This window comes from Enoplosus armatus, chromosome 23 (genome assembly GCF_043641665.1).
Source record: "Enoplosus armatus isolate fEnoArm2 chromosome 23, fEnoArm2.hap1, whole genome shotgun sequence".
Classification (NCBI taxonomy): domain Eukaryota; kingdom Metazoa; phylum Chordata; class Actinopteri; order Centrarchiformes; family Enoplosidae; genus Enoplosus; species Enoplosus armatus.
This window is the reverse complement of record NC_092202.1, coordinates 11,962,439-12,104,426: the sequence shown is the minus strand read 5'-3', so window position 1 is coordinate 12,104,426 and position 141,988 is coordinate 11,962,439. Positions and strand designations below refer to the sequence as shown.

The 141,988-nt window shown below is 42.4% G+C and overlaps 8 protein-coding genes, 1 long non-coding RNA gene and 1 pseudogene across 10 annotated transcripts; 4 read left to right on the top strand and 6 right to left on the bottom strand.

The window, feature by feature from the left end:
• The first annotated feature begins 26,810 nt into the window (after positions 1-26,810).
• Positions 26,811-51,470, top strand: kdm6ba (lysine (K)-specific demethylase 6B, a). Of its 2 annotated transcripts, none has more exons than XM_070929653.1 (23): positions 26,811-27,189; positions 36,506-36,592; positions 38,376-38,497; positions 38,940-39,063; positions 39,195-39,290; positions 39,423-39,708; positions 39,811-39,888; positions 40,132-40,302; positions 40,426-40,602; positions 40,828-41,385; positions 41,552-45,279; positions 45,538-45,664; positions 46,036-46,141; positions 46,403-46,608; positions 46,720-46,826; positions 46,909-46,977; positions 47,229-47,377; positions 47,534-47,648; positions 47,866-48,053; positions 48,163-48,304; positions 48,575-48,701; positions 49,506-49,676; positions 49,844-51,470. In XM_070929653.1, exons 4-23 carry the CDS (start codon positions 38,945-38,947, stop codon positions 49,859-49,861), a joined length of 6,738 nt encoding a protein of 2,245 aa, XP_070785754.1. In that variant the 5' UTR covers positions 26,811-27,189; positions 36,506-36,592; positions 38,376-38,497; positions 38,940-38,944; the 3' UTR covers positions 49,862-51,470. The 2 variants fall into 2 exon arrangements, with proteins under 2 accessions (XP_070785754.1, XP_070785753.1); XM_070929652.1 differs by having other exon boundaries at positions 40,426-40,611.
• Positions 51,471-58,153: 6,683 nt separating this feature from the next.
• tmem88b (transmembrane protein 88 b) lies at positions 58,154-61,630 on the top strand. The gene is made up of 2 exons (XM_070930117.1): positions 58,154-58,555; positions 61,346-61,630. Exons 1-2 carry the CDS (start codon positions 58,154-58,156, stop codon positions 61,628-61,630), a joined length of 687 nt encoding a protein of 228 aa, XP_070786218.1.
• A 1,828-nt stretch (positions 61,631-63,458) lies between these two features.
• LOC139306351 (U1 spliceosomal RNA) lies at positions 63,459-63,612 on the bottom strand (annotated as a pseudogene).
• A 2,150-nt stretch (positions 63,613-65,762) lies between these two features.
• LOC139305968 (calcium-binding protein 2-like) lies at positions 65,763-68,561 on the top strand. The gene is made up of 7 exons (XM_070929922.1): positions 65,763-65,824; positions 66,130-66,265; positions 66,944-66,974; positions 67,613-67,756; positions 67,880-67,989; positions 68,208-68,355; positions 68,533-68,561. Exons 1-7 carry the CDS (start codon positions 65,763-65,765, stop codon positions 68,559-68,561), a joined length of 660 nt encoding a protein of 219 aa, XP_070786023.1.
• A 2,161-nt stretch (positions 68,562-70,722) lies between these two features.
• Positions 70,723-86,799, bottom strand: tdrd7b (tudor domain containing 7 b). The gene is made up of 20 exons (XM_070929868.1): positions 86,593-86,799; positions 86,258-86,402; positions 82,223-82,433; positions 79,361-79,443; positions 78,045-78,253; positions 77,818-77,904; positions 77,533-77,748; positions 77,122-77,435; positions 76,834-77,026; positions 76,521-76,632; positions 76,071-76,273; positions 75,848-75,982; positions 73,840-73,923; positions 73,282-73,416; positions 73,013-73,123; positions 72,589-72,737; positions 72,257-72,489; positions 71,937-72,120; positions 71,482-71,642; positions 70,723-70,943 (listed from the first exon to the last, which is right to left on the bottom strand). Exons 1-20 carry the CDS (start codon positions 86,797-86,799, stop codon positions 70,723-70,725), a joined length of 3,393 nt encoding a protein of 1,130 aa, XP_070785969.1.
• A 2,645-nt stretch (positions 86,800-89,444) lies between these two features.
• Positions 89,445-101,964, top strand: LOC139305593 (dynactin subunit 1-like). Its single transcript, XM_070929477.1, has 32 exons — positions 89,445-89,537; positions 91,506-91,571; positions 91,696-91,890; positions 92,276-92,357; positions 92,459-92,490; positions 92,820-92,840; positions 93,480-93,503; positions 93,886-93,972; positions 94,354-94,506; positions 94,701-94,724; positions 95,181-95,378; positions 95,586-95,790; positions 95,985-96,063; positions 96,190-96,349; positions 96,574-96,678; positions 96,975-97,166; positions 97,260-97,376; positions 97,497-97,649; positions 97,756-97,916; positions 98,103-98,271; positions 98,553-98,621; positions 98,711-98,923; positions 99,122-99,283; positions 99,396-99,527; positions 99,648-99,773; positions 99,880-100,022; positions 100,151-100,317; positions 100,575-100,693; positions 100,776-100,971; positions 101,079-101,152; positions 101,244-101,333; positions 101,419-101,964. The coding sequence occupies exons 2-32, from the start codon at positions 91,530-91,532 to the stop codon at positions 101,554-101,556; spliced, it is 3,828 nt and encodes a 1,275-aa protein (XP_070785578.1). The 5' UTR covers positions 89,445-89,537; positions 91,506-91,529; the 3' UTR covers positions 101,557-101,964.
• Positions 101,965-102,974: 1,010 nt separating this feature from the next.
• Positions 102,975-106,519, bottom strand: fam113 (family with sequence similarity 113). The gene is made up of 7 exons (XM_070930238.1): positions 106,447-106,519; positions 106,169-106,248; positions 105,660-105,892; positions 105,155-105,305; positions 104,259-104,502; positions 103,337-103,546; positions 102,975-103,123 (listed from the first exon to the last, which is right to left on the bottom strand). The coding sequence occupies exons 1-7, from the start codon at positions 106,517-106,519 to the stop codon at positions 102,975-102,977; spliced, it is 1,140 nt and encodes a 379-aa protein (XP_070786339.1).
• Positions 106,520-108,273: 1,754 nt separating this feature from the next.
• Positions 108,274-117,527, bottom strand: rpgrip1 (RPGR interacting protein 1). The gene is made up of 30 exons (XM_070929961.1): positions 117,440-117,527; positions 117,046-117,099; positions 116,735-116,852; positions 116,329-116,534; positions 116,119-116,221; positions 115,558-115,698; positions 115,293-115,398; positions 115,146-115,169; positions 114,899-115,045; positions 114,721-114,794; positions 114,392-114,612; positions 114,051-114,157; positions 113,895-113,945; positions 113,592-113,771; positions 113,375-113,492; positions 113,080-113,243; positions 112,644-112,992; positions 112,311-112,471; positions 111,850-112,082; positions 111,532-111,647; positions 111,141-111,349; positions 110,843-110,899; positions 110,542-110,738; positions 110,291-110,369; positions 110,008-110,065; positions 109,736-109,830; positions 109,437-109,626; positions 109,267-109,351; positions 109,021-109,148; positions 108,274-108,634 (listed from the first exon to the last, which is right to left on the bottom strand). Exons 1-30 carry the CDS (start codon positions 117,525-117,527, stop codon positions 108,405-108,407), a joined length of 4,089 nt encoding a protein of 1,362 aa, XP_070786062.1. The 3' UTR covers positions 108,274-108,404.
• A 1,569-nt stretch (positions 117,528-119,096) lies between these two features.
• Positions 119,097-122,101, bottom strand: LOC139305539 (E3 ubiquitin-protein ligase TRIM39-like). The gene is made up of 7 exons (XM_070929421.1): positions 121,511-122,101; positions 121,319-121,414; positions 120,731-120,964; positions 120,494-120,641; positions 120,345-120,371; positions 119,755-119,900; positions 119,097-119,636 (listed from the first exon to the last, which is right to left on the bottom strand). The coding sequence occupies exons 1-7, from the start codon at positions 122,078-122,080 to the stop codon at positions 119,205-119,207; spliced, it is 1,653 nt and encodes a 550-aa protein (XP_070785522.1). The 5' UTR covers positions 122,081-122,101; the 3' UTR covers positions 119,097-119,204.
• A 766-nt stretch (positions 122,102-122,867) lies between these two features.
• LOC139306129 (uncharacterized) lies at positions 122,868-124,536 on the bottom strand. The gene is made up of 4 exons (XR_011599403.1): positions 124,400-124,536; positions 124,026-124,037; positions 123,548-123,627; positions 122,868-123,431 (listed from the first exon to the last, which is right to left on the bottom strand). It is a non-coding gene; the product is annotated as an uncharacterized lncRNA (long non-coding RNA).
• Positions 124,537-141,988: the final 17,452 nt, after the last annotated feature.

The following is a 141,988-nucleotide window of genomic DNA, read 5'->3' as shown; positions in this document are numbered from 1 at the left end:
AAGTGTGGAAAGAAATCCATAATACAATGCAAAAAGAACTGACATTCATTCTCATTTTTTACAACTTGGGTCTTACTTTCGTAATTTTGGCTATAATTCTTATCGGTAATAAAAAGAGGTACAACCGAGCAGGAAACATGAGCAGTCAGGTATTAAACAAACCCTCCGTTCAGCCAGATTTGGAAGAGAACGATGGCAAATGGTAAAACCTAAACTGTCCGTTGTAAACATCCAGTCAACAGATCAACTTCCTGGTTCGACTATGACCTGCCATGCTGTTGCTGTGGTTACAACCTGTCTGATGGCCTGACTCTTTGTGTTTCTTGCCCAGACTTTGTTGTACCAATGTTGATCCCATCACAGTTTTTACTTTGGTAAGTACCATGTAATCATAATTGATGTATATGATGAACAAAACTATGAAAATAGGACCCAAGTTGTAATGAACCGGAATGATCCTTTAAGGTTCAAAACTGACCCAAAAAAGTACAAGTTTACAAAGAGGAAACGGCAGTAAAGCAATCATCTAATCTAATTCATATAATTAGAAACAGAAATTAGACGTTATCCAATCAGAACACATGCTGACAGAAGTCAATAAATGCAGAAAAAGAGTTATCAAGTCCTCCAATAGTCATGTTGTAACAGATCTTGATACTGAACCTGGAAGCCATTGTTCTCATCGTGCCACATGTTAGCTGGTTTTTATGCTAAACCCTTATCGCTGGCTTCACACATCTGTTGGTGCGAAGATGTTGGTGTAATTCACATCTGTGCTGCAACACACGTCGCAGAGTTTTATAACCCCCGATCGAAGGTTATCTGCATTCTGTATTGATTTGTTTTGGGGGGTTTTTAATCATTAGTGTGTGTACTGTAGGTCAAAGCATGCCTCCATGAGGCTTACATCACACTAATGAAGAAGAGAAATCGAGGTGGAGAGTGAACACAGAGGCTCCTTCTGCTCTCCAATCCCATCTGTTTGACACACAGAGGTAGGGAGGGGAAGGATGGAGAGAGAGAGAGAGAGAGAGAGAGAGGGAGGGGTAGTAGACGAATGAGAACGAGGCCAGATCAGGCTGAGAGAGGGATGGGGCGGGGGGGACGGGGTGGAAAGGGGGGAGGTGCTGTTTAGAGAAAGGCAGGGAGGGGGAAAAAAAATCAGAGGGAGGCTGGCTGGGGGGTTGGGCTCCGAGCCTGTGCATGTGTATGTGAGAGAGGGAGAGAGCAAGCGAGCGAATGTGTGTTGTGTATGTCTGTGTGTGTTTGTGTGCGTGTGTGCGCTCGCTCTGTTCCTTTCCTTTCTTTGTTTGACTACTGAGTGGGAAAAAAAAGCGAGACAGAATATAGAGAGAGGGTGAGAAAGAGAAACACAGACAGAGGAGAAGAAGAAGAGGATCTAAAACGAGAGTCACTTTTATTTTTTAGAGAGGGAGAGAAGAAGAAAGACAAAGGATTTCTATTTTGGTCTGTTTTTTTCTGTTTTTTCCCCTTGCAAGGTTGTAGAATAAGAAAAAATATATATATACCAACAACAACGCTGCATGCTTTTGACAACAGTGTCATATTCAGGAGCAGTGTGTGTTTTGTGTGCTGGCTCAGAGTGTGCGTGTGTGTGAGCGCTGAGGAGGTGGGGGGGGGGGCGCAGCCTGTGCAATTTAAAGGGAAAATACAAGGCACACACAAAGCTGGGAGCGCAGGCAGGCAGGCAGGCAGGCAGGCAGGCAGCAGGAAAGGAAAGGAAAGGTAGTGGGAATCTGCTGAGCTGGCTGTCGCTTTAACTAAGAAACCTCCTTTGGATTTTACTCCACCGAGCCGACTCTGTGTCTCCCTCTGAGCTCAACCTGAGCCCGGCCACGGTAAGACAAGCTTCCTATCCACAAGCTCTCAGCTGTGTCACCGCTACCGCTCTGCAGACAAAAGCAGGAGAAAGTTGCTCTGTGTGTGTATGTGTGTGTGTGTGTATGTGTGTGTGCGCAGATGGAGAGGAGCTAAGCTAAAGGCTGATGCTAAGGCTAAAAGGCGTGAGGAATGCAGCACAAAGGGAGCTTGTGTGCTCCAGCTGGGGCTGTGTGTGTATGTATGTGTGTCTTTGTGGACGGGCTTGAATGTTTATGTCACGGGGCTTCCCAAACTTTTGCATGTGAAGGATGCCCCAAAATAGACAACCAGCTACTGCAGAGCCCCTTTTTGGTTAAAGATTTGTCCTGTCCTTGCTGATTGCATGCTGGAGGTGGAGAGAGTGAAAGCTCCTATCACATTAGTCACTATATAGTGTCTGCTAGTGCATTACATGAAAGCAAACATTCACAAATTTAAGTAATTGTCATTTTACTGGGAAGCAAAAGGAACCCCTGTCAGGAGTTTTGAAGGTCCCAACATGTTTAAAAACCAGTGGTTCATGTCAGAGCAGGGTGATTTAAATATCCCTGACGGCTCCACAGCCAGCTGGCTCACCGGCGCGGAAAACAAAATACAAAAGTAGTTCATTTTTACTTCTCTATCTCTTTGTCTCCTCTATCACTCTTCCTCCTTCTCCCATGTCTTTTTTCTCTTTCATCATCACCTCTTGCTCTTGGCTGATTTTTAAATGCCCGTTTTGTACAAAAGGTTTCTCTCTTTCTTTCTCCTCCTTGTCTCCTTTTTTCTCTCCTTTTCTTTTTTCCCCTCGTCCCTTCCTCCCTCTTTATCTCTCCATCATGACATAGACAGGTGACTGTATTGAACATGGGTCTTGTGACTTTGCTGCCTAAGCATTAATCAGTGAATGCCTATCTCTTCTGCGCGCACACACACACACAGACAGATGCCGGTTCCCAGTAGCGTCTTTACACACACACACACACACAAACACACAGGGGTCTGTACTACAAAGTGTCCCGTCCAGTGTGTTGTGGTCTGGGGGCTTTCAGCTTGTTCTTGTCAGTAGTCTGGTCTGCGGTCAGCACCCATTTGGTAAGTGTGTGTGTGTGTGTGTGTGTGTGTGTGTGTGTGTGTGTGTGTGTGTGTGTGTGTGTGTGCTCCTCCCTGTGCGAGTGTGTGAGAAACACAACACTTGTGCCGGCGTCTGCCTAGAGCTAATATTGGTGTCAGTATGTGACTGTGTGTGTGTGTGCGCGTGTGTCCTAATTAAGTCTGTGCCCCCCATGTTTGAACCAATACAAACATTCCTAGAATAAAAGCCTCACTAGAAAGACATCTCACGCGTACTACTGTAAACTGATCCCTACAGTACTCCTCCACACACACACACGTGAGCACCCGGCCCGCACATGCGCACACACACAAGGCAAAATCGCTGTTACTATTCCATTTGCCGCCCCCACCCTTCCTGCTCACCCCCAGGGAATTTCCTCCTTTCTCTCTTTTCATTAGTTCATCACCAGCGGAAGTAGAGCATCCTCTACTCTCTGACATTTCTTTTTCCTTTTTTCTTGTCTTTCTTTTTTTTTATGCCTCCACCACTTCCTGTCCAGCTGCGATTAACCAATAGCAGCGTGCCAGGCGCAGTTCAGCCAGGGTCGCCCGCTGTGGGCTGGAATACATCATAGCTGCTCGCTCACTACCTGACATAGCCTTGCCCGATTAGGAAATACTGTATACAGGACACAGCCAGCGCTAATGCTGGGCTAATCTGTTTATACTGTGCTCCTGGTTCCCATACTGAATATACAGAGAATGGTGGAGCACAGGAGAATATTATACAGCATGATATATTACATTATGTTATGACAGAATTGATTATGCTAGGATGGATTTCTTTTTGATGGGGTTCTGTATGTTTGATCAAATGGAGTAACCTATTGCATAAAATGTGCTGTACAGTTAAACAGGTTTTGTAATAAGACAACAAGTAATTTGATATGATAGACCAGGATGTTAAATAGAACATAACTGATTTAGAATTGAATAGAATGGACCTTTATTGTGTTATAGAAGAGAAAATGTATGGTAAGTTGAACAACATATGGCATACCAGAGAAAATTATATGGTATAGTAGAATTGAATTGATAGTGTAAAGAATGTAAGGCAGAAAATACTATTACAATGAAGTTTGCTTTTATATCCATGTCATGCCAAACATTTGATGTTTGATATATAGTGGTGTCTCATTATCCCATGTGGGGCATATAAATACATCAGTATTTCTATACTTACACAAATTTTGAAAACAAAGGCACTTTTTCTCATCTCTCAGGCTTTCTCCAGGTAATAGCCTAACTGTTTTGAAAGTGAATAGCCAAGCCAGCCTTTGCGTGTCATCCATGTTTAAAAAATCTATTTCTGTTTTTATCTTATTAAACCAAACATTCCTTCCCTCTCAGTAAAAAGGATGCTACAAAACAAAACAACATAGAAAACATAAAAAGTATACTGGCAGATACAATGAGATGCAGCATCAAAGAAAATGTTTTTTGTTAGACACAAAGTAATATAGTATAATAGCAGCTATAATGTGGTGAGAGAGATTCCATTACTTTCCATTATGGCTGTTGTTTTTTTTTCTCTGTAGGCTGCAGTTTTGCATAGTCATTAGTTGGGGGAGGGGGTGACCCGGCCCAGCTGTGAATGAATGTGTGTTTTGCAATGGAGATAAAATATGGGGATGTGGCCCGTGATGACAGTTGATTCTGGGGCTGTCTGTGTAGCAACAAGCCATTTCCTGCACTGAGAGCCATTAGGACGCCACCCAAACCTCCCACCCCCGTCTGTCACCCACCATGCTCCTGTGCTCTTCTGCAGATGTGCACATACACACAAACACACGAAGAGAGGAGATGGGGGGGGGGGGGGAGTGTGTTTTTGTGATTGAATTTGTGTGTGCATGTGTGCTGCTCTCCTCTTTACCCCCTCCTCAGCCCCAGGGCAGTCCCCCCATGGCTGAAGGGGGGAGATTGTGCATTCATTGGAATGGAGGCTGAGATGGCAGGGGGGAGGAGGAGGAGGAGGAGGAGGGTGAGGGTGATTGAGTGTGGTGCCTGGAGAAGAAAAAGGGAGACAGAAAAGAAGAGTGAGAGAAGAGGAGAGGGGGTGGGGTAGGTTGCCTTGTGTTTAAAAACGGGGAGAAGGGGGAGGAGAAGGAGAGGAGCAGACAGGCAGGAGAGGAGGTTCAGGGGTGGAGGTGAGGGGAGGCTGGCTGGCGGGCGCCGTGGCTGGGTTGTGTCTGTGGAGAGAGGGGCTAGAGCAGGGCTACAAACAGCTCACATTCAAGTAATAATTTGAGACACTTTCATGTAAATAAGTGTGTGTTTATTACCCTCCACCTCTGATTGAAATGTTATATTACTGCAGCCTATAGCCAGTTGATGAAAGCTTTCTCTGCAGTTCTGAACTTTATGATGTCGGGTAGATCTTCCCTGGGAACAATCTGCCGCACAGGAGGTGATATGTGTTCTGTAAAAAAGTTGTATAGTTGGAATCAAAAACTTGTTTTGACTCTTCTGTTTGATTGTTCTCAATCTCTTGTCCTAGTATGTTTAGAGAAACTAAAGTGATAAACAACAACGATACTTCTTCATTTTGGCGACACCTTTGCTGATATGTGGTATTTTTCGTCTTTGGAAGGTAATACTGATGTACATTTCAGTTTTCCATCAGAGTTTGGGCTTGCCTTCCTCCGACCACATCAGAGCCATGATGACTACTGCTCTCAAAGCCCACCACACAGTTCTTGCTTTAGCCATGTCAGATGCATGCTAGCTTTAGGCGAGGGGTGGAGTCTGGGTAGAGGGTGAAGGAGACAGGACATGACGCAAAAAGTATGCTATGCTGCTGAAAGGGCAGTGTTTTGTTTACAGTACATCAAAGATGGCGGGCGAGGCTGCCAATTCTTTCGTCTCTCCGGTGAGCAGACATTTTTGTTGGCGCCTGCGTGTACCTGACCCTTCGTCTTAACTCTGTGATGTTTGTATTCTTCTTTGCATTATAGAAACTTCATCAGCACGCCCACTTGCTCGTTTTCTTCTGACAGCGACCTGCTTTATTCACACATCGGATATCACACAGACTATGTTATAGGGTGCTGGCAGGGTAAAGTCCCTTTAGTGTCCAGTCCAGACATTTGCGCTCTCACATACAGCTCCTCGGGGTGTCTAGATAAGTTCAGGGTTGCAGTGCATGCGCGGAAGACGCTTCTGTTTATTCCATCACTTCTTCTTCAGCAGCAGCAGAAGGATTAAGCTTCATGCAAACAGATGTTGATCAGGAAAGACTGTTGTGCAGGTTAGGGTTAGGGTCAGAGAGAAGAAAAACACACAAGTACCTATATTCAGATTAGTAAGTTACTTCTTTAAACAGCGTTTAATAAATATTGGGTATAATATGCAGCTGAGTATATGCAGTAATGCATTTTGGATTTGTGTAAGACAGTGTTGGTGGTTTGCGCTAAAGAAATATTACACAATATTTATTTAGTTTGGAAGGATTGAGCATAAGTGAATGTGTATATATGCAGTGGGTGGTACCAGCTGGCCTTGTATTGTCTCCAAAAGATTTCCAAGGTGCAATGTGGTGAATTAAATACTGCTTATACATTAGCGCAAGTGTTAGCAGCATTCTCCTTGTCAGCTGTTCAGAGCGCATATTTGCAAGAATATATACACATACAGATAGTACAGTAGCATTTTATTCTGGGGCTAAATGTTCTGGTCTGAGGCTTTATCTATGACTACACTAGTTTTATATTCAAAAGCACAGTTCGTTAAGGCACAGAGGGATAAGGCTTAGGTGGTTAATTCTATTATGCGGGGTCAAAGGGCTCAGGCAGATTAGCTTTGGCCTTGGAGCTAATATCCACCATAGAAACTAGCCTGTGCAGGTAGCTATATGTGATAAGCAGAGAGTAAGACAAAGAGAGCGACAGAGACATGATGAAAGACAGAGACAGAGAGGTTAGGCAGCCTGGTGGAAGGTCACATCCTCCACGCGCTGCAAACTGACTTCCTTATTTATTCAAGTTGCTCTGGATCTGATCTGCAGTCAGATAGATGCACAAGAGAAAGAAGAATCAGAGAGGAAAGAGAGAGAAAAGGGAGACTGGAGATGAAGAGAGATTTAGGAGAGTGAAAGAGAAATAGCCATGCTGAAACATTTTGAATACACCCCACAGACACATACACACACATGCACACACAGGGCCACTGGCAGAGGTAGTATGCTGAGTGTGCATATGGCGTCTTTGTGTGATGGAGACGGGCTGGGGTTTGTTGACTTAAGGTAATGGCTTCCAGTTGTCTCAGTCAGGAGAGGGCTGTGTCACTACTACTGGGGATAGACAGGGGATTGGCAGGCTGAGTGAAGACACACAAACACACACACACACAACTGGAAACACAGTTGAGATTGTCTGACTGTTATATGAGTTACTTGTGTTGGCTTCTATAACACAGAGCTTGTGACTGACTGACACAGGTGTGTGTGTGTGTGCTTGAGCCCCTGCCGCCTGGCTGATTTTATCACTCCTTGGCAAAGGTCAACGGTGTGTATGTTTATTGCGTCTCTTGCATAATGTGTGTGAAGGGTTATAGATTGTGGAGAGGAGAAGAAAGAGACATGTTTTGGGGGGGGGTTAAACACTAGAAAGAGTGTTGAGTTTTAGAATTGAAACCTATCAGTTGTTTGATTGTGCGTGACTTTTTCTAGACATTGTCTCTTTGCTCCTAATTCTTCACCAAGTATGTCTTTATCTCACCATTAATGATTCATAAATATTCCTGAGATAAAGGAATGTGACTTTTTCCCCCTCTGTTGTATTGCTTGTCTTCATTATTAGCTGCTTGTAATGTTAATGATGTCTGCACTGAAGCGTATCCTACTGTTCCACTCTGGGTAGGAGCAGCTGCTAAATGCCTAAAATGTAAACCACAGAAAAATAGAATGTATCAAACACAGATTCACATAAACACATGACAACAGGCCCATGCCCTGTGTTTTTACTGCACTCTGTAATTGTGCATGCAACAAATGTGCAGGCTCTTTGAAGGTTTCTGCTCTTACGCTGATCTCCTTTTCGTTTATTTGTGGTGTTTCTCATCAAGTGATGTGGCCGTGCCCAGCTTCTCATTGTGTGTGCATGGGAAGTTGTTTCTGTACTTGTGTCTGCATCTGAGTTTAGGGAATGTGTGTGAAGCTGAGTGCGTGTATCAAAAGTAGATGATGATAGAGGCTGGGTTTTGCACTTGACTATGTGTACCTGGGAATCTTTGTGAATGAAAAACCTCTTGCCAGGGAGCTGGGTTTGCTCACGGGTATGTTTGTGTTTCAGTCTTTTAACAGCAGAAACCAGTGTTCAGTCCCGCCTTGTTTCACTGGTCTTACTGGTTTTACTCGCTTAATATGAGTGTATTTGCTTCAGGGCAGCACATATGAGGACATGTGTGTTACAATTTTTATACAATATACATCAAAATCATAACTTTTAGTCATATGCATACTCTTGTGTTCTACAGTGTGTTAAGAGTCCTACTAGTTTCTATATGTCCTCGTGCAAAACTACATTCTGCAGACTGAGCCCCTGTACGGGACAGTGTATCTGTGGTGAAACAGCAATACACAAGTTAAACTCTACATCCGACTGCAGTAATCAGGATAGTAAATCTGTGGATGTTCATTAACGACAAATGCACCTACTACACACTTACACAAGCACACACAGACAGATCGGCTATGACATGAGTGACCCCACAGTGACCTCAATCGATCCAGCTGATTGACTTACAGTAATGCATTAACCCGATTATGTTTCTAAGGAGATGGAGGGTTGATAGAAGAAGAGGGGGAGATGAAGGTGTGTGTGTGTGTGTGTCTGGGGGATCTGACAGCTGTGATTAACTGATCAGCTCGGAGTGAGGGGGAAGTTTTTTCTTTGTAGACTATTTGGTTAAACATCTCTTCTTGTCCTACTTCTAATTTTTCTCTTTCCTCTCTTCTCATCTCTTTTTTCATGTCTGCCACCTCTTTCCTCCTCCTCCTCCTTGTCCTCCACCTCCTCCTACTCCTATTCCTCCCTGTTCTCCCCTCCTCTATTCTTTTTCTACCCAACCTGCCACCTACTCATTGCTCTCCTCTGCTCCCTTTCATTCCTCTTTCTTTCCTGCCCTTGCTTTTTCTCCTGTGTGTTACGTCGGCTCTTTAACCCAGTTCCACACTGAACCCTGACCCCTCTCACTTGTGTAACTTCTATCATAGCGGTGCTTTTGTGCATGTGTGCCCCACAATGTCTCTCGCTCCACTTCTTCTGAATACGCGAGTCACAAGTCACAGCCGAGCCTCACAGGAGTCGGTTTATTTTGTAAGATCCAGTTTCAAATTTACTTTATTACCAGCCTCATTTTCTGTCTAATGTAAGTCCCTTGCTGTCTTTTTGGGTGTGTTTTATCAGATTCTTTTGTCTGTATGTGTAGATATTATTTCATAAGTGTAACTGTGTCAGTTGTGCCATTGTACAAATGGCAGATGTGCATTCAGTGTGTGTATAAAACAGAGTGTGAGAAATCAAAGCTGTGTCTGTCTAGGAGTGTTTACGAGGATATCTGTGTCTCTGCATGAGTGTGTCTGGAGGGCAATGGGTGCACGGTGACCTTTATGGGTCTGAGTGTGTGTGTATGTGTGTGTTTGCCCCCAGACCAGTAACATGATCTGTCTCGAGGAGTTGAGCCCTCCATCCCTCCTCTGTCTGTCTGCACCCTGCCTCTCCTTCCCTCTCTCCTACATCTTCCCCTATCCGTTCATAGCCTTCTCTCCTTTCTGTCTCCCCCTTTTCCTGTCTTTCATCCCTCTTTCCTGTGTCAACCAAAAACTAGAAATACATCTGTCCAAGCCCTCAACCCTTTTGGCTTTTGGCACTCTCTGTCACTCCCCCACACACTGTGATCGGATGGCTTTGATTGCAGAGATCAGATAGATGGGTGTGTGTGTTTAGTAGGGGGTCAGTGTTGGTGTTGTAATTGATTTTCTCTGTTTCCTTTGTTTGACTACTGTTAGATGTCTGGATCTCTGGAAGCTGCCTATACTGTACTGCACTGATACGATATGGTATAGATTGTGTGTGTGTGGGGGGGCTGACTCTCACACAGGATTTCTATCACTGATGTATAGAATTACAAGCTTCACAGTGTGTGTACTCGATCTCCTCTCTGTCAGATGGTCAACGCTGTATATTCAGTCGTCCTTCTGTGTACATTCAGCAGAAACATGGAGAGTCTGCAAAAAGGAAAAACTATGACCCTAAATATATTCTTGAGGCAAAGAAAACCCCAAAGTCCATGTGTTCAAGTGGCTTTGGGAGTTGAGAAGTCTTTAATAAGAGACAGCTAAGACATTACAAACTCCTACACTCATCAGCTGATGGCCATAGGCCGACATGTGTAGGTGGTTTTAATATATTGGAGCAGTGCTGTGTTTTTCACAAGCCCAAACTGGAGTCCTCCACCCTCCCACCGCCCACAAAATTTTCTCTCAGAAATCTTTCTGTCTGTTCTCTGTCATAAGTTTTAGGCCCTGACCAACTCTTCTGAGTCTTTTATTCAAAGTTTCCAATCGAAACTGGAGCTTTAAACACGGGGCTGAGCGTGCACTGTGTGCTGTTTGGGCAGTGTGTTTGCAGTTTCCAGGAGCTGTGTGTGTGTGTGTGTGTCCTGTACTCTGCCATATGGCGGCTGTATTAGCCCACAGTGTAAACACAGCTGGCTGCCTCCCGTGGCTGCATGGGTGAACAGCAGTCTGCCTGCAGATACAAAAAGCCCTAATAGAAGGATCATATTCACCGCTAGTACATTAATATGGCTATTAGGCACATTGGGATTCATGGTGTGTTATTTGTAAGGCACATTAGTGTCGATGTTGCAGCCTGATATCCAGACTATTAGTGATTATTAAGTCTCTTAGCTGCTGCTCTCTTTACATTGCTGCAGGCAGTTGTGGTGAATATTGCAGTCTGAACATGACACTTCAGGTTTGTTCCCTCTAATGAAAACAAAGTATAATCTCTTGAAATAGTAAGTCGTTGTCACTATTCAGATGTTTTAATAATGCTGTTGTATAAATCATTGAGGGTAAAAGCTGCATTCCTCTGTGTTTGTTTTTACACAGAATATGTGTGGATATCATAATTTGTTACTATTCATGTGGTTGGCTGATAAAGGTATTTATCAAAGAGTAATGCTCATGGTCGCCTGAACCAGAGACACAAAGAGGGAGATAAAGCGCAGAGAAAGAGAGGCCAGGTCCTGAACATTGCACATCATAAATAATGTCAGAAACACTGGTGCATGCTAGCCAGTGCTCAGGGTAGCATGAAATCTGCTCTCACCCTCTCCTTTCTTATCGTCCCTCCCTATCACACTCCCTCTCTCGCTCTTTGTGCATGTGTGTGCGCAGGGTAATTGAGGTGTGTGACCTTGCTGTAGGCTTGGCAGGTGTGAAGAGAGGGATGGAGGGAAGTAGGGGATGAGATGAATGGGGGGAGAGGGATGGATGGATGGTGGATGGTTATATGTTGGCAGACTGATAGTCTGCCTGCATGCATATATGTATGGTAATGTTTGGCATTCTGCAGTGAAAAGAAATACAAGTGATTGTGTGTGTGGGTGGAAGCACATTCTTCTGCTGTCCTCTGCATGTGACTTGGAAATTAGATCATGTGTGAGTATGTGGGTGCATGTGTTATAGACAAATGGCATATATCGTTTTCTATATGCTATATGTGTGCATCTGAAACTGTTTGCTTGTAGCATGTTTAAACATCACTGTCAACTTGTAAAGTGTTAGTAACCAATGAGAGTCATGGTGGAGATGATTGGCAGCCTTTATGTCACACCATTTCTATTACAATACTTAAGACTGAATTTCCTATACACCCTTGTTTCTTCTGCCACCCTGTCCCTCCTGGGTGTTTACTAAAGCTTTACAGAAGAGGTAAAACATGTTGGAGGCAATTTATCCACTAGCCTCTTTCAGGCATGCACCCCTTTACGTTAATCTGATGGCACTTTAACATGTTGGTCTCATGTGACCTGAGTCACTATAACGTAAAAGTCACGACAACGCTCTTAATGGGCGGACCTCGTAACATTTCTGTAGCACTTTGAACACAGCACAAGTCTGAACTGAATGCAGTCGGATTAACGTAAAGGCTGCAGCAGCAGCACAAGGAGAGAAAGGGAGAGATGCGTGTCTTGAACCGCCACCTAACACCCCTGAAATAAATTTAATATAACCCTTACCCTCAATCATCATCTCTTACACAAAGAAAATTAAATCAGTTTAATAAACTATGAAAGAGCCACATTAATAATCAGACCAACAGTCTCTATCTACAGTTAGATTTTAGACAGCTGCGTGGACGAATCAATGATTTTCTAGCAAAACTCTTTACATGCAGCATGTGAGCAAATAGGAATTAAACGAGAGTCCCAATTTAACATTAACTAAAGAAGGTGATGTGAGAATGTATGTGGATTCACGATGAGAAGCATTTGTGTTGTAAAGCAATGCTGCGCATTTTCAGCACGATCTGACCTGGTGACACACATAAAGTGTACAGATTGTCAGATCTGTCATTCAGCAATAATAATAACTTTTGTAAGTATTAGAAAATCAAGTTAAAATCAACTCTCAAACTGACCAGTGAGGAGAGGCCGGAGAGGGGTGGTATGATCTCCCCTCCTTAAATGTGTTAGAAGTCTAGCAGCTGTGCTTTGTGCCAGGTGCACAGTAATTATAATAATGTTCTATAATGATGAACTGACGTAACGTGTAGCTCCTGCAACATGAAAAGACACATTTTCATCTCCACACTGAGCCTGCCATCGTCGTCTCCACAGAATAGTGTGGAAACAGAGCAGAGAGGCAGCAAGCTCTCACACACCCATCCCCCTCTTCTTCTTCTCTCCTCTGTCGCTCTATACCCTCCTCCCCTCTGCTCTCTGCACAGTAGCACAGTGCATCTGTGTCATGTCACTGGGTTCTGGCGTCCTGGAGTAACCCCCCCACCCCCACCCCCACCCTCCCATACCAGTGCAATCTCTCTTCCTCTCTCTCTCTCTCTCTCTCTCTCTCTCTCTCTCTCTCTCTCTCTCTCTCTCTCTCTCTCGCTCTGTCCTTGTGTGGCTCAGACTGTCATCCCCGATCTCTTCATCTTCTCTCCATCCTCCTCATCCCTCGCTCCTGTCTGCTCTCTCCTAAAGAAGTCTCCCCCTCTTGCCTGTCTCTGTCATCCTCTCTTTCACTATACTTAATGTGTGTCACTCTTTTAATATCTCTCCCTCTCCTCCCCATCATACAACACAAACACACATCATTGCTCACTCTCTCGCTCTCTCGCTCTGTCCTTCCCCCTCTCTCATGAAGCGTACACAAACATAATACTGTCTCGGTGCATACATTAATAGATCCAAGCTCCTTAGCTAGCTGCTGCATGCATAATCTGTCTGCTCATACAGATTGTGAACACTGCACACAGTGTGTGTGTGTGTGTGTGTGTGTGTGTGTGTGTGTGTGTGTGTGTGTGTGTGTGTGTGTGTGTGTGTGTGTGTGTGTGTGTGTGTGTGAGAGGCCCTAGGCTCCTCCCTCCAGAGGGAGAGACAGACAGGTGTGGACCAGATTGAGTTCCGCCTCATTTCCTCTGCCCTGTGCAGCTGGTCAAGGACACACATTTACACACAAACACACACACACACACAAGCATGTCTTTGACACATGGTTATGCACATGCGCGCACACACACTTCAAACACAAGGACAGGGACATGCATACTGCACACACCTCAAATAAAGACACAATACAAGATGTAGAAGGATCAAATGCAGCGTTAGCATACACTAGATGTGTCTGTGTGTGTGTGTGTGTGTATGTGTGGTGAGTGTTCATAAGGCTGCCTACACTTGAATTCCCATGGATGAGGATTACAACAATGATTACAGCATGGTTGGCAGAGTATTTCCATGGCGACGCTGACAGATTTGTGTATGGTAGAAATCCGGTTCCAGTATAAAGTCGCTTAAGTCCCTCCCGCTGCATGTTATATTCATACTGTATGTAACACACACACACACACACGTAACACTACACTCACCATTACAATATTTATAGCTGTCTTTGGTTATTTATATTTGACATGACAGAACTCATATTGGCTGTCTGTTTTTTCATGCTGGTATCAAATGTATCAACACTGGAGGAACAGTACGATCAAGACACACACTCACAACAGCACTCCTCGCTGACATCAGCCGCTCTTGTGGTGATGTCAAGACACAGTTTTATAAGTCTCAGGAGAGCTGGTCATTGGCTATCAAAACATTTCTACCACTCCAAGCATTTTTCCCCACTTTAATTTAGCTGATTTATTTAAAGTGCAACAGTGAGATTCAACTCGTTCATCTCCGATATTACAATCAGCCAACAGTGAGGAGTGCAAAGAGTATTAAAATGAATAGCTTTGTTTCCACTGAAATGTCCATTACGATAGAATGAGGTAAAAAGACCGCAAGATTAGGTCACATTTCTTTCCAAAGTGAAAGATTATCTAAAGCCAGGTCAGATTATCTTCGCCTCTCATGTGTTCTTCAGGTTAGGTACGGTGAGATAGAGGATGTGAAATGTTTCTCACCATGAAATAGATTTCTGCAGAGCTTCTCTCTGTTTTGTTCTCTTCTGCTTTCTGTCTCCTCGCTTGACTTGATTTCTATGGCATCTCCACCTTGATAGATATTACACACTGAATAGTGACGCCTCCCCACACACACACACATACACACACACACACACACACACATATACACAGACACTCACACACACACACACACGCCTTTGTCTGTAGTATCTGTGTATTTTATACATGTGTTGAGGGCTGTTGTGTGATTATGGAGGGTCTGTGTGCTCTGGCGCCCACCCAGTGCAGGAAGTGTGGGGTCACAGTGTCTGGAGGGCAGCCAGATGATCGCCCTCCCCTTTAAATGCGCAGACACTGATACTTTTCCTTTAAGAACACTGTAGGAAGAGCCTTACCATACAGACACAGAGGAGGAGGAGGAGGAGGAGGAGGGGTTGGTATGTATACATTATGGGGTTGTATGCTTACTTGCTGGTGAAAGTGATTGAGTGCTTGTCATATTGTGCGAGTACATATGCGAGTGTGTGTGTGTGTGTGTGTGTGTGTGTGTGTGTGTGTGTGTGTGTGTGTGTGTGTGTGGTCCTGTGAAGACGGTGTGAGCCACCATGTGGGGATCACGTGTGCCACAGCAGATAAAGAAGTCTTTGTGAGCAGATACAGAAGATGCATCTCAAGCTACACACACGCACACTGTAAGCTGTACGGGCACACTGCACTCTGCTCTTTCACATGCTGTTTCTCAGCTCACTTTCAAACACACCCTTATTGTTGTCCTCTCGCCCAGTGTGGCTGGTTGCAAATTAGAAATTTCCATTTTCAGCCTTTTATATTTATTAGGTATGAAGTCATTGTGGTTTGGAGTGAACACACACAGTGGTGTGATTAGAAAGGCCTGAGTCAGTCTTTTTGGTATGTGACGGTTAACTTAAATTGCATTGTGCAACTGGATAGTACAGTTTAGCACCTCTGTACTGGTATGTGGGCTTGGCAGGGCTTGCCTGACCACTCTCCAACTTTGTCTTGCACACGCACACTCCAGAGACAGTAAGAGTGCATCCTGGGCTAATGCCTAAAGCCTTAAACACACCTTCCTCATAAACACCTCTAATTCTTTTGTATTGCACACACACACACACACACAGAAAAAGACACACACACAGAGTTCCTTAAAGTGCTCTTTTGACTCGTTATCAGAGTTCGACCAATTATCGCCCTCAACAAAAAGAACACTTTCTCTTCTTCTTTTTCCAATGTGTTTATTTTGTTTAGCTTGTATGAAGGGGATGCCTCAGGCCACATTTCTCATACTACGTGTGTGTGTGTGTGTGTGTGTGTGTGTGTGTGTGTGTGTGTGTGTGTGTGTGTGTGTGTGTATGTGTATGTGTGTGTGTGTAAAGCAAGTTTAGGCATGCCGGCTGCCTGCTCCTCTTCATTCTAATGTTGTTGTTGTTTTTGAGCTACCAGCAGTGTGTCAGCACATAAAGTCTTTAGTGCTCAGAGACTTGAGCTGTGTTGCTGACAGCAATGTTACACTTACAGTGAAACATGCATGTTGTAAGCTTCAGTGATCAGCACAGCTAATGTCTCTTCAAGTCTGTTTGTAATAGCAAAATGGAGAGATTCCACCATTTTGTAGTCTGTTAGATGAAACATATTTTAATCTATTCAGCCAGGTGTGCGTTTTTTAGGTTTCCATTGCTGGCAGTCTAATAAAGCAAAGTGTTCTTGAGGGTTTCAACCCCTTTTGGAGCATGAACTGTAAATAGTTTTTAAATAGTAAATAGTTTTGATAATTCCTCTGTACGAGTGGAAACGTTGGCCTGAGAGAAAGAAGTATTCAAGTATCCCACTGCTGCGTTGTTCATTGTAATCCAGTGGTGTTTGTGTTCCGCTCAGTGTTTCGGCACACAGGTACGTTAGATGCTGTTTTTAGGGATGTAGTTGGAGTTAGTGTTCTGGGGTTTGACGGCAAAGCCGTGTTTAATTTTGGAGGATTGACGTCACAAGACTGTGCCGGCGTCGACTGCTGTGGCTCTGAATGCTGTTTGCAGCTGTGAGTGATGCACTCTGCTCCGCTGCTGTGGCAGGGTTTGTGTGTGTGTGTGTGTGTGTGTGTGTGTGTGAGTGAGAGAGAGAGAGAGAGAGAGAAAGAGAGTGAGCGAGAGAGAGAGAGAAAGAGAGTGAGCGAGAGAGAGAGAGAGAGAAAGGACAGTGAGGGTAAAAACAGCACATGACAAGTGTTAAAAGGGTTATATTCATCAAACACTCATTTACGCTTGCTTGCACAAACATCTCACACACACAAACTCTCTCTCACTCACACACACACACACACACACACACACACACACACATAATCATACTGTTCACAGGTCTTGATTTTGGCAGCAGCCACAACCGGGTTGCTTTCATTAGCGTCTGTCTAGACACGATTTATTACCAACTGTTCATTCTTGTCTTCTCTCTGTCTGTCTCTCTGTCTTCCTATTTGTCTGGTTGTGGGCTCACGGCTGCTGGATTTTCCGACAGTCTCGGGGTGTGTGTGTGTGGTGCAGCTCTAGTTGGTGAGTCTGTCTGTCACCCTCCTCCTCTTTAAGTGGGTGTCATTTTGCTGCTTGTCCCCAAAGAGGAAGTCAGTCTGTCTATCCATTCGTCTCTCTCATGCGTGCGTGTGGGAGTCAGAGTGGGTGTGATGGTTTGTGAGCCAGGCTCAGTTTTGACCATGACCTTTTACTGAAGCCATGTGGCAGAAGTTCACCAAGCCAAACAGCCCCGACCACAGTCAACCTGACACTCCTCCTCACTGTCTGTAGCTCTGCCATCTCTGACCTCGCAAACACATGCATGTTTACAGGCAAATGAGACAGAAAACAGACATTGCTTCCTCTCTTACGCATGCACACACAAATAATATGTTCTCCATCTCTGTTCTCTTAAATCCAGTTTATTGGGCTTGAGTGGCGTGACATTTGATATATTAGCCATGTAGCTTTTTAAATAGCAGCAGATCTGACAGAAAATGCAAAGACGAGTCTTAATATTTAAGGTTTTGGAGGTTTGGAAGAGAAATAGTAGAGCGGATAAAAACATGGAGACACATGAACATCTGAACAGTTTTACCACCGCAGAGGGGACCTCCTCCTGTCAGTCAAACAACTTGAACAACAGGACGCTCTTACAAATGTCCTTATCTGCCCTCAAAACAAAGATATAGTGTTATCCGCCCCCGGGATGGTGACTTTGCTAAAGCTTCATTTAAGGATTTAACCTGTTAACCTGCACAGCAGACAGTGGCCATGGCACAGAGATACACACAGGCAGACAGTCAATATAGATTGAAAGACACAGAAGAAGAAAAACCCTGTCATTTACCACCACTCCTGCAGCAGCCTGCTATTTTTATGTGTGTGTGTGTGTGTGTGTGTGTGTGTGTGCAGGTATGAAGCTTGCTGCCCTAACTTGAAGAGACCTACTGAATCACTAGTGACTAAGGGCTGGAGCAGCCCAAGCATGGCTACTTTCCTCACGCCATGCAGGCTCACACATGTTGAGGAGATTGTGTGTCTGTGTGTGTGTGTGTGTGTGTGTGTGTGTGTGTGTGCGCGTGCGCGCGTGCTGGCCATCAGGTGAATGTGTTAAGCTGATTTCACTGTACACTAGGTCAGTATGTACAGCACGCAGAAAAGCATTAAGACCTTCCTTTAAAAAGGAACACATTGTGCACACACCTGCCTTTGCATCAGTTGGACAGAGGTGTGTGTACTGAACTGCGTATGTGGATATGTGTTTAGCATATGTTCATAAGTTTATTTGTGTTTGTGCAGTATATACAGTGTGTGTGTGTGTTTTTGGGGGGGGGACACCTGGATGTGTAGCCTTTAGGTCTGTCGTTTCTTTGACAACAGCACTTTTGAGGGTTAGGGTTAGGGTTACCTTTTTTTCCGCCTGTTTACTTCCATTTTTATAGCCTTTTACCAAGAATCTATGTATATATCACAACTGTGGTGATGCTTGTTCATACACCTTATAAAGGTTGCTTAGGGGCACCATGGACTTTGACTTTTGAAGGTGAATAAAGACAGTAAATACCAAAAAGATCATCTTTTAAAGAAGGTTGTTCAGACCTTTTTTATTAATAAATCAACCTGCAATAAGCAAGACTGTGCAGGAGTTTTCACTTGTATTCATGTTGTGCTGCTCTCCGACATACCTGTAACACATTCAGGTGTTAGGTTGGAGCAGTAAGGCTGTGCCCCGACATTAGCACAGCATGAAAAAAATGTAGCCCCTTCATTTATTACAATTATACCACATCTTGCAAAAGGGTCACTCAGCAGTTGAACCTGGCTCAATGTTTGCTGCAAAGCAATGCAGCATCTCATTCAAATACGTCCAAGCACCCATTTCTGATTACTTTGTAACTCAAACTGCATATTTCTGCTGTGACTGTCAGGGTGGTGGATCGACTGATTGTTGCTATGATAACTTTCCAGTCGTTAAAATCATTCTGCTTTGTATTTTAAACCACTGTGTAGTGGTTTGGCGTCTGATGAGTCTAACCCTATTTATCTTCATCTATGACTCAAACTGGACTTCCTGGATCATATTTCACCTCCTCACTGTACCTTTAGTTACTTCCAACAGAGCCCCCTTGCTTTTAAATGCAGTGCTGTGTTCGGTCTGAATGCCAGGTTAGACGACTCTGCACAGTACATAGCGTAAATTCTCTCTTTCTGTCATCTGTCTCTGTCAAACCAGCCCTGCTCTGTTTTAGCTCTCTCCTTATCTCTCTCAAACTGTTTTTCCTCCTTTTCATCTCCTCCTCCTCCTCCCTCCATCCCTCTCAGCCTCTACAGCTCCTCTGAGCAGAGTGTTGCTCCACCCCTCTGCCTCTCTATCTGCCCTGGTTAATGTCAAAGGGAGATGCTCCCACTGGTTAACCTTTACAGACAAAGGATAAACACCACTTTCTGTATCTTTCTATCTCTCGCTCGCTTTCATTATTTCTCTCATGTTCTCTCTATCTTCATCTGTCTGTTTCAATACAATTATAATTTTAAAATGTATCATTACCTGTTTCTGCATTTTTGTCTTTGCGTTACGCCCTGTCTCACTCCTCCTCCTCCCCCCTTTCAAGGTCTCTCTTTCTTTACACCCCCCTCCCCACAGTCCAGATATTCATCAAGGTCAAATGATGATGTCAAAGCTTGTGACATTTATTCGATGTGTCATGAAAGAATATATTCTACCCTTGCAACAATTTGGCCTCCAACACACACATACTTGCTCTCTCTGGCAAGCCTTCTTTTAAGGGGGCTGTGCTCACCAACACATTATACCTCACCCACCTACATACACAAACAGCCAGTCCACCTTTACAGTGTGGCCAGCTGTGGCCCTTTAGGGGGTGTGACCTTTGACCTGGAGTTCAAAGGTTTGGGGCCTTAACCACCAGGCTGCAAGATCAGTGAAGGCTGAGCCAGCTATATCTGCCTGGGAACTGTCACACACACACGCACACACGCACACATACACACAAGCTGCCTTGGGCTATGTATATTGCGTTGGTTCTGTGTGTACAGGCTCAATAGAGAAACATATGGAAGCCGCCAAGTGTGGGCGTGTTTTATTTTGAAGCCTTGTAGGTAGAATATCAGAGCGAGACAAAGAAAGACATGGCAGGAAGAAAATAGAAGAATGAGTAAGGAAAGATGAGAGGAATGAAAGAGAGAGAGGTTTTCAGCTTGGACAGATTGACACCAAATTCATCCATGTGCCTTTAGTAGATAATTAACTTTGCTGTTCCATGCTAACACTTTAGCAAGGACATTCACCAACAGTAAAGTCAGCAAAAAAGTTTGTGTATTCTTAACGAAAGCAAAGTGGACTACGAGATAGGTGATGACATTTAGGATGTGACGAGTGTAAACCACAACCATTTGTTAAAAGGGCACATTCTATGTATGAGTATGAATGTATATGAGCGTGTCACTTTGTTCCTCTCTTTCTGTGGTGTGTGTGGTGTATTTGTGTGTAACCATGTCCGTTTTAGTGTCTGAGCGCCATCACAGGTGCTGTGTGTTCTCAGGGCGCAAGCAGCAGAGGTGTGAGTGTGTGTGTTTTTTACGTGTGTGTGTGTGTATGTGTGTGTGTTAGGGCTGGGGAGGCGCACCAGAGTGCCACCTGTTCTCAGTCATGTGGCCCAGCACTGACACTGTGAATCACTGAACAGGCGGCACATGAGGAACACACACACACACAGATGGCCACAGCGCTGGTCCAGGCCCTGCTGTGCATTTTGGCTGACACACACACACACACAAGGTTTCATAAGCAGCACCGAGTGACATATCGACAACATCATGACCACAGAGCAGTAAGCAAACGTCACGCATGCATGATGAAGCAAGCGAATGGAATAAGTAATGAGCATAGGTTGTCTCGCGCAGGCAGAATGAGGTGCTGATCTTTTAACCTTGTGCTGATGAATTGCTGACCACTGCTTCAACTCACACTGGAATGTCACAGATGCGTTTGACCTAGTTTTGACAAAAGATGAAAATAGAAACTCCTTCATCATCCACAACGCACATCCCTGCAGACCAATTTTAAACAACAGATTGGTTGGAAAGGCAATTGACTACAATGGCTGAATATTGTTACCAATCTGAGTTTTGATGAATATAGAGGGGTACATGTGACTTTATGTTGACTTCAGTCTGTGGCAACTGATTTTTTTGTGTGTGTGAATGTCAATATTCAAGTAATGCAATGGTATCCTTTTGAAGTTGTGTCCAGCTCCTCCCTGCTGCTGTTGTTGACACTGTTTGACCTCTAGACTAACCTTTGCTCCTCCATGTTGTGGTTTCAGGAGGTTGGAGGTGTCATGGTGGCCTGCTGAAAGATACGGACTACATCACCCATAATCACTAGGTAAGGCTTTGTTTTAGCTTACAGTTTACATGGTTTCTTCTCCTCTGATTTCATCTTGCTGACACTTTTACTCTCATTTCTTTCATCCACAAACACACAACACAGTGCCGACACATATACACACTGTGGTGTTAATTGTATGCTTTTATAAGAATGATTTAGTTTCTTCAAAAGTACTTTGTCATGTGGTTTTTCTCCATTTAGATATCAATGTTTAAAAATGGGTAATAACTTAGCACATTAAACACACATACACACACAAGCCCCATTGTACAGTATGTAGGTTTGACAGGTAGAGCAACAGGGTGAGATGTGTCAAAAGAGTGAGTAAGACAGGAGTAGGAGTAAAACAGAGAGTACATTATGCACACACACATTCATTAGTTTAAGAAGGTAGGTAGGAAGGTTGTGAAATCATGGGTGTGAGTGGACTGTTCTTTTGAATAGTGTGTGTGTGTGTTTGTAAGTCCTCAAAGAGTTGTGTACTTTAAGGCCTCTGAGTCAGATATCAGATTTTCAACTCTTTGCTCTTCAAAGCCACAGTTAAAAAAAAAAAAAAAAAAAGGTCAATTATTTGCTTGCTCTTTCTGTTAGCAACCAGTGTTCAAGCAAACCGCCCAGTGTGTGGTAGATTTTCCCAGTAACTTTCCCAGAATGATCCATGTGTCGCATTAGTTTAGACAGGCATGTTTGGAACACATAGCTGTTTCTGTTTTTGCATAATTAGAGCTGAAACGATTAGACAATTTTGATAATCAGTTAATCGTTTAAGATACTATTTTAACAAAGGACCAAACATTCAGTGGTTCAAGCTTCTCAAATGTGAATCTTTTCTGATGTTCTAAATCTCATATGATCTTTTACAGTCCAAATGATGAATTGAGAAAATAATCACCAGGTTAATCAGTAATTAAAATAATAGTAGTTGCAGCCATAGTTACAATATGGCCTGAAAATTTTTCAGTTTTTTCACAGTAAGATCCTGTCTCCTGCAGCACTGTCAACTCACTGTGTCTGTTTTTCTTTGTACTGTTCCTCCCTGCAATATTTAAAATTGATCCACTGACCAAATAGTTTTTTAAGAGGAAAACTGACCAGTTAGACAATTTCCTGAAGACGTGATGTATTCCTTTAAGATCCATCTGAGCTTCTTAAGCTCCTCTAAGTAGAGTTTACTTTTTGACTATGTGTAACTTTGGGATAGTGAGTTTATTAAGCAGGACTGGAGCACTTATCATAGAGCTACAGTCGGGATTAGCCAGTTGTTTGAGACACTAGGGGGAAGGCAGGGCTCCCTATTGGCCCCTCTCTCCTTGTATAAGGGCCCTAATTATCAGGGCTGTAGCGCTGCACTCAGCTAGCTCCATGGCTGCTATATGTGGGTGTGCTAAGCCAGTCTGTCTGTCTGACTGCCTGTGTGGCTCTCCGTCTCCTCGCGGTGTGACTGTGTGTGAGTATGTGCGTGGAGGTGATTATTATCGTGTCTGTCGGTCTCTCAGAGTACCCAAAAGGCTGACTCACGGTATGCCACATATACACACACACACACACACACACCACACACAGTCCCACACACAATCCTACATATCAGAGGCTGAGAAGTACCATCTGTACCGGGGACACAGCCTCCTACGACTGCAGAGCACACTCACTCGCTCACATGCATACTTTCTTTCTTCTACTGTTGCTCTGTCTGGACCTCGTCAGTATTACACGCTGTTCATTTTTTAAATGGTGTGTGTGTGTGCGTGCGTGTGTGCGTGTGTGCGTGCGTGTGGCTGGTATGACAGGAATTTTTGGGCTCATACCCATGGGAGAGCTGCTAAATATATATATATATATATATATATATTTGGAGTGTGAGAACTGAGCCGTCCTTGTCCCCGATCTCTTTAATTACACACACAAAGTCCCCACCACACACACACACGCCTGCCTCCCTTCCACACACATGAATACAGGATTGCTAGCCATGCATAAGAGATGTAAGAACTTAAACACAGAGTGCTTCACAAATCTTTTTTTCCCCTTTATTGTCCTTTCCTGCCACACACACACATTTGGGACCCCCGGGACAGAATGTAATGCCTTGGCTTCCCTTGTTGTGGGAGAGGAAGGATGGGAATTGAGCTCAGACATACATTTAATATTCTCAGACTCTTATTATGTACAGTACAGCACATGTGAGAGAAACAGCTGCAGGAAGCTGTGTGTGTGTGGCACACTAGAGTCCCACCCATGCCCACATCAATCAGCAATCCTCTTCCTGTTCACGTTTGAGGGGCTAATGGTCTCCAACCACGCTCTTTACAGTGCAATCACACACACACACTCATTGACACACACAAAGCTGAGCAAAGTCACTCACTTGAGACACTCTGTCAACACACCTAATGGAAGATGTGGTGTGATAATCTCGCACACTGGGAGCAATATGAGAGTGCAATAGAACTCTACATAGAACTACAATACAGAGAATATATGTGGAGACATAACTTTATACACACCAGCTAAAAACAAGCAGCACAACATTTGCATAGATAAACTGTCAGTCTGTTTTTGTGTGGGAGAGACCAGCGCAGAAACTGAATGGACAACATGAGGAGCAGATAATATACAGCCTACATACAGAATGCACTGGTTTACAACTCTGTGATGGGTAATTAAGGACTGCAGCAATTCAAGGTGTAATAGCTTCCAGATGATGTTATAAAAAGTCTTCCCAGCTGACTTGATGTATTATAATATACATACTGATTATAACAGTATAGTATGTAATTACATCATCTGGAATTTAATTACCAGCTTTAAACAGAGTTTTTTTGACACCTTCCATCAATTTACAGAGAGATTTACTACGTACCGACATGCTAGGACATCATCAGCTGCTACAAGCTTTTGTTCCACACTCTGAAAATGGCCTCTTGGTTTTTTCACTAGACCCTTAGTTTTAACCACTTTGCAGGCACACTAGCAGCTGCAAATGCTTCCATTTTGGCCAACATTTTTTATTTGCAATTACAGTTAAGCTCACTGTACAGTGCGGTATGAACTGTATCTGTCCCACGAGACTGCTGATTTCTCCACACAGGCTTTTAACAAACAAAAACAAAACATCCATATACAAGCTCACTGCCGCCCAGTGTCATAAAGACCCTCACTGTGCTGCGTCCCTCCTCTTTCTCAACACAAAACACATTATTGAACAATTCATTGTCACTTAACAATAGACTCTAGATCCACCCTGGTGGTACATACCGCACATACCATGCACTTACTTCATCAGGGGTTTGAATCTAACACACACATCTCTTCACTGCATACTTATAGAAGTAGAAATGCCTTCAGTTATCTCAAAATACACTGTGAGTAACCTGTTGTGATAAGAGTGAGAAGAACAGACAGTGAGAGACTGATAGCATCACTGATTTGTACCAAGTCAGAGAGAGGTTTCATAATGTTCAGAATTTATTGTTTATGTTGTTGTTTTTAGAATTGTTATGACCATAAATAAACTGCATGAATGTGTATCCTTTGGTCATCGTCTCAGCATCATCCATGACACACTCCCATCCTCCCTGAGGCGGCTAATTTTGCCTCATGTTGTCTTGCTGAGGCAGTTCTTTCTAAATATAACCTGTGTGTGTGTGTGTGTGTGTTAGTGTTAGAGTGTGTGACACATACTGTTGGTTGTACCAATGGGGCTCTTTGGCGTTATTACAGAGTACAGGATGGTTACTTTGGCAAGGAAAAGCTGGAACAAATGTTTCCGGCCTTAGAGAGACCCATTTGTGTTTTTCAAAGCCTTGTTTACCTCACTCAGGATGTGAGTTGGCTGCCTCTGAGCACATACCATATAATTCTTGTACTTCTGTGTGCACAGTCATGAGATGTAAGATGTTAATGTCACCTACTGGACAGGAACACGACATTTATTAGCCTCGTAACTCAGGCTTTATTTGTAGACCTAGCCATGTGTACTGTATTGCAACAATAAATGATACATTAGTTAGATATTGTTCAGCCTTCATAGTCCCTACTGTCTGTCTGTCTGTCTGCTTTAGGGTTTCTTTTTTTCAGCAACAATACTGGACAATGCAAAACAGGGCGTATCTGAGTGTAGGTATGAGACTGCATACTGAATAAATATAGGTATTATTATCATGACACCTTTAAAAATGGTTAAGCTGTAAGTAATGGCTTTATTAGTGGTTAATAAATAATTTATTTATGCTTTGTAGATCAGCTTTTTATGAGAGCAACTTTTGGGTAGCCATGCAGATTGTGAAAAATCCCTTTAACTGATTGTTCAGTATGACCACTCATTGGAAAATGTTCCAGAGGATCTTAACCAAATTTAATGTATTAACAGCTTGTTAAGCATTTATTAATGGATTACCAACATTTATAACTGTTGTTACCAAATAGTAAAATGGTAAACACCAGCAAATTGTTTTTTGCAGCCTATAAATCATCAGTAAATTGTTTATTCATTTTTGATAAAGCCATTATTTACAGCTCATAAACCTTTCATAAAATGTGCGTGTTTAGAAAGTGTAAAATAAGACAATACATCAAATATGTTGACATGTCTTTTACCTTACATTGATTAAAAGTCTAAATATAGGACATCGTTTGCGCTAGATGAATGAATATGCAAGTTTCCCTAAAAGACACAGAAGTTTGAGCAGTGTAAACCTATTTGTATCCATGTATAATCCATATGTAGCTATTTTACAGTATGAGTGCGTTATTAACCCTGTTAATACAGTGTAGATTATAACCCCTACATGAGTGTATTTTAGAATATTCAGCTCCAGGTATCGGATATACAGGCTATTTATAGTCCACTAAATGTAATGATAACGCTGTGATACTGTATCTGTCTTCCTGTGGTAACATGGCGTCAGGGGGTAATACTCTTCCTGTCCAAAAATAGACGCTCACACGGAAATATGCTGTGGCGCTGTTCACCGAGTCCAGCAGTCGGTCACGAGGCTGCCGAAAAAAGAAACTCAGGTTTATTCATTTTTCTCTCCAGTCAGAGGGGGGGGGGGCTGGAGAAGCAGCTTCGGTACCGGTAGTCGGACTCGGTGCCAGTTTGCGCTGTCAGGGAATTCCGGGGCCGTGCGGTGACGTCACGTGTGTGCGCGCTCGCCTCTGTGTCAGTGTGCGTGTTTTAGAGTGTGCGTGGCTCTGTCCCTTTAAAACAGAGCTCAACGCAATACGATCCCTGCCCGGCTGCATGAGTGTGAGAAGCAGAGGAGAAGAGCAGCTCGACGCGGAGAGACGCAGAGACCCGAGCGAGCGGGGCTGTCGCTGCACGGCAAAGGCTGCCGTCAAACGGAATAATAACGCGAATATAGAGAAGAAGAAGCCTACAGCGGACATCACAGAGGCTCTCCGGTCGTCCGGCGGCTCAAATTTCATGGTTGTTTCGAGAGGAAGCGGCAGAGACTAACAGGGATTACAGGGCTGTAGCAGCTCTCCGCTCAGCCGGCTGGTCGGGAATTTCTCTGCAGACCCGGAGCTCCAAACCTGCGGATATAAAGACGATAAGGGCTACCGTGGACCTCCAAGCAACCGGATACATACTTCTATTTGGACATAATTTTATTCATGGAAAGGCCTACTTAAATGAACGGTGAGTGCTGTGTGAACTGGGAGCATTTAAAAGTCCGGTCCGGCTGTGTTTTGGTTGTAAGCAGGCAAGTTAGCGGTCATGAAAAAGTAAGTTTGAACGCGGTATTTCTTCATTGCCCATACTGGAGGTTGTTATTATGCTTTCTTGTTGATTAGAATAGACTCTGTTGCGATTCAGGACAGCAGGGAGTGAATTATTGTAATGAATTAAAGCGGAACCCTTGATCTGGTCTGTAGTCGATGAGGTGGGGGAATTTCGCAGTTTTCTTTACTCAACCACAGGTGACTTTTAAATCCCACGCGTTTGTATCTATTCTGCGAACTGTTTTCCTCATATCCGCGACTGATCATCTTTACCGGACAGGTTTAATCATTCAGTGCACGTGGATGAGAGTCATTTCTGTAAATTGGCCTGGATGTAAATTTGGGGTTCATGGGGTTTTTTTTGTCAAATGCCCCCAAATAATCCCCCAAGTGTTCAAGTTGTGTCCCAGGAAAACTGTGTGAGAGTATTCTGTTTATGTTTTAGACCACATAAATGGCTGGTAATGACTGGCTAGAGAACAAAGTAGTCGTCCTAATACATCTATTCATGAAATAGTGAAAATGACCTAATCCTCGTGTTGCGTCGGGACACCCCGGGTCCTAGTTTGGTCATTGTTGCCCTGAAAACGCATGATCATCCCATGGCTAGAAAAGGGAAGGAGAGCTAGAGGACAGGGAGAGAAAATTGCCTGTGTAAGGAGATCTCACGCCATTGTGTGTGTGTGTGTGTGTGTGTGTGTGTAGGAGTGGGTGGCTCTGCTGGAGTAGGAGTGGGGGGTGGGCAGGATCACTGAGGTCGGCAGCCGTATAAAGTGAATGGATAGCTGCCACCCCCACACCCCCCAGTCAATCCTTACGCACACAAAGAGCCGGATTGAAAGGAAGTGATTTGCATCACCTCTCGTTTTGGGGGGGAGGGGCGCTGTTTTGGTGTTGTCCTTAAGGTCTGTGTTTCAGGGGGAGCCGGTGCACTAGTCTGACCACATAGTGTTGTTTGGTCAACGTGATCTGTTATCCAATTATCACCTTGAGAGGGAACACTAGTCCAAGTCCTTTTTTGACTTTCACACACATGTCTGGCTCTTCTGTTGACCCATGCTGTCTATGACGTCACTAACCACCACAGGAGTCCGCTGGGTTCAGTTATGGCCAAGTCCACCTTCACACACCCAGGTGGCGCACGTCTTTGCGTTTGACCCGTTTGTTTTGGCCAATTTTCACAAATTTTCAAAATTACGCACAGCGATGAGTAAAGAATACCAAAACAAGTGAAGTTGAACAAGTTAACGTCTGTAGATGGGGGGGGGGCGGTGATGTCTCATTGGAATATAAAAAATAGTTGTTGATATTTGTGGTTGTTATGGCCTCACCGCCCGCAGACGTCAAACGTTAGTTGCCTTTGTTTCACTGGTCATCGGACGAGCAGTTGATGAGAATTTGTGACTGGCTGGGGGGGGGGTTATTTGTCACTTTATTGCCCGCAATAAACGAGCCCCGATCAGGAAGAACGGAGTGTGCTGGCATGGGGTCGCGAAGAAATCAAAAAAGAAAAAGAAAGCCTTTGAAGGTTCACTTCCGATCAATCAGATCGATTGGCATGGAAACCAGTGGCGCGCTTTGTCTCCGCGTTTGATGTCAGAGCTTGTAAAAAGTTTAAAGCTCCAAATCGCTCCACACGCACACACACTTTTGGCCGGCTGTGTGCTGCCTCAGCTCTCCCCCCGCCCCCGTTTGTCCCGTGATCTCAATAGGAGTGTGTGTATATGTGTGTGTGTGTGTGTGAATGAACAATCGCCGCCCATTTTACTATGAGTGATGACGAACATGGAGGAATATGGAGTGATACACGCGCCAGGAGGGAGAGAGAGATGACGGTGGAAATGAGGCTGCTAACTCAACAATAGTGAGTGAGTCACACAACTTGAGTAAGCAGAAGAGGAGTGTGTGTGTCAGGACAGTTTCCCAATCAACCCCCACCCCTCCTTCCCCCAGATGTAGATGTGATGGGGGTGTTACTGGATGGTAAAAGCAAGTTAGGGATTACTTTGATCTAATTAAGATTTTCCTTTATGTGTGTGGCTGGCATGGGAAATGGGTCAGTAGGCTGGCTTAAAGTGCTTACTCATCTACTTCGACAGTTGACGGTGATGAAACAAGAGCTGTGTGTGTGTGTGTGTGTGTGTGTGTGTGTGACTTGGCTGTGTGACAGTCAATCAGATTCTGGGGGGGCTTCTCCTGCCTCTTGACTGTCTTTGTTATCTGTTACAGAAAACAAATACAACCAAGTGAGTGTGTGTGTGTTTCAAAGGGAAGCGGGTGGGGGAAGTGATTGGATGTCATGATGAAACGTCTGTCTGTGACACCACGCCGTTGCAGCCCTTCCAGTAAAGGGTGTCGCTTCTCCTCCAGAGAGCGACATGAAACGAGAGAGAGGGAATAAGGGTGGTGTGGGACAACATCTGCCCTGCTGAAGATGTCTCAAACGCTCCCCACACAACCCAAGAGGTCAGGCGTCAAAGCACGAGTTCTTCTTCGTGTTTGCTGGCACAGTGGTTGGAAACCGGTGGAGGAATTTCCCTTCACTTCATGTCAGCAGAAGCACTGAACATTTAAAGGGGCACTATCATAGCTGTTGCAGTTCCTCTCCATTATATGATCGACATTAAGTACATTAGTGTTTTAGTACAATACGGATTTATTGCAGTACAACTGGGTGTAGCGCTGAGTGGCAGTTTATTTACTCTCCTGCAGTGCATGCAAACACTCCAGCTCACCAAGCTTGTCCAGACAGCAGGATGAAGGTTTTAGAGTTTGGTTGGGGCCAAAGGGGTCAAAAACTCAGTCAACCAAGTGTGGAATTCCACCATGCAGCGTGAGACTGGCTGCTGTGGATCCTGGTCTCTCAAAGTAGGGGCCAGGCCCCAAAAAACAGGAAGCTCTTGACTTCTATATTAGACTAAGGTGAAAGACAATAAAATGGTGAAAAGAGCAAGACTGATCATATATAACAATCGTGCTGTAGAATATAATGTGATTAAGCTTTAACGATCATTGAGTTATTGCAGCTGAAATAATAAAATTCAAATGAGGTGAAATTACAAAAGTAGCCAATAAAAGAGTACAAAAATAGTGTAAACAAAAGAAGGGCTCTCCATACGTATGCCCATTATAGACTTTTTATGTTTGAAATATGGGAAAGCCGTTTGGATTGCATTAATCATGTATGGATGAAGTCATCGTCCTTATTACATATTTCTCATTAGTTTCTATGGACCAGCGGGACCCTGCTATGCTGCCAGCCAACCACGAGGCTTAGACGTCCATAACTGTAAATACTGGGCATACATGCAGCTGTGATCTCGCTCCAGATTCTGTTACACTGTGTTTTGGTGAGAACAGTAAGGAAAAACAGATCAGTGTGATTCAGTCCAGAAGTCGACGAGTGAACTTCCTGAGAGCTTTTATAGGCGCGGGCAAATGCAGCCACAAGCCGAGCAAATAGGCTAATGTAAAACACGGCAGCAGTTTGAACAGAGAATCAACAATGGTATTATAGAAAGGAAGAATATTGTCTCGATATTGAATCCATCCCAAGTGAGTAGAGCTGTGTTAGAGAGTAACAGGGTTTACGTCCTGTTTGCCTGTTCCACCGAGTGAGAGAAAAAGGGAAAGTTCCCTCTGAGTTCAGTTCCTCTCTGTTATCTCTGGCTCTTTGCCACTGATGATGATGCCACAGTGGAAGTGGGGTGTGCAAACCTACACACTTGTGTGTGTGACTCATACACACACTGTCACACCTTGGAAAGAATTTTCGTCCTGTTTTACCTCTCCCCACCTCCTGTGACTATTTGTACCCACCTCGACACAGTGGCAAAGTAAATTATAGCTCAGCCAGCGAGTAGGCCCGTGTGCATCATGGGAGATTTATAAAAAATGACACTGGTATTTGAGGAATCTGTAAACAGGCCTTTCTCTGGACTAAACGAACAAACGACGGCGTCATAACAAATGCGGTCAGCTTGCGTCACAGTTGTTCTGATAAAGTTAAAATGATCGGTGCGTAATTACACCCACTGTAAGATCAGCGCTGCACCGGCCATCTGTACGCACGCGGTCATTAACTCTGATGCATATAGGACGCACACACATGTCCATGTTGTTTTTTTGTTATTCACGTACATGCAGAGTGCTGATGAGACATAATGTTGTGAGGCCAGGGAGGAAGAGGAAGAGGATGGTGTGTGAGGTCAGCCTGCCCCATGTGTCAGTAAACATGTTGATCAGTAAAGACCTCTCATAAACCCTGTTCTTCTCTGTGTCTATCTCTGCCCCTCTAGCTTAGTTTAATAACTGTTAGTGAAGACGCGACTGGTTCCCATGGCAACTGTTACCAAGGGAGCAGAGTCTCTTGTCTTGTTTAGTGCATTTCTGAGCTAGTCAGAGAGAGAGTGTGTGTGTGTGTGTGTGATAGTCCTGGATGTGGAATAGAAGCACCAGGAGAGAGACAGAGCAGTACTAGGGAGGGGGATTTTTGCAGTTTTGTTTTTCTAGCGTGATGTTCTGTGTTGTCCTGAGCTTTTTGTAGATCTGTTATTGAAAATAATCACCCAGACAAGCAGAGAGAAAAGTTTGGGGGCTTTTCAAGTTGCTCAAGTGTGGAAATCGAGAGTGACGATGATCAAGTCATTGTCAGTTTTCAGTGGGACACCCACGTCTTCTCAGATTTCCGGTTTCTCTGGATTTACACTCCGTTTTCCTGTCTTTAGAGTCACAAGCCAGGTGTTGAGTCATTCTTTTATTTCTGTCTCACGCACGCACACACACACACACACACACACACACACACACACACACACACACACACACCTCGATTCAGACAGCAACATGCACAAATGTGTGAAGTCTGTCAAAAAATCCAGACTGATGTTTCCTCTGTAACGCAGAGTGTCTGTGAAAATGAAGCGGGAGGAGTTATTCAGCACACAACTCATTCTGCCATCATATGTTTGTCATTCACTTTTCCCAGAAGCTAAAAAGAGGGCAAACAAGGCTTTTCACCTAACACCCAGGGTCAGAGCCAAGCAAACGGCTTTTCAAGTCATTTGACTGTCTTGTTTTTGTTGACGCGGCTCGTGTGAGTCATGAGTTGGACACACGTGCCGTTCACACAAGATGACTGTGTGTCTGAGGTGTATTTTAGGAGCCACGACTGAAACCAGCCAGGTTTTTGAATTGACTCTCATTGTTTCACATCCACAGAGACTCATATTACTCACATATGGTAACTTTCATCTACTTTTAACTGTCAAAAAGCTTTTGCCGACACACTAAAACACATACTGTTCATTTATTTTCAACAGGAAGCCTCAGCTTTCAAACCCCTCCCCAAGGCCTCACTCTCTCACACTTCCTGTAGTGACGACAGCTTCCTCTCCCCTCCGAGCTTTGTTCCCCTTTAACGTCACACACACACATGCATCTGATCGGTATGTGTGTGTATGTGAGAAAGAAAGGGATGCGCCACACTAACCCAGTTGAGTGTTGTCAGTCACAGGCCCAGATGTCATGGTGGTGAGTGCAGGAGACAAAAGGGGCCTCATGTTTTCATGTTTTTCTACCACCTCCCCCCTCACCCTCCTCATTGTTCTGTTTCTTTTTCCACAAGCACATGAAAATGTAGGCTAACTGTTTCACGCCAGTGTGTCACTGAGCGTCTGGAAATCAACGTTTTCATCTCTCTTTGCTGCTTTGTTGCTTTGCTGCCAACACGGCTCTTAAAAAGGTGGTGACAAGCCGACCAGCACGTTGAGAAGCTGACCACCAACAGCCGAAACCAAACAGTGCTTAGTTGGTGATTGCTGCCATCATAAAGCTTCTCGCTGTTGTTTCAAAATGTACTGAATGTTGAAACAAGAAGCATTGTCAAACCCAGCAGAGGTTAATTGTGATGATTTTGGACCCTCCTACCACTGTGCTTCACGGCCTCTCTCTGTCATGGCCTGAATGTAGAGCAGATGTGAGGGAGTGCGCATCTAAGCCAGGAGGAGACAAAGTAAGACAAATAAAAGCTTTTATCTGGCCTGTTATGGCTAGCTGGCATGCTGCTGCTGAGCATATAAGTCCTAGGTGTAACTGGGTGAAGGGTTAGGTCAGCGCTCTGTCCCCTTGATGAAGGCTTGTGTTGTTGAGATGGATGCTAGCAGGAGAAATTTGTTCCATTACTGGATCAGTCAGATCAGTGCAGGATCAGTGTCCTCTGCTGACCCACCCTGCCTGTGTGTGCTGGCTGCAACAGCGTCTTCTGATTATCTGTGCGTGTGTGTAAGGATGTGAACGTGATGAAGTTAGCCCGCATCACTGTCTTGGAACGGCATGCGCTGACGTTTGCACACACGCAAACAAATAAACACACACGCATACGTGCGCACACACACACACACACTGGGAGCCTGGCAACGAGGTGGGGGAGGACGGATGCAGGGGCTGGCTGTTCCTCTGTGGGTGTGTGTATGAGAGAGAGAGAGAAATGCATGGTGTTTCCTTCAGAACACGATCTCTATCTGGGACTGATTATGTAATGGCCAAATGGAGTGGAGAGGGCGAGGGAGGAAAGAACAAGTGTGTGTGAGAGAGAGAGAAAGAGAGGACCGTGCATGGCCTTTCCGTCATCCTCGGCCAGAAACTCCTTGCTGCCAGAACGTTTCTATTTTCTGTTATCTGCCACTTCTCCCAGCCTTATCTGGTCATTTCTTATCAGACAGCCTTTACAGTGACTTTACAAGGACAGCGACACTCCAGCTGCCTGCCATTACCCCCTCAAGCTTTCAGTTTTCAGTGGTTTCATCGTCTGTGGTCGTTCACACGGTCACTCCAGCGCACTTCCTCTTACTCATCCATCTCTTGCTGTTTCCCCAGGCAATATTGATTAACACTGCCATGCTGCAAAACAGTCAAATCTCCAGCTCAACAAGTCATTCATCTTGTATTAAAGCAAGCACAGAAATCTGCCACCAGTGCAGAAAGGAGTAGAATTTTTATACTATAATGGCTTCTTTTTGCAGTGTATGCCCTCACTGCCCCCCCCTGTCTCTCTCCAGTCTATTTTTCTCTCATGGCCTCAGTGTGGTTGTCTGGCCGGGGACCAGAGCAGGCCAGTGGTTGGCAGGGAAGGGTGAATAAATTAAGGCTACTGCACAGAGACAGACATCATCTGAAAATCTTAATTCCAACCATTTGCCCCCCCCCCCCAAGTCATGTTAGTGACTAAGCAAGCTTCCCTATGCACAGCCACAAGCTCGTGACTTTGGTTTGTGTGTCACGTGGGATTATGGTGGATTTATTTATTTAGTTTGTGTGTTTCTTTGTTAGATGCCACAAATGGATTCAACAGAGCTCCTTTCTTTCCTTTCCAGCTTTTTGGTTGGTGTGGTTGACAACGGTTGGCACAGCTTTGTCTCTTTGCCAAAGTTTCCTGCTTGGCCCCGCCTCTCAGCTGATAGCCGGTGTCACTGGAACAATAACTCACTTGCGTAACTACGACAACGAGGGTGTTGACAGGAATAGGTCTTTGATGTCTGGTGTCGATGGGGGGGATTTCACTTGAACAAGATGTACCGTGGGGGAATTTTTGATATAACAGTGAATTGTGTCATCTGTTTGGAAATAACTGATAAATCAGCTGTGTATTCTTTCACTGAGGAGACAAGCAAGACAACAGCAAAGCTCCTTAAATTACTTTCACTTAACCTCCACTTACTGTGCTCAGCTGTAGAGGAGCACAACTGCTTGTTGTGGTTAAATTGAGGTAAGGTAAGTGAAGGCAAAAAGCAATCACTTTCAGCGTTGCAGTGCCACTGAAGCTGAATATTTGTTTTATCAGTCCAATTTTTTTTGATTGCTCAAAAAACGAGCTGAAGTTTACATGAATGTGATCAACAGATAGATCAAAATGTTCGTAGAATTGGCCCCATCATTTCTATTGAACTTGCAGTTCGGTAGTTTGATTGCAGCTCGTCATCACATCCTGTTTGTCTATCTAAACACACATACACACACAGTCTACCCATGCGGCACACTTAATAGGAAGCAGAAATGACATCACAAAGTCCGAGAAATTCCCACTGCGGTGACATCTGTGGCGGCACAGAAACACGCCCCCGGTCACCTGACTGTAAGTGGTGTCCCAGGAGGGCGGAGTTTAGGGGGAGCAGTTTTGGGTAAGCCCTCTTCCAGAGCGCTGAGTCATCGGGGGGTTCCCCCGAAAAATGAAACGCGTAATGCTAGCAGAAACACAGACACTTGCTGTTTCCTTCATACACGTACTGTACTGAACTCTAACTCAGAGCCGGTTAAAAACCACATTTCATCACTTTGGTATCATCTGATAGAACCTGAGCTGGTATGTAACACAGTCTGCTGTCTGTGTACACTATCTGGTTTCAGGGTACTGAGTTTCTCACACTGTGCTGGTAGAGTGGCTGTGAGCAATGTGATAGCCATGGTAGCAACTGGAATAGACGACCGTTTGGTCACAACAGACATAAACACACACCCTCTATAAAAGTGGTAATTACAACGTCGCCACGGTGTCCCTGTTTGCACTCACCAGTCACAACTGGGTCTCCTGCTAGATTTCTCTTTCTTCATGTTTCTAATTTAAAACTCACACCTAGTCACACTCTCCTGCCCTCTCTCCGTCTCCATAATGCCATGCGTTTTATTATTTCACTACCATGTTTCCCCAGCGCTGCTCTTTCACGTGATAGTTGACTTAGCCGGCCCGGCTCTTCCTGTTAGAGCGAGATCAGCCTTGTTTGTGTGTCTGCTCGCCCGCTAAGCTGCACAGTCAGTCTCACCATTGTGTCTGCGTGAGAAGAGAAAGAGAGAGTGAGCGAACAAGAGCCCCCCCTTGCTCCCATTGTGTCGGCCTCCCCGTTGATTTACCCCCTTCGCCTCCGAGCCACCTTCGCGTTTTCCACACTTCTCTGAAACTAAGCGTCACCTCAGAAGTCAGGAAAACGGGGGGGGGGGGGGGGGGTGAGAGCAGTGGGGATTCGCTGTTTAGAAAGTCAGAAACGAGAGACAGCAGGACAAAGAGGTTGTTGGTTCATGTTGAAAGCATAGACCACCCTCAGCCCTGAATTATATCCTATGCTTTGATGCTTTAGGTTTATGACAGTTTTGATCGGAACTCTGAGTATCGTGTTTAGTGTGGCTTCATGTTGTTTCTGTGACCGCTTGACATGAATGCTTTCGCCTTCTCTGTCTTTCAGGTTTGAGGAGATCCCAGAGAGATGATTGGCAGCCGAAGCTGAGACTTAACACAACTGTGAATCAATAACTTGGTGCTACTCTAAAAGGTACGCTCAGCATGAGTGTGTGTGTGTGTTTGTACCAGTTTGTCTTAAAGCATGCTACGTGCAGTCTTGACAGTTTACACCAGCCTATCTTCACATAGCAGTCGAGCCTGGTGGATGATGATCCCTGTGAGGCGGAAGGGGAGATATAGAGAGGGGTGTGTGTGTGTGTGTGTGTGTGTGTGTGTGTGTGTGTGTGTGTGTGTGTGTGTGTGTCACTATAGCACCCCTCCTGACAAGCTAAAAGAGTACAGCGATTGAAATGTCCCCTACTGGGCTTTAAATAGAGACAGAGATCCAGAGTTGGTGGGAGGAAGAGAAGAGGAACTGGTGGGAGGAAGGACTGCGTATGACCAGAGCTAATTTAGGAAAACTGGTGGAAGAGTGCCGTGCTGAGGAGGAGAAATGAATCATAACCTGTGTGTGCATGTCTGTTGTACTTCAAAATGTTGTCTTGAACATTTGAAGCTGCTCCCACGGTGATGGAAATCAAATATACTTAATGGTATATATAATGGTCTTGCCATCTTTAAAGTTGTGTCATCCAAATGAATTAAAATGAGGATTTAATATCTTCTTTACATCTTCAGTACAAGTATGTGTTTGTTAACAGCAGTGGTGAGTGTGTAGGTGCGAATATATCTCTCAGGTTTAGTCAGGGATCTCTTTTGTTGTCTTCTTTGAATCAAGGTACTTTGAAACACAGACTTCTTTGTATCTTGACACCTTCTGTCTTTTGTGTGTGTGTGTTTGTGTGCCCGGTGTTTCAGAAAGCGGGGAGGGAGTTATCTCTCTGCTTCTTTTATGCGTTTTCCCCTCAACCGCTTTCCTTTGTGTGTGTGTGTGTGTGTGTGTGTGTGTGTGTGTGTGTGTGTGTGGGCGTTTTCATGGCACTGTTCCTACTCTCCATTCCACTCCACCTCCCTCCATCCCTTCCCTCTTCTCCATCTCCATCGTTTCTCCTTAATCTATCCTTCCATCCTGTTCAGACCGTCTGTCGCTGCTGCCCCCCTCTCCCTCTCCATCACGCCTGCCGTAATGAGATTAAACCTTAGTGTATCCACTGGGCATGCACACACACCATTCACAGCACTGCAGCACACACACACACACAATCATCCACTTAAGAGAGCACACTATTCTCTCTCACATGCACTAAATCAGCACAAGCCTGACACGGCCATGCAGCTTGCACACTTGGCATCGCTTCCAACACCACACACACTCACACAATTGGCATATGACCAAGGCTTCTCACTCTTAGTCTTTCCCTCTGCCTCTTGTTATCAGGAGGCCCATGGTAAGGATTACAGTAACCTCAGGTCTGTCTTCATAGGTGAGCTCCCCACTGAGCCATCTGGGCCTCCGTAATAATCCTCTTCTGTACCGACTGGCTTACTGGCGCCTCCTGCAGGCTGACTGACTCATAGCACACAGCTGCAGACAAAGACTTCCACCATGACTTGAGACTTCAAGCAAATCCAAGTTATGCTAATGTTGCCTGGGGTAAATGTCCCAACTAGAGCAGAATCAGAGGAAATTTCAGTGGTGAGAATTGCATGTAAATAAAGGATTTAATTCAGGTTGCCTCTGCAGTAAGCTCTCCCCTGCCCTATATTCTACTTACACCCTCCCCTCTCTGCTGGCAAGCTCTCCACTTCGCACACATACACACACCAACTAGCCTATATAATAGAGAGCCTACTGGCATTTATTGACTTTTCAGTGTGTCTCTGTCTTGTGTGTTCTCATAGTGGCTCTCCTGTTCTCTTCTCTCTCTCTGCAGCCAATAGGCTTTTGGGTTCTTGGTGCTAAAGAAAGAGGAGTCGGACAGTACAGATATTCTCAGTGTTGGAGTGAGGCCCTCTCTGTGCTGCAGTGGAGGGCTTCACAGACGCAGCTAGTCTGGTGAGTACGAGCTGTCTAATTCCCTTTAATGACAGACATTGTGTTGGAAGTATATGATATACAGTATATACTGCTGTTACATTACCTTAGTTAGTACTAGTACTTCATAGAAATATATTTAAATGAAAGCATGACATTTAACTGCTGTATTTAAGTTAGAAATACTAAAATGTCTTAGTCAGTGTTTGTTGCATAATGACAATTCTGCCATTTGACCACAAATCCACCATGGATGCCATAAGATTATGGTACTTTATAACTATAACTATAACTATATTTTCTATTTGTAAAGATATTTGATAATAAGCTTCAGAGAGTTATCACATTTTTAAACGAATATGCACTGAATTTTAGCATGTAACTTTTCATGCTCTCAGTCCACATGGGTTTTTCTGTATGTAAAGGTGAGGAAACTATATGACGGTATTACTGTCATCCACAGGCTGGATGCATCACGCAGTAGAGCAGTTTGGCGGGCGTGGCACGCGGGATTCCTTCCCACTGGACGGACTCAACCGGGGACCATGGACTCCCATGGGCGGCCGCGCCTGGCAGCCACCTGCCAGGTCCGTAGCCATGACAACACATACACAAACATTTACAAACCTCTTTGTTAAAATTAAATCAGGTTTAACTTATAATGAGAACTTTTGAGTTTCACGTTTTTACTGTGTGTGCTGTCTCTGTTCCCCGTCAGGTGTTCGCCTGGAATGAACCAACACCAGCTCCTTTCCCATCTACCTCCTAGTCCTATGGGCGGACTGAACCATCCCAGTAAATTCTTTAGTAATGGGTAAGGCGTGCACAAAATCATCAGTGAAGATAAAGAAAATCGAGAAAGCAGATTTAGTTACAGAAAATGTAATGTGTCAGTTTTTTTTAGTCGTAATATTGTTTAACCCTTTTGTCTGTTTTGGCTGTCCAGGCCTATGCGGGGAGGTGAGAAGCTTGAGCTCGCACAGCCAATGTTACCAGGTCTTCAGAGGGAGCAGCAGAGACCTCCTCCTCATCATCTTCATCCTCCACCTCCCCACAGAGCGTGGGAGCAACTTGGTCAGCTGTATGAATCCCACCTCCCTCCTCAAGGACATCCTGTCGTTGCCCTGCCCAATGAGCACTCACTCCGTCTCCATAGTGGAGGCTATGCAGGCAGCAGCGGGCATGCCCCCAACCCCCATCTCCCCCCCAGCAGACAAAACCAACTACTGAAGGTGAGTAACAATGCTACAAATGTATTTTTGAAATTAGTTTTTTCATAGATAGTTTTTTCCAAGAAATACTCAACTGTTTGTTGTATTTACTGTCTGCTTTAGTTTGGGGGTCCTCAGGAGCAGCATGTTCCCCGGGGTCCACCATCGCTGGGAGATGAGATGTGGGCTCAGGTGCACCAGGTAGGAGCTGTATAATTGGCTATGATCATGTTTCATCATCCATACAGACATAGAACAGTCTCTATTCCTGCTGTCACTTCTGCTGCAACCAGACAGATGAAAGACATTCTCCATTCAAAGCCAGTGTCACTGGACTGTGGCTGAATATTTCAGCAAAGGAATGTTTTTGAATTGACACTGCAATAGTCACATTGGTTGTCTTCATCTGCCACAACACTGATCCTTTCATTTTTCTGTTCACAGCAGAGGGGCTATCCAGGGAAGATGCTGGGGGGTCAGCTGAAGAGACCGGGCCCTCCATTGGGAGAGCACTCTGTTATCCAGCACACTCCTCCACCATCAATGCACACGTCCTCCCGCCCAGCTACTGAGGACTGTCCTAGCCCCAGCAAGAGGAAAAAGAGTTCGGATCAGGTATCAGATGGGAACACACAATGAGTGGCAATTTATAACCTCAGTTCTAGATAGATTTTCTCTACAAATTTGTTGGTCAGATCTTTGAGTAGTAAATGTTGTCATGTCCCACTCACTGTGCAGGTATTCCATCCTGGGCTGCAGCGCTTCCCTGGCCCTTCTTTGATATCACAGCACCAGTCATCGGTCCACCACCTCCCCCCAAAACCTGCCTTCTGGAACCCACTTCACAAGAACAACAGCACTCCCTGGCAGCCCCAGACGTCTGACCGCAAGAACCCACCATCACAGGAGTTCCAGGTCCGAACAGTAAGAAAATGTTCCTTCATTAGATATTTGGTCCATTGAGCTGGGACTAATATTTTACTGTTGGCCGCAATCAATGGGAAACCCTTTGTTGGATTGAGTGGTGCCATAAAGATGCATTGATTCCATTAGCTGGCTGAACCTGACAGAGTATTGTTTGCTGTGCTGTAAATACTTTTGATATTACTCTAATCATCCTCTTTCTATATTGTTTAACAGGAAACCAACAAACAAGGAATGGGCAGCTACTCTCAAAAGTCCTCTCCTGCCTCTTCCACCCCTTCAAACCTCTCCCCTCCACCAAACTCCTCTCCGGGAAGCTACAACCAGGGATGTGCTCCTCAGCTCCAGAAAGATGCATTCCAACCTCAGGCTGTAAACCAGCTGTCCCCTCACTCCTCCTACCCCGGCCCCAGCTCCAAACTGGGGCTTGCTCCACCCTGCCAGGCTATGGAGCCTCATGGTGCTCACAACCAGAGAGGCCCTCTAACTGGGGGCCAAGGTGGCAGCCAAGCTACCTCTCACACGGCATCTACCCCAACCAGGAGAGACAGAGATCAACACCTACATGCCCAATTGTCACCAGCAAACCCTCCTGCAACCAGCAACAACAACAGCAGCGGCAGTGTGCCTTACAGCCACTTCCAGCCTCATCCAGGGCTGGGGCACCAGGGTCCCCCTCCTCCTCCTGCCAGCAGCACCTCAGTACCTCAGCAACAGCAAAGTGGGCCTCATGAGGCCTGGAGATACCAGAGCAGACCCAGCAGTCACTCCCTAGTGAGTACAAGTCATTCATGCAGTAGTTCATTTGATATAATGCAGCAGGTGTTTTACTCTGAAATAAACAGGCTTACAATTCAACTGTTAACCCAGCTGCGGTTGTTAAGATAGTGATCATTATTAAAGGAATTCATTGAAAATTGTTCTGTATGTGTCTCTTCAGGAGTCAGACATCTACAGGCCTCCAGGACTGCTACCTCAGCGCCAGCAGAGCCACAGTCAGGTTGTGGATAGTCGGGGTCCAGGTCTCTCCCAGCATCACCATCATGTCAGTCCTCCTTTGCCCCCAACACACTCCACTCGAACACCTGTCATCACCCCCAATCTTCCCATATCCCAGGCCTCCTGCTCCATTGGCGGCTTTAGCAACAGCAGCAGATCTAGAGGTTTAACTATGGCTGGTGTCTCCACACTGACTCCACCACCCCCTGCTGGTTGCTCTGTGAACAATAGCAGCAGTAATAACAGTTGGCAGAGAGGAAGACAACCAGTACCCCAACCCTCCACCAGAGGAGTCACTGGCCCCACCTCTCAGCTGGATGCTCTGCTGCAGCCAGGATGTCAGAGAGGGCAAACTGCGACTGCCAGCCAGCCTCACCAACAGGGGCTGCCCAGACCACAACAACATGGACCCACTAAGTCCCAGCCCATGAAGGGGAAGACGTCATACTATGCTCAGGCTGAACTGGAGCAACCTCCTGCATTTTCCTCCTCATCGTCTTTATTCTCCTCAGGGCACCAGAGGGCAGGGGAAAGTGTGATTACAAGCAGAGTTTCCAATCCTCTTCCTAGTTCTCCTACTACATACCGCCCAGCTCATCCAGACTCTGCCTCGACACAGGCATACTCTCAGCCCCAGATTCATCCTCCACCTCCAAACTCTGTCCCTCAGTCCATCGAAGAGGCTTTAGACAAGCTTGATGCCGAGCTAGAGGGTCACATGCAAGCTGAAGAAAGAAGGAAGAGGGACAGAGAGGACCGAGAGAGAAAATTGAGAGAAGAGGAGAGGCGGAAGAAAGAATGGGAAATGAGACAAAAGCGGGACGAGGAGAGGAAGAGGAAAGAGCTGGAAAAGAAGGAGGAGGAGAGGAAAAAGAGAGAACTGGATAGACAGGAGGAGGAAAGGAGAAGGAGAGAATGGGAGAGGCAGGAGCAGGAAAGAAAGAGGAGGCAAGACGAGGAGAGGAGGAGGAGAGAAGCAGAGAGGCTGGAGGAGGAGAGGAAAAAGAGAGAATGGGAGAGGCTGGAGGAGGAGAGGAAAAAGAGAGAATGGGAGAGGCTGGAGGAGGAGAGGAAAAAGAGAGAATGGGAGAGGCAGGAAGAGGAGAGGAAAAAGAGAGAATGGGAGAAGAAGGAGCGGGAAAGGAAGAGGAGAGAGTGGGAGAGGCAAGAGGAGGAGAGGAAGAAGAGAGAAGCAGAGAGGCAGGAGCAGGAGAGAAAGAAGAAAGAACTAGAGAAGCAGGAGGAAGAAAAGAAAAAACATAAAGAGTTGGAGAGGAAAGAGGAGGAGAAAAAGAGGATGGGGCGGAAGAGGGAGGAGGAACTGTGCAGTGCAAAAGGCAAGGAGCAGATGGCTATAGAAAATCTGGAGAGACTGCTCTCCGGCAACACTTGCCCAACACCCCCACCTCCTCGCCTCTCTTCTGTTACTGCCCCTCCTTCAGGTCCATCACCCCCCAACTCCCAGGCTTCACCCCCCTACCCCTGGCTAAGCCGTGGTGGCATACTCCCTTGTCCACCAGGCCAGACACCTACCACAGCTACTCCTGCAGAAAGGCTGCGGCCACCCCCTCTTACACCTCAGACTGAGTATGCCAGAGAAAAGCAGCGGCAGAGGGAGATGTGGGGCAACAATGGCGGAACGACTTTCAGTCCCTCATCAACACACAATACCTCAGGGATGAACCAGTCTGTATATGCCAACAAGCCCCCGGCAATGCAAGCCGCACCCAACCAATCCAAAGACTCGGCCAGGGAGCGAGACAGCAGCCAACACTCTCTCCCTACCTTGGCACTTAGAGAGCCCCCCAAACTGTATCAGGCTTTTCCCAGAGAAAACCTTCCACCACCACCTTTATCCTCCACCTCCACAAGGGGAATCCTCAATAAGCAGTCAGGAAGTGGTTTGGAAAATGCCAGCAGCTGCGGCACTGACTCTGACAGTGCTCAGTTTGAGGAAGAGCCCTCCGAGTTGTCCACACTGCTCCCTGATGGTCTGGCTAACATTATGGCCATGCTGGATGAATCTATCAAAAAGGAAGAGGAGATGTATAACAGTGAAAAGACTGGGTCCTCAGGTCTTCTTGACAACTTTTCTCCCGGTGTCCAGCCTATCAAGAGCTACCTGTGTGCCCCAGACCTCATTCCAGCTACAAAGCATCAGCCCAACCAGGAAGACTTTGGATCCAATCCTCACGCTAGCCCTCCTGTGCTCAGCCGCCAAGGCTCTCTGGCATCCCCTTGCAGCCGAACATCTTCTCTCAACGAGGAGGAGGAGGACTACCTTAAACCTTCTCCAAATGTCCCTCTTAATCCTAAACAGTCAATGCACATGGGAATGGGAGTAGGGAACACCAATTACCGCCACAGTGACCTGGCTAAACTTTATGGCCTCCCTGAGCAGACTAAAAGTGAGGCTGATGAGGATGACGACGAAGAGGATTCTGAGACCCCATCTTGTTCTCCACCACCCCAAAGACCCCACCTCCATCAAACAGGTGTAAACAGCATATTCAAGTCCCTAGCAACAGTCCTAGAGAGCCAGAAGTATGCTTACCGTGGTGGGCCTTTTGGGAGACCCCCTCCATCAGCGCTGGTTGGTGTCAAATATTCTTCCTCACTGTCACTGGGCCCTGATATCTGCCGCCAGCAGCAAGGCAGCTCTCCCACATCAGATTCAACCAATCCACCATTCAGTCCAGTTGTCCCACCTCTAAAGTCCTCCCCTCCCTCTCTGCTAGAGGACAAGAAACTGAAAATAGAGGACGCTGATGTCTGGAGAGATGATGGAGAAACAGCAGAGGAAAGACTGCACTCTACCAAAAAGTTGAGTATTCCGACCATGAATCCCATTAAGGTGGTCAAGGAGGAGCGACTGTTGACGACAATCTCTGCGTCTTCTCTGGCAGAGTTGGGCAAGAGCTGTGAGGTCATGCTTAGTCGACAGTCACTTCCTAACAAAAACTCCCTTGATAAACCCGACGGCCACTGCAAAGTGGAGGACAGACACAAACCTGAGAAAGTAAAGGAACACAGAGAGAAAGACAGAAACAGGGACAGAGAGAGGGAGAAAGAAAAAAAGAGGAAGCACGGTCACAGCCACAGTAGCAGCAGGAAGCATGAAGACAGAAAAGAAAAGAAGAAGCATAGAGAAAAGAGAGATGATATGGTCTTCTCCTCTTCTTCATCGTCATCATCATCATCATCTTCTTCATCCAGTCATTCCAGCTCGAGCCACAAGCGGCACAAGGATGGCAAGAGCCATAAGGAGAAGAAGGATCGCAGAATTCTTGGTGACCTCAACCTCCAGAGCAAGGAGGGGTCTGAGAAGAATCGGGGTCATTATGATACAGATAAAAAGAAACGCAAAGAAACATCCGGTGCCAGCTCCACCAGCGAAGAGGAGCATGCAGAATGGACCTCGGGAAGTTCTGCTGAAAGATCTTCTGAGCACAAAAAAGGCTCTGAATCAGGTTCCTCATTAGGTTCAACGGACTTCTTGAAACTGAAGGCGTTGTCAGATGGGCCACCCAAGGAGCTGAAGATTCGTCTGATCAAAGTGGAAAGTGGGGACAGGGAGACATTCATTGCCTCTGAGGTGGAGGAAAAGACGATCCCACTGGAAGAAATCAGCATCAAGAACACTGCCAGTGAAATCATCAGATCCTGCAAGTAAGTGCACCCGTTTTTGCATATCTCAGGGATTCATATATCTTTAAGATTTGCACATTTTTTTCATACTGCCCAGATGAAAAGATCTTTCAGGCATTGTAGAAGTAATTAGGGAGTAGTAGTAATGAGGTTAGAGTTGTGTATTTGTGTTAGGCAAAGAAAAATGATCAGGTAGCTCATGTACTCAACAGTAGTAATAGAAATATGTTTTGTACCTTCATGTTTGCATCTGTTAACATGTTCTTTTTTCTGTTCTAGGGGGGCCAGAGTGAAAGCAAAGTTTAGAGAATCTTACTTGCTCCCAGCCTTCTCTGTCAAGCCCATCATGAACTCAGAGGAACCCATTCCTAGAGAGAAACTCAACCCTCCTACACCCAGCATCTACGTAAGTCACTATGTCTACTACATTTCATACCTTTTATTAGCTTTCTTTCAGTCTTGTTCTATGTATAATATGTCCCATATGTATCAAATGAAAGGACAAATAGCCAAAAGTATGATTATAAATCAACCAACAAAGAAAAGGTGGGACGCCACTTTAATGTTTAATCAGAAAGTGCACAAATAATACATTCTTTAAAGCAACAGAACATGAAGTTGGCTTAATATGTAGTGTATAGTATGGACAGTTGATATTTAGATACAATATGCCTTAACATGCCTGCGCTGCCCACTTGTGGTGATTTGTTGTGCATGAAGACAAATGGGCTGAAATGGTTTGTAACTGTGTACTGTGTGTATTTTTCTTCTCTGTAGCTGGAGAGTAAGAGGGATGCCTTTTCCCCTGTGCTGCTGCAGTTCTGTACAGACCCCAAGAATCCTGTTACTGTCATCAGAGGCCTGGCTGGATCTCTACGACTCAGTAAGTTTACACTTGCAGGGACTGATAACATATTTATTTACATGAAAAACATGCTGGTACGCTCTCCTGATACTTTTGGATAAAAGTAGTGTGAATCCAAGCATCTAGCTACCACAAATAGTATAGCCCAACATTTTGGCTCATTAGCTACAGGCATATATGTATTTGCATCATCACTTCTGCTCTATAGTCAGTAACAATTAGGTAATGCATAACTGCCTCACAAGTATGTGCCTTAATGTTCCCTGTCATTGCTTTTAGACCTGGGGCTGTTTTCTACAAAGTCACTAGTGGAAGCCAATTCAGAGCAAGCAGTGGAGGTTAGGACTCAGGTGCAGCAGCCTGCTGATGAGAATTGGGACCCCAGTGGGACCGGTCAGACATGGCCCTGTGAGAGCAGCCGCTCCCACACCACCATCGCCAAGTATGCCCAGTACCAGGCCTCCAGCTTCCAAGAGAGTCTGCAGGTAAATACCACAAATCCACTACCACAAATTCTTCATGCACTTCAGTTTAATTGTTTAATGTGTCAACCATATGCAACCAGCTGATAAACATGGTGTGATCTATGTCTTCAGGAGGAGAAAGGCAGCGATGACGAGGATGATGAAGATGACGAGAAGGAGAAGAATCCATCCATTGGTTCTGAGGTGTCCAGCAAGGACAGCGCTAAAGAAAGTAGCAGGTAAGGATAGTGTTAAAAGAGCAAGAAGTTTAGTAAAACTTAGTGTTTTGTAATTTGTAGTAATGCTTTTCCTTTTTCTCAGTGCTGAGCAGAAACCAGTGGGGAAGATAATTAAATTTGGCACCAACATTGACCTCTCAGATCCCAAGAGGTGAGTAGCTTCAACATATCACCTAAAGACAATAGTGATCTCTGTAGCAAACTATGGTCTCCATTACATAATATTTGACCACCACTGTTTTTCCACAACTTGCATTGCCATCTAGTGGTCATGTCGCAATACTGCAGCATGCTCGTAGCAAAAGCTCCTGTGTACACCTTTGTTTATAAATACAGCTAATCCTCAAACATTACTAAAGAGCAAAGTTGATAATAGAGTTCTAACCGGCTGTCTCTGCTCAGGTGGAAGCCCCAGCTTCAAGAGTTGCAGAAGCTGCCAGCATTTATGCGTGTAGCATCCAGTGGAAACATGCTGAGCCATGTCGGACACACCATCCTAGGCATGAACACTGTCCAGCTCTACATGAAGGTTCCAGGGAGCCGAACGCCAGGTAAAGGACATTGACACTCCTCAATGTCTGTAATGGTTGGAAGATGCCTTCAGTTAAACAATATGTAACACAAGTTACTATCTGAATTAATATTTTAAATACTATTAAATATGACATACAATCTATATAAGAAGATATTCTGTCTTTATTCAACAGGTCATCAGGAGAACAATAACTTTTGCTCTGTGAATATTAACATCGGCCCTGGAGACTGCGAGTGGTTCTCTGTCCATGAGGACTACTGGCAAGCAATCAATGACTTCTGTGAAAAGTGAGTAGACAGAGACAAATCTGAGAATACAAGCTGACGTTGTTGAGTTTGTTTTTACATTTTAGGCATTTGGATAAGTTACTCAGGTTATAAAAGTACCTTTATACGAATAGCAAATGCAAGTAGGAGTGCAAGGGTTTATTTCAGATGCTAAGCCGTTCAGCTTTCTACATGCAAACATCACAGCTCTAACAACTTTTTCTTCCTATGTTCTCAGGCATGGAGTGGACTACCTGACAGGTTCCTGGTGGCCGGTGCTGGAGGACCTCTACAAGGCCAACATCCCTGTGTACCGCTTCATCCAGCGGCCTGGAGACTTGGTGTGGATCAACGCTGGAACTGTTCACTGGGTCCAGGCCGTTGGCTGGTGCAACAACATTGCCTGGAATGTCGGACCGCTCAGTGGTAAGAAGTGCCCCATCTAATGACCAATACAGATTACTTCAGTAATAGTATTAATATTTTGGAAGATAGTTTGTTTTATTCTTCAACATTGTATCATTTGTATCTGCAGCTTACCAGTACCAGCTGGCCCTGGAGAGGTTTGAGTGGAACGAAGTAAAGAAGGTCAAATCTATTGTCCCCATGATTCATGTGTCCTGGAACGTGGCCCGCACTGTCAAGATCCCTGACCCAGACACCTACAAGATGATTAAGTGAGAACAGACAAATTGCATTCAGTTGCCACTTAATCAGTAATAAAAGTAGTATTTACTTTCAATTAAGGTTAAATTGTAGTGCATTATACTGAAATGTGATGTATATTAAGTTGAACAAAATATCTCAACAAGTAAACAGCTTCCACAATCAACGCGAACATTATGAAAGTAGGATTTATGGCAGGGCTGCTCTAATGCATTACATAGAAAAATTCCACATTTGATGGCAACTTTATATTAATGTTGGTCTCTTTACCTTTCTGCCAGACACTGCCTGCTGCAGTCCATGAAGCACATTCAGATCCTGCGGGACCAGTTGGTGACTGAAGGCAAGAAGCTTTCCTATCAGAGTCGGGTCAAAGATGAGCCTGCCTACTACTGCAACGAGTGTGACGTGAGTAGCTATTGACCAATCTAACTATGAAACTCTGTCTCTCTCTCTCTATCACAGACATGCATTCAGTTGCCACGCTCAGGGTGGCAAGCTCAAATGCTGTTATCAAAAAGATAATGTTGTACTGCTGTGTTCCAGGTTTCAAGTTGTAGAATTGTAAGGAATCTGAGAAATGTGTACTGTCGTGTATACTTCAGTGACATTGTGCTCACTGGAACACTGTATGTAATGTAATGTAATGTTCATACAGATTACATCAAGACAGTTAACGTTACATTGAAAGCTTGATTACAGCCAACACACTATGAAACGGTAATGTTAGATAGGAAGTTGTTGGCTGTTGTCTTACAGTAGCTAATGGGTTATCAAATGTGTTGCTTTACCTTGAAATATGGACCGAGGTCCCTCTAGATTTTCACTAGCTAATCAATTAGGAAGTGGTGAAATGATAATGATTTGTTAGATTCCTGACGTGAAACCTGGAACACAGCAGTACAACATTATCCTTGTGACGTCAGAGGAAAATGGATGCTGTGTGAATATAGTGAATTGGGTACACCTAGCTAAACTAATGCAGGCTAACACAGCAACCCTGCAGTAAATCCTACCTTTTTTACTGGAACTGTTTCAGAGACTGTAGTTTTTGGTGTTTCTAACTACTCTGGTTGCAAATGGATACAGAAGCATATATTTAGTATAGACCCCACAGTACAAGTTCACTACAAGCAATTAATTCCTTTTATAAATTTGATAATTTGCTGCAGTCAAAACATTGTTCACAACCTGTTCTCTCCTCTGTCACAGGTGGAGGTGTTCAATTTGTTGTTTGTGACAAGTGAGAGCAACAGCAGGAAGACATATGTGGTTCACTGTGAGGACTGCGCACGACAGCGTAGCCCCAACCTGACAAACGTAGTGGTGTTGGAGCAGTACCGCATAGAGGAGCTCATGAACACATACGACTCCTTCAGCCTGGTAAGCAGACATACCTCTATTCAACATTCCTGCTTTCTCGTTCAGGATCCATAGTTGTCCAAGACTTTGCTGGTTCCTTTCTGACCTGAAATAAAAATAACCATCAATCAAACTTTGACACCAATACATGAATTTAATTGTCTCTGTTGTGCGTCTTGTCTCACCAGGCCGCCTCCTCCCGGTGACAGAGCTCCCCTCCTGCATCTCCTCAGCCATAACCAAAACTCCTGCCAGACAGGACAAAAGACACAGTTTCACTTTGGTTTTCAACTTACCCTTTCATTATTTAAGATAATTTTTGCTACTACTGCTAATACTTGCCGAACAGCCAGTTGAATACGTTTACTCATCATTACTGTTTACAAAAAGAAATACCAAGCCGCCAATAACATACCAGTTTACTCTCAGATGGTGCTTTCAACCAGAAACCCTGGCAACACTGAAGTTGAGACCCAGGGGGCAGTTGGTGCTGCCATTGAACAGACTGTGGAGGGTAGTTGGTTTCAATGGCGTGTTTCTGTCAGTACCGGAGAGAACTTTTTTCTGTTGTCGTCTTGAATACTGAAATTTGTACATGCTGTTTGCAATTTTTTGTGGGGTGCTGTCTTTTTTAAAATAATTTATTGTTTGTTTTTCTAAACTAGATCAGCCTAGATATATACCACATTGGCCTTGTATTTAGAAAAGAGAGAAAATGAAAAATACTAATAATAGAGATATGAACATTTTTCTAAAGCATTAAGAATTTTAAAAAATACAAATGTTTGGAATGCTTCAAAACATACGGGTTTTAATGACTTTGGTTGTTTTGGGGGGGATTTCATTTTGTCTTTCAGATTTTTGTATGTGTTGTAAATCTTGTGTTTGTATGAATTATTATACTTTTATTTCTTCTGGAGATTAATATTCAGTTGGCACTCATCATCAGGTCTTTTTGTTCATTTCTTCCATCTCTGTATGAACTATCTTTAAAAAAAGAAAAAAATCATTGCCACCTGGTGTTTGCGTGTTGTACCTCTGATTGTTTTGTTTTAATATGCAGACTTAGTATTTCCTGGATTTTTTTGGCATTGTACATTTAATTTAAAATGTTTCCTCTATTTATTGGATATCAATGTTCTCCCTTTTTTAATAGGGTTGTACAAGTTTGCGTTTTTTTTTTCATCTTTATTTTTTATAGTGACCGATTGCTCTGTAAGAACTGAAATGTGGGGATTGTGTGTCCACGGGAGTGGAGGCTGCTGTTTCTCTGGTGCTTGCCTCTCACGACTCCTGCCTTTTTTCTCCTGATATATATTAAATGATATCTTTATCTTGAATATAACGCCACCTTTCCTGTAGATGATAGGCACACTGCTCACGTAGAGAAGATGAATAATGGAATGCTGTGTTTGTATGCTCATTAAGGAAAAAACAAAACGACTTTTCCAAAGTGTTTTGAGAAATGGTAATTTTTTTTATTATGTAGGAGGCTTTTAGACGAGATTTTAATGATTTTATGATATTATCTGTTGAATATGATAACGGGATAGATGGTGCTAAATGTTCTCTTTGAACAACCTTTTTTCTGTTTGTCTTCTTAAAATGAGAATTCTATTTTTCCTGTTGCAATATTACCTTACCCCTTTCCTTCTCTTTGTGGTCGTTTATTTATAACTGCACTGTTTAGAGAATTCACACAGACATACTTGCAGACACACACACCAAACTGAGCCAGACATGTCTTAAACACTTGTGAATTTGTGTGACATTACTATGACTATTAATAATAAACGCTTTTTGATAAATCCAGAAGTGAGAAGGATCCGTCTGATTTTTTTTCCATTGACTTGCTAGGTAACATCTCATCTGCCACAAGGGTTCACCACATCCTGACAGTAAAATATGAAGAAATAACATACTAATATCAACAAAGACAAACTATCAAAGGAATATAAAATAATAAATTAGGTACTCATGATTTATGTTGGATAGTACAACTCGGTCATCACACCATGTAAATCAAGAGCAAAACAAAAGTCTTAACAGCCCTCAAATGTGTCACAGACCACCTTAAATCCATTTACACTCCACTCCTTTTTGGCACAGCTTAGTCATTCACGTCCTCACCTTGAGCTTGCTATTGTTAGATATGCGTGTGAAAAAAATAAGGCTGAAGTCGATAGAAAAAAAGTTCCATTTAGACATCAGCATCCAGGTTAAACTAAGGAAGGAGATTGTACTTGCGGCAAAACTTCCCAGATAGCAGAGCCAGGAGTAGTACAAAGACTGCTCAGACTTCAATTTCCTCACTCAGTTCAATAGGGAGTCAAACAACACTAAAACATATACACAAAAACAATAAACACTACTAATACTACTAATCTGTGTCTCGATGTATGTAAAACAACAGAAGCTTTGATGCTTTACTTTGTCCAATTTTCATATAGCATGCATCAGTCTGATGAAAATAAAAGCTGCAGTTTGTCAAAGTTGCTCTTTATAGTTTTGAGGTGGGCCCTAGACACATAACCATTGTATGCCTGAAAGAAAGGTGCTCATATGGAAAGGTATATATAGTATCCAAATTTGCCATTAGTATGGAATACTAAAACTTTATTTTTAACACTCCATTGTCTTAAAAGCTTAAATGAAAGTTTATTATTCAGTTAATTTAGTACTTAAATACAAATCATTTATGTAGCTCTAGATATAAACATTATATTTTGTGTTTATTTCATGAGATATGAAATGTGGTCTGAATCCAAAAGGTAACAACCAATGTTTGTCTTTTCTCTTAAAGTTACTTATTTAAGTAAAACAAATGTTTTATTGATTGTTTCTGGAGACCATGTAAAGCATTAATGTTCTTATTACAATATGTAATGTTTTTATAAGATGAAACAAGCTAATTTTACTGTATGTAAAGGAAAGAATAAAACTGTACAATCATAAATGTTTAAAATATTGTTTGGGTTTCATCAGAGATGAGACTAAAACAAACGCTTGGGAAATTGCACTTAAGAACCTTCTAAGCATCAAAGCATCAGCATCAAAGTTTCTTGTGTATTTTCTAGAGGTCTGCCTTGAGAGCCATTATTGAGCCTGACTGTATAAACTTCAGTGTTTCCAGGCAGACAGGTGACAGAGCAGTGGCAGGTCACCGTGTCCTCAGGTCAAGTTAGGGGCTACGTAGGCGGCAGAGGGACAAGGATTACTGGACAGACTGAAGGAAATCCTGCTTCAAACCACACAGGAAGACCACCTCCGTCCGTCCGTCCGAACGCTCTTCCCTCCGTAAAGACAAAATACTTCAGCAGTCCAATCACGACTACATGGTGTAATCATGACGGACAAAACTTTGAAGTTTGTTTATTCTGCTCTTGTTGAGGATGAGAGGAGAGATTATGTAGTAGCTATTTCATCTGTAATGACAGCAGTGACATAACACCAAATCAAAGACTGCAATGCCAACAATTAAATGATAAAAATCATCTAATGACAGACAAGTCCATATACTAATATATCAATGAGTTCCTCACCGTTTCAGACATCAAAATACTGTAATTTTAGACCTATATCTTCTACAAACACACACACCGGCCTCTTCAAAGAAAATAAGGGACTGCATGAAGACCAAAGAAGAGCTGGAAGTAAACAAACATTGCAAGCTCAAAGCAGAGGGAAAGGGGCAGAAAATCAGGATCAGGCAAGACTAATTATTTAGCTGATGCTCTGATCTTTTCATCATTTAACTGATTACTGTCTTCCTCGATGTCTTTGTTCTTCTTACTTCATCCTCCTTTTCTAACCCTGTGTTCCGGAGAATCCAAGCTTTTATCAAATCAAATCTCCAGATAGTGTACATATATATCGTCAACACTGACGTCTTTCTTGGCCTCACAAAACCTCATATCTTTACATCATGTCACTGCAGTAAAGCTCTCTGTTGTTCGTCTTACTACACAAGAGGTTTGACCTCCACTATAATGAACCACCATCTGAACCTCAGTACACATTGTTTCTTAGCCTCCACAGACTCTGCTTCCAAACCACACATTATAAAGTGATTCAGTATAAACTTCTAACAAACTTTTCAACTTCTGAGGGATATAAACCTGATCTTGTTATTCAGTCTTGATCAAGTAATTAACTTCACCAACAAAGAATGAGAACTACATGGATGCTGGTCATTTATGCTTCAAAGCTCAAGGTTGAGCTTTGTCAAGTCCTAACAACAGGAAGTTTTAGAGCATCAAATAGATGCCACGTTTAGAGACAATGTCCTTCAAGAGCAGGATATAGGCCTATAACACTGTTTCCTCTACTTTAAATGTCATTAAGCAAAACCCTTTCAGCTCCACTGGTGCTAATGAATAGCTAATTTTCTTACAAGAAGTAATTGCATTATTCAAAAGATACAACAGTATATGTACTGTGTGTTAGCATTGTCTAATTTAGTACATTTAGTAAATTAGACATTCATACTAGTAAGGTTTTTTTTTCTACACAATAAGCTCAGTCCTTAATAAAATCTTTATTTAACACAGCTGCATCGAAAACTCAGGTACAAGGCAAGCAACACTTACATGTACACAGCAGACTTGCATCCTACATACACTGAAGTAGCTTTCAGATTACTTTACAGCATATAACAGGAAGAGGGCACTGTTCTTCCCAAGCAAACAGATAAAGTGTCAACATTTCTAGCAGATGGTAGCGTTAAAGGCCATTTGAGAAAAGAAAATCACTGACTTATCACCATTTTCCTTTATTCCAGCTAAAGAGAAATACATGAAGAGCAATACCAGACAGGACACAAGTACCATGAACTTCCCTTACATGAAGCACTACAATACAATACAGCAATCTCACATCACCCAATAGCAAAGCCTAGAGAAAAATGAATCCCACAGCAATCTTTAAAGAATTCTATTCATAAATATAAAGAAGATCATCCAAGGCTATCGACCGGTAAAGCAGTGAAACGTATGAAACTGATAAAACCATGAGGACATTTTAACTCAAGTGGTAAAGCCTTTTCATTTTGTCTGACAGTGCATCTTGAATTCTCTTCCTTACATGAATTGAAAACTTTTTTGAAGATTGCTGTAAATAGTATCCTGTTCTAGTTTGTTCAACATGACTCTTATACAACCAAACATAACAAAATAAACAACTTGAATAATGAGTTCAACACCATGATACCTCTTCTCCACTACACTTAACACACGAGTCTGTCTCTGTCGCCCTTCCCCCTCTTTTTCTGCTCTCCTGAACCTCGACTTATCAGGCAAGGCACCTCGCTCTGACCCCCAACACACAACCCCCAGCCCCCACTGCAACAGGGACAGGCTAAAGGGGGGGTGTAACATGTCCTGGATATGAGAAGTGGAATGCATGTGCTTAGAGGAGATGTTGGAGAAAGGCAGGGTGGCTGATAAGCCTGGTGGGTGGAGAGAGAGAGTGGGATGGATGCAGGGAGCACGGGAGGAGGAGGGAGGGAAGGAGAGACAGCACTGTGGAGTCAGATGGGGGGATAAAAAGAGGGCAGACAGACAGAAGTTTGACATACTTAAAACAAAGACCACTGCAATTGTGAGTTGAGTGGTTTTCAGCCGTTGAGGAGGGAGAATCTCTGTGTTACTACCTTATAACAACAGCACAGGAATTTGATGTTGCATGTGGAAAAGAAAAGAGAGACTCTGGGACGTAATCAGCTCCACTGACAACTCTGGATAGTGGAGAGAAGAAGCAGCAGGAGACCAGAGCTGCAGGAAGCCAACATACCAACATACCACCACTAAATAGATAAGGCTTAAGAAGGGAACCTCCAAAAACACACCAAAAGCTCTTTGAACTTCTCTCAAGGAAAAGAGCAGAAAAGTAACCCTGTTTCAAGAGAGAAGAGTCAAGAGTTGAAGAAATAAAGAGAAAACTTGAAGGACTTCGTTGAAGTGTGAGGGAAGAGCGGGTGCGTGGAGGACTGACTGGACTGAAGTGGTCTTAAAAAGTGAGAAAAGCAGCAACAATCTGGAGGACCAGCAGCAAGAGTTCCACCTCGGCCCACAGCACAATGTGAGTACGAGCGCAGCTGCATCACTCACACACATTTAATTATTAAATTATTATGATCCAATCCTGAGACGTCTTCGTACAACTGATTACAGTGAAAAGGAGCTAAAAGATCTTATTTACTACTGATGTTCTACATAAAGCAACAGGTCTTAGAGGTCTGAGAGACATTATTAATAACATAATTAATGCAGCTGCTTTGTTCAAGACAATAGAATGAGAGAACAATAGAAAATCTCCCTGCAGCATCCAAGCTTGATAACAATGTAAGAAATAGCTGAGCATCTACATGATGGCATGCACACTGAGTTTAGAACTGACCAAGATGATGTACTGGATGAATACATGCCACCATGTGCCACCTGCATTAATGTCATTGCACAATATTCCCTGATTTAGAATTCCTAATTTTGGCAACAATGACATGACGTGTTATTCAAAGAAATGCTATTCAAACGATAATAAGAACAGTGAGTAGAATGGGTGGAGCGCCTAAATGTATTTTCAGTGAGGTTCACAATGAGTCACCTCTCACACATGCGTGTGCGCATACACACTTTCCTGCCAGTCCTTCCTGCATGACCTTCAACCTTAAAACAACACTTGGGACAACAATGGGAGACAGACGTGGAAAATAAACAACACTAAAGCAGCCAGGACAGCATCGTAAATAATGTCTTCCACTGTCAATTCTGATGTTATGCGAGTGTGAAAGTGTAAAGAAGAAGCTCAAGTTGAGGTGTTTTTTTTTAACTTACATCCTCAAACTAGCTGTAGCTGAACTATCTAACATGGTGAAAAACAGCATGAATGAAGCAGCTGTTTCATTGGACCCTTCCTCAACTGTTTCAGCATAAGTAATACTTTAATATTATTTATCATTATTGCATTAATAAATAATATAAATAATTCTGATTCTGATTATAATATGACCTACACACCACCACCAACACAGGTACTGCCTGTTGGTCCTCACACTTCAGCAATAGATTCTCGCAAGCCAGAGCATCCTGGTGTGTGTACACATACATAAAAGTGATGCCATATGTTTAATCACACAGTATGCCAATATGGTACTTTAGCAGTAATGAACAAACAAATTACTATGAGATTTACCACTATTACAATATAACACAATTATTCATGCACAACGCCTTAAAGGCAAAATATATTCAAATTAACAGTAAAGATGTATATGTGAAAGCACCTATCATCTGTCTGTCGTGTTGGCTAAAAGGAAAGCGACTATGTCGTCTCTAAAGGGATTTTTCCATTGATGTAGTTTTTGGCAGCTGACCTGGCCCTGTTACTCAGAGATGTCCCCTGTCTGGTTGGGGCATCACTGTCTCCTGACCTTTGAGAAGTGAGGATATCCTGTAACAGACACAGCTGCGTACCAGATAAAATCTAACACAGCATTCATTCAGTGTTATGGTTTTTAACTACAGGAGCTTGGGTCAAAACAAACCTTACATGGAGGACCTGGACTCAGAATTTAAAAATATGAGCATTGAAAGAAATTTGTGTTTAATGACGACAGCGCAGGAAATGTTAAATTATAAAACATAAGTCAAGTTAAACTGCCAGTGTTGTGCCATAACCATATATCAAATATTGAATGCTTATGAGGCCATTACTTAGTGAGGAATTAATTATCAAGTGTTTCTATGACATACTTGTCTTACTCTGTACTGATTTTTTTAGGCTGATACCAATATCTGAGAGAAAGTAATCTGATAATGATATATGGGCCATTATTAGTTTACCATTAACATAATCATTGATAAGTATTCCTTAACCCTTATCCCAAGATGTATTGTACCGGACATTTTACAGATGAAGCTTTTAACATAAATCTAATGTACTGAGGTGGTACAACGTCAGCATCATATTGTGTTGTTCTAATTAAAGGCAGTGGTTGCATCTGATTTCTGTTAATACATTATCTCTACATAACCCACTGGCATGACAACATGTATAAGCGCAAGCACACGTGCAGACAACACCCAGTTGTACACAAACAGACTTTGATGCCAGCTAGCCTTCATCTCTCTACTGCAAAGACCACATATAACAATTATGGGCCCCTTTCCTTTTGTCCAATCAGCTCTCTGATAATCATCACCGTACAGATGGCATCACACAAGGCTAGCTTCCTGATGGATAAAACCTCTAAACTCTTAGTGAACCCAGAGCCACTAAGTCTTTGAGGAGTGGAATTTGATTAGGTTCAAAAGTATTGCAACACTATGGCACCAGACTACCGTGCTCATCCAGTCTCTGAAGATATATGGAAACTTGCTACTCAGGGCTGACCGACAGTTTCAAAACATCCGCAATGACAAAATGTCGCTGATTCTGATAACATTTCTATTTCCATCTCACACCGTTGATACGTTTTATTTTTCTGCCCACAGTTCACTATGAGTATGACTGGTACTCTAGAGAAGGGGGCCCACCACCAGACCTTGGACCTGTCCGAGGAACTGCCGCCTCATCACCACCATCATCACCATATCAACCATCACCAGCATCTTCACCACTCCAACTCCCTGGCATCCACCACCGCTGTGGGTGGAGGCAGAGAAACACCTTCACGTGTGGTCGTACCTCCTCCTTATTCTGCAGCTGAGAGCGGTGGCGGGGGCAGCGAAGCTCCTCTGGAGCTGCGGGGGTCCCTGGACTGCTGGGCTTGCTCGGTGCTAGTGACAGCTCAGAACCTGGTTATTGCCACGATCAACGCCTGCCTCGCTGGACTGGTGTTCGGGACCATCCTGACACCGGCCATCGTCATGGTGGTGTTTGGCTTCCTCTGCCACTCTACAGTAAGTAAGGGGGAGAGTGGGGATGAGTGAGTGTGAGCACAAGTATGCATGTTGAAGGATTTTGATCTTTACTTAACCTAGCTAGCTGCTCACTCAAGAGCATTTTTGCAGGACGTGTTTGGAATTTCTACCCAGCTCTAGGCTTCCTATTTATTCTGTGGGAGAATTTACTGAACCAAAGCATACAGACAGTCAGGGCAAACTTCTGTGTAGAAATGTGTTGTTTGACTGCACTGTTTAACCTTGGTTAATACTTCTGGACAAATAATTCACCCACTGACATTAAGTCTAATATTTGCTCTCAAAAAATATTGTCAAGCCTTCATTTGATTAGCAAGGAAGGTAATTTACATCAACATCCAACAGACATCTTAAACCAGTGCCATCCTCTTTGGTGAGAGAGTGAAAACGTGTTTGCATGTCAGGGTAAATGTTAACATACACATTTGCTACATCTAAAATAAAAGATGAGATGGCTACATCCATCTTTTTAGGAAACATCTAAAAAGTCCTAATCTCATAACTTTGATCCGAAAGTTTGAAATTGTTGTTCTAGGGGCTTAGGGTGGGGTTTGGCTCCATCAGTGATGAGAGGTTTTATAATCAGATAAGTCTGAGGTTCTTTCAGATGTTGAGGAGATGAACTGGAGAAGGCAAGGGGTCAGGAGTCTAGGGAGCCAGACGTCAAAGTACAAAAGTTAAAGAGTGTTTGGTAGCTAGCTGGGGATGAAAGGACGCTTGGGAATAGACAAAATATGAAAATGCACAGAATGTGATGAGAACAGCTGAAAATATAAAAGAAGACATTTAACTCAAACAAAAGAACCTACTTGACACATCAGTCAGTAAGAATTATCCTGGCTACCCCAAAAAGTCATCATGGTTCAGAGACTTTAATGCATACCGATGGCATTTCTGTGGGCCGACGACCTCTTTAATGACCGGAGAGACCAGGATTCTCTCTGTTCTCCTGCTCTCTCACAATTAGACCTCATGTGACAGCAGCTTAGAGAGGGATTAACCAGGACCTGGGAGGACGGAGAGAGGGGGAGAAATAAAAGAAAGTGGTGAGAAGAAATGTAAAAAAAAAAGGAAGGTGAATTAAGCATTTAGCTTCTTTGAATTGAGCAGGCAACATTGGGGACACTTTCAAGATATTTGAGGGAATTCTGTTTGCAGTTGTTGTCAAGAAACACACCCAACGCAATATTTCACATGAGCAAAAACAAGCACACTCTTAAAAAAGGGCTTTCTCCATAAAACCTGGCTCAGATATGGAGCCATACAGGAGGTCTCACAGAGTAAAAACAAACATGGGCATACTTGTGTGAGTCTTATCTGTTACAACTCCAACCCTCAAAGCTCCCCTGTAAACCACATACAGCAGTTTACACCATCTTGCTCAGTCTTTCCCTTACTCCCTCCCCATGTTTTGCTTTCACTCTCCAGCTGTGATTTCTTTCTAGCCAGCTGTAACCCTATCATCTATCAGGGTAGCATCACAATATTTCTATACTTGTTTAAAAAGTATGGAACTACCAAGATCTGGAAATGACCATTTTCAGTCATTTCACAACTGTGTGAGATCCCCGTAAACTATTATACTATATAACTAATGCACAACTTTCTCCTAAAAAGTTGATGAATCAAGCCATAACATTGACCTTATTGGAGATTCATCTTGATGATCAATGACTTTCAAAGATACAAATATTTAACTTTTCAGTATAGCCATTACCCTGTCAGCATGCCCTATACTATAATGAATGCTCCTCTCCCCCCCGAGCTCCGTCAGTCCTGCACACCATATTTACTCTCTGCACTTTCCTCATGTACTCGAATGTTCACTTCATCCTTCATGGGGGCGATAAGGATGATTCAGGCCTGCTGTCTCTCCATTCCCCTCCCACACTCAAAGCCTTTTTACCCCCTCTCTCACTCCCCCAGTGTTATAGCCCAGGAACAGTGTACACTTTGACATACAGTGTATATACAGATCATCTTTGAATCAGAGATGCTAATGAGTGTGTGTGTGTGTGAGAGTGTGTGTTAGTGTGAGAGAGTGTTATATCTCAGACTACCAACTGGTGTCTGTTCTCACCTCATACACACACATAACACATAGAGCACGTCATCTGTTCAATCATTGATGTTCTATATGTACAACGACAACTCAAAGTACTGAATAATACTAAAGGTTGCCTATACTATTCCACAACTACCCAATTTTAAAATCTCTGCCTGACTCTGCAAATTTTAATGTATAATGTGCTCTCAGTGCTGCGTTACACTGTTACATCATCATCTAATGCATACTGCTTAAGTGTCTTTGCAGCTGCCCCTGACCTTTGACCTCAATCTGAAGGCAAAGAAGATTTTCTCAAAGCACTAATAAACACAAGACCATAAAACATTCAGATCACAAGAAACAGGATTGTGACTGGATAGAAGCCAGTCTGATATGCAGACCGGCAGAACAAAGTTAGATTGGGGAAAGAGTGGTACTTTTCCTCTTCTATCACCACAACGGAGGTGCCCTTGAGCAAGGCCTTTAACCCCCAATTGCACCAGTGGAGCTGCTCTCAGATCAGACTGGGGTTTTACTGGGCAACTGCCAGATGTGAATGTGTGAGAGTGGCACATTCCTGAAAATGTATTAGTCTCAGTGAAGCTACCCTAGTCGAATAAAGGTTTAAACAATGTTGACACAGGTTGAATGACAAACTCACCTCTACGACACCCTGCCGCCATATCATTCCAACTGCTGTCTTTCTCCTCCCGTCTCCCCAGGTCCGCCCTCACGGGACGACCCCCTACTGCTCAGACCTGCTGACTGACGGAGGCTGTGTGGCTCTGCTGGTGGTGGGCTTCCTCTTGGTCACCCCTCTGCTGGTCCTGGCGCTGGCTGCATACTGCCGCCTGGCCCGGCACCTCCAGCTGGGCCTGTGCTTCATACCATACAGCCGGGCCGTGTACAAGAACCTGCCGGCCACCCAGCACAGAGGCCTGGGCACTGGCTGTTGCGGTGGCCGAGATGGAGCTAATAGTAGCGGGAAGGGAAAGGTCTGGGTGTGAGATGAAGGGGGAGAAGGGGGTGGGGGGTGAGGGAGACCATTAGATGAATATGAAGGGAACTGAACAAGACAGGGGTTGTATGGTATGACTAAGAAAGGGCAGTGGATATAAGGAACAGTATATACCAGAGAAGTGAGGAAGTTGTAAATGGCAATTACAATAACAACCAGCTGAACATCCTGAAGACAACTTACATTGTTATAAATACTGACTAATGACTTAATCACCCTGCTTTAACATCAGAGTAACAATGATTGTTCAGAAAAATGAACATGGTGTCCTGGGCAATTTTGTTTGTTGGTATTATTCCACTGGACACATTGACTATTACTGGAATTTTGACCATGTTGTAACTGGAATGTTAAAACATGGTGTCTTCAAGTATTAAGCAGAGGGCCGAGTACAAACACAGCATGTATTCTCTGGACAAAATAACAAGTATATATGCCCAGGTGAAATGTATATCCCCAGGGCAAATGTATATTGTTTCATGTAAACAATCATAGAAACAAGAAAACAGCATGATACTAAAATGAATAAAAGGCCATCAGAAAAACGGAAAATAGCATACATCAAAAAGGTTGTATTGACACTAAATAATTGTATCTTATCACATTTATGTTATGAAAACATATTTGTCTAATGTAGTAATAAATAAAGTTTTGGATTCAGCTGGAGTCGTGTCTGTCCTGTATTAGCATTGGATGGGTTGAGTCTACTACTAGGAAAAAGGAAAGGATTATGCAAGATTGTTCCCAGTTAAAGAGCGAACAAGCTGGCCTCAGTGCCAGCCAACACCAATGTTAATGTACACACTGTTCAAAAACATTTCCGAGTGCCACCAGAGCTACCTGGCTTTACCGTCACTATTGTTAGAAAATGTCCCTTGAGAAATCAGGTCTGAAACAACAACAGTGGAATTTATAAAATGCATGTAGGTTAAGCCAGCCTTGGGACTGAGCAGAAAAAACCTTAACTGTGGTAGGCTTGACAGTGTGTAGTTAATGTCTCCCCCAAGCGATGAAAGAGGGGAACAACACGAGACCAAAAAACTGGGACAAAGAAGACTGTTAAATCATAATTATAAATAGTATATTACATGGAAAGAATTGGGTACATTTTGGCTGATACCACGTTTCAGCACACCGAGATTAATACAAGCGTACTGCATGCCTGTGGTTCACAACCTTTTTGGCTTGTGACCCTATCAAAATGTAGTAAGGTCTATTTGCAGCCATTCACAGGTTGCATATGTCTAAGAGTTGTGAAAAGTTAACCAAAGAGTCATTTTTCTTCTCAGACTGATTGATCTGAATACGTTTTAAAGGCCTGAGATGGTAAATGTGTCCAGTAATTGAGATGAACAGGATAAAGATGAAAACATTGTTTTGAATTGCGGATATACATTTTGCTTTCCTGTCCTGCTAATCATCTCACAACACACGAGAGTAATTTTGTAGTAAATTATCCCTCATGAATGGAGATGCAGACAGCAAAGGGGACTCTAATCCAATGTATGTCTTTGCCTTCAGTACATTTGTCAGCAAGAAGCACACAACACTACATGCTCCAAACGTGTCTGTGCAACACAGTACAATCATTTTGTGCATTACTGATTCTTGACAGGACCGCAACTTAAAGGACTACCTCCTTGTGTTCGTGTACTTGATCTCTGTATAAACAATATTGAACAACAGCGTGGGAAAAGCCCAATCAAGTGTGTGATATACCTGTGTCTCAGCAATAACTACTACCCTTGATGTGCCAACCACAACAGTAAATACAAACACTGCAACAACTACAAATTGTCATTTTGTTCACATTAATACAGGGGAGAGAATGAACGCAGACCCCACTACCAGAAATCATGCAGTCAAGGTTCACACATTCACAATGGTTAGCACAACCAGAGTGCATTGGTTAGGTCTCACTCTGGGTAAACCACCTGCTTGCTCATGGTATCTCCCTAGCCAGGTTAATATGAATTGTACACAAAAGTCAGAGAGGAGGCATTCAGCTACAAACGAGTCTGCCCGACGGTGTCACGAAAATAAGCAGCGATACACGTTTAGGTAGGAAACAACAATCTAATGGGTTTTAACTTGTACACCAGTCGTATAACATAAAAAAAACAAAATAAATTTTAGTGGTTAGTATTATTGCATTTTCCATCATGCTTTGCCGTATTGTTTATATGTGACGTAGGCAGCTACTTCCGGGTTTTTTCTCACTTTTGCAAACTGATATAAACATTTGCGCTCGATACACTACAGTCTCTATGGTTTACTCCTCAAGTCTCACTTGTTATAAATGTTGGATAACAAGCGAGAGTTCCGTTTTTAGCTTTGGATTTATTCATCGACTACAGGGGTACCTGAACAGTGACATACCTAACTATCTCTCTGATAACTACAGTATAAATAACGTCATATTTTTGCAACTTCCCTAAATCAAATGACCAAACAGTTAGTATACTGCAGTTTAAGTACAGCAGGACCAAAACATTTATTATTATTACTATTATTATTGTCATCCGTTCCATTTTTATTTAGGCGGCTCCACTGTCAAACGACAAGCCCCTTCCACTTTTTTTAAATGGGCAGATACAGACGCATAATGAGCTTCGGCGCCGCCTGGTGGAGAATCAAACTAACTACATCCTTATTTGGCAACACTGTCGGGAGGTGGAAGTGCACCTGCACACTTGCGAATGCGTAGAACATTGGACAATATGCAAAACCTTATTTTCAGTTACCTCACAAAGACCCATACTTAAGAAAAAATGCATTAATATTACATAGGCCTATTATATTCCTAAAAATGCCACTATTAGCATATGTACTTTTTTTTGACGACATTAAAATAAAGCGTGATATTTAACGGAAGTGTAGTAAACATGCTTTAATGGCTCATTAGGCTAAGCACCATTGGACTGTTAATAAATTAGCTTGGGAGAAAGAGGCTATTTCCATCAATTATGACGATTACCTAAACACTCATCTTTCCTTCATCTTCAACTGCAACTTTATCCACACAAAAGTGTCTTAAAAAGTTAAGTAACGTCAATAAAAGCTGACGATATTCCGGGCAGCAAACTCACAAACCTGGTGTGGGATGAAGAAAGTGGAGGGCCGACACGCGCCATTGATGACATAACAACTCGTCCACTGAACTCCAAAAAAGTTGTCTCAAAGTGACGTCACGGTCGTTCCTCCAGCAGAAGACGAAATATTGCACAAAGGTCTTGATAAAAATACCACAGAGATAATACATTTAGCAACAAAACTAAGATAACGTTACGCATGTTGAGCGCAGGTAACAGATACGCGGCGAAGTTAGGTGAAAAGTCCTTAACTAGGTGCACGTGCGCTGCGCCAACGGTATGCAAATTGACCGGAAACTGTATTTTGTTTGTTGTTGTTTTTCTAAATATATATTCTTGGTTTATTTAAAAACTAATATAAACTAAACTAATGAACGTTTGATATACATTCTTTAAACACAAACTTTGTATGACAAAACAGAAAATTAAAAATCACAACAATAAAATGTAATGATAAAAGTTAACCAGCCTTCACTTAGACCGGCTTGTTGCCAAAACAGACCAACACAGTCTGAACAAAGAAGTCACCAGCCCACAAAAAAAATTCTCATTGCAGAACCAGGTGCCGCTCTGCAAGGCTAAAGGGCCAATGTGATAACTTTATAAAACTTGTTGCAATTGCAAATAGCATTCAAATAAAGACACAAGCTGTAAACTGACCTCCTGAAGGTCACATCAGTCACACTGCTGCTCCACGTTTTGCTTTCTAATCGTTGGCTGCATCTTTAGCCAGGTAATTACCTGTTAAGCCTCTCTGACGGAAGAAGGAGGTCAAGAGGGGAAGGAAAAACAGAGCTGGACAGTATAGTGTGCAGCCATTCACAACACAAGTGGAGCACTGCTCAAGGAGGACGAGAAGGCCTGTGCTGCTCGACTTCTTGTTGTTTTCTTTTCTCACCATTTAGGACAGGGAATTAAGGTAAGCAAAATGGCAGTGATCGCTGGGAAATCAAAGATTGGCAGTGAAACCAAAGTTTTTTTGTGAGTGAACGTATGGATACACAGTGTATGCCTCTGTTTATCCACAGCATGTCCAAGGCAGGAGAGAGGACACCCTCTACAACTTCGGTCGACTCAGCCTCAACAGATGGGTATGTTTAGATTCACGTATACGTTTATCACAGTATTTGTGTAGTTTTCTGAGTGTGACAGACAATCCAGTTTTTGGAGATGCAGCCATCCCTTGCATAGCATGTTCTTTAGTTGACTTACCACCAAATATACAACCCAAGAGAAAAACATGTTAAGTGGGTCTTTTTGGTCTGTAGCAGTAAGGTTCACATGCCAATAAAAACCTTTCACTGTATAATCATGGCATCTTCAAATCTTGGTTGACATGTAAGGTATGCACTTGCCTTGTTGCTATTTGTTGTTTGTTTGTTTTTCCAAGGTGTAGCAAGGATGGTACCCCCAAGAATTCCCCACAAGGTTCAGTCTCTGAAACACCCAAGAAATCACCCAAGAAGTCCAAGAAAAACACTGAGAGTATGAACAAAGTATACAACTCCGTGCTCAACAGTGTTTTTGGGGCGGTAAGTAGCCGACACTCACATTTTGTGATTTAGACATATTGTATAGTTGAACTGGATGTGAGCATCTTCTTCTTGGCTCTGACCTCTGCTGTGTCATTGTGACCTTTGACCTATACAGCAAGGCATTGCTGAAACAGTTGAAGTTATAGCTTAATTGTGATTGCTATTTTCACTTTTCATACAAACCCCCCCTTTCCTGCCACATCTAAACACACTTTTATTCAATAAAATGTGTGCTTGCCCTAATTTTGTTATACAGTTGAACATGACCCTGACAATTTAAAGCACCCTGATCTTCTACTAATAGCCATTGGCTGAGAAAGGCTTGGGGATTAACACACTTAAAAATCTATGATTTATATGAATAAGATATTCATAATACAGTGGATGCTCATTACCAGTTAAATGCACTGTATGTCAGACATTAAAACGTCGGAGTCAGAAGTGAGGTGGAAGTCAGGCAGTGTACTGATCTCTCATAAGGGGGCCATCACTAAGCCTGGTGTGTCTGTAGTATTAGTGGCTCATTAGTTGAGGCTTAATGCCACACTTTATTAGGGTTATCCAAATGAAGAGTACTGCCAAACACCTGGTTGATTTAACTTGAAACTTTACCTTTTCTGTTGTACCTGTGTATAAAACTAGATTAATATATCAACACTATTTTCATTTCTGCAGGACCGAGAATTAGCTCAGGCTGAGTTGGACGGTAAGTGTCAATCTGAAGTAGTACCAGAAACCAAAAAAACCCACCACAAGTTCAGCACTGAAATATTGTATCAAACAAAGTACATTACCATGCAAATGTATCAGTTACTGTTAATATAAAAAACACAAACCCACATTAATTATGAACTTTATATTTATTTTGGTTGTATCTCTCAGTCTCGTTCCATTTCCTACCCATTTTTTTCCACATTCGTAAAAACGCACCCTTGTAACTGACACTATAAAGTTATTTTCTTTGCTTTTTCAAATTAATATGGAACTGGATTGAAACCTAAAAGGTTTGTAGTGTCTGCGTGTAAAAATAGATTTTTCCTCTGTACTGTAATTCAGGTAATTTTAACTTCATCATATAGTACATACTGTAGACAAATGTCCCCATGGATTGTAAAAGTTGACACATTTTGGCTGTGGCCAGCGGATTTGTCACTCTTCACACTTACCAGTCCCTTATTAGATTACTTACTAGACCAGAATAGTAAAATCTGTAATATTTTAGAATATTACAATATAATTAGGATTGTGATGTTGCAGCAATTGCATAACCGTCAACCATTTTGCCCTGATAAACCACTTCTGGAACTGCTGTTGTCTCTTTGTGACCCCTGACCTTTCTTACAGAGCTGCAAGAAGCCTTCAAAGAGTTTGACTACGATCAAGATGGATACCTCAACTACAAGGATGTGGCTGAATGCATGAGGACCATGGGATACATGCCCACAGAAATGGAGCTGCTGGAGATAGTACAACAAATCAAGATGAGAAGTGAGCTGATAAGAGACCCAGAACAAGAACTTTATTTGTTCACATAAAAAAAATGCTTATTTGTTTGGCTGTTTTTGCCACTGAGCCCCTTTTTCAATTTCCTGGCATCTCTCCTCTCTGCAGTGGGCGGGTTAATGGATTTTGAAGACTTTATCGAACTGATGGGACCCAGGATGATGGGAGAGACTGCTCACATGCTGGGGCTCAAAGAGCTCCAATCTGCCTTTGTACAGGTCAGTGGACTGACGATAAAACAATCAACGTAGTTACTAAATCACAGCAAAAGGAAAGAAAGGATCAGTCAGATTAATTGCATTAAATTGTGTGCATCGTGATTAGAGCAAAAACAAAGGATTAATAATTGAATAAATTGCAACAAATTAAATTGTACTTAACAGACATCTTCCTGTTCATTTCGTTGCATTTTCATCACCTTCTCTGTTTGTAAAAGTTTGACCTCGATGGAGATGGAAAGATCAACCAGGAGGAGATGAAGGAGGCGGTCAAGACGCTGCTGGGGGAGAAACTGAAGAAAGGAGAGCTGGAGGAGATATTAAAGGAGCTGGACATTAACGCTGATGGGACCATCGACTTTGAAGGTGAGAATAAGAAGTTCAGGCACCAACACATTTATATGGCTGACTCATCACCCAGAAGTGTGTGTGTGTATTTCACATTGTTGGTCATAATCATGTGTGACATTTCATGCATGTGTAAAGCGCTCTGAACATCATTGGCCCTTTGCTGTGTTTTGTCTCCTCTCTCCTCCTCTTCAGAGTTTGTGATGATGCTCTCCATTCGCTAGCTGCTGAAAAGGCCAGGAGACACTTCAGAATCATTCTACACATAGAACTACAGTGACAATGTGGTAATGTTTGTAATGTAGGTATAGACAACATAATGTGTGCCTAACTCTGTAATAATTAAGTATGAATACTGCATGGATCCTGTATGGCATCAAATATGGTGCGTGCAAGTTATCTTGGTGAACCTTTTGCAGTGATGTAACATGTAAATAAGACTGAAATGTTTTGCTATTTTAATAAAGAAATCAAAGTTATGTGAGTTTCCTAACCATGCCTTGCAATTAAACAACATGACACTATTGTAAAATGCAATGTAATAAGTAATTGACAGGACTGATCACATTTAAACCTCTCAAATAGACTTTATTCCAAAAACTTTTATTCCTTCCAGGTCATTGTCAAACAAAATGCAAATGATAATGGAATTATCATCTAGAGAATATAAGTTAAATATAAATTAAATTCATTATCAATTGTTAACAACAATGCAGCGTTGAGCTTTGTCAGGTCTACCGTCTTCAGGATTGGAGAAGCATTTGCACATCCAAAACCATGGTGCAGGTGTTAAAACCAAAAAAGAAAAAGAAGTCACATTTCAGAATAAAATCCCACATCAGGCCAACATTTGATGGTGGCACTGGAACCAACCAGAAGCAGACCTTATCTCCTACATGAAAATCTAAAAGCTTATCACTACTGGTAACCTAATCTGCTTAATATTATTATTATTATTTTTATTATTATAACATCAAACTATATGTGCACACAATTCAGAAAGATCTGCAACATGCAGCACATGTAATCTGCTGAAATTAAAGTCTCGTTGTCGGACAAGAAACACAGTAATGAAGGAGAGATACTCTTAAACTCCTAAAAAGCATAGAGTCACACTGGCATCAGTGTTTCACGGGAGGAGAAAAGGTGGAACTGGGCTTTAAGGAATGCACACTCATGATTTCCGCCTGCCCAAAGAGCTGTCTGTGTTTTATTCTGCACAAAACACATTCGATAAAGTCACATCTATCTTCTTCACAGTTGGTCACAATATAACTTCGTAAAAAAATGTTGGTTTTCATCTAGTCTTGAATGGAAAAATCCCAACAATGGGCTCTTATACTATGCGTGCAGTGCCAGGATGTACCACCACAACCGACATGTCCAGAAAAAACAAAACATATCTCACATAAAATATATCACTCCTCACCAAACCCTATTAACTTCTGTTTCTGTGTCTTTCTTGGCCAGTAAGTGCAGCAGACTCTGTGTCGGCATGCACGTGCTAAAAAGGGGCGACGGCAAGAAAAAACGCTTGGTGTGAAATTTAAGACACTTCCCGTCAATTAGCAAGACGGTAAATATTGCACTCTGTCTTTGAGTTTAAATAAATTCAACATTTGTTTCAAGACTGAAAATCATGCTCGGGCAAAGTAAAGGCTCCCTACATTACGTCTGTCTCCCATGACTTGTCTATTTCTTCTCCTCTTAGGGGAATGTTTGCTCCAGCTTTTGTAAACTTTATGACAATCAGAAAATACCATCCATAAAGCAGATTTTGTAAACAAATGCATAAGTCTTGCTGAGTTATTTTGAACATACTGTGCACTTAGCATGGTGCTCACATTGGCAGGGTTGAGGGTATTCAGGCGTCCCCACGATGACACACACTAAAACTGGATGCATTCATGATACTGTAGGGTAAAGGATGCTGCTTTGGATACCGAATGGTATAAGAATGCATGTTGGATCATTTCCACAGCTTTGTGAGACTATTATGGATACATTCAGCAGTTTTGTTACTGTATGCTGAAGGTATGTCATGAGCATTTGTGGCAAGTTTGGACCAACATCATGCACAAGTGTACTGTCCAATGGTCACACTGCAGTCACTCAAAATCACATCACAACAGCCTTCGATGTACAGTCCAAAACACAACAAGCAAGTGGCTACAACACCTACACCTCTCGTCTTTCTGTCTCTACATGCTATCAAACCTCTCAATTCCACTTCTTCTTCATTCTTCTTATTTCAGTCCCCCTAAATGGTAGATAGATAAAGATGGATAAGCTTCTTCTACTTTGTCTATCCACAACTCACAGTGTCTTCACAGAGCAACAGGACAGCTGCTTGGATAGTAAGACTTGTAGGCGACCTCCTGTCGCCTACAGCTCGTTGGTCAGCTCATCAGCAAATTCGGCCATGATGTCATGCACCCAGATGTCCCTTTCCTCCTGTGATGTGTCCACCAGGAAGACGGTCAACTTCCTGTCCCACGGGTTAGTGGCTTCCTGTACGGCCTCCAGCTGGGCCACAAGTGGTTTCTTCTCCACGTGGTTCCTGAAAACAATGGAAGCTTCCTCCGACCAGTGCCTCGGCTTCACGCCTGCAGGGGGAGACAGGTTTAAAGGTTAAACCCACTTCTATGTCGATGATACAATGTAAACATTTAATGCTACATAAAAGAAACGCCCGCTTGCTATGTTCATGACCATTCCAATGATTTACTAATATGCTTTTTGTCTTTAGAAAATAGAAAACAGCTAAATCATCAAATGTTGCCCATACATGTACTTGTACATTTGAAAGAAGTTGTTGTCTGCATATGCACATTACAGTGGATTTTCAACAGAATCAAGTTGACATTCTTTACAATAAATTTATGCACTTCACATTAACCCTCTATTAAGAGATTTATGGTTTAAAAGCATGCAGAGCTAATCTCTTGTTGCTTTTTTAAATCATTTTTCAACAAGTGTAGTGTAGTGACTTAGAAATATAAAGTAACATTAAATGGAAATACTCAAGTAAGGTCAGAGTACCTCATAATAATATTTACGTACGTAAGTAAAAAAAGAGTTTGGACACGGCCTTAGTAACAGCCATCAGACTCAGAGCTCTGTATGGACGTCCACTCTACTCACCAGCCAGCTGAGCAGTGATTCCCTGGAATGGCAGCTGTCTGAACTCTTTGATCAGAGGTCTGAGCTGGGTGCAGCTGACCAGCTCATGTTTGCCGTAATCCAACTCATACACGGACACCAGCCCATTGGTCAGAACTCCCTTCACTAACACACGATGCCAGCTGAGAGAAGAGGAGGAGGAAGAGTTGATTTATTTAGGCAAAGCAAAGCTGCTTCCATTTGGCCCGTTATTGAATATCCACTACAGACAGAAACAGGGCAGAAGGCACCACAGATACTCAAATCAGAGTAACAGATTATACTTTTATTCATTGTCTTGCTTTGAGCCAGAGCTGTCAGTGTTTAAAAGCAGTATCAAGACTGGTCAAGGTCTTAACAACACACTTTGACCAAATTTTCAGTTGTGCACACTGTTTTCATAAAATCAAATTAAATTAAATCAGGGCTTAACTCACTTGTTCTCCACTTTAGCGGCGTATATCTGATTCTTCTCTATGTTGAGAGCTTTCTCCTCTGTTTTATTGTAGTAGAGAATCATCTCTCCCATCAGCACCACCAGTTTGTACATATCCCTCCAGGGCTGCAGTACAAAGTGGCCTGGATGGCACGCCACTGATACATAGACGTCCACATTGTTTCCTGAGAAGATAAAGACTAATGTGAACACAGTAAGGTCAAATACTGGACTAAACAGCACTAATACATACACGGTGGATTTCATGACTTAGAATATTTTTTGTCTTTAATAACTAAGATTTCCACTTTCTTCCATTACCTGCTGGGGGCAGCTCTAGTAATGGAGGCAGCTGGAGAGAGGATGAGGGGTGTGACGATGTCTCTGGAGGGCTGGTGGTGGTCGCGTTCCCTCCTCCACCTCCTCTGGGTCCCGATAGAGTCCTCCTGAGATGAGGCTTGGCTGGGACAGAAGTTGACATTGGACTTCCATTGGTGGAGTCACTGGTGCTGGATGTCTTGGAGGACAAAGAGGGTGTGGAGATCTTGGCAGGGCTGGGAAATTAAACAAAGAAATTTAGTGTATCAGGTAATATATAACTCTTAGCTGAACATAAGCTAGATAACACAGATGAATACAGAAGCAGCAGAAACCTGTGGCTTGTCAGGAAAACATCTGGCCGCTTTTTGAACAGGTCAGACTGGGCCATCTGATGGTTGAGGCTGCGGGCCGGGTCGTGGAAGTTCTTGTCGGTGAAAAGGTGGACGTAGATGCAGCGCTTGGTTTCATCTGCCTTCGCAACCTGAGAACAACAAGTGGAGAAGAGAGGGACACACCTCTATGAAGACAGCGGTAAAATACTACTAGTTGTAGAAGGGGCAAGTGAGTTAGATTTTATCAGATTGACAAATGTTGACAATGTGAAAAGAAATCGCTACTCATTTCCATGTCAAAGATTCCCAAATAAACACATTTGAAGGCATAATTTGGGTGATTTCTAAAACAAATCCTTATCGCCATTCATCTCATGACAACTAGCATGAGGTAAAAGAAACTGGAGGTCACGCAGCAATTTACCTTCATGCTACAGTCTGTGGTGTTGAGCACTTTCTCACGAAGCCATTGGACTGCATCTGGAGTCCAGGACCCAACGCTGACAGCCAGGTCTGCTAGACAGCACTTCACAGCCTAAACACAGGTTGCCGGATGTCATTTTCTCAGATAATCTGTAGGACTGTATGAGGAAGTTGCCCTCACTACACTACAGCACCACCAAATTCTCCTTTGAACAAATCATTGCTCCTGACTGTTTTTCACACTCTGCATTTGAGGACACTGATGCTGACCTGTGGCGGGATGGCCATGAGGTCACGGAGGAACGGCGGTGGGATCTCTCTCAGCTCAAACACCTCTACAGAAGCCTGGACGCCCACATCAATGAACAGGATGTCCAGCACTCTGCTGCCATGAAGGTTGGTGATCTAATGACGGAAACACAGGCAAGGAAACCTCACATTTTTTACATTAAAAATGTCAAAAGCTTCGATGACCACAGAAGGGATCAAAATAAATAAAATGGCTTCCAAGTAGTATATGGAGGTATAGATTATTATAAATAGTGGCTGTTTGTTGATTTTCTGCCACTTTCAAATTATGTCTCTCTGCTGTACCTGTTACCATCTTACATTTAAAATCTAAATCTAGATAACAATAGAGGGAAGGGGGGTTGTGTGCAAAGAATAATGCAGTATTTTGGATGTTAAGTTAATTAAGACGACTTTTTGATCTCTGGCCTCTATTTTGCAATAGTGACTTTATTCCTTTAGTCAGTCCAACATCAATCACATGTGGATTTGTTTAATAATTTACACTCTGTGCTGCAGGCAGCAGCAGTGCCGTCTTACCTCGACACGGGACCATTTGCCTTTGTAGCGAGCCAGACATCCTTTCCCACAGAAAGGTCTGGACACCAGGAACTCTGATGTTACCTGGAACAGAAACATGTTTCTTCAAGAAGCATTTATCATCATGTTATTGTTAAATCTGACTGGGCTTCCTCTGGCTGGGTGTGGTTACTATGTGTAACTGCTGCTTTATGACTGCAATAAAAATGATACTGTAAAAGCTCACACAAACTATTTCCCAGGTCCGTCCAGCCACCCAGGTCTGCTGCAGGTGTACACTGCATCAAAGATTAGGATTTTAGATCTGTGGCTGCTTGAAATGGAAAGGGGTTGTCGATGTTTGAAGAAATGAAGGTAGCAAATATTAGACTTATGAATGGTTGATTTAATCCTAGAAATACTTGATTGATGACACCAAAGTCACCAACAACAGCAGAGGGAGTTACCCCAACTATGGATAACCAAACTGGATATTAAATTGACAAAGTTAATCTCTGAACTTCCGTCTGACGAAAAATAAAAAACAGACCATCCAGTTTGTTACAGGTTGTGGAAATCATTGTTATGAAGTATGTAATGAATGAATGACATGTATAAAAATCCCTTCCCTGCATGCTTGATGATTTTGAATACACTGTCTCGGGAAACAGATGCAAGCTTTGGTAAAAACACATTACCAGACGCTACACTGTGTTTACCTAAACACTGACGCAAAGTGTTACTGAGCCTTCAAAGGACAGCAGTGGCACACCTAGAAAAAGCATCAGCTCCACCGTGCTGCTAACAGATTAAATGGCTTGGCAATGTCTTAACTCCAGATTATCAGACTAATCTCAATCTGTCCACAACTCCTGCCTGAAAGAAGCAACACAGCACAAATACATTAACAAAAGGCTTTTAAAATGAATGTCAGAGTCCTGGTCTACTCCGTTTACTCCCTGTGAATATGGCGGCTACTAAATATGCTGGAGTGAACGTGTACACAAGCTTTTGGTCAGACGATCATCTTAAAAGGACACATAAGCACACGGCAAGGAAGGTGTATATTTTTCTCTTCTTATTTCCGGTCAGGAGTATGCAACACATCTGTGTGCACCCCATGTGTGTTCCGTTTAGAATTAGTAATTCTATATTGTTAAATACATATATACAGACATATGCTAATGCAAACCTAAACCTAAAAAACCTGTAAAGCTACTCAAAGAAAAGGCTGACGAGCAAGAAAAAACTGAAATGAACAAAACACAAAGAAGCAAATGAAATGGGAAAATGCTCTGAAGACTGGAATAAGTATAGAGGCTGGTAGGTCTACAATGGAATCAGTAACATAAATAGAACTAGTGTTTACATAGACTGTACATTTTGTAGGGAAGTTATCACCCTTCACAACCCTCCTCCTACAAGAACAAAGGCTCTAACAGTAGATGCCACGGCTGTTCCTCCACAAGTGAGGTTCTCCTTGTATCCTATGTGTCAGTAGTCAGTGTTGTCCTCATAGGTTCTATTTGTTAACATAATTATACTAACTGCACCATAATGAATATAATGTTAAAGGATGTTATTCTGTACTTTACTTATTGTCAATATGTCCCTTGAAAAGACCAAAACCAACGATGCATTATTCCATCTCTCAATACTTTCAAACTTCCTTGTCGTGTCTGTGGGACTCAGTACCAAGCCCTACTGAAGATGTAAATATTCAAAAATGGGTCCCCAATACATAGTTTAATTTCCTAAAAATGCTGGACACTTTTAGCAAACATTACTTAAACAGGAGTAATTAGTGCATTTTTTCTGGGACTCTTTTCGGCTGGCCTACAGCAGCAGGACAATGAATGTGGGATTGAGTCAAAATAAACGTGCCAATGTTCACTGTAATGAAAGAACCTGATGTGTTTTAGGTCAACAATGGAGCTCTATGGCACATTTGTATCACCAAATGACATAAAAAAAAAGCTTTTACAGTTTCAAAAAGGCACTGAGACATCAAGCGTAGCATGGTGTTGACCTGTGAGTGGAAGTACGTCTCTATATTCTCCAGTATCTCAATCAGCTTGGCGAGGCCTCTGGAGGGCAGCTGGCAGTAGATGGTCCCATCTGAGCAGACGCTGCTGACAGTCACGTTCATGTAAGCGCTGTTCACCTGAGGAGAGCCATCGATAAGAGTTTAGTGTGCTGTACACACACACACACACTGACCCAACCACACACAGACACAAACTCTCCTGTACCTGTAATGGACTGGCCAGCGTCTTGTCCTGCAGGGCTTTCATGCAGGCAGCGTTGATGTTGACATCATCATCCTGCGACGTGTCGTACAGAACAACGAGAGGGGTCTGCCCTCTCTCCAGGATCTCAGCCAATAGGATCCTTCCACTTGCCATTGTCTCAAACTTCTTCAGAACAACAGGCTCCTGACAGAACGGCTCCAGGCCTGGATACATAAACACACGCGCACACACACACACACACACACACACACACACACACACACACACACACAGTTACAGTGTATTACAGTTTTAGTTAGTAGTTTTAATAGTTGAATGGTGTAGGAGAAAATAGGAGGGTGAAACAAGAAGGATAAAGCAAGAAAGTGTTTGTTTTCCGATTCCTTTACTATTCCAAATGACCTGACCTTTTGGATACCCTGATGATGTGTTGATTCAATTCAGACTCACCTGCCAGTTTACACTTGGTTGCCTGGAAAGGCAGTTGGAAAAATTTCTCATGCAGCTCAAACACTTTGGTTTTGCTGATCACCTCTGAGAAGCCATGATCCACGTAGTACACCTACAGAGCCAAAGACCACATGGATAATTCATATTTCCTCTCATCTCAAAATCTCACAGTTCACCTGCTAACCTCCCCCGTCCTCTGCCTTACAGGGCACCTCTGATCCTCTGAGTGTGGAAAGATTTCTACACTTTTTTATTTGTCTTGGATCCATCACTTCAGTGACTCGTGTCTTTGGTTATTTCCTTGACTTCTCACCTTGACCTTATTGGCCGTGACCTCACAGACTTGTGCCCTCAGAATCTCCTCCTCCTCCTCTGCCCTGACGGCAACGAGTTGGCCCGAGGATGGAGACGTTAAAGGAGTTGGACTGCTTTGGTCCAGGCCGTAAAACTCCCTCATGTCATCCTCCATGGACTCCTGGGCCTGGGAGTAACCCTCACCAATGTACCTGAGAGAGGAAGACAGACAGACAGTGAGGGATTTATGCACATTATTTTTTATCTACAGTGTTACAGCACATCCACACATACACTTCTCTCCTACCTGAGTATGACTCCATTGGTGTTGGTGGCCTCCACCACCAGCACAGAGGGGTACTCTTCTTTGGGGATCTGCAGAGAAGGCACAGCATGGTTACTGAGCCTCCTCCCCAGCTCCTGCCTCACCCTCTGATCCTCCTCACTGACAGAGGAGTTCCTCCTATTACAGTTCTCATCCTCTCCTCCTCCGCCTCCGCCTCCACAGCTGCTCCTCCTGTACAAGATGGCCCTTTTGGGGTTGTCTGGCATCGGGTAGTCGATGGTGCAGATGTCAGAGAGGAGGTGAAGGTTTTCCAGGACATGTCCTGGCAGTTTGGTCTTGTAAATAAATAAAATAAAATATATTAAAAAATGTATATTAAGTGCAGCTCCCTCCTGAAGTAGGTAATGACATGTATATGATGGTGTTACTGACTTTGTATGTGTCCTGGAAGAGCTTGGGCAGCGCGTGGGCCCACAAGCCGTTGGAGTACTTCACCAGCAGCTCCTCCAGTTTCAGCTTCAGGTCAGGGCTAAGGGTAGCAGGGGAGGAGGGAGGGCTGGGGGACGAGGAAGACGATGGTGGAGACTGAGGAGAGCGGGAACCAGAGCGAGTCAGATGGGCGCTAGGGGGTCTCTGTTGAGCGGGGGACTGCAGGGGTTTGTCTGTGGGGGTGTTTGAAGTCGAGACGGGGGCAGAGGTGGGGTTTGGGTTAAGGACGGGCGAAGGGGAGGAGGATGTGGTGGTCTGTTCCTTGGCGGGGTAGAGTAGCAGCTCTGATGGGTTGCTGCTGCAGGTTTTCTCTACCTGGAAGAATAAATGGATTCCTTATAAACCACTTTTTGGAAATGGTATTAATTTGTTGTTTATGGGAGTGACCCTCTGCCATGAAACAACATTTATCTTTGGTGAAGTAATTGCTTCACAGTGACATAAGGAGTACATACAGCGCATATGTGTGTCCAGGTATCCAGGTCTTTGATGGCCTCAGTGGGCAGGTCCTGTTTGTACAGCTCTCTGTAGATCTGGGGCAGCTTTGACACCCAGAACCCGTTACTGTACTTCCCCAGGATCTCCCTGATCCGGCCCTGGACCTGCTGAGGGTTGTAGGGCTTTCCTTTCCCCGAGCTGAGGCTGTCATTCAAATTCAAGGGTGCTGGACAAATGGAGGGAAAAAAAGCACAGAAGAGGAGAGAGATTTCACATACACATGGCTCCTGATAATTCTGGATGGCATGGCATGCTTCCCCAAAACAAAGGCACTTGAGTCTTGAAAGAGATGGATGATTGGAATCATAAAAGAGAGAAGGATAGAAGACTGATAATGAGGCATATTCACAACCAAAGTTATGCTTCCTTTTGCCCCTGGATTTGTCTTTTGATGGACTGGAACTTGTCTTTAGGTTCAAATTAGCTAGATAAGAAGACAGCTAGACAGAAGAAACCAGCCCCTTCGACCTTCAGGCTTCTTTTCCTTTAATAAAACTTTAGCTGCAAAAGTGGCCAGACTGTCGGAAACTACACTAAAACATGCTGCTTAAACTCTATTGAGATTCATCCAAATATGGATATTAATACTGGTTATTGCCAAAGCCTTCTCTAATTAAGCTACACTGAAAACACATTTGATATTCAAGTGTGAATCCCTAGAATGACAATAATCAAACCAGTACCTCGCACTGTCAAGAGTCGCATTAATATAATTTCCTCCTCAGGGATGTCTCTTTACATTCAGGAAGCAGAGGCATCCTCTGTCTCAAATGGCTGGAGCCTCCAACATATGTGCCTCAAAGCTATGTAGTTCACTACATCCCAGTGCTATACAGATCATAACCCTTCTTCAAACAGGAAATATGACTACAAACACATTTTTAGCTTAAGTAAAGACTTGTGGGAGAGAAAGCAAAGAGGAGGGAGGCTCACACAGACAACTGGGAGCTGGTTTAACTTGAAAGCTTTGAAAATACAACCTGTGTCTACAGGAAGCTCAGAGGACCAACTGAGATGTTTGTTTCCTTTACACATCACAAAATAACAAAGGTCCATAAGAGACGGACGGATGTGATTTGACACTTCAGCACAGCATGACACATGAAAACTGTCCTTTACTTAGTTGAGTCTTGAATGTAAATGTCCTCAGCTGGCCAGCATTTGAATCGTCTGGAGTAATACAGGTCTTGGCAACATTCCTGTTCGTTTAGAGGACAAAAAGCTACACAAAAAATTATTTTTAGCATACTAAAAAGCAGCCTGTCCTACTTACGGCCAGTCTGTTGGGAGTTTCTGGAAAGGTGAGCATGCACCTCCTTCTGAAACCGCGATGGGAGGGTCATCCTCTTGTCTGACCTGGACACAAGAAAACAGAACAAGGAGGAGCATTACTTACTACGGGCTCTAGAAGAGAAGAACATTGTGAAGAAGACAGACTGGAAACCTTAAAAGAAAGCTATGACATTCTCCATCCATCATCTTTGTGCATAAAAAAATCACAAACTTCTGTTTTAAGGCTCGGCTAGGTCTGGCTCTGTGCTGCATGTCCGATCCTTAATCTGTGATTAGGCAAAGGACTGTTAACATCTCAAAGTCTAACCAGATAACCTACTTAAGTTCCGTGAAAGACAAAGTCTTTTTTGTTTTTTTCTTCAATACCACAACCCATTAATCAAACTGTCGTCATCCCCCATTAGTCAAGAACAATGGGTCGTGAGATACAGCACACTGGATACTGCATTGCGCTGTGTGTAGCATGTCTGATGCTACTCCTCAGACTTAGTCAGTGACACAAACTGAGAATGAATTTTTGTACACATAGCCGAACTGATTTTAATGTCAGTAATTCTATCTTGTAGGTCAATCTTATCCTTCTTTCAGCCCCTCCTGTATCCTCTTCTCCCCATCCTAGCATGCCTGCTATTTAGCTCAATCACCTCTATTATACAGTAACTGCTTTGTTTATTATTTTCCTTTCTCTTGATTCAGTCTGTCTATCCTCTACTCGTCTCTCTCTTCAGTCACAACTCCCAGCTCACCCTGATGCAATAATGCAATCAATAAACAGAGCAAAAGGGCTATTTACTTTGGGACCCTAAATGGCTGTGAAAAGGTTTGAAGGACTTTACTACCCATACATAGATCACAGAACAACATAACGTCACCACTGCTGGAGGAAGTCAATGACCAAAACTGGCTTTATACTGTAATGTTTGTCCAGTAGATTGTGGTTAAACTGTTTTCTGGAGCTTGTCAGGCTGAAGACTGCACTTCTATTTAGATTTTACTTCCATTATGGTACATTTCTTGACAAAGAAACCTGTGTGAACATCTTTGTTGGAGTATGGTTTTAAGAGTCATCCAAGGTGCTACCCAGCCTGTCACACAACCTCACCCTCATACATTCTCTCTCCAGGCGGAGGCAGCATTTGTCTGAACACCCACAACACTCTCTCCCTCCTCCTAGCATTTCTCCTTTGCTTTTATTTTAATAAAAGTATTTTTTAAAACTGTAATTCGATGTTGGTTCTCTCATTTTGTTTGCTGAATTTACCAATTGTACTGCTAGGCATCCCATAGTGTACCTGCAGGCACAAACACACACACACACACACACACACACACACACACACACACACACAAATGATGATAACGCTGGCCAGCGTGCTGTCCAATGGAAGATCTAGAGAGATACAGAGAGATGTGCTGATTCACTCTGTGTCGGTTTAGAAGAGTTAATCTACCAGAGAATAGAGCGGGGATTAGAAAGGGCTCACATCCCCCCCGCTCTAGGCTCGTGTCCCCTGCCAACACACCAGGCTTCCCACCCTGCTGCCCCATTGTACTGCGGAGGTCCAGTGGCACACTGGACACCCATGGTGACACTGACAGAGGACTGATGTCAGTTGTTTTCACAGTGGACGGACGAACAGAGCCGTAGAAGGATGGAAGTGGGAGAACCAGTCAATGAGCTGAATTAATCTTGATTCATTATTCATTCATTAAGTAATGCAGATAGATAATATCTCTCAACAATGCTTCTAGATGGCTTCTTCAATAACAATGAATCAGATTTTTAACTCAATCCAGGTCATGGTGAATGACAGTAGGACTCTGAAGCCAAAGTCTATTGGAATAAGTATCAATTTTAGAGAAGGAAAAATATATTTGGGGCAATTACCAGAAAAGGGGGGATCAAAGAATAATTATGAGCAATCTACCGATGATTTAACAGAGAGTGTAAGAGAGAGAAAGAAGAATGGTGGGGATAAAGGAAAGACACAAATGAAGGTGAACAATGAAAATGTGTCAAACATGAGGATGAGGAGACAAAGAGAAAAGAGACAGAAAGAGGATGTGAGAAAGTGAAGGGAGGAAAGGTACAGACAGAGACAGGCAGAGAGAGAACCAGAATAATCTAGGGGGCACATCATCAGCCCAGTGCTGAATAAGCACCAGCGGGGAGGCTGTTTGCACTCAGAAACCAACCAGAGTTCAAGCGGGCTCCCATTCACCAGCAAATGTATTCTGATTCAACTCAGACCACACAGGTGGGAAGCTTGAACATTGATTTTCATTGACTTCTGGCTGTAGTTTGGACTGGCTGGTAGAGTGACAAGAAATTATAAGAAAGAGGTGAAAGATATGTAATTCACCACTCTAAAACATCTTCAAATTACCCCCAAAGATATTTTTTTGTTTTTGCAATTATCTTTGACAGTTGAGGGGATTATGAAAGCATGTTGCACTGCAGAGTGAATCTAAAGGAAAATGTTGGCATTGCATCTGTTTTTTTTTGAGCACGTTGGTCATTTGCACATTCCTCTACTTTGATTTCCTTAGCAGTGTGGACGCCCGGTGGATGACTTCCACACATCTAATTGTGCTATAAAATCCCACAAATATGTAGAGACCAAGCTTCAGCATTGGGATGTGAGCTAAAGTTGTCTTTTCAAACTAAAAGCCTGCAACAAATCATATTTTGAATTAAAAATCCCATCTCAAACACCATAAAATCATCTATATTCATAAACATATTTGAAGTGAAGTAACCTCAGTGAATAATTATTTTGAGCTTCTCCTCTTTGCCCATCTGCTTGCACCAAATTAGCTCCTAACCATTCCCCTCACTCACTTCTCTGTAGGTGGGTTCCCTTTCCTGTTGGGTGTGTTCTGATTGGACATCTTGTTTGGATGCGCCCCAGTCTTGCCCTCTAACTGGCCATCCCTCACGTCCCTTGCCTGTCTGAAGTCTCCATGTCCTGCCCCTCGGCCACCTCCGCCTCCTCCTCTACCACCACCTCGCCCACGGTGGATCGGCTGCCTCAGAGAGGTTTGAGGTTTGGCTGCACAGAAAGAGAAAGCAAACAAGAGAAGTAAAACAATGGACTTTAAGTACACACACACAGGCGCATGTACACACACACACCCTGACTCAGCTAAACCTGATGCTGAGACAGGGCAGTGTGTCTGTCTGGAGGGCACAGTGTCATAGATAGTTCAATATCTGTAGACACAGTAGATCTGATGAACAACATCATAGCTCCAGCAAGCAGCAACAACACAATACAGCTAATTAAAAATTAAGTTTCAAGCAGCTGACAAAACTCTCCTGTACCTGCCTAGTTGGATCTGTCATTTTAAACTCCCAACTGGATTGTGAAGTAAATGGGTCGGGAGGGACAAAGACATACGCTTATTTGCTCCCATGTCACTGCATTAACCATGGAGCTGGAGCAGGGAGTCGATTAGCTTAGCTTAGCAAAAAGACTGGAAGTAGGGGAAAAACAGGGAACCTACCAGCACCTCCAAAGCTCAGTAATTAACTTGCTGGGGAGGTGAGGGAAAAGCAGCAGAGACTGACATGTTAATTAACATGTTAATTACTGAGCTTTAGAGGTGCTGGTATGTGTATCTTTCAATTTTGGAGAAAGCCAGGCTAGCTGTTACCCCTTGTTTCCAGTCTTTGTGCTGCATTAAATTAAGCTAACCCCTGGCTCTAGCTGCTAATAGTTAATGCACTACTCATCTAGCTCTCACGGATAAGTGTATTTCCTTTAATACTTTTCGAAATGTTATTTTGTGTGACAGTGATTGCTATTAACAGCTGAAGGGAAATAGACAGCACAATTCAGGAGACTGTGGTTACACTAATATTTAAGGTGAATGAAAGTATGTGTCTAAATGGGAAGTGGGGCTCTACTGGAAAAGAGACTTTATAATATAGCATACAATATATATGCTATATATTTACACCCTGAATTAAAAAAAATACAGTTTTTTGTTGAAAACTTCAACCTTTATTGCATGATTGATTCTTCTGAACAATCCTGTCCTCGGTTTAAGACTGGGAACTTCTCTACTAGCGGAGAAAAGTACATGTAGCACCAAGTAGCAGGATTCTTCTAATATGATTAGAAAACCCAGTAACTGTAACAAGTGTGTGAACACTGTGTGTTCAGGAAAAAGCCCGAAAAGTCAGAGTGCAGTTATCCTAACACAGCACCTCTCAGTCCAGCCCCTCATCACTTTGATGTTACATCATTCAAGCACAGCGTGACCGGCATGGCATCACATTTCTGGTAAGTGACATCACCAGTGCACCCTTAGTCATTTCCACTCCCACACTCCCTCTTCTTTTTCAGGTCTTCTCCTACTGCCTCCTCTTTTATCTCCACACGATTCTTCATCTCTCTTGTCTCTCTCAGCAAGATCCAGAACTTTCTCCTGCTTTCTCGTCCTCTCTGTTCCCGGCTGAACCTCATCAAATCTTCCCAGTGACAAAACACAACAAGCAGCTGCGTCTTCGAAAGTCATCAATATTCTTTTCTCACTGAGTAAATATGCTACTTCAATCAGCTACTGGCAGTCAGTCAATTAATAAATCAGCCAATTAATTAATCAATAAAACTTCCAGACACGCACATCACAGAAACACAGCAGACAGACACGAGCTTAAATCCACATGCAAATATAGGCAAGGAGAAGTACACACACACACACACACACTCAGAGCAGACGCCGCGTCACCTCACCGGCATAGACACACAGTCGCTGGTCTGTCTCTGCCTGAATATCAATATCCTGGTGAGGCAGTGGAGGACAGAATGAGAGGGAAAGAGAGAGAGAGGAGGAGAGGTTGATTTGTGAATCAGCTGCTCTTCGCTTGCAGCTGAGTCTCAGCCGCTATGGGCTGCATTAGCCTCAGATCTCAACACCCCACCCCTCTCTCTCCCTCCTTGCCTGTCATCTGTCCGCCCCCACCCTCCTTCCCATTTCACCATCCCCTCTGCTTTTCTTATCCTCGACCCTCTCGCTGCCACTCCTCCTCCTCTCTCTTTCTCTCTCTTTCCTGCACTACCACCTCCCACTTCCTCCTCTGACTCTCTGAGAATATTCTGCAGCATCACAGTCTAGCGGAGGTGTATGCATTAAAAAGACACTTGTGTATGTGTTTATGTACGTGCGTGCGCATGTGTGGCGGGGTTTGTGTGATCACATGTTTGCACATGTGCATGCATGGTAGTGGTAGAGTGTGTTTATAGAGCAGATAAAGTCAGAAAAAGATTACATTTTTGTACATATATAAACCCGATGAACCTCTGCAACCCTGAACATTGTGTATCTGTCTGCTTGAGTGAGTGTGTGTGTGATATTCTTAGTGCCTAAGGTCCTGTCGGTCTCCACAGAGCAACATTTAAAACAGACCTGTCATTAATCCACAAACTGTTGGGCTGCACCACAGAAAGCATTTGCAAATGTTGCACAGTACTGATACAGGCGCTGGATACTTTCTAGTTTTCTCTTTCTGCAGCAATGCTGCACAGTAGCACTGTTGAGTGGTTGTTATGGATGGAGAACTAAATATAAATTTCTAGGTTACGCTTACTGGGACTGAATTAGATAATATTTAGTTGTGTAAAATGTGTTTACTTGATGGTATGATAAAAACATAGCATAAGAATAATCCAGATATTATTTACTCAAAGGAACTGAGCAAAACTGCTTTGTCATCACCAGTATGCAGACAGGAGGGATTTTATACAGCCAAGATATACAGTCAGTGGCCCACTGGCCAAATCCAGGTCACCTTTCGTAATTTCAAGACGTTAAATAAATAATTAAAAAATATTTCTATATTCACAATAAAAGGACTTAAATACATTTTGTGTCACACCATATGTACTGCATATCAGTGCTGATATTGATACAAAGGCTTGCATTCACGCTGAGTTCTCTTTGCTATGTTGTCAAACATGTTTTGAATAGTGCAGCGAAGTAGTCATTCATTCAAGTCCATGTATTGTTCTATTCCAGTGTTTGGACACACAATGGTCCAACACACACAAGACACCCAACACCAGTTCTTCTTGCAATGTTACAGAGTAGTAGCAGCACTGGGCCACAGAGCTGACAAACTATTCATGATTCTGTCTTTTTAATGTGCATACTTATTTGCACTTCCTACATAAAACATACAGATTACATACAGAAATCTACTTGCTACCTGCTGTGAACTTATGAGAAATACAATTACAAGCTTTCAAAGATAAGGCATTTGTAATGATGTTAGATTAGCTTTGGGATACATTGCATGTATACTCCTTATATTTTAGCAGTAACTGCAATGACATTTAATCCAATACCTAACTTTAAAGCCACCTTGTGACTCAAACACCTGTGTAATTAGATAGAGCTAAATGTGTGTTCTCCAGAAGAGGCTGATAAAAGAGAAAGTATATAAGATTACAGGTGGTATGTGGTGCTTGTGTCACTGGATTATAGTTTCCTGATGAATACTATAATGGTAGACCCATTAGATCCAAAACCACTGCCTTGCCAATTCTGTTCTCTCTAAATTTCTCTAAATTACTGTCTCTCATAGAGAACCTGTGAAATCCCACATGCACAAAGGCACCTTGTAATGTTTTTCAAACCCTCCATAATTGATTTAGCTTGGACTAAAGTTGTTCAGCCTCCTAGCGACCAAAATAGTTGAGGTACTAGCCCAAAGCTTTGCATGCTAAAGATTTCTGAATGGGGTTCAATCAAAATAGTAATATACATACTTATAGAATTGATCATCATGTTTAAGATAAGTTAAAGAAAATGGCTGTGTAGGTGTGTTAATGTTTGCAAATGCAACTAAAATAGTGGTCCACAATCTTACCATTGAGGACGAGTGGGGCGGCCGGTTTGACCCTCATCTGTGTGTTGACTAGGTGGGGTCGGCCTGTCTTCTTGGAGCTGCGCTGACGTGCCACCACCTTAGCTATATGGGCTGTCTCATTGGCCCCTGAGGCAAAGCACAGCATCTGGAGAGAGGGGGGAGTAGACAGACAGATACTAATATCAATAAGAGATTCATCACAAGGTTGAGCAACTTCTTGCCTCCTATTGAACCCCCTTATCCAAATTATGCAGTACTTTGGATACTTTGTGGTATGGGGTGCTCCAATGTTTTTAAATTGAGCCCCACACACACACACACACACACACACACACCTCTCCAGAGCGGTTGCGCTCCATGCGGACTAAAGTGGGCATGCTGGCTAGCAGTGCGTCCAGGTGGTTGTGTCCCATCTGTTTGTGTGGTATCTGATCCCCGGTCAGCTCCTTGTACTCTGACTGCAGGCGGGACAGTGACACTCCACCTTTGTTGGCCTGGAGGACAGCCCGCAGCATCTTCTTCACCACCTCCACATCAGCCATCTGAAAAAAACAAAACCAAAAGCAATTCCATAAATAAGCAAGCAAATAAACAAACCTGATGCAGAAACAGAGGAGTTGAAAAGTGTAAATGGAAACAAACCTGTAATCTTACAATAACTAGTCAAGAAATGAACACTGACGAGAGAAATACTGAATTAATCGATATAGACTGGATTAATATATTGACAGATATGGAGTTCTTAAAAAATCTTTACTACCTCATATAAACCTTGCAAAAAAAAAGAAAAAGAATGGCTGACTAGTTAGGCAGGTTTGTTGATCAGATCCAAAGCAAACAGTGTGCAAGGCTAAACCTTGTTACAGAAAAATTATAAATGTTATGTTATAGCCACAAAGTATTAATGTAGCCCCCTGCAGACATTTTGGTAAAGAGCTTTAGGTTCAATATGTTACCATCTCCCTGTAGAAAAACACTTTCACTTTGTCTGCAGCCAAACCACACCACCCTGCAGAGGAATTTACAATACTCTACAAAGTACAAACCCGAGCCATTATGATCTTTGTGAAAAGTGTACTACACCTCAGTATTCCAACAAATATTCGGAATAATAGAAAACATTTCTATCATGTATGAAATACATGATAGAAACGGACGTGGAGACACACCCTCGACAAACAGCTTCAGCTTTAAGCAAAGAAGTCTGTCCAGTGCAACACTGTAGTTCTTAATAACAAGTGGCCAACCTGTATATTCGGCACTGAGCCTAGATGATACTGTGATGAAGGAAAAGGTGCAAACAAGTGAAAAGAAGTTGTCAGATTTACCGAACTAGTTATAAGGTAAACGCGTTAGATGGCTTTAGGCCACTTGTTGATATGGCCACTTGTTGCAGCGCAGACAGCAGACGGGACAGTGAAACTATGAATGACGTAACGCGTCACACTTCAACTCCACACCCTCCATCGGGACCAAACTATTTGCATGAAGTTTCGCTGTCTTTTTTTGTTTTCTAACCCGAACGATCCTTAAATGGTCATGACAAACTGAGAGACGCCGGCAGAATATACCAGACCAGGTATACAGTCCGCTCAGGCAACGATACTGCGCGAAACATCGAGTTAAATCCTCCTGCCACCACGGGGTAGCGGCTTGTCAAGCTAGCTAGGGAACGCTATCACAAGACCGGAAGCACATAAATGTTGCCTTCATAATAAAACTGCAGAGACTTGCCGAGTGCTTTTACTAAGCATATTAGTCACACAATTTACATTTTGAAAGTAACTACCGGAAGTAACGTTGTGTGTCCTAGCTGAATTGAAAGCTTTCGAGCCGGGAGCGTAGAAAGAGGCAAAATAAACACCCGGCAAAACTTTGCCAGGAATGAGTGTTATAAAAGTCCACGTAAGTCAGAGTAAAAGCTACAAAAACCAGTCTACCTTGCTCTAAACAGACAGGGATGGTGAAGTCAGGACCTGGTCCAGTCGCTGTCAGTTGCTGTCACCGCCACAGGGCTGAGCTGCGGCCGGAGATCTGTCCCCGGAGAGTCTGCCAGCCGGTCCAGGCACAGCCTCTCCTCCGCCACCTGATTGGTCGGCTGTGCCTTCTGGCTAATTACACGTCAATATATGCATCCAGGGGCCGCAGCTCAACACAGAGGACACATCTCCTGTCCAACCCCAACGACAGATCATTAACGTTACTTTTTCTGCAGTAATGTGTTCTGGGCCTGTGAGTTTACTAAATTCAGCTGTTAACACTCACCCAGTTCTGTTTTTCAAACAACAACAAAGTGCAAACAAACCCATATTTTTCTTATATAAAACATAGAGATGCATCTAACAATCACTCCCATTATTGGAAAATCTGTAAATTATTTTATGAATAGAGGATTAATTGTTTAGTATATAAAATAAGTGAATAATGTTTATCACAATTACCTAGACCCCAAGGTGGCAGCTTCAAACTGCTTGTTTTCTCCAAATAATAGTGTACATCCAACAACATTCAGTTTACAATGACCTAAAGCAGAGAAAAGTAGAAAATCCTCAAATTTGAGACGCTGGAACCAGATAATGTTCAGCATTTTTCCATTTGTTTATTCATTGTTTTTATGGCTAAAATATGTAAAATGTATTTTTTTTTTTTTACATTTATTTGTTTGTTTATTTATTTCCCATTCCCAATAATATTTCACATGATGTATTATTCTGATTAACTTATTCCACTCCATAAAATCTCAACTGCCTTGCTTTAGACAATTGTCCTCATCCATATTTGAATTCAAATGTCAGTAAATGAACAACTACTGAATTGCTTAAAGTTTGTCATGTCAGAAACACCAAGAACATCCTCTATGGTGTGATTTTTTAAATTGTGCATAAAGTTGTGAAAACTCAAGACCCTTCCTTTGATCCCTCTGTATTGTTAACTTACACATTTATTTTAGATATATTTACAGAAATCTTGAAATAATAATAATGATAGTAAGCCTATATGACCAAAAAAGACAACACCCTCAAAAGGAAGATGCCAAACTCCCCTGAAGACTTTGTGTAAATGTATTGAAGAATTGATGCAGCCACCAGGGGCGCTAATTTCCACTTTTCTTCTTATCTTTGGTCTGCCAGGCAGCCGGAAGTGACCTGTCAAAAAACGGAACAGACTACCGTATTTCCACAAGCTAGGTAGCCACAAAATAACAACAGAGGATTATTGTTTGTCTGCATGAACACCTCAAGGAGCTACATTGAAAGACAGGACTCTTTGTGTATGCCAGGTAAGCGAAATCACAAAATACAGCTATACTGTGTTAGCTTATTAATAGCCATTTTCTTCTCTGATTTTAGCTTGCTTGCTAATAAGCCGAGTTGGCCAGTTTAACGTGAGCTATAGGGCTGATCTAGCTAGCTGTGAACTCAATTCTGACGTTTAGCTAAACCTAGACGGCAAAGTAAAGCGCAAGTTATTTAAAAGTAAATTTGTGCATGGCTGTCAGTGTTACTTTGAAAGTAGCTCAAGCTAACAATGCAGCAAAATTAAAGCTGAATAACGTTAGCTTCATTGTGTTTTAAGGGTAAGGGTTAACCCACCCTCTTCTGTCGTAGAGTTGTTGGGTCCTTTTTATTGCATTGTGCATTTTAGAATAAAAATAATAAAAACAACTAATTAAATTAATTTAGCACCCGACCCTCTAATAAAATAACAGTACCTAGCGAAGAAATGTTAGCTATAGTGAGCCGCTGATTGTCAGCTGGTAACTGATTGAATGATTAAAAGAGCTCATCGTCAATATTTGTTACTTCGTGAAAGATCACGTTATATAGCTTGTGAAATGCGTGGATATAATGTGTCAAAGAAAGAGGAAAACTGCTATGTTACTATTTCTCAACTGAGTGTTATGTAAATATAGCTATTTCAATGTAGGCGAGTAAATTGATTAAGTTATCTCATCACAATTTAAGTGGCTCCATGTAGAGTATCAAGCAAACACCCATGTGTTATTGCTGTGGAAAAACACAGCAGCTGGATATTACCCTCCCTTTCTCAGTTCAAATCAGCTGTGACGTTTTGTGATGCACCACATATGATCCCTCCCTGAAATCAGTCTTGTATTGTTGTCTACTCTCTCTGGAAAAGAGGAAGGGATGTGAATTTGGAGAAAAATTAGCACTTTAGCCTTATCTTTGCATTGGAGGTGAAACCATCTGAACTTGCTATTATGGCTTTGAACAGGCGACATTCTTATACCCCCCGGGTGAGTAACATAGACACTCAATATTTAATAATGATCTCATTTAATACATCAGTGTTCTTTTTTCATTGATGCAGTTAATTAGTAGAAGTCATTACATTATAATGTAATGTATATTACCTTGTGGCACTCACCATACAGTTGATGTAGGATTCATCTTGTTGCATATTGGGTCCTCATCAGATAAAACGAGTAAGCATATAATTTGGGTAACTGTAGATATCCTGTAGAGAAGATGACGTTTCTGTCCTTGTGTTTAAACCATAGGCAAGCTTTTGTTCCCATTAATCTTTATATTAATATATTTACTATATTACTCTGCAAAACTGTCTCACTGCTTCTCTGAAAATAACATCCTGTGTTCCAGCTTCTATCATAAGGCTTTGATAAGCCTTTTCTATCCACTTTTCTGCCCTGTGGTTTAAAAGTGTGAGGCAGTGTGAATTCACATGTCCTTACAGCTCCTTAAAAGGATTAGACTCTACAGCAGTCCTAGTTTGTCTTGAATGAGCGTCTTTGTGTGAGCAAGGCAGGGATATGGCTAAGTCTATTGTGGTCCAAGACATATGACTGGGTGCATGAGTGTGTTCCTGTGGTTTGTGGCCTTAAGACTCTCTTGTCATTAAATATTTTTGATTCCTAAGACTGCTCCAAATATCTGGAGCAGGGAGAATTATTGGGGATTGTTATTGCACATAAAACACTGCTATTTGTTTGGGTCTGTTGCAGGTCTGGTGGACAATATTAAAAAATCTTTGTCATATATTACTTCTTCTAACCTATGTCTATGTGACCAAGAGTAAGATATAAAAAGCTCCCATGCCTGAGGAATTCTGAAATTTAAACAATACATTCTCTGGTATGTAATGACCTCTCCCTCTCCCACCTTACCCCTCATTCCCATTGGTAACCAACCTTCCTTTACTCTCTCTTTCCCACATTTCCTCATCTTTCTCCCTACTTCTCCCTATCTGTATTTCCCAAATCCTCCAGCTGACCAGCCCACTGATCAGCAAAATGAGCAGCGCAGGAACGGTGGAGAGTGGTAAACCTCCAAAGGTAGGTCACTTTTCAGTACAGACACAAGAAAGGAAGAAATAGAAAGAAATACACAAATTATAATCAACTAGTGTAAAATGACTCACAGTCTCTCATCCTCTTGTCTCTGCTCCTCCTCTCCTAGATTGGCTCTACTGTGGAGGTGATAGGGAAGGGCCAGCGTGGTACTGTTGCCTATATTGGCGCCACCCTCTTTGCATCTGGGAAATGGGTGGGTGTCATACTGAACGAGGCCAAAGGCAAGAACGATGGCACCGTGCAGGGGAAACGCTACTTCACCTGCGAGGAAAATCATGGGATATTTGTCAGACAGTCCCAGGTTAGTGACATAAATCTTTTGCGATGTAAAGACAATGGTGTAGCGCCTCCTATTACTCGATCGTTGATCCTAATTTTACTTGAAGGGATGGAGCTGGGTGCATGGTTGTCATGGTGACAATAGACACTTACCTTTTTAAAATGATTAAGGATTCATCCAGTTTGCCCAGACCTTAGTATGCAGGGGCATAGACAGATGATATCAACAACTCATATCAACATATATGCATAAAAATGCCTGTATACTTTCATCAGTATGAAAAGGGTCAGTAGTTTTATAGGATGATACGTTTGGGGATCCAAATGAACACTTGTTTGTTTCTGCTCCTATCCCTGCTTTTCATGTCCACGCTGTCCTGATCACGCCCCATTGTCTCTCTGTACAGATCCAGGTGGTGGAAGACGGCTCCAGTGCCACCTCACCAGATACTCCTGAATCAGGCACTGCAAAGATACCCAGACATAAAGGTGAGCATGTTTGAAATTCATAGTTTTGAAATGCAGTAATTCAAGTTAATAATAACAATAACAGTTAATAATTATAATAATCTTACATTTGTTTCCTCCAGACATTCCTGAGACTCCCAAAACAACCAAGCAGGTAGGCAACCATTACTTCAACTCACTCCTTTTTTTGTCAGTTTCGTAATGTTGTGTTGTTTCCATGATTTGGCTTCGAAGATGGTCGGATTCCTGTGGATCTTTGTGTATGTACTGTGGATTTAAGAAATATGTTATAACTGATATTTCCAGAGCAGTTATGTCAGTTGTGTTGAACAACATTAATCATTAAATTTGTTTCAGAGAGTGGTGATCTGACTATTAACCTGCTCTCTGACTCGTCCTTTGTGGTGTTTTCCTGATCAGAGGTGCTTTGTCTCAGCTTTTGGGTTGACTTCTCATTTTTGTTTTTCTTAAAACTTTTTGCAGACACCTGTGACCGTTAAGAAGGTAGAAATATTTAAATTCAACACATTTTCTTTTGCCTTGGTTGTTGATAATCGCACTAATGTGGCAACTCATCTTTTCTTCTGTGTCGATGTCTGCACGGGACAAAAAGACCATTTGTCATTGACAGATGTTGTTTGCGCTATACTTTCTCGTTTTCTGTGGCCGCATTCCGTTTTGTACACCTGATGTTGTTGTTTGTTTGCTCACTTTCTTTTATTTACTTTTTTTATTCTGGCGAAACCATCCAGCGTACACATTTAGAGGCCAGAATTATGATTTTTAATGTCATCATGATGGTGTCTTTGTCATTCCTCTTGGCCTCACAATTCAGTGATGTTTTGCCACCGTTTTAAAATCGCTGCATGAGTTCACATTTTATTGTGCACTTATGGCTTGACTCATCAAGAATAACTATTCTTTAAAACGATGTTAGATGGTGCATGCAGCCGTCAAAGCTTTGATCAGTGAATATGAACTAACAGTGGGTATGCTTCTTATGTGCTGCTGCTAATCTCTTATCTTGCTTCACCACTGGACGTGTGTATCCGTGTGTGTGTGTGTGTGTGTGTGTGTGTGTGTGTGTGTGTGTCTGTGTGTGTCCATCCCTCTCTCTGCAACTCACCTCCTCCTCTCCTCCAGTCCTCTACCCGCCGCTCTGCCAAGGTGAGCTCATCTACAGCAGACAGAGGAGGCATCAAAATAGAATGATTTATAACTGCAGTCAATTCTGAAAAGTTTGGTTATTTTAATGTTTGAACTTTTTGAGGGTGCTAGGCAAGTTAAATCAAGGGCACATCTTCACAGGTTTCAAATCTTTTCAAAGGCTGTGCATGTTTGTAGTGTGATAAGAAGTGAATACTTTTTACTTCTCTGCATTTGTACAAATGTCATATACAGTGTGAGTGTAATCAAAACAGGATGGTGGTATAACTGACTTAATGATTATAATGTGTATGAATAAGAACACAGTATCACAAGGTTTGCAGCTGTGTTTTACAAATAAATCTTGAGAGTCCTAACAGTCTCTATGATCACACTGTGGCAGTGGAGCACTCCTAGTCGCCTTGCGCCTGCCATCTCCCTCCCCTCCCTCTTGGTACGTCCTTCCGGCCGCTCCAGCCTGTCACTCATGGTACGCGCCGTCACATCAGGGTACCTCACCTGTTACTTCACAGGGAGTGGTGATTTGTTGTCCTTCGGTGCAGAGGTGAAGGGCTCTGTTTGATAAATGAACTCAAAGTGGTGTCTGTGGGAACATGCCTTGTGAGGGACACTGGGAGGTGAAATGTTGGTTCCTGGAAGACACAGTCGTCGGGAGCATTATCGTATTTTATCACATAAGCTATCACAAGATATGAATCCAGCGGCACAGCATGTAACATGGGATGTTCACTCTTCTACTGGGTTTTGTTTATTAGATTGTTTACTGACATTCAAATATTTTCTTCCTCTGTTTTATCCCTCATCTTTTCCCTCTCGCTACTCTCCAACACTTACCTGCGTTGGTCAACAGGCATCTCGTGAGAGCCTGTCGTCCTCCCTATCTGGTGATGTCAGTGAGGCGGGCCTGTCCTCCCACCAGGGTGCACTGGGGGCCCCTGTTGTGCCTCAGCCCAGCGGGTCGCCTGCAGCAATGGCAGCCTTGGTCCCGGCTACTCCAAGCAAGGTGGGTCACTGACAATTAGAAGATTTTAGTATCAGCACAACTGAGTAAATATGCCCATAAAGTCTTATAATCAAAAGGTATTTAGTCTCACGTTTTTCATGTGGGGTCCATTATAATCACCATCAACATTTCCATCGTATTCGTCATTTTAATGAGCTTGTCCCATTTCATCCATGTTGTCATTGTTCGACCAGGTGGAACCTGCCATTTCTAAGCAGGTAGAGTTTTCTAATGGCTACATGCATGCTGATGATACCTGGCATGAGTTGACTAACAAACTCAAAACATCAGAGGGCAAAATGCACACCTTCTCAATACTTAAATATGGATTATGTCCTCTAATATGGTGATGATGCATGGTTTGACTTTGAGACACTGAATTAAATATTCAATTCCACCAATTTGGAGGGAATGGACTAATCCTTCTTCATTGTTCTGTAATGTTACTGGCAGAGGTTCTTGCTAAAGTGGTGAACTCAGAGGTTAAAGTCAATTAATTAATTAAGAAATTATTTGCAAATGAATCTGGCAAAATTCACATTTATCATCTTGTTCTGGGTTTTTTCGGTGGTTTGTTATATAATCTGGGGACATCCAGTGAATCCTCTGAATCTGCTTAAGGCAGCACATTCACGTCTTCTCGCTTCTCCCATCCACCCGTTCGTCCTTCTCAGGAGGAGGAATCGCTGCGAGCTCAGGTGAAGGACCTGGAGGAGAAGCTGGAAACGCTGAAGATGAAGCGGACAGAGGACAAGGCCAAGCTGAAGGAGCTCGAGAAACACAAGATCCAGCTGGAGCAGCTTCAGGAGTGGAAGAACAAAATGCAGGAGCAGCAGGCTGAGCTGCAGAAACAACTCAAAGAGGCCAAGAAGGTACAAAGAAAACTTAAGTACCAATAATGAATTTGTCGTAACTTTGAATTACAGCATTATCACAGTACAGTATATTGTGACAAAGATAAAGTTAATACTAATTTCTTGATATGAAATGACTATTTTCCAAGCCTGTAAGAATGAAAGAAGCAGCTCCACTGTCATCATACATGATTTTCGAGAGTTTTATTTTGTTCCTCCTCCCAGGAAGCCCGTGAGGCACATGAGGCCAAGGACCGCTACATGGAAGAGATGGCCGACACAGCAGACGCCATAGAGATGGCCACGCTGGACAAAGAGATGGCTGAAGAGCGAGCGGAGTCACTGCAAGTGGAGGTGGACACACTGAAAGAGAAAGTGGAGGAGCTCTCCATGGACCTGGAGATCCTTAGACACGAGATTTCGGAGAAAGGTCTGTATTATACAGTCTATAGCCTCTTCATTTGTTACATATCTCTCCTGAATCAGAATCAGAAATACTTTATTGATCCCTGGGGGGAAAGTACTGTATAATGTATCTATAGCCTGTATAGACTGTGTCATGTGTCTCCTTAAATGTATGTTCTGCTTTCCCTCACTGTGTTGTCTTCTCTTTTTCTCCTGCAGGCTCAGATGGAGCTGCCTCAAGTTACCATGTTAAACAGCTGGAGGAGCAGAATGGCAGATTAAAGGAGGCGTTAGTTCGGTCAGTAAATGTCTAAAAAGCTCCTCTTGATTCAAGTATAAATAAACACAACTGTCTTTAAAGGGTCCATGAAGACAAGGACTAGAATGGGGTCACCATTTTGAAAAAAATTATTTTCCTCCTCAGGATGCGTGACCTGTCTTCTTCAGAGAAGCAGGAGCATGTGAAGCTGCAGAAGCAGATGGAGAAGAAGAACACTGAGCTGGAGACTCTGAGGACTCAGAAGGAAAAACTGCAGGACGAGGTCAAGCAGGCAGAGGCCACTATCGACGAGCTGAAGGAGCAGGTAAAGTCAGCGAGACACAAGGAAAGAGGATGAATACGATTACAGAGAGGAGAGTCTCTGATGCTGCTCTTGGTTTGACTTTTATGTTTACTTTACTGAAACCAACAAAGTCAAATACAGTTCTTAACCGAAAAGATGTAAGCTGAGGTACTTTGTATGGACATTTAAAAAACAAAAGCAAAAACAAAAACCAAGGGTTGCTTGTGTGTGTGTACTTGTACCAGGTGGATGCTGCACTGGGGTCAGAGGAGATGGTGGAGACCCTGACAGAGAGAAACCTCGACCTGGAGGAGAAAGTCAGAGAGCTGAGAGAAACAGTCACTGACTTGGTCTGTACAACTGCATTTAAGATTTCTATCTTTAATATTAACACTACTGATGTTTCTATTGTCGAACCAAACTTTGTTCAAACTAGTAGTAGTATTCACTATTAGATTCTCATTTGAAGGTACATTTGTGGATAAAATCTCGCCGTCATTTACTTAATCACCACCATTATGCTAAAAGTAACCTAAAAATTAGTACAAAGGTCAAACAAAGAATAAGTAGAATAGGATAAGAATAGAACATTTATTAACTAACATCTCCTTTTTATCAAGCTACCACTGACTTTTTCCTGTAACAGGAGGCCATCAACGAGATGAACGATGAGCTCCAGGAGAACGCCCGGGAGACGGAAATGGAGCTGAGGGAGCAGCTGGACCTGAGTGGAGCAAAGGTTAGAGAGGCTGACAAAAGGGTGGAGGCTGCCCAGGAGACTGTGGCTGATTACCAGCAGACCATCAGCAAATATAGAGAACTCACCGCCGGGCTACAGGTTGGTAGAGAGGAGGGAAACACGCATGCTCAAGCCAACGTTCTGCTCAAGTTATGCCCTGACACTGTATGTGCTTTATTACCTGTGCATCAGGAGGCCAACAGAGAGCTGATCAGCCAGCAGAATGCAAATGTTGGGCAAGTTCAGCAACCACCTGCCGAACTATTTGACTTCAAGATTAAGTTTGCGGAGACCAAGGCTTACGCCAAGGTAGGAAACGTGTGTTATGTGTGTATGTGTTGTTGTGTTATCATGCCAGGAGTGATGACTGATAGGAGTTGACCAGCTTTACACTTTTTGAGACCTTTTGCATGTAATGTGTGTTCCTAGGCCATTGAGATGGAGCTGAGGAAAATGGAAGTGGCCCAGTCAAACAGACAGGTATCCCTTCTCACCTCCTTCATGCCAGACTCCTTCCTCCGTCACGGTGGAGATCACGACTGCATTCTGGTCCTTCTGCTCATCCCCAGGCTCATCTGCAAGGTATGAAGCTGTGTGTTTATGAGTAGTGGACAAATGTGTAGTACTTGTGCTTAGGTTGTCTCTAAAATGATTGCCTCTGTATGTGTGTGTGTCCTTTACCTGGTAGGCTGAGCTGATCAGCAAACAGGCCCAGGAGAAGTTTGACTTAAATGGGAACTTGGCCCAGGGGACCGGGCTCAGAGGGCCTCCGGGAGAGCAGCGCAGCTTTGCCTCAGGACTGGTATACTCCCTCAACCTGCTGCAGGCCACTCTGCACAAATATGAACAGTAAGCACTGCAGCATCAGCACTAACGCGTCAGAAATAATGTTATTACAATGCGGAGAATTTTGAAGAATTGTGTCTAGGCTGCCAACAGTAAAAGCACAATTATTGTATAGAATAATTCTAATCTGTTGCTGTGATATTGTAAACCTAATTCAGTAATAACATCAGTCGAGTCTATTCTTTCCAGGGCTCTGAATACCTGCAATGTGGAGGTTTTTAAGCGCATGGGTACACTCTACTCTGAGATGAGCTTCCACGAGCGCTCTCTGGATTATTTCATCGACCTGCTGCACAAAGATCAGCTCGATGAGACTGTTCAGGTGGAACCTCTGACTAAGGCCATCAAGTACTACCAGGTAACAAAAGAATGTGGTTTTATTTTCTTAACAATGTTTTGTTCGCATCTTCCAATGTGCATTTAAAACTGTTATGTAATGGTTTTAAATGAGCCTCTCAGCCTGTTGAACTTTTGTTGTACAACTATTATCAAATGAAAGTACATACTAAACAACTGTGTTTATGTATATGTATCCTCGCAACCCTCAGTGAACTAGACATTTAAACACAGACATGTAATTTTAATTAAATACAATCTTTTCTTAATCATAAACTTTCTCACTGTTGTTTTGTCTTCCAGCAACTGTACAGCGTCCATCTGGCAGATCACACTGAAGACTGCACCGTGCAGCTGGCTGACCACATCAAGGTACTTCAATCTTTTAATTGAAATACATACATACTTTTTTATAGCAGTAGGGTTTTCTAGCTTCACTAATCCCATCCTCTCACCTCCAGTTTACCCAGAGTGCCCTGGACTGCATGGGAGTGGAGGTAGCTCGTCTGCGTGCGTTCCTGGCAGCAGGTCAGGAGAGCTCTGGCCTCGCTGTTCTTCTAAAGGACCTGGACACTTCCTGCTCCGACATCAAACAATTCTGTAAGAAGATCCGCCGTCGCATGCCTGGAACAGACGTAGTTGGAGTACCTGCTGCTCTCAGTTTTGGACCACAGGTACGGGCTACAGAAACAAACATATAGACAAAAACACACACACAGTAAATGGCTGCTTGAAACTAGAGCTCAAAGTGGGTTTGGCAAGAGCAACTTGGACGTTTTCTTTTTGTCTTACCATACCATTAATGTTTATCCTTTGTATGATTTATTGACCCAGTATATATTTGATTGACATGTTGTGTCTCATCCTGGGAGGTGTCGGAGACGCTGACGGAGTGCAGGCGCCAGCAGACCCGTGTGGTGGCCGTGCTGCAGGAGGTGGCTGCAGCTGGAGCTCAGATGGTCGCTCCGCTGGCAGAGCCGGAGGGCCTCAATGCTCTCAAACTGGAGGATATCGCCTGCAAGGCTGTGGAGCAGGTAGCTTAACTGAATAATTTTTGTTTCGTGTAGGTGGTTGGTTTTAGGTTGCAGCTGTGTTACTGTATTATCTAATTAATATATATACAAAGTCTACACTCTTTTGTCCAAGGTGTATGGCTCTCATGGCCTGAATGGGCCGGAGTGTCTGCGTCAGTCCTGCAGCTCCGTCATCATTACCATGAATAAGATGGCCACGGCCATGCAGGAAGGAGAGTATGATGCTGACAAACCACAGGGCAAGGTATTTGTATGCCTGAACCTATTTACATTGCAATCAGACATTGAAATTCAAGCTTATTGCTGCCGTTTGTCACCTCTTCCCTGTTTGAATTCTCACAATGCCCCCCCCCCACGTCCTTAGACTCCTCCAGTGGAGATAAGAGCATCCACCGTCAGGGCTGAGATGACTGACGCCGAGGGTCTAGGAGTTAAACTAGAAGACAGAGAGACGGTCATCAAGGAGGTCAAGAAGTCCCTCAAGATCAAGGTGACGCACTCAAGCAAACACCTCCAACAAACATTATCCAACCATCTTCTGCACAGTCAAGGATTTTGTCTGTCATAATTAATGTGCCTGTACCTCTCTGTCCCAGGGTGAGGAGCTGAGTGAGGCCAATGTCCGTCTGAGCCTGCTGGAGAAGAAGCTGGACACCTCGACCAAAGATGCAGATGAACGCGTGGAGAAGATCCAGACCAAACTGGACGAGAACCTCGCCCTGCTGAAGAAGAAAGAAAAGTAAGAACAAAAAAGAAGCAAAAATTGGAGGCAGATTTCTTGTAACTTTTTCCATCTTTTTCTGACCTGCCCTTCTTATTTCTTGCATTTGTTATTTTCCTGCTTTCTTCTTCTCTCCTCGTCTTCAGGGAGTTTGAGGAGACGATGGATGCTCTGCAGGCTGATATTGACCAGCTGGAGGCGGAGAAGGCAGAGCTGAAACAACGCATTAATAACCAATCCAAGATGACCATCGAAGGCCTGAGAGGCCCACCTGCCGCCGGAATTGCCTCCATTGTTCAAGGATCTGCAGGAGGTGAATTACTGTGTGGTTAGGGTCACTTTTTCTAAGCAGATCGACATGTCATTTTAGGTTTGATAAAATTTGTGATGGCCTCTAATTCAACCTTAATTCCAACCAGCTGATAATGAGATATGTTTTGCCTGTAGTTGGTGTAATTGTGTGTGAAATATTGCCACAATGTGGTGGGAAAAGAAGACTGTCAAAGGAGAAGCACAGGGTGTCATAGTGATTGAATGTCTCTCACCCTTCTCCCTTTCTCTCTCCAGCAGGTCTGCCTCCATCCCTGGCAGGACCAGTACAGGTGGTGGACTCCCCTCTCCTCAGGCAGCAGGTTGAAGCCCAGAGACTGGGCATTAAACACCTCAAGAATGAAAACAACAGACTCAAGGTACACTGGTGTTATTATATTTTGGTATTATGCTAGCTGTCTAATCACTACTAAAATTGACTCGAGTATATTTGACTGACAGGCGGAGAAGATGAGAGCCCAGCTGGCCTCCCTGCCTCCACTCTGCCCTCCCAAACTACCACAGGTGTCCAAAGAAAGCTCCATGCCACCAGATGGACTAAACACGGGCATCTATCGCAGGACTGACCAACTACTGGCAACCCTGCTCAAGCTGAGTGCAGAGGTCAAAGTGGTGGATGTCACCGGGAAGACAGCAGGTGTGTGTGTGTGTGTGTGTGTGTCTCTCAACGTCTAGACTGTCCTTTCCTGCGTCTGTGTTTGTGCTGGTTCATTTTCTGTCTTAAACCTCCTGTGTCTCTTCCAGTTAGTGCCAGTGCCCAGCTGCTGGAGCAGACGGCTCGCCTGCAGAACCTCAGCAATGCACTGGACAAACTCAAGGTGACAATTTCAGAATTGTATCTATCCTCCTTGCCATGTCAATAAACTGACAGCAATAAAAACCTAACATTTGGACACTTTTCTGTTTCAGGGAGAAGTAGCTGAACATGTAGTCGCATATCAGCCTGGAGCAAAGGCCTCCTCTGACTTTGCCACTTTCCCAGTCTCCTCCTTTGTTAAGGTAAAACCATACAGTATATATATTCACACAAGAAATGGCACATTTAGCGATGCAAAATCATCACATGCACATATTTGTTTCCTAGGCCAAGGAAGAGAAGCAGGGAGGAACTGTGTTTGTAGGTCGTGTTGCCATTCCATGCACCCGCGGACAAGAACAAGTCCACCGCCTCGTCCTATCACAGCAGCAGCTGCAGCAAGTGCACCGCCTCCTCATGGCCTAAAACGGCGTGCCATTAGTTTTTGTTCTTTATTCTCATTCCAGCTTCCACTTCAACATTCTCCTATTTCTCCCTCTTGCTTTTCACTACTCTCAGGAAATTGTATCCAATATTTGCAAAGTCAAGACGGTAGCACTAATAAAACTGAGGCACAGCACTATCTTTATATTGACGTAGAACTGATTGGTGTTTGATCATTTTGAATGAAGTCTAAATGTATTTGACTCCTGAATGTCACATTATGAAGGCGTCATGTTGTCTGTATTCACCAACTTTACCAACTCTTTGTGGAACAGGGGAAAGCTAGCAACAAGTCATTTTTACTCTACTTGCACCTATTGATAGTTTTTTCCCCTTTGTATCTTTTGCATTTGTAGTCATTCAGACAATAAAAGCAAGCAATTCACTTCACTGTAATGTGTCAATTTTGATTCATGAAATGTTTTACCTGGATGTCATCTGTTGACAGAAATGAGCTTCTCCAAAGTTTACAGCCTAATATGAAGCTCCACTGCCAGCTCACAAGTGTACATTAAGAGTCTTGATGTTATTTTTGTAAAGAACAGCATGTGAAAAGTTTAGGTTTACTTTCTTTCAATTTGAATGTGTTTTTATCTCATTACTATTAAAATTCAAGTGACGGGCTACAATGATCTTGTTGAGAAATCTGCGTATATACACAACTACATGATTAGATACTAGCTCTATGTAGTCATGCCAAAGTAACCACTTTAATCTGTTATGGATTTTATAAAATAAAAATAAGTTGTTCCCTCCAACATCAGTAACTCGAACATAGCATAGTAATGTTAGGAACAAGCCTCTGATGTTCCAAAACTGTTATTACTCCAGAGGGTGAATACGTTATCAAAATGTAGCAGGATTACATTGTTACTGGTTTATGCAGACAGATCCAAAGCTGTTTGAAAGCTGCTTTCATATAGAAAATCACTTAGATGAATATTGATGTGGAATTAAGTGTTTTAGGTCTAAAAGGAAACTAAATCTTTATAATGTAGTTGATCTGTGTGGGACATGAGACACATCAGAAGGGTCATTCATTTAGAACACATAAATGACGGTCCTTGCTTAAATCTTAGCATCAACTTTAATAGAACACAGCACCTGACGCATTTGAAGTGCAGAATTAAAATGCTCTGAAATGAAAAATGTGTTAAAACCTATTTTTGGTGTCAAACAACAAACAACAAACTGAAAATTCAAAACAATTAAGTACTAATTTACAATACAAGAAAAAGGACCGATATGTGTATGTCTGAGGACACTCACTGAATTAAATCTAACGGACTGAGCTAAGCAGTTTGGGGATTAATGCTTCCTCCTGACTGTTGCAGATGAGGCCAAAGACTGGAGTAAATAACACAATAAGTGGAATGTGACCATGTCTGGCCGCTACTGCCTCAGTAGTAGCGGCCATGACGAGCGTATTGACTGGGTCTGTGGTGGGTGTATGGAGCATAGTGGTGTCTGATGTGTCGGCTCCTCATCACGTACTGATGATGGTGCTGGTTGTAGGGCTCAAAGTGGTGGGGAGGCCTGTAGTTGAAACCTGCAGAACATACAGGACATGTTAATAGGCTCTAGAATAGACATGGCAGCTCAAAGGCACTTTCAGTAACTAGATCAGAAGACCCGCCAATACCTCGGTCTGAAAAACAAAATATTTCTACTGCAGTTTAGAGTGAAATTTGACCTGGGTGGTAAAATACAGTATCTCCAATCTGCCACATTTAAATCAGCATACCAGCGTCTGCAAACTTACCATTTCTAACCTGTCCATATTTATGTTGATATCTGTGGACTGGTAGGTGAGGCTGTGGCAGGAAGGCAGGTCTGTAATCTCCAGCAGCCTGATGGCGATATGTCCATGGCTGCGGGTTGTTCATCTTGAAGTTCAAGTAGCCAGGAGAGAAGGAATCACTGAAGAACTCCTCCCTGTAGCCGTTGTAATTTCCCTTTGATGAGTGTCGCTCTGGGGGAGGGATAGCAGAAAAGATACAAAACACTCCAGTAAAAACACAGCATGTCTGTGTGGCTATGTTCCTGACTTTTGAAATAGTTTTAGATATGAGCTGGAATATTAAATGTGACATAATTTTGGCTGTTGATTCAGAATGACAAAAAACCCCCTGTGGAAATAACAAAACTGGCCTTGAAGTAAACAAAGTATTAGTAATTTTAATTAAGTATTTAAAACCTTAAAACCCTTAAGAACCTATCTGTATTCTATTCTCTAAACCGTGGAAACAGTATTACCATCATGTTATCAGGGTCTCTGCAGATTTCAGAAAACCTAATTTATGTTCTAATAGTAAATGCTATTTAATTTTAAACTAACTGAAATCCCCATGTGGGCATTATACTGATATACAGCATTCACTGTCCACCACTGTAACTTTTAAACACGTCCTAATGTCCAGTACATTAATCTTGAAAGGTCATGTAGTTATTGTGATTTATTTTATCCATATTTGCTTCCCCTTTGTTAATCAATCGATATAAATAATCCTTATCAACACATTATCATCATCTGATGTCTTACCTGCAGGTTTGGAAGCATTTCCAAAAGCTGGCAGCTGATCAGTAACCTCAGTATGCTCTAAAAACAAACTCATGTCAACCAAATTGAAATCATATAAATTCCTTTAAAAAACAAAAAGGACACACGCAGTCGTCCTCCTCACCAACAGTCAGTGGACAGGGCATGACGACTCCCCAGGCCTGTGCAGAGTGCTGTAACAGCAGAGAGGTTATCTTGCGGTGGGCAAGGGCATTCCAGTGGACTCCATCATTCGTACGGTGGTGCAGGGAGAAGCGGAACTGGAAGTGGAGGTCCAACACATCCATCTCGTAGGCGTTTGCCAGAGTCCCGCTGTAGAAGTTGGCTTCAATCACATCGTGACGCAGCTGGGAAGCCTTGTGCTCAATCTGAGGCGAAGGAGAGAGAGAGGACAAAGCTTTAAGGCTGGAAGAGCAACAGTAGCCTGGAGAAAATGCTTCTTACCCTCCATCAGACAAAGTGTGGAAAGAAAATGTACTGAAAATATAACCAAACTACTCTTACACATTACTATGGTTTACACAAGCAAAGGCATTTCTTCCGTTTTAGTGTGATGATCTAGTTTGAACTCTACAGGCACCTCCTGCTTTTTGCATGTTTTGAATGTATCAAGTATAATAGTCCCAGTTTCACTATGAGCTTACAGTTTTGACTGTGGACATTATAGTACAGTGTAGTCCTACTGTGGACAGAGACAAATAAAATAAAGAATCAATAAATAAGTAAATTAGTTTTTCCAAATGGAATCCATTTGTATGCAAACTATTTTTGAATTTCTGATGTTACAAAGCTGCCGACAGGACAGCTGGTTCTGAGGACAGTGACACAGCTACTGAGGTTGGAGTCGATGTGGACTGAATGAATGTACACCTCAGTAAAGGTTACACACCTCTGATGTCTCCCGTCTAATGTGAATTCCCAATAAGAGTAGATATTTCAGGATAGATTGTGCGGCAGTTTGACCCAACAAGACCCAATTTCAAAGTCTAGTTACAATGCAGATGGTTGGCGACAACATACCTCAGGCACCAGGAAACCACCTCTGATCCTCTCTCCTAAGGGCATGGTGAGGTTCCATACCACCAGGGTTTCCTTAAGCAGAACCCCATTCAGCTCATTAAAGAACTTATGTAGGTTCTCTTTGTAGTCATCAAACCAGTTGGAATAGTATCTACAAAACCCAACACAGATACAGATGCACATATGAACAACAAATTCACTATACACAAACTAATCAAAAGAGATTCAGTGACACCTTACACCAGGGAACAGGTTAGGCAAACAGCCTCAAGTGCTTATTGTGGTTCATTCAAGCTGAGCAGTGCTTTGCCCTCTGCCACTGCTGACTCTCTCGTTATTATTATTTTTTCATTTTATTTCACTGTGTCTTAAAAGTAATATTTGTGTGAACCTCGACTGGCAAACAGCTGGAAATTGCATGAACACGTTTTAAGCATACAATAACAACAGATCAGCTAGGCAATTAGTACTACCAGTACTATTAACAGTTACTCCACCTACCCACCTTGAAATATCCCAAACGCAGGAGTTGACAATGACTACATCTGGTGTCAAGCCATGGCGGAAGTCTTCCAGGATGCTCTGCATGTAGGAAGAGTAGATGCGGGTCACAAAGTAGAAGCGGACCAGGTGGTGAGCAGACTGAAACTGCCGAACCTCCCGGTACTCCGTTCCATTGTTCATTTGATTTAGACAACCCCCTTCCACCAGGCAGTCCTGTTCAAAGCTCATCTCCCCCTGAAATAGAAAGATATGAGAGAGTGAAGACAACAGGGGCACATGGGAATGGAGACAGAAGCTAGCTATGTGGGGAAAGATGTATTTTTAAAAATATAGTTTGTCCTGACAACCACCGAAAAACAAGTCAAATGATGAATAAATGTTCCACGTCCAAGTGTAGCAATGTTGCTACATTTAACTTTTTTAAACACTAGATTCCTTCCCCTGTTTTACCTTCTTTTTATCAGTAGTTATGTAAACCTGGTAAATGTTAGTCTTCTAAACATCACTTGCCTTGCTCTTGAGTTGCCTTAAATTGAGATATTTCTCCTTCTGCAACAGCAGAACAATGTCCTTGTACACGGATCGCTGAACTGGGGATGAGATAGAGAGTATTAGAGTAAAAAGCTGACCCATGCTCACAACCGAGTAATCCAATTTTATTTTTGTATCTTTTATTAAGATCCAGTTCAGGGTGCTTACATATTTCTCTTAACTGTTTTCAAACATATTTGTTCCTTTTCAAAGATTTTTTGAAAACGAGGAGGTGAATTTAAGTGACTGTTACTCACTGGAGTCTCCCAGCACCACAATGAACTTGTTATGGAGCAGCTGGCTGGCCTGCTGGTGGCTCACACGCTTCATTGTTTCCTTCTGTTAATTACAATACATAACATTTTGTTATTTTCATTAAAACAGTGTGAAAGTGAGAGGTCCATTTACCCATGACATAGGATGGCTGACATTACGTGGGGTAACAGGCTTTATAAGTGCTTTCAGGAGTAATTAGCACAAGGCTAAATTACAGAACTGCACAGAATTCACACTTCTGTGGCATACTAGCTAATAAAATAGGCTTAGGCTAATTAGCTTTAGCCTTGACCTAACTAAATTAACATAACATTAAGGTGACACACAACTACTTACCATTGTTGTATTTAGGGGAAAATTGCAGACTTGTTTAACAGTTGAAGCGAACTACTAACGATAGCCGTTTTAAAATGATCTCGCTGTTGGCAGCTTGAGTTTTTTATTTATTTATTTTTTAAATCTAGCTAACGTTAGCCAACGTTACTGGAAAGTGAATCATCACAATTTGGACGTCTTTAGTTCCACGACCCAAACCCGCAATAGCCTCACCAACAGGCCCCTGGCTCCACTTTTAAAGTTGTTTGACAACTCGAACACGCTAAAGTTATGGCAATTGTTTCATTTTGTAGCTTCAACATAAACGTTTTAAATTATTACTCGACTTTGCCGTTAATGTGATAGACAGTTAACGCCACAGGTGCCTCCTAATTGAGGCTTTCAGTGACTGTCGGAAATATCATACTTTTCCACAATAAGTTGCCAACTGTTGCGTTGGCAAGTCGGCTAGCTGTGTAGTTATACTCCTGTACAATGCAGTGGTAGATAATTGAAGATGAAATTTGGACCAACAAGATATCAATATTGTATTCTGGTTGTTGATTGGTTAGGGAGGACGTCCTAAATTGGAGCATAATTTTATGTGTTTTGGCCAATAACAGATTGGCATGAAAAAAGTAGATTCAATTGATATAAGAGAGGGGCCGTCCTCCTCTGCCCCCAACCACTTCACACAGACTGCCCTGTCCCCTCTTGACTGCAGGTGCCGCTGTTGAAGCATTTTAATCAGAATTTCAACAATGGCTTTTTTCCAAAGAGAGAAAAATTATTTAAAAAAATGACATTAGCTGAGACATGAGATTAGCTAATGGTTTTATGAATTTAAAATTGAATTGCAAAATGAATAGGAAGTATTTTAAATGTAACTTTTTATTTGTCATTGACTTAACTTTTACCCTGTTCTACAAAGCCATTTGTGCATTGTGTATGTACCCTGTTGCCTCCAAGTTCCTTTTAGGCTCAAATGATATGCCCAGAGACCAACCAGTACCCCTATGCGGGAATAATCAATTAGATTGTGGCCATTTGATTAAACACAAATTAAGGAACCATCCAGCAATATTAGATATGTTGAAGAACTCTATCAGCTGTAAAGATCACCATCAGTTTAACACCAACAGACTTTCAAAGAGGAACAATGCTTGACTAAAAGTCGGCTCTTATACATAAAGTCTAAGAATAATCTATTTAAACAAATACTGCTTGTGTTGCCATCACTTTTAGGATGGGATTAAGATTTTAATTGCATGACATTTTGAAGAACAATATAAACAATCCTGTGACACTTTTGAGAGTTCTTTGCTCTAAGTTTGGTGGAGAAATGTATGACACCTAGGAAGAAGTCTACTCAGAAAGATACTGTCAATCACATACATGATAAAGATATAATGGATAAACTGGGAGATTGAAACCTGGACATCAAATGTATGAAATTCACAAAGAAACCTTGCAGAACATCCTCAAATGCCTTTCAAAAAATGACTCTTTATTTCATTGCTTTTGGAAATGCTGCAGAAAACGCTACAAAGACATAACTCCTCCATGTGCTTAAAACTGTTTCATACAGAACACAATCTCTCTGTTTATCTCATACTAATTACTTTCAGTAGAAGTCACTGTCATCACCATGATCTGTCACTTGTATCTGATCTTTTTTCTTGTCTTCCTCCTCCTCCTCCTCCTCCTCCTCCTCGTCTTCATCATCTGTCTCGTCTGCTCTCTTGGTCTCGCCTTTCTGGTGAAACTCCTGGTATATACCAGTCAGAGCTTTTGCTGCTTCCAGAGACACTTTCAGATTTCCAATCACCTCTTTGTCTTCATCCACACTCAGAACTGGAGGAAACAGAGACACAGGGGCAGACAGACTGTAAGAAGACTCCATGTTTCACACATTATCCAAGAAAGGGCATAAAAAGCATCATCCACTGCCTGAATTTGAAGGAGGGCAACGAGAAACGTACATATAATCACACAAAATCTTTACGTTTGCTATGGTACCAGGCACACCTCTTTATTTTCAGTATGTACATAGTTTGCAATGTAGCCTGCTTATGATTTTTCACTCACAATCAAGTTTAAAAGAATCAAAGCTATAGCATGCAAAATATTGGACACAGAGAGCTGAAAGTGCTACCACCTTGAGTGTTGCTTTGAATTAGAGTCTTGGTATTTTAGTTCACACAAAAACACAAAAAACATCACACAAATACAACACCTACTGTCTATTTGTTGGTCGGTGACATCATTTCCTGTGAGGAGCAGTTCCTGTAGGTCCAGAAAAGCATGTCCAACGTCCACACACTCCTCGTCATCATCCATCGGCTCACTGACCACTGTGAACTTTAACCTTTCCCAGACACACAGGCATACACACTTACATTTTGTGGTTTGGGTCTAGAGACAAAGTGGTGTATTCACTCATACTTTAACATGTAAAATGAGATAAAAAGCACGAATGACACTACCTGCCCTGGTTGGGGTCGGCGCCCTCCAACATGGTGTAAAGATATTGTCTGAGTGGAGCCGACTGTGAACCATCCACATAAATCACTAAGAGAGACAAACAGAGAGATTTGGGGTTTATAAAGGAGGTTTAAAGTACATACACAAAGCCACGAATGTAACCCGCTCTCACCTCGGGTGAAGTTGTAGTGAATCTCCTCCCCCTCTATGGGTTTGCGGAGGGACATGGGTGTTTCTGTCGTCTCCATCGGGACGCCCAGCAGCCGATACTCCACATAAACACGCTGCACGGACTGGTCCAGCGCCATGTGTGAGGACGGTTCAAACGTCAGGGACAGAATCTCGACTCTCAGCTTGTCTCCCTGGAACACATAAAATGAAAGGTCAAACTTGTGCTAGATCCACAGTTGCACACATGACATTCTTTCATTCATACATTTTCTCTCACTCACAGGGTTACTTAATTCGTACCTTCCTCATTTTTTGTCTTGGTGGAATGATGATAATGTCGCTTTGTGAGGAACTTGACTCTGAAGACTCTGGGCCCTCACTGTCTCCTGCAGCAGCTGTAAAATTAGAAAAAAAATCAAAAACACATATGAGAATAACAGGATTTATTTCAGTTTAAATATGACTGGCTGAGCTGAAAGTTAAAGCAGTCAGAGAGGCAGAGTGAGGCTTCAAATTACTGATAGAAACTCAAAGCAGGTGTTTTGGCCTATTGTGTGTATACGAAGAATTACCACTCTCACTCTTATCCTCCTCTTCATCCATTGACACCTGATCCACAGAGGGAATGTCCTGAGAAGAAGAAATGAGATATGAAACCATTCAACAGCCAGGTCACAATCAGTGTCCTCTAATTCTAAGTACTCTTGTTTCTCCATCATTGTTTTGGCTGATATGTATTTCTCTACCAGATGTTGTTTTCAGGCCTGTTAAGAGAGAGAGAGAGAGAGAGAGAGAGAGAGAGAGAGAGAGAGAGAGAGAGAGAGAGAGAGAGGGAGAGAGAGAGAGAGAGCCTACCTGAGTCCTGGCATCGCTGGCAGAGCTTCGACTTGACAGTACGACGGGTGATTGTCTGGAAGACGTTCCCTCTGAAGATCTCCAATAAGATTAAATAATTGATTCAATATATTTTATCTTTAGTAGAGGTGAAAATTATAACAATACTAAGAAAGCTCAGGTGGTATAACACATTTAGTCATATTACATATTTTGAATGTTTAGCTTGATTTGAAATTTCAGTGGAACCAGAATCTTTTCCAAATCCTTACTTGCTGGTTGGCAAACGAGAGGGCGTGGTCAGTCTCGGCTCAGGCGTCAGATGGGGTGTGCCCCGGTAGAGGTCAGGGGACCTCTTGGTGGACCTCTTCCTGGCTGTGGACTGGCGAGTGGCTGGTGGTTTCACAGAGGTGGTTTGCTGTGTTCGTATGTTCTGTGAGCTTTTCTGTTTGACAGCTGGAGGCTGAGGCTGTAAACAGAGAAATGTACCAGTAATCAAAAGAGTTCTTATACTTGATGAAAAACACACAGTTCAGTTCAATTTGCTACGTTTGGAGGTGCTTAAAACCTTACCTGAACTTTAGTCTCTTTCTGCACTGCTTTGGTTTCTCTTGGCTCGAGGAGGTGAGTCTGTGGTACAGCCACAGAAGAACAGGTATTAAGCTAGACAATAAGAAGTGTCTTTGAATCCATCATAGATTTTAGCATTTACACATTTTTGAGGACTTCTTTACCCAAAAGTCCTATGACATGATTTAAGCAAATTGAACACTCACGCAAACAGATGTACATGAAATAATTGTACAGTTCCCCAGAGCATTACTGGTCCTTCCCAAACCTTTTGACACAAAAATAAAATAAACAACGCCACCTTCACTCTGGGCTTGGCTATGGGCCTCTGTGACACTTCAGCCTGCTCTCTCCTCTTCTCCTCCCTCTCAGTGCTTTCCGTCACTCTGTCCTGTCTTCCATGTCTACCCGGCACGGTGTCCACCGATTGTTGGAAGGGGTACTTCCATTTTATCATGACCCTGACCATGCCCCGAGGCCCACCAGCTGGATCCCTCAGAACATAGTCACCTGGCAGGATGGAGAGAAAAACACACTCAAACTGCTGATTGGGTAGTGTGCCGTTCTGGTTCTTGAGAAATGATATAATACTGATTCTAAAATAACAGTAAGTTCTGTGAACATGTGATGTAACCATGTGACAACATGTCAGATGAATAATGTAATTGTTTTCCTTTTTCTCTCTCCCTCACCTCTGATCTCTCGGCCTGTAGCCAGGGCTCGCAGTGGGATGGGGGTCTTGGCCAGATAGACAGGCGGTATCTGGTCATCGCTGTCATCAAACACATATACCCACAAACTGCTGGACCTGGGCAAAAGTGGAGTTGAATGTTGTCAATGTTTTACAAAGATGAGAATTTTATAAAGCATCTTGCTTGCTCCTAAGAATTAAAAAAATTGATACCATACCATTTTCAAGACAAAAAAAAGGTGAAAATGTAAGACGGCAAGTGAATGCCCTCTTCAATATATAATTCATTTCTGACATATGTTTTTTCTGACTGTCATACCTCAGGTAGTGCAACACATCAGTTGTTACTGCTAATGGGTAGCTGGTGGTATCATTGAACACTGGGTCAGCGGCGCACTGGACTGTTTGAGAGACGTGAGGCGGCAGGTCGTAGAACCTGTACGTCAGGTACGCATCGGGCAAGAGTCCAGGCCAGCGGGCGCTAAGGCCCACACAACTTTCCAACATAACCACTAACTCATTGGGGATCCCCCCACCGTAGTCATGTAACTCCTGCAAGCAGAATCGAAAAATGACATTCAAAAAAAAATCAGCAGAAACGTGTTACCAAAGACCACGTCCCCTGTTACACTGGCTAATCCACAGACCTCACTGTGAACACTATGTTACCTCAATATGCACATTAATCATATACTGTATAGTATAAGCTGACTGAGTCATGTTTATTTACACTGTGGACATACTATTTCAAAATATGACCAATCAATCACACTCTTGTACCTCATGACCAGCATCTTGCCAGCCAAGAGAGATCTGCACAGGAGTCCTCTGTGTCACTGATCTCCTGTCAGCTCCTCTCTCTACAACAGCGTCTGCGGGCACTGCAGGACTAAACAGGCGCACCCAGAAATCCACAACACCAACAATTCCACCCTCGGAGCCTTGGACAGACAGGGACGGATGATATAACCACACACAGTGCATTATGTAATAACACAATATGTAAAAAAAAAAATACAGGTCATTTATAGAATATCTTCATATTGGCAATCACTGCATGTTAACAGACTGTGTTATATTATAGTTCCTTTTTCTTTATACAACATTACTCACCTGTGATATTGACACGTCCACCGATGCGCTCCCCTCTCCTTTCCATGGCACCCATGAGGGACATCTGCCCACTTCCATGTGTCACAAACCTGACCCCTCCTAATGCCTGGTGGAGCTCCACTCTGACCCGTGACCCCTGACCCCCCAGCCTGCCCAGATCTCGGGCTGTCAGAGCATAGCGGGACGTGAAGATGTAGCTGGGTTGGCTGCCTGACACCAGAGGAGTGGAGTGCACCTCGAAGTCCAAGAGGCTGTAGGTGCAGAAGGTCACAATGTCTTCACCTCTCCCATCCACTCCCGGGCGGATGCTTCCCATAATACGAAGCCCTGCTGGGGTGAAGGTGGCGGACTGGAGGGGCAGAAAAACAGCTTCATGGGAAACTTGCTCCAAATGATTTTGAATGAAAAAATATCAAATTCAGGTACAATGTCTGACCTTAAGGTGGATCTCCAGCAGTGACTCGCCAGCCCTCAGCTGTGAAAAAGACATGTCATCCTCAATGGGCTCTACAATCTCCTGGTCTCCAGCTGGCCAAGTGTACTGTATTGGTATGGTCCGTTTGTAGTTCCTGGGGCTGTATGCTAACTCCTTCAACTGAGCTTCAGAGTACAAATAGAAAAATAGAGTTTTGAGATTCTGAAGGTTTCACACCCAGTGTTTTTTTCTGAACAAACTAAAATATGTTAACACATCACTTCCTGCATGAAAGGAGTGTTGTTGTTGTTCATACCTTGTAAAGAGTTGATCTGTAGAGCTCTTTTTGATAAAAGTTTGTCTTTCTCTGCCACCCTCCTCCTGCTCTCCTCCCTCTCTCTCTCCATCTTCTCGTTGACTGTGTTCAACTCTTCCTTGGGAAGGAAAGTTTCATTGACAAGACAAGTTCAGTTCAAATGGGAAGAGAAGCTTTGTGTTATGTACATGTATTTGACGTGTGTATGTGCGTGTACCTGCAGGTCTTGACTGATACGGTGCTCCAGCAATAGAAGGTTTCTGGTTTTCTGCAATTCCAGCACAGTCTCGGCATGCGAGGCCTGGATGTTTACCAGCTCGCGGGGCGAATCCTCCACCTTCCCATCATCCCAGAGGAAACGCAGCGACACCTTGCTCTCCTGCTGCATCCTAAATGCCTGTAGTTGGAGGGAAATCATGAATCAAGGTCCAATGTTGCAATGTTGGTCCAATTGCATTTAGTCTTTTGCATTGCATTTAGTCTTACAGAGGACATAGGTTAAAAAAAAAAGTGGGCCAACCTTGATCTGCAAAAGAGTTTCACTGAGCTCCTCAACACTCATGTCAAACTCCTGGAAGAGAGAAGAGAGAGAGATGATGAAACCTGTGTCAAGAGAAAGAGACTGATGTGTGAAACAGCTGTTCAGCTGTATATGATTCAGTTCTTCAACTCTGACCCCGGTGACAGAGTCCAGTCTGTCCTGCAGAGCAGAAACCTGCTCCCTGTACTGGAGAACCTCTTGTTCTAGATGCTCTCGTTTGTCTCTCGTCATCATGGAAAACTCTAAACGAAAGGACACATAAATGAATAAATGGGACTGTAAATTGATGTACTGTTTCATTCTGTTGCTGGAGAATCTCTTTGCTTTCGGTATTGGACAATTTGAGGTGTTAGGCTCTGATTTAGGGGAACCCATCATAAAATTACATTTATCTTCACGAACTAACTCCAAATCCAGTTGTTTCTTCTAATTGTCAAACTGCAGAAGATGCAGTGCCAACATGCTGAGACCCCTACCTCTTTCTCGCTCCCTCTGCTCCTCTAATGTCTCCCTCTCTCGTCTCAGTTTCTCCTTGTCCAGTTCCAGCCTTCCTCTGTCCTCCCTCTCTGCTTGCAGCATTTCTTCCAGTCTCTGGATGTCCGTCCTGTAGATGTTTTCTCCCTGTTTCTCCCTCTTCTGCTCCACTTCTCTATGTTTTTCCACCCGGCCATCACGGCTGCTTTGCACAGATAAAGTACTGGGGGAAAAAAAGAAAGGTAAATATAAACATGAAAGGAGAAACACAAAATTACTTTCAGAAGTCCAATGTTAGGACTACATGGGCCGATACGACTTAAACTCTTACCTCTCCAGTAGAGTGTCATAGTTTTCCTTTATTAGATCCCTCTCTCCCTCCAGGTCTGATATTCTCTCCTGTAGCTGAAAGAGAAATCAAATGAAATCTTTTAAAAAACTGACACCACTTTACATGATATTGAGTCTTTCTTAGTCTGGATTCATCCCTGCAGATACAGATGCGGCACCTTGTCCAGGGTCTGCAGAGCCATGGTAGAGGTGGTAAGTTTTCCCTCCAGTGCCAGTGCTCTCTGTCTCTCCTGCTTCAGCTGTTCAGTCAGCTCCTCCACTTTCTCCAGCAGAGCGCCCTGGCTCTCCCTCAGCGACCTCTGACTCTGGGGTGAACACATGCTTAAAATTAATATGAACACTTATTCATTTCTGAGTGAAGTATCAGACATATTTATTAAGCTTTTTGTGTAACAGGGTATTTACCTCCTCCAGCTGATTCTCATATGCCTGGAAGGAAGGAAAAAAGACAATTTTGAAGACCAATTAAAGTGTAAGTCTAAGTGACCAAAGTAACCAATAAAATAACATAAGAAGAAATGAATGATTCATAGACAAATGAGGTTGTGTAACCGCTTGCAGGTTGTTGAACTTCTCCTGGGTGACTCTCAGGGCGGTGCTCTTGTCTGAAAGCTGCTTTTGTAGACGGATCAGATCCACATTCTCTCTAATAGTTATTCTGACAGAGAGATACAATGTTACAAAAGCTAATTTAATTTACTAAAATATACTCTAAAAAGTACATAAAATTCAATGCACCCTTCCACCAACTGCAGTAGTAATATAATAGCCGTAATATTAGTATTAGTGATATTAGTAGTATTTCTGCTGTAGCCACCTGTGTCTGTCAGACTGCTGCTTCCTTATCTCTTTCACCGTTCCCTCTATCGCTTTCTCTTTCTCTCTCAGCGTGTCTCTGAGTGCCTGGGCGGTCAGCTCCAGCTCTGCAACCCTCACCTGCTCTGTCACACTGGACCTGCTGGGAGGGACAGGTGTGGAGGGGCAGAGGGAAGTCAGGGTGAAGTCATGAGGGGGTTTGGAAGTAAGGGTGGGAGTGACGATGTGATCAGAGGTTAGAAAACAGGAGAGAAACAGGACAAATGCAGGGCTGGTAAAGACTCCCTTGACTCCCATCTCGCCCCCTAACATGATTTATTTTCTCAATTATGATTCACACTACCTGATCAGAAAGGGTTTTTTTGCATATTCCTATTGCCCTGCACAAACCCTCATATGTCTTTTATTTTTTAACCATAATGTTTAGATAGTAGTAAACCAGAGTGGGCTATATTCAAGTGAAAAACAGGAGGAAACTGCTGATATGACATGTCAATTAAATACTTTCAAAATATTATTTAGTTATTTTTTGCTGAAAAAGTTCTGCACACTTCACACTTACAATCTCTCCATTTCTGCCCTGGTGTCTTCCAACATGGGGCCGTAGCGGGGCGGGGCAGTCTGGGCTGCCCTCCTGACGCCGCCCTCCACCTCCATACTTTTACCTGACAAGAAAAAAGAAGAGGAAGAGAGGGAGGAAGGTTGGAGATGGAAGAGGAAGCAGTAGTCACTCTTGCTTCCATTCATGTGCTATATCTTTTATACAACACACCTTTACTGAACTTGTATGGCGTGCGTCCACCGAGGTCCATAATGTGCTGCTTGGCCAGGCTGAGTTTGTTCTGTAGCACCCCTTTCTGGCTCTCCAGCATCGCCACACGAGCTTCCAGCTCCTGTATGGTGTCCTCCATGTCCCTGTCCTTCACACCACTGGACCCAGGGCGGGCCTGGCGAAGACGCATCAGTCTGGTGGACATCCTGAGGCGAGGAGGTTAAATCAGCCATATTAGAGGACTTGTCTTTATCATAAATCTCTTTAAATCACATCGTAGGGCTGCAACGGAGATGATTGTCCCAGCGACTCTGAGATGCCACATTGATGAGCCCAATTCTGCCCAAATGTCTGGTGTTACAGTCATTAGGGTATGTGTCAGCGTTTCTGTGTTGATGTGTGTCACCTGCGTAGCCTCTGCTCCTGTGTACGCGTGTGCTGTCTTAGCACACCGTTTTCCTCTTGCAGTCTGAGACACAAGTCCTCCAGGTGCTCTTTGGGAAACCGGAACAAGCGCTGAGGATCTGCTGAGACAGACAGAGAGACGGGCAGCCAAAAATAATGCTTTGTATATTTAGACAGCGGAAGAGAACAGAAGAGAATTTTTATATTTAGAGTTTCTATAATAGCAGGAAATGTACTTTTGTGTGCTTTTGATTGAAAGTCTGAACATTTGAGTTGAAATCTGAAAGCATGGGTTTTGTAAAGCGATTTTACCTTTTGTCTTCATGACTTGGTGCTTCTTCCATGGCTTCACGTCACGTAGAGTATCTGGGGAGAAGAGCATGAAGGTGACATATACAGACAGATTTATATGTATTTATAGACACACACACGTAGCACTTCTATTGCACAATACACAAGCACCTTTGACTCAATCAATATCCTAAACCCCTAACCTTCACCCTTACAACTAAATACTTAACCTTAACTTAAAGCTACTGTAGCTCATGGGATTTTGGTTGATAATGACAACGACCTTCATTTGGGAGTTCATTTTAATTTCTATTTTGTTATAACTTGTACTGAAAATTAAGTAAAGTGCCTGTCAAGATAGAACTGTTACAGTACATGTACACACAGATAATGGCATAAGACTATACACACAAACCTGGGACAGTCGGCATCAGCCCCCCCCTTATCAGTCCTACATCTCTGACTGGGAGATCTCCGGCTGTCTCATCTATCACTGGCGACATCACACCTCCACTCGGACTCAGCCAATCAGAAAGCTCTGGTCTTTGAAACGTCACAACAGCACACTTGTCATATTGACACCCATGGCTGGCTCACTGGCCTCCGTCCAAGTGAAGTTACAAACTGCAATGTGGACTAAAAAAGATTATATGAAAGGTTCTTGTAATATATGAGTTGTTACACTTACATTTGTATAATTATACAGCCTTAACAAACCGTTCCCTTCCTAGTTTTTGCCATTATGGTAAATGCATCATACGCTTCCATCACTTACTACGCTGTGGGGCTTAATGAGATCCAAGCTGCTGGAAGCAGTGCTTTCTATTACACACATACAGACATAAACTTTTAAATCCAGTTGTCATAATGGCAAAATATAGGAAATTAAGGTCTGTATATATCAATCGCTGAGGTCATTTTCTTTTTCAGTGACACTTGAAAGACTCTCTTCACACTGGAGAAGCTGTCATCCCTAACAGTTTTAGCTCCATTATACATGTTTAAAGTTATTAGCCAAATGTGGCAATTAAGTAGAAATTCATATAAATGCTTTGCTGTTTTAAGGTCTACATTGCTGCACAATAAATGATAAGCACCAGTAATCATACTGGTGGGACAGTTGTTTGCATTTTGATATTGCCTCCTACAGTAAGAGACATTGACATTGAAAACTACATTAACAAAATATTTGACTTACCCAAAGACGTTTTACCTCTGGTAAAGAAATGTTTAGTGTTCTTCTTGCTTGCTGGTGCTCAGTGCAACCTGCAGGCTCTCTACATGTGTGTGTCTCCGCCCTGTGCATGGATGATATCAGTTTTAATCCCTCTTTATCCCTTCCTCCCCCCCTCTTTCCCAACCTCTTTTAGCTTGCATCTTTATGGATGTTTCCTAATTGAAATTCTTTCAGGAATTCACAACAGTGTTAAACGATTACTTGCAATGACTGTGTGTTTGCATGTATGCATTTAGTTCAGTGACATGCTTGTGAGTATACACTATGTGTGTATGATGCCTCCTCCCAAGATTCAATCCTGAAATCTGCCTCAGTGCTCCATCTGCCTTGAAGCTAATCCCATTTCTGCACAAATCTGATTAGCCACCATCAGGTTGTACAGTCTAAGACGTGGTCTGAAGTCAGTTTTGTGGGTTAGCCTGCAATGACTGAGGGTAGCTTTTCTTGGAGTGAGGCAGGTCTAAGATCTGTGCTCAAGGTGTTACGTTTTAAGAGTGCATGAGCGAAGGGAAGAAGAAAAAAGAGGAGGAGGAAAAGAGGTAAACATATACAACAGATAGTGAAGGGAGGGGCAGGCAAGTCAGAAACAGGATTTGTATGATCCATGTGTGAAATTAGTTATTGTTGTGAATGAATCATCAAATAATGATGAAGAGCACAATTCATCCTTTATAATATCAAATATAACACTGATTGTACCTCTGTACGAAAGATTTCAGAAGGCAGTGCTTGAACATCCCGAAGCAAAACCACAAGTTTCATGCTAAAATCACCTATTTATTATTTGAAATAAAGACCATTTATACCTTTAGATTAATTGTTAAAAACACCATGTCTTGCTACTATAGTTCCAAGTCATATTTAGACTTCTAATAACACAAGAGTTGGACTTTAAAATAAAGTACCATGACATAAGAAACAGACAATGAATATACATTTCACATCATATTGTAATGTCATCTAAATCACCGCCTCCATTGACTCCACTGACAGGGCGGATGATAAGTGGTGATTTATTGCTGCCACTGTCACTCATATCTGGGTTAAAAAAGGGAAACATGGCATCAGTGAATTGGAACTGCGTAAAGGAATAGATGTGTGACTTGGACTCTGCATCATAGAAGGACACCGTCCCGTCCTCGTAGTCCAAAAACAACCCAACTACATGCGGCCTCTGAGAGACACACAGCAGCTCCGCCTGTCCTGCACATGCCCGGTACTCACTGGCCTTCCTCAAACAAATGGCCCAATAACCGTCCTCTGGACTCAGTGTGACCACACCCTTCCTGTTGACTGACTGTCGAGCCACACCCAAGTCCCACGATGTTTTGTCTCCCACGTCTACCTCCCAGTAGTGCCTCCCTGTGGTGAAACCCTGCATAGCAAGAGAGGCCCAGGTCATTGGGAGTATTCATCTCTCAGAGAGCGAAACAGAAAAGACTTAACATCCCTACAGGGATACACATACACATACAAACCACATCCTTATTTACCATGGTGGCGAGGACACATGGTGCCGTGTCAAAACGCTCTGGTATGTCCACCAGATTCTGTTCAACATCTCCATCCCAGACTTGCCTCCCATCCTCTGATAGAACCAGCCAAGTGTTGGCTGTCCTGGGGTCCAGATGAACATCAGCTGGTAGACAGACATGGTTTATATGGAACTTTACCTTCATTATCCTCAATTCAATTCAGTCAGTTGAGGCGTTCAGAAAAAATTTAACAAATCCTTGGTGAAAAGTAACTAAATCACAGTTTCTGTAACGGCAGGTAAAACCCAGTTGTATGCACTGGCAGACACATGGTGCACAGATGAGTTTTGTTGGTTGTCTCATGGCTCTTTGAAAAAGTACTGGTTATCAAACCTCTCTTATGGCTGACATATCAGTCGATCAATACACCCAGTTAGTTGATTGTCAGAAAATCAATCAGAAAGAATTTGGTAATTGATTAATGCCCAAAAGACCAACTGTTATGAAGCCCTTCAAAGGTATATTATGTTTTGATTTTATTGCGAAACAGGCCAAAAGATATAACTATAGGAGAGAGAGGCTGTTACTGACATTGTTACCAACTGTACCTGCATACTGCTGCATCTTCTCATGCTCTGTAAGTTAATAAGAACATATGATGGAAAACGAAACAAGCAACATTCATGTATTCAATCTGTGATCATGAAATTAAGGATTAATGGAGTGATGCTGACAAAAAATCTTTTAAGAAGTTGACCTTGAATGGAAAGCTTCTTCAAAGCTGACTGAAGCTGCTGTTCAATGTTGGCCACCGCCGTCCTCACAGTCCCCAAACATATGTCTGAATGGATGATGATGTCAGTGCAGGCTTTGGCAGAGGGAGGAGAAGTCAGAGCTGGAAACCTCTGACACAAAGAGAGAGAAATGGCTTTCTTTTTTGGTTTCTACTGTGGATATCAAATATCAAATCTCTTTCTGTGAGACCACTCCAGACCTGCAGAAGATGGAGATGGTCCTCAGTACAAGAAAGCTGCTCCATCTCACGTCTCTTCCTCTCCAGCTCAGTGATTTCCAGCTCCAGCTCTGTGATGAGCCTCTCCGCCTTCTGCTCTGCTGCTGCCTGCTTCCTCTGGATCATCTCCACCAGCTCTGCCTGACTTCTCTCCAGGGAACGAAACAGAGTGGAGAAGACCTCCATGCTTTCCACTATGGCCCTCTTTGAGTTTTTCTGAGGACATTGGATAATGAAAAAATTGTGTATATAATTTCAAGAATTTTTTCAATAATTTTCAACTATGTATTTGAACTGTATTTGTAAGAAAAACACGTCAGAGATGCACACATCTCACAAATTATTATTGAAAGAACATTTTTCTTAAAACAAGTCTCGAGGGTATCTTTAATACTTGCAATCGTAGCAATACATAAAACAAGTGATGCTCATGGCAGTAGGAGTTTAAGTAGTAGTACTCGTATAAGTAAATACAAATAGATTCCAAGCAAAATAATGATATGTTAATATAAGTCCTGCTGCAATGGCCCATCTGGACACATCCAGTTCTATGATCTTATGTCAACTCACTTTGCTGAGCTCCACAGAGTGTTTGATCTCCTCCACTTTCTGCAGTCTGCCCTGGATCATCTGCTGAACATCAGCCTTGATCCTATTCATCTGAGCCTGAACATCAGAGCAGGCGTTAAAACCAAAACCAGAATCAGAGTCCAAAGGCTGCCAAAGTATCTGATAGGATGATGGGGGAGTTTAGGACCTCACCTTCTTCTCCTGACCCTCTCGCTCCACTGGGACAGTGTCGTGACTGCGGTGGTCGGTCTCGGTGCACAGCACACACACACACCTCTGGTCGCTCCTGCAGAACAGCTCCAGGAGCCTTTGGTGCCTTTTACACATCCGGTTCTCCAGCATCGCCACAGGTTCAATCAGCTTGTGAATCTTCAGGGTGGCCACTCTCAGGTGTGGCTCCAGGTGACTCTCACAATATGAGGTCAGACACACAAGGCAGGATTTCTGGGCCTTTGTTTGCTTTCCCACGCACACATCACAATGTATGAATTTTCCTGCCGTTGACATGGCGCCGTTCTGCCTTCTTGCTCGGATCTGCTCTGACATTTCCTTGGCAAAGGAGTTTTCACAAAGCTCCGGGCGACCCCCAAAGGCCGTCTGACATTTGGGACAGCTGATGGCGAGGCTGTCGTCCCAGTGTGATGTGATGCAGGCGAAGCAGAAGCTGTGACCGCACGGGATGGAGACGGGCTCAGAGAAAACACCCTGACAGATGCAACACTGAAACTGCACCTCAGACAGGAGAACACTGAGGGAGGCCATGACCTCAGAGAGACAAAGAAAGAAGATCCTTGTTAACTGATTATGAATAGGAAATTAATCATTAACAATCTCAGGCAGAGGAAATGTGTTTTGGTAAAATTAACAATGACCTAAACAACAAGACATTTGTAAAACATGCAGAATTTTTCAGAGCTTTTGTCTTCATTGTTTTTAATGCAGGCACCATCAGTATTTTCAAACCGCCAGAAACATTTGAACTTCCTTATCATTAGCTTTTAACAATTCAGAGCACTCCTCTGGCCAAAGTCCAGCAGTATGGTCACATGACTCTGCCTCTCACTCACAGAAACTCACTCTGTAACCTTAGCTTTCAACATGGATAGAACACACCGATTCAAATTAAAAGACTAACATGCATGCTTATTTACACCTAGTATGTTTAATCACTGAAGTTACTGTATCTGTTTAGTCAAAGCACTGACACATACCCATCTGATATTTTGTCTTGGTCTTACCTTGTTGTTGAATGTTAAACGTGACCTCTGAGGTAGCAAAGGCAAACGCTGGCACTGCGGTTGTGAAGCCAAAGTCCTCCCCGTTTCCCTGTTACCACTCCCTCTGGGACTTTTTTTCCTCCAGAGTTTTTCAACCACTATGTTGTTCCAGGGTGGGAGGAGTGATGTCTAGATCAGATGCCTGACTGGGCTTGTATTGTGTAGTATTTCTTTGTAGTACATTTGTATTGCTTTGTACTGGAGAGAGCAACAACAAGGAAGTAGTAAAATAAAGCTCAGTCACATTCATATACTAATATAACAAATCAGCGTTCATCATTCCAAGGCTCTTTATTTCAAATGGACAGAAACATATTTTGTATATTCTCACACATTATCACAGCACTGTAACAATAATATCTTAACACAACTATAGCAAATTTCTAAGCAAGGATGCTTTGGCTATTACAGAAAAGATGAGTTTAGTACAGTATAGTTGTTTGGGGAGTGATCCCTGTTACTGTTAAAGCTACATGGAGTGCATAAATTGAAGTGGGATAAAGTTCTTTAATAACCTAACATTAAAACAAAAATAAATGAAAAACGAATCATGAATTAAGTGACCCCTACTTGACGTGCCATGTCTTATTTTAAGAAAATTCTCCAAATAGGTCAAACTACATTTCACTGGAATCTGATAATGATCACTTTTTCCCCATTTGCTTCAAGGAAAGCAATTCAAAATATGAAAAGTTTAAATAACTTGAAAAACAAAAACAATGTTTTAGAATTGCAGATCCATTCTCTTCCATTTCATCTCATCTTTAATCTGATGTCTCAACAGATTGAACTTTCAGGGACAACAACTGTGGCGACAATCCGTATCGTCTGAAGAGCTGGATAAAAAAAAAAAGCCACTCACACACACACACAACAGAAAAGAAGTTAACAAAATAATTTGTAATGATTTGAATTAAAAGTTAAAAAAAACTGAAACAGCAGTGAGTCTCACTTCCTCCAACGTGCTCTGTATGTCCGAGTCTGACAGCTGAATAAATGACTTCAATCTGATGTTCAATCCAACAACATAATCTGTTGACATAAATACACAATATGTTACATAACAATACACATGAAAATATAAAGGGATAAAGGATTCCATTAATATAGTATTCAAGATCATGTAAAATATAATAACCATAAATACTGTCATGACATCAACTTTTGCTGATGTTATGTAGTATGTAGTCATTATAGTTAATATATATATAAATGAATGGTTGTTTGATGAAGTTAAGTTCAAGTAGATCCAACATAAATAATTAATGAAAAACAAATACAAGAAACGTAAGCAAAAACAATGTAGTGGATAAGGATAAAATAAAATCAAGCTGATGACGTGTTTTATTTTATTTTATTGTATTTATGAATTGGGCACTCGATAAAAAAGCTCAGGCCATGTAATGAATGTAATAAATGCATATACTTACAAGGCCCGCTTACTGTAGGACGCAGAGTCAGAGGCAAGATGGTGTTTGTTTACATGGAGAGAAGAATATTTTAAAATTAATTGATATTTTGTTAATAAGTACATTAAGAAAGAAGGAAATTTATATTTATATTTTGAAATGAAAAAACTGCTGCTGGTATAATGAACCAGCACTGATTTTGCTGATGTAGTTAAGTAGTGGCCACCACAATGACTGCAACTAAGGTCATAAGCCATTAGTTAGCCATAAAACCATTTCTGTTATACGCTAGCAATTCAAATGTATATTTCATCATGTAGTATATTGTCATGTGTGGAAAAGAACTACAGCGTTATGCCTGGTTAAATACATGCTGATGAAATCAAATATCTTACCGGTGACTGCAGCAATGTTTACTCCACTGCTTCTGACGTTCTCAAACACAGAGAAGAGAGTGAATGTGTATTTAGTTCCAGCAGTGAGAGATGAGACTGTATGAGTTACTGGTCCGTCTCCATCTGGTGCAGTGATGTCGATCTCTGTACCATTAAACTGGAGAACAAAGCTGATGTTGTTGTTGACTTTATCCCACTGCAGAGTGATACTGGTCTCATCTTGTGCTGTTGATCTGAAGCTTCCTGTGTTTGGAGGAGCTGAGGCAGAAAGAGATCAGTGAATGATCAAGTCACTCTGCCTGGTAGTTAAAATGATCCAATTTGCATCCCCACAGGGAAAGTAATGCTGACTATGAGGAGACGCAACATGGTATTGAAATCATTCTGTTTGTGAATGCAAGTGTCACATTTCATACAGTACTTAAACAGATCACACAGTATCTGAGAACAGAGATGTACTCAAAAATAAAATGAGAATCACAACTTAAAGGACTCAAATCTGATCTTTCTGGGTGAATAAAAGTGTTAACTGAGTCAGTGAATACAGTAGTAAGTTAAGTTTAAATGCAGATGATTCAGGGAATGAATATTATACACATCAAATATATTCTTGCTTTACAGTAGTGCTGATATGCTTCACTGCATAGCAATGACGTCAAATATCTTACCAGTGACTGCAGTGACGTTTACTCCACTGCTTCTGACGTTCTCAAACGCAGAGAAGAGAGTGAATGTGTATTTAGTTCCAGCAGTGAGAGATGAGAATGTGTGAGTTACTGGTCCGTCTCCATCTGGTGCAGTGATGTCGATCTCTGTACCATTAAACTGGAGAACAAAGCTGATGTTGTTGTTGACTTTATCCCACTGCAGAGTGATACTGGTCTCATCTTGTGCTGTTGATCTGAAGCTTCCTGTGTTTGGAGGAGCTGAGGCAGAAAGAGATCAGTGAATGATCAAGTCACTCTGCCTGGTAGTTAAAATGATCCAATTTGCATCCCCACAGGGAAAGTAATGCTGACTATGAGGAGACGCAACATGGTATTGAAATCATTCTGTTTGTGAATGCAAGTGTCACATTTCATACAGTACTTAAACAGATCACACAGTATCTGAGAACAGAGATGTACTCAAAAATAAAATGAGAATCACAACTTAAAGGACTCAAATCTGATCTTTCTGGGTGAATAAAAGTGTTAACTGAGTCAGTGAATACAGTAGTAAGTTAAGTTTAAATGCAGATGATTCAGGGAATGAATATTATACACATCAAATATATTCTTGCTTTACAGTAGTGCTGATATGCTTCACTGCATAGCAATGACGTCAAATATCTTACCAGTGACTGCAGTGACGTTTACTCCACTGCTTCTGACGTTCTCAAACACAGAGAAGAGAGTGAATGTGTATTTAGTTCCAGCAGTGAGAGATGAGAATGTGTGAGTTACTGGTCCGTCTCCATCTGGTGCAGTGATGTCGATCTCTGTACCATTAAACTGGAGAACAAAGCTGATGTTGTTGTTGACTTTATCCCACTGCAGAGTGATACTGGTCTCATCTTGTGCTGTTGATCTGAAGCTTCCTGTGTTTGCAGGAGCTGAGACAGAAAGATAGCAGTGGTGAATTGTTTCAAAAAAGCTTTGATTGCAACAACTTCCACTTAAACTATTCCTTCTGACTGTTTAAGCTGCTCAGAATTTCTACTTAGGTTTGCTGCTGCTAACTGTTATTCAGGAAACAATGTCTGCCAATAAATTGCATGTTAAATCATGAAGACATGTTTTATTTTTGCCATAATATTTAAGAAAAATAGGAATCATTTTGACTACTTTTATCTGAAAAATGCTGTACGAACTTAATGTCACACTTCCTACTAGAGTGTGCTGCGTAGAGGTGGGAATTGTTTCATTGCACTGTATTGAAGTCAAATATCTTACCGGTGACTGCAGCAATGTTTACTCCACTGCTTCTGACGTTCTCAAACACAGAGAAGAGAGTGAATGTGTATTTAGTTCCAGCAGTGAGAGATGAGACTGTGTGAGTTACTGGTCCGTCTCCATCTGGTGCAGTGATGTCGATCTCTGTACCATTAAACTGGAAAACAAAGCTGATGTTGTTGTTGACTTTATCCCACTGCAGAGTGATACTGGTCTCATCTTGTGCTGTTGATCTGAAGCTTCCTGTGTTTGGAGGAGCTGAGACAGAAAGAGATCAGTGAATGATCAAGTCACTCCGCCTGGTAGTTAAAATGATCCAATTTGCATCCCCACAGGGAATGTAATGCTGACTATGAGGAGACGCAACATGGTATTGAAATCATTCTGTTTGTGAATGCAAGTGTCACATTTCATACAGTACTTAAACAGATCACACAGTATCTGAGAACAGAGATGAACTCAAAAATAAAATGAGAATCACAACTTGGGTGAATAAAAGTGTTAACTGAGTCAGTGAATACAGTAGTAAGTTAAATTTAAATGCAGATGATTCAGGGAATGAATATTATACACATCAAATATATTCTTGCTTTACAGTAGTGCTGATATGCTTCACTGCATAGCAATGACGTCAAATATCTTACCAGTGACTGCAGTAACGTTTACTCCACTGCTTCTGACGTTCTCAAACACAGAGAAGAGAGTGAATGTGTATTTAGTTCCAGCAGCGAGAGATGAGAATGTGTGAGTTACTGGTCCGTCTCCATCTGGTGCAGTAATGTCGATCTCTGTACCATTAAACTGGAGAACAAAGCTGATGTTGTTGTTGACTTTATCCCACTGCAGAGTGATACTGGTCTCATCTTGTGCTGTTGATCTGAAGCTTCCTGTGTTTGGAGGAGCTGAGGCAGAAAGAGATCAGTGAATGATCAAGTCACTCCGCCTGGTAGTTAAAATGATCCAATTTGCATCCCCACAGGGAAAGTAATGCTGACTATGAGGAGACGCAACATGGTATTGAAATCATTCTGTTTGTGAGTGCAAGTGTCACATTTCATACAGTACTTAAACAGATCACACAGTATCTGAGAACAGAGATGTACTCAAAAATAAAATGAGAATCACAACTTAAAGGACTCAAATCTGATCTTTCTGGGTGAATAAAAGTGTTAACTGAGTCAGTGAATACAGTAGTAAGTTAAGTTTAAATGCAGATGATTCAGGGAATGAATATTATACACATCAAATATATTCTTGCTTTACAGTAGTGCTGATATGCTTCACTGCATAGCAATGACGTCAAATATCTTACCAGTGACTGCAGTGACGTTTACTCCACTGCTTCTGACGTTCTCAAACACAGAGAAGAGAGTGAATGTGTATTTAGTTCCAGCAGTGAGAGATAAGAATGTGTGAGTTACTGGTCCGTCTCCATCTGGTGCAGTGATGTCGATATCGGTACCATTAAACTGGAGAACAAAGCTGATGTTGTTGTTGACTTTATCCCACTGCAGAGTGATACTGGTCTCATCTTGTGCTGTTGATCTGAAGCTTCCTGTGTTTGCAGGAGCTGAGACAGAAAGATAGCAGTGGTGAATTGTTTCAAAAAAGCTTTGTTTGCAACAACTTTCACTTAAACTATTCCTTCTGACTGTTTAAGCTGCTCAGAATTTCTACTTAGGTTTGCTGCTGCTAACTGTTATTCAGGAAACAATGTCTGCCAATAAATTGCATGTTAAATCATGAAGACATGTTTTATTTTTGCCATAATATTTAAGAAAAATAGGAATCATTTTGACTACTTTTATCTGAAAAATGCTGTACGAACTTAATGTCACACTTCCTACTAGAGTGTGCTACGTAGAGGTGGGAATTGTTTCATTGCACTGTATTGAAGTCAAATATCTTACCGGTGACTGCAGCAATGTTTACTCCACTGCTTCTGACGTTCTCAAACACAGAGAAGAGAGTGAATGTGTATTTAGTTCCAGCAGTGAGAGATGAGACTGTGTGAGTTACTGGTCCGTCTCTATCTGGTGCAGTGATGTCGATCTCTGTACCATTAAACTGGAGAACAAAGCTGATGTTGTTGTTGACTTTATCCCACTGCAGAGTGATACTGGTCTCATCTTGTGCTGTTGATCTGAAGCTTCCTGTGTTTGGAGGAGCTGAGACAGAAAGAGATCAGTGAATGATCAAGTCACTCCGCCTGGTAGTTAAAATGATCCAATTTGCATCCCCACAGGGAATGTAATGCTGACTATGAGGAGACGCAACATGGTATTGAAATCATTCTGTTTGTGAATGCAAGTGTCACATTTCATACAGTACTTAAACAGATCACACAGTATCTGAGAACAGAGATGAACTCAAAAATAAAATGAGAATCACAACTTGGGTGAATAAAAGTGTTAACTGAGTCAGTGAATACAGTAGTAAGTTAAATTTAAATGCAGATGATTCAGGGAATGAATATTATACACATCAAATATATTCTTGCTTTACAGTAGTGCTGATATGCTTCACTGCATAGCAATGACGTCAAATATCTTACCAGTGACTGCAGTAACGTTTACTCCACTGCTTCTGACGTTCTCAAACACAGAGAAGAGAGTGAATGTGTATTTAGTTCCAGCAGTGAGAGATGAGACTGTGTGAGTTACTGGTCCGTCTCCATCTGGTGCAGTGATGTCGATATCGGTACCATTAAACTGGAGAACAAAGCTGATGTTGTTGTTGACTTTATCCCACTGCAGAGTGATACTGGTCTCATCTTGTGCTGTTGATCTGAAGCTTCCTGTGTTTGCAGGAGCTGAGACAGAAAGATAGCAGTGGTGAATTGTTTCAAAAAAGCTTTGTTTGCAACAACTTTCACTTAAACTATTCCTTCTGACTGTTTAAGCTGCTCAGAATTTCTACTTAGGTTTGCTGCTGCTAACTGTTATTCAGGAAACAATGTCTGCCAATAAATTCCATGTTAAATCATGAAGACATGTATTATTTTTGCCAAAATATTTAAGAAAAATAGGAATCATTTTGACTACTTTTATCTGAAAAATGCTGTACGAACTTAATGTCACACTTCCGACTAGAGTGTGCAGCGTAGAGGTGGGAATTGTTTCATTGCACTGTATTGAAGTCAAATATCTTACCGGTGACTGCAGCAATGTTTACTCCACTGCTTCTGACGTTCTCAAACACAGAGAAGAGAGTGAATGTGTATTTAGTTCCAGCAGTGAGAGATGAGACTGTGTGAGTTACTGGTCCGTCTCCATCTGGTGCAGTGATGTCGATCTCTGTACCATTAAACTGGAGAACAAAGCTGATGTTGTTGTTGACTTTATCCCACTGCAGAGTGATACTGGTCTCATCTTGTGCTGTTGATCTGAAGCTTCCTGTGTTTGGAGGAGCTGAGGCAGAAAGAGATCAGTGAATGATCAAGTCACTCTGCCTGGTAGTTAAAATGATCCAATTTGCATCCCCACAGGGAAAGTAATGCTGACTATGAGGAGACGCAACATGGTATTGAAATCATTTTGTTTGTGAATGCAAGTGTCACATTTCATACAGTACTTAAACAGATCACACAGTATCTGAGAACAGAGATGTACTCAAAAATAAAATGAGAATCACAACTTAAAGGACTCAAATCTGATCTTTCTGGGTGAATAAAAGTGTTAACTGAGTCAGTGAATACAGAAGGAAGTTAAGTTTAAATGCAGATGATTCAGGGAATGAATATTATACACATCAAATATATTCTTGCTTTACAGTAGTGCTGATATGCTTCACTGCATAGCAATGACGTCAAATATCTTACCAGTGACTGCAGTGACGTTTACTCCACTGCTTCTGACGTTCTCAAACACAGAGAAGAGAGTGAATGTGTATTTAGTTCCAGCAGTGAGAGATAAGAATGTGTGAGTTACTGGTCCGTCTCCATCTGGTGCAGTGATGTCGATATCGGTACCATTAAACTGGAGAACAAAGCTGATGTTGTTGTTGACTTTATCCCACTGCAGAGTGATACTGGTCTCATCTTGTGCTGTTGATCTGAAGCTTCCTGTGTTTGCAGGAGCTGAGACAGAAAGATAGCAGTGGTGAATTGTTTCAAAAAAGCTTTGTTTGCAACAACTTTCACTTAAACTATTCCTTCTGACTGTTTAAGCTGCTCAGAATTTCTACTTAGGTTTGCTGCTGCTAACTGTTATTCAGGAAACAATGTCTGCCAATAAATTGCATGTTAAATCATGAAGACATGTTTTATTTTTGCCATAATATTTAAGAAAAATAGGAATCATTTTGACTACTTTTATCTGAAAAATGCTGTACGAACTTAATGTCACACTTCCTACTAGAGTGTGCTGCGTAGAGGTGGGAATTGTTTCATTGCACTGTATTGAAGTCAAATATCTTACCAGTGACTGCAGCAATGTTTACTCCACTGCTTCTGACGTTCTCAAACACAGAGAAGAGAGTGAATGTGTATTTAGTTCCAGCAGTGAGAGATGAGAATGTGTGAGTTACTGGTCCGTCTCCATCTGGTGCAGTAATGTCGATCTCTGTACCATTAAACTGGAGAACAAAGCTGATGTTGTTGTTGACTTTATCCCACTGCAGAGTGATACTGGTCTCATCTTGTGCTGTTGATCTGAAGCTTCCTGTGTTTGGAGGAGCTGAGGCAGAAAGAGATCAGTGAATGATCAAGTCACTCTGCCTGGTAGTTAAAATGATCCAATTTGCATCCCCACAGGGAAAGTAATGCTGACTATGAGGAGACGCAACATGGTATTGAAATCATTCTGTTTGTGAGTGCAAGTGTCACATTTCATACAGTACTTAAACAGATCACACAGTATCTGAGAACAGAGATGTACTCAAAAATAAAATGAGAATCACAACTTAAAGGACTCAAATCTGATCTTTCTGGGTGAATAAAAGTGTTAACTGAGTCAGTGAATACAGTAGTAAGTTAAGTTTAAATGCAGATGATTCAGGGAATGAATATTATACACATCAAATATATTCTTGCTTTACAGTAGTGCTGATATGCTTCACTGCATAGCAATGACGTCAAATATCTTACCAGTGACTGCAGTGACGTTTACTCCACTGCTTCTGACGTTCTCAAACACAGAGAAGAGAGTGAATGTGTATTTAGTTCCAGCAGTGAGAGATAAGAATGTGTGAGTTACTGGTCCGTCTCCATCTGGTGCAGTGATGTCGATATCGGTACCATTAAACTGGAGAACAAAGCTGATGTTGTTGTTGACTTTATCCCACTGCAGAGTGATACTGGTCTCATCTTGTGCTGTTGATCTGAAGCTTCCTGTGTTTGCAGGAGCTGAGACAGAAAGATAGCAGTGGTGAATTGTTTCAAAAAAGCTTTGTTTGCAACAACTTTCACTTAAACTATTCCTTCTGACTGTTTAAGCTGCTCAGAATTTCTACTTAGGTTTGCTGCTGCTAACTGTTATTCAGGAAACAATGTCTGCCAATAAATTGCATGTTAAATCATGAAGACATGTTTTATTTTTGCCATAATATTTAAGAAAAATAGGAATCATTTTGACTACTTTTATCTGAAAAATGCTGTACGAACTTAATGTCACACTTCCTACTAGAGTGTGCTACGTAGAGGTGGGAATTGTTTCATTGCACTGTATTGAAGTCAAATATCTTACCGGTGACTGCAGCAATGTTTACTCCACTGCTTCTGACGTTCTCAAACACAGAGAAGAGAGTGAATGTGTATTTAGTTCCAGCAGTGAGAGATGAGACTGTGTGAGTTACTGGTCCGTCTCCATCTGGTGCAGTGATGTCGATCTCTGTACCATTAAACTGGAGAACAAAGCTGATGTTGTTGTTGACTTTATCCCACTGCAGAGTGATACTGGTCTCATCTTGTGCTGTTGATCTGAAGCTTCCTGTGTTTGGAGGAGCTGAGACAGAAAGAGATCAGTGAATGATCAAGTCACTCCGCCTGGTAGTTAAAATGATCCAATTTGCATCCCCACAGGGAATGTAATGCTGACTATGAGGAGACGCAACATGGTATTGAAATCATTCTGTTTGTGAATGCAAGTGTCACATTTCATACAGTACTTAAACAGATCACACAGTATCTGAGAACAGAGATGAACTCAAAAATAAAATGAGAATCACAACTTGGGTGAATAAAAGTGTTAACTGAGTCAGTGAATACAGTAGTAAGTTAAATTTAAATGCAGATGATTCAGGGAATGAATATTATACACATCAAATATATTCTTGCTTTACAGTAGTGCTGATATGCTTCACTGCATAGCAATGACGTCAAATATCTTACCAGTGACTGCAGTAACGTTTACTCCACTGCTTCTGACGTTCTCAAACACAGAGAAGAGAGTGAATGTGTATTTAGTTCCAGCAGCGAGAGATGAGAATGTGTGAGTTACTGGTCCGTCTCCATCTGGTGCAGTAATGTCGATCTCGGTACCATTAAACTGGAGAACAAAGCTGATGTTGTTGTTGACTTTATCCCACTGCAGAGTGATACTGGTCTCATCTTGTGCTGTTGATCTGAAGCTTCCTGTGTTTGGAGGAGCTGAGGCAGAAAGAGATCAGTGAATGATCAAGTCACTCTGCCTGGTAGTTAAAATGATCCAATTTGCATCCCCACAGGGAAAGTAATGCTGACTATGAGGAGACGCAACATGGTATTGAAATCATTCTGTTTGTGAGTGCAAGTGTCACATTTCATACAGTACTTAAACAGATCACACAGTATCTGAGAACAGAGATGTACTCAAAAATAAAATGAGAATCACAACTTAAAGGACTCAAATCTGATCTTTCTGGGTGAATAAAAGTGTTAACTGAGTCAGTGAATACAGTAGTAAGTTAAGTTTAAATGCAGATGATTCAGGGAATGAATATTATACACATCAAATATATTCTTGCTTTACAGTAGTGCTGATATGCTTCACTGCATAGCAATGACGTCAAATATCTTACCAGTGACTGCAGTGACGTTTACTCCACTGCTTCTGACGTTCTCAAACACAGAGAAGAGAGTGAATGTGTATTTAGTTCCAGCAGTGAGAGATAAGAATGTGTGAGTTACTGGTCCGTCTCCATCTGGTGCAGTGATGTCGATATCGGTACCATTAAACTGGAGAACAAAGCTGATGTTGTTGTTGACTTTATCCCACTGCAGAGTGATACTGGTCTCATCTTGTGCTGTTGATCTGAAGCTTCCTGTGTTTGCAGGAGCTGAGACAGAAAGATAGCAGTGGTGAATTGTTTCAAAAAAGCTTTGTTTGCAACAACTTTCACTTAAACTATTCCTTCTGACTGTTTAAGCTGCTCAGAATTTCTACTTAGGTTTGCTGCTGCTAACTGTTATTCAGGAAACAATGTCTGCCAATAAATTGCATGTTAAATCATGAAGACATGTTTTATTTTTGCCATAATATTTAAGAAAAATAGGAATCATTTTGACTACTTTTATCTGAAAAATGCTGTACGAACTTAATGTCACACTTCCTACTAGAGTGTGCTACGTAGAGGTGGGAATTGTTTCATTGCACTGTATTGAAGTCAAATATCTTACCGGTGACTGCAGCAATGTTTACTCCACTGCTTCTGACGTTCTCAAACACAGAGAAGAGAGTGAATGTGTATTTAGTTCCAGCAGTGAGAGATGAGACTGTGTGAGTTACTGGTCCGTCTCTATCTGGTGCAGTGATGTCGATCTCTGTACCATTAAACTGGAGAACAAAGCTGATGTTGTTGTTGACTTTATCCCACTGCAGAGTGATACTGGTCTCATCTTGTGCTGTTGATCTGAAGCTTCCTGTGTTTGGAGGAGCTGAGACAGAAAGAGATCAGTGAATGATCAAGTCACTCCGCCTGGTAGTTAAAATGATCCAATTTGCATCCCCACAGGGAATGTAATGCTGACTATGAGGAGACGCAACATGGTATTGAAATCATTCTGTTTGTGAATGCAAGTGTCACATTTCATACAGTACTTAAACAGATCACACAGTATCTGAGAACAGAGATGAACTCAAAAATAAAATGAGAATCACAACTTGGGTGAATAAAAGTGTTAACTGAGTCAGTGAATACAGTAGTAAGTTAAATTTAAATGCAGATGATTCAGGGAATGAATATTATACACATCAAATATATTCTTGCTTTACAGTAGTGCTGATATGCTTCACTGCATAGCAATGACGTCAAATATCTTACCAGTGACTGCAGTAACGTTTACTCCACTGCTTCTGACGTTCTCAAACACAGAGAAGAGAGTGAATGTGTATTTAGTTCCAGCAGTGAGAGATGAGACTGTGTGAGTTACTGGTCCGTCTCCATCTGGTGCAGTGATGTCGATATCGGTACCATTAAACTGGAGAACAAAGCTGATGTTGTTGTTGACTTTATCCCACTGCAGAGTGATACTGGTCTCATCTTGTGCTGTTGATCTGAAGCTTCCTGTGTTTGCAGGAGCTGAGACAGAAAGATAGCAGTGGTGAATTGTTTCAAAAAAGCTTTGTTTGCAACAACTTTCACTTAAACTATTCCTTCTGACTGTTTAAGCTGCTCAGAATTTCTACTTAGGTTTGCTGCTGCTAACTGTTATTCAGGAAACAATGTCTGCCAATAAATTCCATGTTAAATCATGAAGACATGTATTATTTTTGCCATAATATTTAAGAAAAATAGGAATCATTTTGACTACTTTTATCTGAAAAATGCTGTACGAACTTAATGTCACACTTCCGACTAGAGTGTGCAGCGTAGAGGTGGGAATTGTTTCATTGCACTGTATTGAAGTCAAATATCTTACCGGTGACTGCAGCAATGTTTACTCCACTGCTTCTGACGTTCTCAAACACAGAGAAGAGAGTGAATATGTATTTAGTTCCAGCAGTGAGAGATGAGACTGTGTGAGTTACTGGTCCGTCTCCGTCTGGTGCAGTGATGTCGATCTCTGTACCATTAAACTGGAGAACAAAGCTGATGTTGTTGTTGACTTTATCCCACTGCAGAGTGATACTGGTCTCATCTTGTGCTGTTGATCTGAAGCTTCCTGTGTTTGGAGGAGCTGAGGCAGAAAGAGATCAGTGAATGATCAAGTCACTCTGCCTGGTAGTTAAAATGATCCAATTTGCATCCCCACAGGGAAAGTAATGCTGACTATGAGGAGACGCAACATGGTATTGAAATCATTTTGTTTGTGAATGCAAGTGTCACATTTCATACAGTACTTAAACAGATCACACAGTATCTGAGAACAGAGATGTACTCAAAAATAAAATGAGAATCACAACTTAAAGGACTCAAATCTGATCTTTCTGGGTGAATAAAAGTGTTAACTGAGTCAGTGAATACAGAAGGAAGTTAAGTTTAAATGCAGATGATTCAGGGAATGAATATTATACACATCAAATATATTCTTGCTTTACAGTAGTGCTGATATGCTTCACTGCATAGCAATGACGTCAAATATCTTACCAGTGACTGCAGTGACGTTTACTCCACTGCTTCTGACGTTCTCAAACACAGAGAAGAGAGTGAATGTGTATTTAGTTCCAGCAGTGAGAGATAAGAATGTGTGAGTTACTGGTCCGTCTCCATCTGGTGCAGTGATGTCGATATCGGTACCATTAAACTGGAGAACAAAGCTGATGTTGTTGTTGACTTTATCCCACTGCAGAGTGATACTGGTCTCATCTTGTGCTGTTGATCTGAAGCTTCCTGTGTTTGCAGGAGCTGAGACAGAAAGATAGCAGTGGTGAATTGTTTCAAAAAAGCTTTGTTTGCAACAACTTTCACTTAAACTATTCCTTCTGACTGTTTAAGCTGCTCAGAATTTCTACTTAGGTTTGCTGCTGCTAACTGTTATTCAGGAAACAATGTCTGCCAATAAATTGCATGTTAAATCATGAAGACATGTTTTATTTTTGCCATAATATTTAAGAAAAATAGGAATCATTTTGACTACTTTTATCTGAAAAATGCTGTACGAACTTAATGTCACACTTCCTACTAGAGTGTGCTGCGTAGAGGTGGGAATTGTTTCATTGCACTGGATTGAAGTCAAATATCTTACCAGTGACTGCAGCAATGTTTACTCCACTGCTTCTGACGTTCTCAAACACAGAGAAGAGAGTGAATGTGTATTTAGTTCCAGCAGTGAGAGATGAGACTGTGTGAGTTACTGGTCCGTCTCCATCTGGTGCAGTGATGTCGATCTCTGTACCATTAAACTGGAGAACAAAGCTGATGTTGTTGTTGACTTTATCCCACTGCAGAGTGATACTGGTCTCATCTTGTGCTGTTGATCTGAAGCTTCCTGTGTTTGGAGGAGCTGAGACAGAAAGAGATCAGTGAATGATCAAGTCACTCCGCCTGGTAGTTAAAATGATCCAATTTGCATCCCCACAGGGAATGTAATGCTGACTATGAGGAGACGCAACATGGTATTGAAATCATTCTGTTTGTGAATGCAAGTGTCACATTTCATACAGTACTTAAACAGATCACACAGTATCTGAGAACAGAGATGAACTCAAAAATAAAATGAGAATCACAACTTGGGTGAATAAAAGTGTTAACTGAGTCAGTGAATACAGTAGTAAGTTAAATTTAAATGCAGATGATTCAGGGAATGAATATTATACACATCAAATATATTCTTGCTTTACAGTAGTGCTGATATGCTTCACTGCATAGCAATGACGTCAAATATCTTACCAGTGACTGCAGTAACGTTTACTCCACTGCTTCTGACGTTCTCAAACACAGAGAAGAGAGTGAATGTGTATTTAGTTCCAGCAGCGAGAGATGAGAATGTGTGAGTTACTGGTCCGTCTCCATCTGGTGCAGTAATGTCGATCTCTGTACCATTAAACTGGAGAACAAAGCTGATGTTGTTGTTGACTTTATCCCACTGCAGAGTGATACTGGTCTCATCTTGTGCTGTTGATCTGAAGCTTCCTGTGTTTGGAGGAGCTGAGGCAGAAAGAGATCAGTGAATGATCAAGTCACTCTGCCTGGTAGTTAAAATGATCCAATTTGCATCCCCACAGGGAAAGTAATGCTGACTATGAGGAGACGCAACATGGTATTGAAATCATTCTGTTTGTGAGTGCAAGTGTCACATTTCATACAGTACTTAAACAGATCACACAGTATCTGAGAACAGAGATGTACTCAAAAATAAAATGAGAATCACAACTTAAAGGACTCAAATCTGATCTTTCTGGGTGAATAAAAGTGTTAACTGAGTCAGTGAATACAGTAGTAAGTTAAGTTTAAATGCAGATGATTCAGGGAATGAATATTATACACATCAAATATATTCTTGCTTTACAGTAGTGCTGATATGCTTCACTGCATAGCAATGACGTCAAATATCTTACCAGTGACTGCAGTGACGTTTACTCCACTGCTTCTGACGTTCTCAAACACAGAGAAGAGAGTGAATGTGTATTTAGTTCCAGCAGTGAGAGATAAGAATGTGTGAGTTACTGGTCCGTCTCCATCTGGTGCAGTGATGTCGATATCGGTACCATTAAACTGGAGAACAAAGCTGATGTTGTTGTTGACTTTATCCCACTGCAGAGTGATACTGGTCTCATCTTGTGCTGTTGATCTGAAGCTTCCTGTGTTTGCAGGAGCTGAGACAGAAAGATAGCAGTGGTGAATTGTTTCAAAAAAGCTTTGTTTGCAACAACTTTCACTTAAACTATTCCTTCTGACTGTTTAAGCTGCTCAGAATTTCTACTTAGGTTTGCTGCTGCTAACTGTTATTCAGGAAACAATGTCTGCCAATAAATTGCATGTTAAATCATGAAGACATGTTTTATTTTTGCCATAATATTTAAGAAAAATAGGAATCATTTTGACTACTTTTATCTGAAAAATGCTGTACGAACTTAATGTCACACTTCCTACTAGAGTGTGCTACGTAGAGGTGGGAATTGTTTCATTGCACTGTATTGAAGTCAAATATCTTACCGGTGACTGCAGCAATGTTTACTCCACTGCTTCTGACGTTCTCAAACACAGAGAAGAGAGTGAATGTGTATTTAGTTCCAGCAGTGAGAGATGAGACTGTGTGAGTTACTGGTCCGTCTCTATCTGGTGCAGTGATGTCGATCTCTGTACCATTAAACTGGAGAACAAAGCTGATGTTGTTGTTGACTTTATCCCACTGCAGAGTGATACTGGTCTCATCTTGTGCTGTTGATCTGAAGCTTCCTGTGTTTGGAGGAGCTGAGACAGAAAGAGATCAGTGAATGATCAAGTCACTCCGCCTGGTAGTTAAAATGATCCAATTTGCATCCCCACAGGGAATGTAATGCTGACTATGAGGAGACGCAACATGGTATTGAAATCATTCTGTTTGTGAATGCAAGTGTCACATTTCATACAGTACTTAAACAGATCACACAGTATCTGAGAACAGAGATGAACTCAAAAATAAAATGAGAATCACAACTTGGGTGAATAAAAGTGTTAACTGAGTCAGTGAATACAGTAGTAAGTTAAATTTAAATGCAGATGATTCAGGGAATGAATATTATACACATCAAATATATTCTTGCTTTACAGTAGTGCTGATATGCTTCACTGCATAGCAATGACGTCAAATATCTTACCAGTGACTGCAGTAACGTTTACTCCACTGCTTCTGATGTTCTCAAACACAGAGAAGAGAGTGAATGTGTATTTAGTTCCAGCAGTGAGAGATGAGACTGTGTGAGTTACTGGTCCGTCTCCATCTGGTGCAGTGATGTCGATATCGGTACCATTAAACTGGAGAACAAAGCTGATGTTGTTGTTGACTTTATCCCACTGCAGAGTGATACTGGTCTCATCTTGTGCTGTTGATCTGAAGCTTCCTGTGTTTGCAGGAGCTGAGACAGAAAGATAGCAGTGGTGAATTGTTTCAAAAAAGCTTTGTTTGCAACAACTTTCACTTAAACTATTCCTTCTGACTGTTTAAGCTGCTCAGAATTTCTACTTAGGTTTGCTGCTGCTAACTGTTATTCAGGAAACAATGTCTGCCAATAAATTGCATGTTAAATCATGAAGACATGTATTATTTTTGCCATAATATTTAAGAAAAATAGGAATCATTTTGACTACTTTTATCTGAAAAATGCTGTACGAACTTAATGTCACACTTCCGACTAGAGTGTGCAGCGTAGAGGTGGGAATTGTTTCATTGCACTGTATTGAAGTCAAATATCTTACCGGTGACTGCAGCAATGTTTACTCCACTGCTTCTGACGTTCTCAAACACAGAGAAGAGAGTGAATGTGTATTTAGTTCCAGCAGTGAGAGATGAGACTGTGTGAGTTACTGGTCCGTCTCCATCTGGTGCAGTGATGTCGATCTCTGTACCATTAAACTGGAGAACAAAGCTGATGTTGTTGTTGACTTTATCCCACTGCAGAGTGATACTGGTCTCATCTTGTGCTGTTGATCTGAAGCTTCCTGTGTTTGGAGGAGCTGAGGCAGAAAGAGATCAGTGAATGATCAAGTCACTCTGCCTGGTAGTTAAAATGATCCAATTTGCATCCCCACAGGGAAAGTAATGCTGACTATGAGGAGACGCAACATGGTATTGAAATCATTTTGTTTGTGAATGCAAGTGTCACATTTCATACAGTACTTAAACAGATCACACAGTATCTGAGAACAGAGATGTACTCAAAAATAAAATGAGAATCACAACTTAAAGGACTCAAATCTGATCTTTCTGGGTGAATAAAAGTGTTAACTGAGTCAGTGAATACAGAAGGAAGTTAAGTTTAAATGCAGATGATTCAGGGAATGAATATTATACACATCAAATATATTCTTGCTTTACAGTAGTGCTGATATGCTTCACTGCATAGCAATGACGTCAAATATCTTACCAGTGACTGCAGTGACGTTTACTCCACTGCTTCTGACGTTCTCAAACACAGAGAAGAGAGTGAATGTGTATTTAGTTCCAGCAGTGAGAGATAAGAATGTGTGAGTTACTGGTCCGTCTCCATCTGGTGCAGTGATGTCGATATCGGTACCATTAAACTGGAGAACAAAGCTGATGTTGTTGTTGACTTTATCCCACTGCAGAGTGATACTGGTCTCATCTTGTGCTGTTGATCTGAAGCTTCCTGTGTTTGCAGGAGCTGAGACAGAAAGATAGCAGTGGTGAATTGTTTCAAAAAAGCTTTGTTTGCAACAACTTTCACTTAAACTATTCCTTCTGACTGTTTAAGCTGCTCAGAATTTCTACTTAGGTTTGCTGCTGCTAACTGTTATTCAGGAAACAATGTCTGCCAATAAATTGCATGTTAAATCATGAAGACATGTTTTATTTTTGCCATAATATTTAAGAAAAATAGGAATCATTTTGACTACTTTTATCTGAAAAATGCTGTACGAACTTAATGTCACACTTCCTACTAGAGTGTGCTGCGTAGAGGTGGGAATTGTTTCATTGCACTGTATTGAAGTCAAATATCTTACCAGTGACTGCAGCAATGTTTACTCCACTGCTTCTGACGTTCTCAAACACAGAGAAGAGAGTGAATGTGTATTTAGTTCCAGCAGTGAGAGATGAGACTGTGTGAGTTACTGGTCCGTCTCCATCTGGTGCAGTGATGTCGATCTCTGTACCATTAAACTGGAGAACAAAGCTGATGTTGTTGTTGACTTTATCCCACTGCAGAGTGATACTGGTCTCATCTTGTGCTGTTGATCTGAAGCTTCCTGTGTTTGGAGGAGCTGAGGCAGAAAGAGATCAGTGAATGATCAAGTCACTCTGCCTGGTAGTTAAAATGATCCAATTTGCATCCCCACAGGGAAAGTAATGCTGACTATGAGGAGACGCAACATGGTATTGAAATCATTCTGTTTGTGAATGCAAGTGTCACATTTCATACAGTACTTAAACAGATCACACAGTATCTGAGAACAGAGATGAACTCAAAAATAAAATGAGAATCACAACTTAAAGGACTCAAATCTGATCTTTCTGGGTGAATAAAAGTGTTAACTGAGTCAGTGAATACAGTAGTAAGTTAAGTTTAAATGCAGATGATTCAGGGAATGAATATTATACACATCAAATATATTCTTGCTTTACAGTAGTGCTGATATGCTTCACTGCATAGCAATGACGTCAAATATCTTACCAGTGACTGCAGTGACGAACTCAATGTCACACTTCCTACTAGAGTGTGCTGCGTAGAGGTGGGAATTGTTTCATTGCACTGCATTGAAGTCAAATATCTTACCAGTGACTGCAGCAATGTTTACTCCACTGCTTCTGACGTTCTCAAACACAGAGAAGAGAGTGAATGTGTATTTAGTTCCAGCAGTGAGAGATGAGACTGTGTGAGTTACTGGCCCGTCTCCATCTGGTGCAGTGATGTCGATATCGGTAGCATTAAACTGGAGAACAAAGCTGATGTTGTTGTTGACTTTATCCCACTGCAGAGTGATACTGGTCTCATCTCGTGCTGTTGATCTGAAGCTTCCTGTGTTTGGAGGAGCTGAGGCAGAAAAAAAGGCAGTGAAAAGATAAATTATATAAAGGACTGTCAGTAAAAGTGTGAATGTTCCCTCTGGCTGTTAAAGATGAATCATTTTGCATCCCCAC

What these genes read in the sequence shown, in the direction of transcription:
- kdm6ba (XM_070929652.1), top strand. Translation starts at nt 38,945, where the DNA reads ATGCATCACGCAGTAGAGCAGTTTGGCGGGCGTGGCACGCGGGATTCC. An exon ending in AGGAGTTCCAGGTCCGAACA is followed by an intron (nt 40,612 to 40,827) that starts GTAAGAAAATGT and finishes ATTGTTTAACAG; the next exon opens with GAAACCAACAAACAAGGAAT. An exon ending in GAAATCATCAGATCCTGCAA is followed by an intron (nt 45,280 to 45,537) that starts GTAAGTGCACCC and finishes TTTCTGTTCTAG; the next exon opens with GGGGGCCAGAGTGAAAGCAA.
- tmem88b (XM_070930117.1), top strand. Translation starts at nt 58,154, where the DNA reads ATGAGTATGACTGGTACTCTAGAGAAGGGGGCCCACCACCAGACCTTG. An exon ending in GCTTCCTCTGCCACTCTACA is followed by an intron (nt 58,556 to 61,345) that starts GTAAGTAAGGGG and finishes CCGTCTCCCCAG; the next exon opens with GTCCGCCCTCACGGGACGAC.
- LOC139305968 (XM_070929922.1), top strand. Translation starts at nt 65,763, where the DNA reads ATGTCCAAGGCAGGAGAGAGGACACCCTCTACAACTTCGGTCGACTCA. An exon ending in TCCAATCTGCCTTTGTACAG is followed by an intron (nt 67,990 to 68,207) that starts GTCAGTGGACTG and finishes TGTTTGTAAAAG; the next exon opens with TTTGACCTCGATGGAGATGG. An exon ending in TGGGACCATCGACTTTGAAG is followed by an intron (nt 68,356 to 68,532) that starts GTGAGAATAAGA and finishes CCTCCTCTTCAG; the next exon opens with AGTTTGTGATGATGCTCTCC.
- tdrd7b (XM_070929868.1), bottom strand. Translation starts at nt 86,799, where the DNA reads ATGGCTGATGTGGAGGTGGTGAAGAAGATGCTGCGGGCTGTCCTCCAG. An exon ending in TCTTCCAGGACACATACAAA is followed by an intron (nt 77,436 to 77,532) that starts GTCAGTAACACC and finishes TTTATTTACAAG; the next exon opens with ACCAAACTGCCAGGACATGT. An exon ending in AGACGTACTTCCACTCACAG is followed by an intron (nt 73,924 to 75,847) that starts GTCAACACCATG and finishes TTTCTGTTCCAG; the next exon opens with GTAACATCAGAGTTCCTGGT.
- LOC139305593 (XM_070929477.1), top strand. Translation starts at nt 91,530, where the DNA reads ATGAGCAGCGCAGGAACGGTGGAGAGTGGTAAACCTCCAAAG. An exon ending in AAAGATACCCAGACATAAAG is followed by an intron (nt 92,358 to 92,458) that starts GTGAGCATGTTT and finishes TGTTTCCTCCAG; the next exon opens with ACATTCCTGAGACTCCCAAA. An exon ending in TCGACGAGCTGAAGGAGCAG is followed by an intron (nt 96,350 to 96,573) that starts GTAAAGTCAGCG and finishes TACTTGTACCAG; the next exon opens with GTGGATGCTGCACTGGGGTC.
- fam113 (XM_070930238.1), bottom strand. Translation starts at nt 106,519, where the DNA reads ATGAAGCGTGTGAGCCACCAGCAGGCCAGCCAGCTGCTCCATAACAAG. An exon ending in TGTGGTGCTGGGAGACTCCA is followed by an intron (nt 106,249 to 106,446) that starts GTGAGTAACAGT and finishes TCTCATCCCCAG; the next exon opens with TTCAGCGATCCGTGTACAAG. An exon ending in GCCCTGTCCACTGACTGTTG is followed by an intron (nt 103,547 to 104,258) that starts GTGAGGAGGACG and finishes TCCCTCCCCCAG; the next exon opens with AGCGACACTCATCAAAGGGA.
- rpgrip1 (XM_070929961.1), bottom strand. Translation starts at nt 117,527, where the DNA reads ATGTCGCCAGTGATAGATGAGACAGCCGGAGATCTCCCAGTCAGAGAT. An exon ending in CCAAGTCATGAAGACAAAAG is followed by an intron (nt 116,853 to 117,045) that starts GTAAAATCGCTT and finishes CTGTCTCAGCAG; the next exon opens with ATCCTCAGCGCTTGTTCCGG. An exon ending in GGAGGATAAGAGTGAGAGTG is followed by an intron (nt 109,831 to 110,007) that starts GTAATTCTTCGT and finishes CTAATTTTACAG; the next exon opens with CTGCTGCAGGAGACAGTGAG.
- LOC139305539 (XM_070929421.1), bottom strand. Translation starts at nt 122,080, where the DNA reads ATGGCCTCCCTCAGTGTTCTCCTGTCTGAGGTGCAGTTTCAGTGTTGC. An exon ending in ACTCTGTGGAGCTCAGCAAA is followed by an intron (nt 120,965 to 121,318) that starts GTGAGTTGACAT and finishes CAATGTCCTCAG; the next exon opens with AAAAACTCAAAGAGGGCCAT. An exon ending in GAAGAAGCTTTCCATTCAAG is followed by an intron (nt 120,372 to 120,493) that starts GTCAACTTCTTA and finishes ATTAACTTACAG; the next exon opens with AGCATGAGAAGATGCAGCAG.